This window comes from Gigantopelta aegis, chromosome 9 (genome assembly GCF_016097555.1).
Source record: "Gigantopelta aegis isolate Gae_Host chromosome 9, Gae_host_genome, whole genome shotgun sequence".
Classification (NCBI taxonomy): domain Eukaryota; kingdom Metazoa; phylum Mollusca; class Gastropoda; order Neomphalida; family Peltospiridae; genus Gigantopelta; species Gigantopelta aegis.
The window spans coordinates 17,507,924-17,652,102 of record NC_054707.1 but is presented as its reverse complement, the minus strand read 5'-3'; the positions used below and the strand labels follow the sequence as shown (position 1 = coordinate 17,652,102).

The window sequence follows — 144,179 nt, the reverse complement described above, 5'->3', positions numbered from 1 at the left end:
ATACATCACGCCTGTGTGTGTGTGTGTGTGTGTGTGTGTGTGTGTGTGTATGTGTGTGTGTGTGTGTGTAGTAGTATTATAACTGGGAGAAACCATTCATTCATAAAACACACACACTGGAACTGAACTCAGCCCGATGACTATGGTCTGAGATAAACATCTTATTGAGAGCTAGGTGTGTTATTGACAAAACACCATGTATTCTGTTACTAGTTCACCAGACCAACTGTACATGTAACACAGTGCAACAGAGCAGGACCAAGCTGAGGAGGACCAGTAGTAATAATAATGCTGTCTGCTGCAGAAGGTCTGTAGATGAAATATGAATGGTCGTGGACAATACAGTGACAAATAGTAGCAGCAGCAGGGCCGGTATGCTGTGTATGGTGGCCTGGATCACTGGTTGGCAACACTAGCCCAATGTACAGTCAGTTAGCTGCAGTAGAACACATATTGATCGACTGTACACTACGATGGACCGCAAGCACTCCCAGCACAAAGGTTAATTTTGTGGATACACACACACACACACACACACACATGTACTATTAGCATAAACACGCACAGCTTTGTAATGTTCATTTTGGTCCTGGTTGGCACTACAATATTTATTTACATACATGTGTACACTAAAATATGCATATGTATATATATATATATATATATATATATATATATATATATATATATATATATATATATACCTTCAGATATATTTCTAAGTATATATACACTGTATTTATAGCTTACAGTGTGCTTTTGGTAAAGTATTTGAAATGTATATATGTGCATGTGTGTGTACTGTGTGTATTGTTGTGTGTGTGTCCGTGTCCGTGTCTGTCTCTGTGTGTGTGTGTGTGTATGTGTGTGTACATGTGTGTGTGTGTGTGTGTGTGTTTCTGTGCATGTGTGTGTGTTTCTGTGCATGTGTGTGCGTGCATACTAAAATACACATATTTTATTTGTATTAGTCAAAACTGTTTAGCAGCCACCAAAGGGGTATCGAAAAGTGGCATCTTAAAGGTATACTGTCACAGATTTAAGGACCTTATTTCTCAAAAATGGATAATAAATTAAGATTATATTAATTGTTGGAAACCCAATCTAGCTATCGCATCACCATAACTGAACCATGATGGAATGAAACCCATGTCAACCTTCTTGGCAATTTTAGTTTTTGAATTATGGACCATTGCCATAATTCAATTAGTTTTACAAAATATCATCAATAAATGGAGTATGGTGGTTATGAAGATGGTTGAATAAAGTAAATTTAAGGGACAAATCAAATTATTTTTGTTCAGGTAATACTTTGTTAGACCATTAAATAGGTCAGTGGTCTGTGACAATATGCCTTTAAGACATTTATTGGTCTTGCTGAAAGTTATACATCAGGAATGGCTAATCAAACTTGTCATAAAAGTTTTAAATGAAGATTTTTTTTTTTAAATACAATAAACTGTACCTTGTGAACATGTGTTTTAGTTTTATGGAATGATCATTTAAAGTGAAGTTTTTAGTATATATATTATACTACTATATTGTGAAGTAGGCCTAACAGACAAGTAGAAATTCTGATGGACATAGTTAGTACATGTTGGTTGGCACTGGTCCGGAGCACTAACGACAGGGTGGGGTTTTTTGTTGTTGTTTGGGGCGGGATTTAACTCAGTCAGTTGAGTGCTCACTTAAGGTGCTTGCATCACAGGATCAAACCACCTCGGTGGATCCATTCAGCTGATTGGGTTTTCCCCCGTTCCAACCAGTGCACCACCACTGGACAAAGGGCGTGGTATGTGCTTTCCTGTCTGGGAAAGTGCATGTAAAAGATCCTTTTCTGCATTATGAAAAATGTAGCAGGTTTCCTCTGTTGACTACCAGTCAGAATTACCAAATGTTTGACATCCAATAGCTGATGAATAATTAATCAATGTGCTATAGTGGTGTTGTTAAACAAAACAAACTTTAACTTTTGTTGTTGTTGGGGTTTTTTTTTGGGGGGGGGGAATTGGGGGTGGAGATATGGTTTTATGTGAAATTTGTAAACAATTGTCTTTTTAGAGTAGTTGCATATGTTAATCAATATTATATTTCATACATTAACTGACTGACCAAAAAAACTAAAGTAAAAATTAATAATTAATTATGAATAAACACACACACACATACAAACCCATCAGTATTCAGTTTAATTATTTTAACATTTTATTTTCATGCAATTCTGTAGTATATTATAATGCACGGCTTCTTATAATTCAGGTAATAAATAAATTATCAGTTTTTGTTACTGCAGTTGCTAAATACAGGCCACAATAATGATTAAAACAAGAGCTGCAATGGACTATTTGCTTGCCAACATTTCAGTTGGTAGTTTATATTGATCAAAATGGGCCATGTGTTTTTGAAAAAATTGGCTACAAAACCACAAGCTGAACATGTTTTACTGTTTTTCTTATGATTAAATGGAAAGTAAAGGAATGTTAAAAAAACAACACCCCAGCACATGGTCAGTTATCAGCTACTGGATGCCAAGGTCAGTCAGGGTTCTCCCAACTGAGGGCCTACCTTGGGACGGTTTTGGTGTGGCATACTTGTAGATGCAATTTACCAAGGTTGTGGGAACAGAAAACTGGGTCTTATGGAGGGTGTTTTTTATCTTTAAAAATAGGAAAGGAAATGTTTTATTTAACGACGAACTCAACACATTTTTATTTATGGATATATGGCATCAGACATACGGTTAAGGACCACACAGATATTGATTAGCAGCAAAGGATCTTTTATATGCACCATCCCACACAGGATAGCACATACCACAGCCTTTGATATACCAGTCATGGTGCACTGGTTGGAACAAGAAATAGCCCAATGGGCCCACCGACAGGGATCGATCTCAAACCGACCGTGCAGCAAGCAAGCGCTGTACCACTGAGCTACATTCCGCCCCCTTTAAAAATAGGAGGCCGATAGAAAAAATATATACTGAATGCAGAGGTTTGTAATGTCTGTAAACATGAAATATAGGTGGCGATAGTGGCAGCAACTACTAATGAGTATATTGCTTTAGTTTTTAAAAAGTTTGCTTTGTTTAACAACACCACTAGAGCACATTGATTTATTAATCATCAGCTACTGGATGTCAAACATTTGGTAATTTTGACCTATAGTCTTAAAGTTACAGAGGAAACCCACTACATTTTTCCCACTAGTAGCAAGAGATCTTTTATATACATATCCCAAAGACAGGGTAACACATACCACAACCTTTATTATACTATTCATGGTGCACAGGCTGGAACGAGAAATAGCCCAATGGGCCCACCGACAGGGATCAATCGTAAACCGACTGGGCTACGTCCCACCCCACAATGTAGACTAGGGATTAAAAACACAACCTAAACATATATGTACATGTAGGGTGGGGTTTGGGGGGGGAGACAAGAAGATTTTGGGTGAGTGTACGAGAGGTTGATAGAAAATCTTGGCATAAACAGTGTACAATGAAAACAAAAGAGAGGAAAGTATTTTATTAGTTGAACTATGGTCTGCTTCCCATTCACACAGTTTTACGAAAAGTTCAGGGCAGAGTTTTATCATTTCAGTGCATATAAATAGTACCTTTTTCTAGTGCATTCACATTAGGAAGAATACACCCCCACTGAGTGACAACAATTTTTTGTTTTTCGCCTACCGGGTACTCTATATAATGATGAAAAAATCTGACTTGTGCCCCCCCCCCCCACACCCTAGAGACTATTCCCACCCCACTAGAGACAATGCCATCCCCTCCCCTTCCCCACTTCAGATATCATCCCTATGGGCCTGTTTAAAACTAGGACATTTTTTAAAAGGTCACTTTAAGATAGGTGACCTCTTGGTTTGGTCTCACTGTACTTTGTGTAAAAAAAAACACAAAAAAACACCACCACCTTTAAAAATATATATTATATAACATTAAAAAAAAAAAAAAACTCTTTCACATATAATGATATATTTACTTTTCTTTGTACGGGCAACCCTACAACAGAGAATTCATGTAAACTGTAAAATCTAACGGTGCTCTCTGAATGAACATATCATGACTACTGACCTCACAGAGTTATTCACTGTATACAAAGGACACCTGATCCATGTCATTTTCAACATATCTTCCTGCCATGCAATCAAGCCATTTTTTTTCTTTTCTCTCTCTCAACCAGTCACGAGCTAACATATTTTTGCTGTTGGCATTGTAACATGTTTTGAAATTTGAGCAAGCTCAATTCATTCTTTTGCAGTTTGTCGACTCATGCTATATGGAGATACCAGAATCCCAACAACAACCACTCGAAAACACCAAGCCAGTGAGGGCTTTTCCAGAAATTATTACTGGAGGGAGGGGGAGGGGGGTGGTGGGACGAGAGGGAAAGAGATTTCCACCACCTGTACATGTATAAATACACCCAAGGAATAAAATTTAAAGTTTGTTTTGTTCCACTACACCACTAGAGCACATTGATTTATTACTCATCGGCTATTTGATGTCAACCATTTGGTAATTTTGACATGTAGTACTAGTCTCAGAGAGGAAACCCGCTACATTTTTCCATTAGTAGCAAGGGATCTTTCAAATGCACCATCCAATAGACAGGATAGCACATACCAGGATCTTTCAAATGCATCATCCCATAGGCAGGATAGCACATACCACAGCTTTGATATACCAGTCATGGTGCCTTGACTAGAACAAGAAATAGCCCAATAGGCCCCGAAAGAATTGATCCTAAATCAGCCGTGTATCAAGCGAGCACTTTACCACTAGGTTACATCCCGCACTTACATAAATGCATGTATGACATCCAAGGAACAAAACCAAAAAAAATTCTTCCTTATTTACAAGTAAGTATTCCAGCATTAGAAGCAAACGGTATTCAAAATTTTTTAAATAATAAAAATTTAAGAATGTGGTGACACTACCCATTTTTATGACAGCCCCAGGTGAAGAGCTTACTTTGTTTTATAACAGTCTTGTTGCATGCACTAAGTACATGTATGAGCTTTGCTCTTGGGGTGTTTACAAATTAAAACACGGTTCGTACTTCAAAACATAGCTACTTGTACATACTCTGATGTATGTCACCGTGTACATTTGTGAGTGGGATGTAGCTCAAGCGATAGTGTGTCCGCCTGTGAAGTGGTCTGTCATCGGATCAATCCTTCTCAGTAGACCCATTTGCAGTTTGGGCTATTTTCCGTTTCAACCAGTGGTCCACAACTGGTTCATCAAAGGCCGTGGTATGTGCTGTCCTGTATGAGAAAGTGCATATAAAAGACCCCTTGCTGATTATCAGAAAGAGTAGCCTATGTGGTGGCAGCTGGTTTCCTCTAAAGAAATATGTCACAATGACCATATGTTTGACGTCCAATAGCCGATGATAAGATAAAAATCAATGTGCTCTAGAGGCGTCGTTAAATAAAACAAACTTTACTTTACTTTACTGTGTACATTTAACTAAAAGGTGATTACTAGACTGAAAACAAAAAAAGGTGGTTACAAAAAACAAATAACAAAACAAGATGGGTTATTTAGTTACAAATATAAATAAATACAAAATTTATATACTATATTATAGTACGTTTGTAGTTCTAAAACGAATTTCTTTTTTCATCACGACAATTTTTGTATGATATACATTAAACAGAATATAATGCAAATTATCTTGCATATGGTTCAGGTTTGTTTACAAGTTAAAAAGGTGGTTACAAAAAACAAATAACAAAACAAGATGGGTTATTTAGTTACAAATATAAATAAATACAAAATTTATATACTATATTATAGTACGTTTGTAGTTCTAAAACGAATTTCTTTTTTCATCACGACAATTTTTGTATGATATACATTAAACAGAATATAATGCAAATTATCTTGCATATGGTTCAGGTTTGTTTACAAGTTAATGAACATAATTTACATTCGTATGCGTGGAAAAATGAGATGAAAGAACATTATGAAACCTGTACGGTGAATCAGAGAGCACGAAATACAAGCATGCTGTTTCTGTATTTATTACAAAGCCCCACACCTTTGTACTTTTTATTATTCTTTGCAATATAGAAATGATGAGCATACACACTGTACATGTACAAGTGTTTGACTTGTATGGACAAGACAGGACATAGCCCAGTGGTAATGCACTCACTTGATGTGCGGTCGGCATGGGATTGATCCCTGTAGGGCGGGCCCAGTGAGCTATTTCTCATCCCAGCCAGTGCACCACGACTGGTATATCAAAGGCTGTGGTATGTGCTATCGTGCCTTTGATATAGTGTATACAAAAAATCCCTCACTACTTATGGAACTAGTTAGCAGGTTTTCAAAGACAATATGTCAAAATTATTAAATGTTTGATATTCAATAGCCGATGATTAATAAATCAATGTGCTCTAGTGGTGTTGGTTAAACAAAACAAACTTTTAAACAAACTTTCTTCTCTAAAACAAAACAAACTTTTTAACTTTTGTAGGGACAATTTACAATTTGCACTGGTTACTGAATATGCTGCTCACATCTCTCTGCAATATTCTGCACAACAAAATATAATTCATCTATTCTTGTTTCACAATTTAAGTAAATTAATGTATAATAGTAATTATAACAGTAATTGTAAGTACATGTATGTAGTTAAGCCTGTTACACAGTCATATAAGGACCTATCAAATGGTGCTTTGTTAAGAGAAGTGGATATTTACCAGGGCTCAAACTTAACGATGGCACTGATGGCAATCGCTGTCACTGAGGTATAAATTGCCATACATCAGGGACGTCAATGATGACACTTTTGTGCCGCTGGATAAAAATCACAGCCATTGGTAAAGCTCCTCAATGACGGCAAAATGTATAAACATCAAAATGTATATGAACACTGTAAGATCATTCCAGGTGGATACTGCAGACAAGTTTGCTGTCTTCATGCAACTCATCTGTTTCTGATGGCCCTACCAGGCCCTACCCAGTCAGCTAGCCAGATTTTGTTGAACTGCTTAATTATTTCATAACATTTGTTACAATATAAAAAGATGGGAATCTAGTCATAATGAACACGACTTTGTTTACATAACTTATGTAATGTATATGTACTTATTAAGTACATAATACCATATACATTACAATTTCATTATTAATTTTAGGCAAAGCTTATGTGTGGAATCCCTGATATTACCAATGTTCTCAGGGGCAAATAAAGGTTTTGAGGAAAAAGATGAAAAATAAAAAACCAAGAATTAATTTTTGTAGTTATACATAGCAAAATTGAAATAAATGTAAAAATAGCGAAATATGGCACTTATAACTATGATATACATGTAGCTAAGCACCTCTAAACTATAACACATGTACCCGTAAATGATTTGGTTGAATAACAAACTGACTTAACACAGGTGGCTGAGCACTTGATACAGGTCTTTTTATACTATACATGTATACATGTATTAAATTAAATGATTCATGTACTCAGTAAGGTAAGTGACACTATTCAGTTATATCATTCGCAAACTCTTCGTACACATCCTTTTGCACTACATACATGTTTACTAAATACAATTGAGATGACTTTGACGAACTGAAACGTGTCTGTTTAATACAGGCACCTGCAATACTGAGCCTACTGGAGCAGGAAGTCCTGTCCCATTTCGTCAGCCGACTCAAAATCACTGAAGGTTGCACATCACTATTATTTACTCCATGCAGTTCAATACAATTTCTATGTTAAAATGTATTCAGTAAAAAAACAAATACATGAATATCAAGAGGGTCATATGACTACTAGTTTTATGGAGTACTCTACCTTGCATGAAATCAAAAATAAGTCGAGCACAAAACTTTTCAATTAGCCACCCTCGTGTCAGAGCACCACCTCATGTTGTTGATATACAAACTTGTGGCAGTATACCACTTGTACAGTTATTGACAGTACTAAATGTAAAAAGTGACTTCAAACCAATGGGTTATTTAATGACTACAGAGGTCAACCTACTTGTTATCATAAAAGAAAGATCTCCAAAGGCGATACCAGAATATTGTTAAAAACAAAAAAATAATAATAAAATAAAAATATGAGGAACTATTTCCTGAACCAGGCAGGACAGCCCAGTTGGCCTAGGATCGATCACAGTTGGTGGATCCATTTGGATATTTCTCTTTCCTGCCAGTGCACCACGAATGGTACACCAAAAGCTATGGTATGTGCTATCCTGTCTGTGGGATGGTACATATACATGTAAAAGATCCCTTACTACTACTGGAAAAATATAGTGCTCGGGTTTCCTCTCTAAGGGTTACCGGCCTCGGTGGTGTTGTGGTTAGGCCATCGGTCTACAGGCTGGTAGGTACTGGGTTCGGATTCCAGTCGAGGCATAGGATATTTAATCCAGATACCGACTCCAAACCCTGAGTGAGTGCTCCGCAAGGCTCAATGGGTAGGTGTAAACCACTTGCCCCGAGCAGTGATCCATAACTGGTTCAACAAAGGCCATGGTTTGTGCTATCCTGCCTTTGGGAAGCGCAAATAAAAGATCCCTTGCTGCTAATCGGAAAGAGTAGCCCATGTAGTGGCGACAGCGGGTTTCCTCTCAAAATCTGTGTGGTCCGTAACCATATGTCTGCTAATCAAGGTTTTGAAAACAAAATGTTCCCCGAAATAATAATCTGAAATGCATTTTTGAACATCAACAACTCTTCAGCAGCTGAAAAAATTATATCACAGCACAAAACAGACCTCGCTGATTTCGCCGATCAGGGTCTAAAACCCGCTGTGCCCAAATTGATGAGATCTGAAGCCTTGTCACACCAGACTGAATATAAAACGCTACTATCCTACACACTGTGTACAAGTAACAACATGTAGATTTTCTCTTTTTGCTGTAATTCTTCATGGTTATGATGTCTTTGTTCTCGCTCAGCTGTTGTGCGCTGATGTCATACAGCTACTACATTGATCTGTTGTAGGTGTGTAACGAAACCCGATACAATCGAATCATGTTACAGGTTACCGACATTCAGTGCATATACATGTACATAGTAATAAAATTGATGATAAAATTGATGATACATACTGTTATGGTGGATGAATTTTTAAAAGTTAACTTTAAAGTTTATTTTGTTTAACAACACAACTAGAGCACACCAATCAACAGCTGGATGCAGGTGCAGATCCAAGGGTTTTGGGGGGGGGGGGGGACCAGACATGGTAAGAAGTACAGATTTTAATTTTATTTTTGACGTCGGTGGAGAAAATGGGGGTGGCACCCCGTGTGCACCCTCCACCTTGTATTCGCACCTGGGATATAAAACATTTGAAAATTCAGACACTGAGTCTCAGAGGCAACCATTTTCTCATTCATTTCATTTATTTCATTTATTCATTCAACTTACTTTCATGCTTATATCCAATTAAGGTTCAAGCACGCTATCCTGGGCACACACCTCAGCTATCTGGGCGGGCTGTCCAGGACAGTGAGTTAGTTGTTAATTGTTGGTGGTTAGTGAGAGAAGATGGTGTAGTGGTCTTACACCTACTCATTGAGTCGTTAAAAACTCACTCTGGGTGGGAGCCGGTACCAGACTATGAACCCTGTACCTACCAGCCTTATATCCGATGGCTTAATCACGACGCCTATATTTTCCCATTAGCAGCAAGGGATCTTTTATATGCAATTTTCCACAGACAGAATAGTACATACTCACAGCCTTTGATATACCAGTCATGCGGAACTAGATGGGATGCGGGGAGAGGGGACGGGAAACTAAAAGGATTGGGAAAATTAGTGCAAGCAAATCATAGCTGAAATGTTTTAAGGCCACCGAATGATGCAGTACACAAATGAATATTAACTATATTAAATATATATACTGGGAATATTTAGCACACAAACTGGGAATTTTCAATGCCACTTTCTTTTGAAAAGGAGTCTATGTTCGGACCGTGCATAAATCCCTGTAGTACTACCGAATAGAAAGAAAGAAATGTTTTATTTAATGCCTTTGATGTACCAGTTGTGGTACACTACCTGGAGCGAGAAATAGCCCAATGGGCCCACCGACGGGCATCGATCCTAAACCGACCGTGCATCAAGCGAGCGCTTTACCACTGGGCTACGTCTCGTCCCCACTTCTGGCAGAAACCCTACCAGAGTAAGTAAACTAACCTTAATCTGAGTCCTAAATTACCAAATATCCATACAGGCTTTCTGTCATCAAATGATGGTTTGAGGGTACATGTAATACATAAAAAAATAAAAAAATCGTAAGTGCCCATACTAAGGTGGTTATGGGTCTGAAATTGAACACTGTATTCTACATACTTTAAAGGGACATTCCCGAGGTTGCTGCATTGTAAGATGTTTCTGACTAAAAAAATATTTCTACAATTAAACTTGCATATTAAATATATTTTCTTGTTTAGAATATCAGTGTCTGTATATTCAATGTGTTTCTGGTCAGCTTAATATTTGTAAGAAGCCCAAACTGAATTTTGTCTTCAAATAATTTTGTACGTACGAAAAACTCTTTTAGGAAATAAAATGAAATTTAACCTAGTACAAATATTAGAACAATCAGAAATATGTTTAATATACAACCACTAATATTTTATGCAGAAAAATATATTTGGTATGTAATTAGTCGTCAAAATGTCTGTTAGTCGATAACATCTTAAAAATTGCAGCAAACTCAGGAATGTCCCTTTAACAAATTTTAAACAGTGCTTCACTTACTATAATCTATCTAAAAATAAATAAAATATATCCATTAATTTCCAAAGATATTGCGGTACATAATTTTATCATACCATACTAAGGAGTCTACAGTGGTTATGGATTTGAAATTAGACACTGCATTTCACATACTTTGACAAATTTTAAACAGCAGTTCTTTTACTATAATCTTTCTAAAAATTACTAAAACATATCCATTATTAAAAACTTTTACAGTACATAATTTTATCCTTCGTACCCTGTTAGAAACACTGCCATAGTTCAATCCACAAAATACATTAAACACAGCGGTCTCAGAATCCTGAAATATTTTGAATGTTGTCATCTGCACTGTACATACAGAAACCGTAAAGATTTAGTTTCCATGTTTTATTTTGATAGCAGGTCCGTGAGCAACCTATCAATCATCCAGGCCACACTAATGTCAAAAATATTCAAACTGCATAAACACAGATCTTAATCTGCTCATTGGGCTTTCAGGCCTGCATACAGCTTGTAGTAACCTGTAGTAACAGCTACATTAATATACAGTTAAAAATGACTGAACAAAAACATCCCCAAAAATGCTGACTCGGATGACTCGGAGTTAGGATAAGCAGAAAATGGGCGGGGGATATTGCAAATTTTTTGTTTTTAGAAGGTATTAAAATTCTGATATTTAAAAAAATATATATTAATCTAGAGGTCCCCCCTCCCCCCAATCTTTGTACTTGTGTACTACATGTACATGTAGTACAAGTATTAGTTAGTATTATGTATGTAGAGGTTATTACCAGAGTGTTTTTCGTTATCGTCAATATCGTACATTAGCAATAAAAATTGTATTATGCAAGCCTCTGGCTTAATATGTAATCTCACACTTAATAAGTTTTTTTGTAAACTGTATACACAACTTTAATTCCAGTCAGCCATTACCCGATATTCAAATGACGTAAGAATGTGTGTTGCAGTGTCTTTTTGAATGGAAATGACGTCATAGTTGAATGACGTAATTTTTGGATATCCTTGCCTAAAAATAAACTAGTGCTTAGTTAAAGGTTAAAACTTTATGTAAAAAAGTTTAAAATGTACGTGACATTGTATATTTGGTGAATGACAGTGTAAAGAAAGAAAGGAATGTTTTATTTAACTACACACTCAACACATTTAATTTAATTAGGGTCATATGATGTCAGACAAATGGTTAAGAATCACAGATAATTAGAGAGGAAACCCACTGCCTCTTTTTGATTAGCAGCAAGGGATCGTTTATATGCATCACCTCACAGACAGGAAAGTAGATACCAGAGACTTTGTTACACCAGTTGTGGAGTATTGGCTGGAACGAGAAATAGTTTAATGGGCCAACCGACAAGGAATGATGGTATACCGATTGTGCATCAGGCTAAAAGCCCATAGGACTGCTGGAAGGGTAGGTCAATCAAATTCCGAAACAAGCCGGCTTTGTTACCAGCACACACTAGGCAGCCCTCTTCCTTGAAAAGCCATATGTTCTTATTGACATTTTCAAGGGTGGTACAGGAAAAAATGGTTCCTCTTAGCCCAAATATAATGATTACATACATGTAAATACGATATTGATAACATTTAGCATTTTGGATCTGAACATTGCTGTAATGTATCAGATAAATGTACTTGAACAGAAATGGTCAGTTACGCTACACAATAAATTAGTAATACATATATGTTTACAAATCAGAAGGCCAAATATAAAAAACAAACATACTGCCTATGGCAACCAGCTAAATAAGTCATGAAGACTACTAATGGATTTTTTTCTTCCCCAACACATTTTATAACAGATTATTTTTTTTTTAACTATAATTAACTACATAAGCTTGTTAATTTTAATTGTTTTTTTTTTTTTAAGCAAACCAGTTCCATTAAAAATGCCAAATGCCTTCCTAGAAAGATAGATAGATAGATAGATAGATAGATAGATAGATAGATATATATATATATATATATATATATATATATATATATATTAAAATACAGGAAACCTTTCTTTGTTGTTGTTGTTTAACGACAACACTAGAGCACATTGATTTTTACAAGAAACATAGTCGGCCATTTGTTAGTAAAATATGAATGGGACATACATGTAGCCCAGTAGTAAACCACTCAACTGATACATGATTTATTTATTTTATCAATCCCGTCTATACGACACACTGGCCTAATTCTCATTCAGCCAGTGCACCACATCTGCAGGGCTTCTAGATTATGGTAGCACCACTCCCATGGCTAGTGATATTCAATGTTGGGCTAGTAAATAACTACTATTGCCTTGCCCAACGGCTAGTGAAAAATGCTGCAGTTAGGTCTATTTTGTAAATATATATAATCCTGTCCCCACCACCACCATCAAGTGTTAGTGTTTTAAAGCTCTATCTCCCTGTTTAGGTGTCATATTTGATTATTAATAATAATTAGTATAAATTATATTAACTTAAGTAAAGTAGGGCTAGTGAATTTTTAATAGTGTCTAATAAAAAAAATTAATCACTGATCCCATGGCTAGTGGATTTTATAAAAATTCTAGAAAACCTGATTTGATGTAAAGGTCATGGTCTGTACTATCCTGCCTGTAGGATGGTGAATATAAAAAGGTGCCTAGCTGTACATCAAAAAAGAGTAGGCTATGAAGTAGTGGCAGCTGTTTCTTTTATCATTATCTGTGATCAAATAAAATATTTCTTTATTTACTGTTAGCAAAAACAGACGTTTTAATGTTTATTACCTATTATGTTATCACATAACTATAATTTAGTCCGGAAACATTTACATGCATGTATTATTATTACAAGCTTAAAATTACACATCACTTTTAAAACTTCTATAATGCCATCTGTTTTTTTTTCTCTTCCTGTAATTTATAACCTGGTCTAATCGCCAAACATATTAAAATAACAAAAGTACATTTATTAAGCAATTTTTGGTTTAATATATTGCTGCCTTTTATTTAATATATCACAAACTTACAAGTAGTAATGAGTGGGGGAAATACTGAAATACTGACGTAACAGTTTTCAACAACAACAAAACTACCTGCTAACTTCTTTTCCGAAATGGATTAAAAAGAACTAAGTTAAATAGATGTAGAAAACACTGTAAAATTTTCACTACAAACATCTGAACCTTGGAAGTACTTACACAAGCTAAGCAAAGGACGCAGGCTGCATAACGCGGTGGCTGAAGTTTACACGTCTCTTCACACCAAAGACGCCAAATGCAAAGTGAGTGGGAGTGGATGAAGTCTAGGTATATTTATACAAAATATACATCAAAATTTACATTCCCCTGCAGTGCAAACGAAACTGTTTACAACATGACCAGGTCAAATGTTAGGTGTCATGTCAACATAACAGATATATAGTCACAGCAAAAACGATGGTATTTGTGCAATACAAACGCAACATGCCCGTGTCCATGTACTTGACGAATGAAGAGATTCACATGTCTATGTACTTGATGAATGAAAAGATCCACATGTACATTACTGTTTAATAATAAAATATTATTTATCAGACCAATTATAAACAAAAAGTTGGACTTGTCTAACTCAACCAACCATTACAGATTTTGAAGGGAATTTTTTTTACATTCCAAAAAAAGACAGAAATTTAATTTTGGACAGGATAAGGTGTACGAGTTGGTCAAATTGTTTGCAAGGTTCAACAGCCTGACAATGGACTCCAGTAGAGTTTAGTGCTTGCTTGATTCGTGGTCGGTTTGCGATCGATCCCCGTCAGTGGGCCCATTGGGTTATTTCTCGTTCCAGCCAGTGCACCACGACTCGTATATCAAAGGTTGTGGTATGTGCTATCCTGTCTGTGGGATGGTGCATACAAAAGATCCCTTGCTGCTAATCGGAAAGAGTAGCTCATGAAGTGGCGACAGCTGGTTTCCTCTCAATATCTGTGTGGTCCTTAAACCATATGTCCAACGCCATATAACCGTAATTAAAATGTGTTGAGTGCGTCATTAAATAAAACATTTCCTCTCCTTTCCAGTAGAGTTTACACTTCAAATCCAGGCCTCACATTGGAAACAATTTTGTTTGAGCCAATATGTATGTAGATTTTTTTGTTTGAAAATTATTTAAAAGTGACGAATTTAAAATATATTGAATCCTGTTGGCACGAACCCTGTTGGTGCTCGAGAAAGTGTTCGACACATTGGGTAGTTCAGCCTAACCATTCTGTCAACAACGTATATATGTAACTCAGGACTTTGTTTTTTGGTTCGAGTGTTGTGATGTATTCGACACTTCCTAGTTCGACTCAACGAGATTCTACTTTATATAATTAGCCAAATACTAAATGTTGTCTCCACTTTGTATATAAATTAGCAATTAACTAAACTGGCAATGGACAGGGTTAGCCCTGCAAATTAAAATTAAATGCTATCAAAATATAAATGTACTTTATACATGTATGTATGTATGTATATGGAAGTCTAGTAATCTCCATTCCTATTCTTAATTGTCAGAAGATACACTTTTATTACACACACTGGGATCCCACTTGCCTTATCATGTATTTTGTAAGTATCTTGGCAGTCTTTGACAAATAGGTCAGGGTTCATGTACACTGTTATCAAATAAATGCCACAACTTTTTAAAGTCACTTTCCACAACCTTTTACTTCAGGATTTTCCAGAATTTTATATGCACTGGAATCACATTTGCTTTATAGTATATTTTATGTGTCTTGGCAGAGTTTGGCAAATAGGTCAGGGTTCATACACTGTTATCAAACAAATGCCATGACTTTTTAAAATCATTTTATACAGCCTTTTTTCCCAGGATTTTCCAGAATTTTTCTGCAATCATCAAACATAATCTAATAATTTTACAATATTATTCTGATGCAAACTTCCAATCTCATATTATTTTACACTGAACTTTTTTTAAAATATCAACTAGTTCTTATTTTCCATCACTCAAATCGAAATTCTGCAACATTTTAGGCTTGGGAAAGACATTATTGACTATCAATTTGATGAACTTCCATGACCCATTTGAATCCCGATAGTTCAAAAACTACTTCATTATTTTTTTTTTTTTTTTTTTTTTTTTTTTTTTTTTTTTATTATTATTATTAGGTCTGAGGACAAAGCTGACTGATGTGTTCAGACCAACCCAAAAATTAGATCAGTATGTGGCTACCAACATTCATTTTACGTTGTTAGAGGATTTTCTGGTTCAAGAAAATTTAAGTAAATTATTACATAACTTGTAAATGCATAATTAAATGGCAGCATGATTCCAACATTAATTATCTCAACTGAATTTCATATTTTATGACTTTATAGCATATTTTTAAACTTACTTAAATTCAGATTGATCTATTACATTCCTATGGTGCCAAAAGATATATATGTATGTATGTATGTATGTATATATATGTATGTGTATGTATGTATGTATGTATGTATGTATATATGTATATATATATATATATAATACAGATTTTGTGTTAAAATGTTTGTTTGCTTGCTTATGATAGGTTTAGAGCTGAAACAAACACAGTGACGTAACAAAATATTGTCTTGTGATTAAAATTTGACCAATCAAGATTATAAGAAGCGGTATCTCCTGCTGAGAATATCGCTGGAGATATTTCAAATTACAGTGCCAGCGTTATCTCCTACAAAAGCCTTTAATGGATGATAAATGATAGATAATATATATATATATATATATATTAACATACAGATGTTGTGTTGAAATGTTTGTTTGCTTACGGTTCCATAGCATAGTTTTCTCTGAATTGATGGTATTATCTCTTATCTCAGATTATAAACTGTTTCAACGCAGTAAATAGGAGAAATGATTTATTTATGAAGCTACATACAGACTGAGAAATAAAGTCTGTGTAATTAGATTATACATGCTCCAGGCAAGTCTCACTGTTACTATCTGCCACTGACACTGTTTTTCCTTCACTTGTAAACCATCTGCATACAAATATTTAATAACATAAACATGGATAAACATATTACTTTTAAAAGAAAATCTTTTGCTGTTCTTGGACCAGTTTACCGGTAATTTATACACGGTGGTGAAGCACATAGCTAGCCTAAAATACATGTTTAAAAAGTTTGTTTTGTTTAACACCACCTCTAGAGCACATTGATATTTCAATCATCAGTTATTGGATGTCAAACATTTGGTAATTTTGACATATACATGTAGTTTTAGAAAGGAGACCTGCTACCAGTCATGGTGTACTGGCTAGAGCAATAAATAGCTCAAGCGATCAAGCGTGTTTTCCCACCAGGCTACAATCCACCCTCATACAGGGTGGAATGAGAATAAAATATGTGTAACCAGAGGATAGTAAAAAAATAATAATATGATGCACTCAACAGAGCAAAATAGAATCAAGGCTCAGTAAATTAATATAGTGTCAAAAAGGAATCAAGGCTCACTAAAATAGGGTCAAAAAGGAATCAAGGCTCACTAAAATAGGGTAAAAAAGGAATCAAGTCTCAATGTTATACATGTACGGTCGAAAATAATCAAGGCACAGGAATACAGGGTCAAATAATAATCAATGCTCAGCAATATAGGATCAAAAGGAATATGTGTAACAGTAAGGTATTTTTTTCCTCTTAAGACAAAAAGGAAGGAAATGTTTTATTTAACGACACACTCAACACATTTTATTTACAGACATATGGTCAAGGACCACACAGATATAGAGAGAGGAAACCCGCTGTCGCCACTTTATGAGCTACTCTTTTCGATTAGCAGCAAGGGATCTTTTATATGCACCATCCCATAAAAAGGATAGCAAATACCATGGCCTTTGATGTACCAGTCGTGGTGCACTGGCTGGAGCGACAAATAGCCCAACAGGCCCACTGACGGGGATCGATCCTTAACCGACCGCACATCAAGGGAGCGCTTTACCACTGGGCTACGTCCTGCCCGTTAGACTTATTGTGTTAAACAATTGGAAGGGGGGGGGGGGGGGGGGGGTAGACTGGGCTAGAGTACACAGGCATTAAAATTTCAAAAATGAAATAGTCTTCTTGACTTATTTTGATGCCTGGGTCAAAATACATTTGTTTTAAGACACTTATAATTACAGCAGGTCTCTAATTTGACACACTAGAGGGCAAGGCTATTTGGCCTCGTCCAATGGAGATTTTGGGGGGACATTATGGCCAGCTGAGTAAGGTATGTGTATGTGCATGTGTGTGTCCCCCAACACATATACCCCAGATATACATACTGGTAAAGGCTTAAAACGCCATATTGTATGTACTACACTGTCTATGGTTCACATCAAAGATTCCTTGCAATATTTGGAATGGATTAGCCTCATTAGCAGCAGTGGGTTCTTTCTCTCATTACCAAATGTTGAAATAACCACACATGTACAAATATATGTTAGACACCAAATAGCCATATTTTAATGTCGCACGATGTATTCAATGTTAAACCAGGCCTAGAGGAACGATATCTGGAGTGGGACACAATTTTAAATGGTGGGGTTCAAATAGTATACTTACAAGCCATAATACTTTAATCTTCAGGCCTGCACAACTTTGAAATCTGCATAACCTGAAAAGGGGTTATGCCAAAAGATTTTGCATAAGCTATTTTGGTTTGCATAACCTGGGTTTTTTTCTTTATAATTTAAAAATATATATATATACTTAATTTTGAGAAACAAGAGAGTGGCAATGGTAAGTAAGAAGTATATGTATACAAATGTTTAAGAGATTTAAAAAAAAAAATAATGATTAGAACTATTGTAATAAAGTACCAAAACATAATGAATGTCAGGTTTGACCTATTATATAAAACACATCGTCATGTATGCATAACAACGTGTGAATAAATAAGAATTCACTGCATGGCAATCTCTTACCATTAATTTTATAATATTAGTCTTTTATGTGTATATAATGTCACATGTGACATTCAGTCGTGAGTGGGAGACTCGGTGGCATCTTCCTAATCTGAGGAACAGTGGATACTGATACTGTGGTCAATGTCACTGACACTGTCGTCATTGTCACTGTCACTATCCGATTTGGAATTACAGTTAATAATAGGGTCACTGTGACTCAGGTTTACCTTGGATGCTGATCCAGTTCGAGATTGTAATGACCATCACAATATCACCATTTTTTTTTATTGGTTAAATTCGGCTATAACGCCTTCTAAAAACAAATGGGAATGCACCTACTTCGCAAGACATTTATACAAACTTGACTGGTTACGTTACGCGCTACGAAAAAGCACTGCATCGGGAACAAGTCTAATGTTTGTATTCGCGATAAAAATATGTTGGTATGTTGGTTGGTACGTTGCCGAGAAAAATCATTCAGTAAATTTTACAAGAACAGTAAATCGGTTATGCCAAATAAAATGGCATAACCAATGCACGAATGAAATGGTCGTTTGTGCAATTTGTGCAGGCCTGATCTTTATTAAAACAAACACAAAAACATGCATTTTCATCCTCAAGTGGGTTTGCACTTATATTGATCAATGTAATAATCGATTCTAAAAACCTATATTATAATTGATTGTCACATAAAATGTTCACAGTTCAGGCGATACCTCTTTAAACCGGATACCCCTTAAAACACGACTGTTTACGTGGTCCAGTGGGTGTCAAGTTTAAAGGGGTTTCACTGCATATTTGTACAATAACAAATTTGTCAATGACACTTCAGTTAATAACTACATTTATCATATAGTATCTAACATTTCCAATGCAATCAAAGTATGTGATATTTATCAGATCATATACTTGAGAATTTGATAACTTTGCAAATTAGATGTAAATTAATCGAGGTCACGGCACTACATTTATTGGCATTTAAGCAAACTTACTACGGTGGCACTCCATAATTGACGTATGCACTCATAGTCATCTAACAAAAACATTTTAATATCAATTTTACACTGCAAGCTGTCCAGCATTCAAAAATATCAATGTTAAGCACTAGTTTATGTTTATGTAAGGCCATACAAAATGATGTCATTCCCGTCTGACGTCATTTCCATTCAAACAGAAACTATGCCATGTGCATATTCTTACATCATTTGAATATTGCGTAATGGCTAACTGGAATTAAAGTTGTGTATACTGTTTACAAAAACAGTTTGTATTAAGCTTGAGAACATATGATAAAGAGATTATTATCCTTGCATGTTTCGGTATCGTCAATATCATATATTAAGATTTAAACTAATTTATTATGCGAGCATAATACAATTTTTATTCCTAATATATGATATTGACGATACCGAAAAACACTCTAGTAATAACCTCTATGTATATAGGGGCTGTTCAACAATTACATCAAGCAAAATGTAGTTTACACCCCCATGGATGTAACAGTCTTTGCTATGAACAAAATAAAGACAAGCTGAAGATCACTCTCCTAACTTGAACGGGAGTGATCACTCGACTTTCCTAGCAATGATTGATGTAATGATTTGTTACGTACACAAGACCAACCCCCCTCACTAGTTTAAAACAGTAACACACACATCCAACCCCTACTGACCCTGTCATAATATGTAATTTGACCAGTGTTATAAGATTTGTATTTATGTTGGTTTGGCTTGGTAATAATTACTACAGTGAAACTCCTCTAAACAGGACACGCTCGGGACCAAGTAAAAATTCTGGTTTACCAAAGGTCAAATTTGAGAGGTTTCACTGAAGATAGAAAATCATTTGTTAAAAAACAAAATAGCGATGACTGACTTTAAAGGTGCAGACCCTAGTTTCAGCCTGTGAAAATGGACATAAAGTTTGTTTAATCTACAAACATGTAATGTATCTGGATAAAGTTATAATAGAGAGACACTAAATTCTGTGATGTATAAACAGGGAAATACTCTCTAAAAGTAGACTACAGCTATGGCTTGTTACTTCTCAAAGGTACTTGCATTTAGAATAATGAAAAATATATTTCAAGTTATTACAAAACACAGGATGACTAGAAACACTTCAGATATATACAAAAATTGATATTCTAAACAATAAAATGGAAGTAAACTTATCAAAACCAACTCTGATACTAAAAAAACATGCCATAGTATTTAAAAACTTAGGTCAGTTACTTTAAATAAATAAAAATAAGACAATTGTATTTTAAATAACTCTTGACACATCTTGGTAAAATATCTGACCGTTACTCTCCTATTTTGGTTAGCAGGCCGGGTTAGGGTTAGTTATAGGGTTAGGGTCAGGGTTACTTTTTAGATTAAAGTGAGCTATGTTACCTCTTTATACATTTATCAATATAATGGGAGGGGGGGGGGTCGGGGGTGGTGGTAACAGGCGGGTATCTTTCCCCCACCTCCCTTCCACATTGTAATGTTTTGTAATGCATACCAATTTCCATGATAACCCCCGGCATTATAATGTAACAATGACCCTAAATCACAAGGAAACATCCAATGTAAAATTGCTATCGACGTATTTTAGTTTGGTGATTATGACTGCACCAGGAAGGGGTTTTTAAATATTTATCATTGCAATTTTAAAAATTGTAGTATTTAACAAAAATTAATCTGAAATGAAAGTACAGTACTTGAGCTAATATTTATAATAATACTTATTATATACAAGCCACTACCATGCTGTCTCAGTGTCATTTCTCATGTGGTTACCGGTACTTTAGCCACTTCCAGAGTTCCTACAGTGGCTTTCCAACACAAGTTTTGAGCACTTGGTATAAAAATAGTAACATTTATATGAACTAACCATGTGCAATACAATATGATCTTTTTATAATATTATAATAAATTATTATTATATAATAGTAAAACTAAATTAACACTAAATTACAGTAATGTAAACCTGTATGGGGCATCAACAGTAGTCACTGAGGAGATAGGCCTACAGTGTAGATTTTATATAGATCAGTAACATCAGCAGCACTTGACTTGGTTTGGTAGACAACCAAAATATAAAGTTAAGGAAATTCCAACAGAAACGTTAGTACTGGTAATTAGAACATTTTGTGTAAGAAATATCCTTCCACTTTAATCAAATTTCCAAAATTAATGAAGCTTACTTAACAAGACCATAAATACGAAGTAAGAAACAAACCCATAATGCGTGTATCAGCACTATCGCAATATCGGTGCCATGATGATGGTCGGTCTTGCGAACCTTACAAAAACACATCTTTCTTGTAAAAACGGGGGCGGTTCATCGCATGAAGAAATAATATTCTGAATATTAATCCTGACAGCGATACCAAATCGCAATTAGAACTAAATAAACAATTCCGTGGAGTCAAATAACATCAAACAAAAAATGACATCTTACCTCCGAATCATCGCCATGTTGAATGTTCATTGAATGCTAAATTAGGAAATTGGAACTTACTATTTGTACTGAACCGTACAGTCGCTTCCTATAGGCTACTTGTACGGCAGGAAATGACAATTTTGGTGTAAACAAGATTAATATAATTTGTTTCCGTAAATTTCACAGCAATGTGGATTACACTAAAATACTGCAGACACAAACTTAAAGAAAGATATCTAAATGCATAAACATTAATTATTTTATATTTAAATATATTAGCCTCTCGTTCTTGCATGGTGACGTCATCTGCAGGTAGTTGCAGGGTTTGCTTTACGATACTATATAGGCATTTCTGCTACCACTCAGTTATGTTTAACGACTCAATGGTGGAATGCAAGACTACTTTGCTGCCTTTTCTCTCACTAACGACTGAAGCGTGTGTCCAGGACAGTGTGCTTGAATGTTAATTGGATTACGCTAGAAAAATAAATAACAAATAAATACAAAATATATATATTCTGTATCAAAACCGATTCACACAGTTTGTGGATGATTTTTTTTTTTCATATCCCGATGAACGTACAAGAAATAATAAACAATCCTTAAATAAATTTTAAAAATGCGGTTGAGAATTCAACTCATAAATGTATATCAATTCAGATGATGTCACATGATGGATACACGTAAGTGACGCAAAAAAACAAACAAACAACAAAAACCGTGTTACACATACATGTTGTGTGCACGTCGTGCAAAGCATACAGATGGCTGGTGCCAAACCCAATAAATCACCCACCCGACTTCAAAATCAAAAGTTGTCAGTACCATTGCGACCGACATGATATACCACGGTTATTCATCGCAATATCCCTTGGAATACTTCATGCCTGGAAGTTTTATGTGCACCAGTAAACATGCACTGCTCAGAATAGACGGGTGCTCCACAGCGCCATCATCAACTGACTACGTGACTAATACATATATCCATCAGCCATACGGTCCACTTTGGAGCAAATATTATATAGGATTGTGTGTCTCCGTCTGTGCAGACGACATACATATCACAAATGCTGCAAGGTTGGCCGGCAAAGCGTAGGCTATATCGACGTAGGCTTAAAATTATGTATGCCATCGAGAAGTACGCACAAGCATACATGCACCTGTATGTGCTAATTCCTCGTGGACTTTCATGTGTGTGAAACAAAACACGCACACACACACACACACACACACACAGAGAGAGAGAGAGAGAGAGAGAGAGAGAGAGAGAGAGAGAGAGAGAGAGAGAGAGAGAGAGAGAGAGAGAGAGAGAGAGAGAGAGAGAGAGAGAGAGAGAGAGGTTATTAGAATGAAGTGTATCGGATGAATATATAAAAAGATAGAATTTCACGTTTTAATGGAATAAGCGCCTTTCACCCGTAATGGGTTCATCAGTTTTGCGTAGTCCAGGGATTTGTGTCGCTGTGGTTGTTGCTGTTGTGGTTCGACTTCGAAGATGACACACCCTTATATATCGATCTTGAGTGGCGGTGCTTACTCTGGGATGACCTGACCTTGTCCTGTCATTAACACTTTGAGTGGTGTTGTACTGTGCCCATAAAGCAGAGATGGTCTGTCTGGAGATGCCAAAGTGTCTTGCCATAGCTTGTTGAGTTGCCCCTGCTTGCAATCTCCCAATGGCATTATTGCGTTGAGCTGACGTCAATGTTGGCATTATTGCGTTATCTAGTGTCGTTATGCGGTCGAACGTGACCCCCCTACCGTGACTTTTTTTCAATATGCCCCCGGATTTTCCTAAGCAACTCTGGCGCTTTGCGCCCTCGTGTGAGATACTTCGTTCCTTACCATAAGCCTAAACGGCCCCTACCCCTCTAAAAATCCCGGCTACGGGCCTGCAATTAATGGCAATCATAATCAAAATGAGTAGGCCTAAGAACAAAATATCGCTAGATAAAGTATACAATTTACGGTTGCAGTTCGTTTCCTGGGTGCCGGTTTTAGGGTAGATTTATACGTTTTTTGTATTATACATATCATTATATTATTACTATTAATGTATTTATGGCAATCATAACCAAAATGATAATGAACGAAATGTCTCTAGATATTGTAGGCAGCTATACAATGTACGGTTGCAGTACGTTTCTTGGGTGCCCGTTTTAATGGTGGATTCATTTTTTGTTTTTTTTTTGTATTAAACTCACTCACCCCCTCCCATCACCGCCAAAAAAAAGAAAGAAAGAAAAGAAAAACATTTTAGATATGAAGTAGAATACTAATTATTCTCTGCACCAAGCACCGTTAAATAGTGCTCTATATATCATGTGGAGTCTTTCAAGCGGATAAACGCAACAGTTGGCAATGTAGTGACAGTGGGTATCTTCTCTAATGCTCCAGACTAAATGTCAGTCTACCCAAAAATTCAAGGCTCTTTGGCGCAGCTCGGTAATTTCTAAAAACGGGGAAACAAATTCTACGGTTCCGCGCAAATAGTCTATCATCCGATCACTGTCTTGGAAATTACCCTTGAAGTATTAGATTTTTAGTTTCGCATTTTAGAGAAAAAAAACACACGGTAAAATGCGAATTCTATTAAAACCACAAGTATAATACAACTTCGAAGTAAATATGTTTTAAATAAAAGAGTAGTTCACATGCGATAAACAAAAGGAAAATTTTCACACATGTAACATTATATATTAAAAAGGAGCGGCTTAGAAAAAGTCGATGGAGACTAGCTTTGGCTTCTGGTTGGACTATACCAAATAGAATTCCATAGGCGTCAATGTTAACGCATGTGGCTAAAATACGATATAATCAATAAATTATATCAATAAAATTATTACCCACAAAGTTTTAAGGAAAGAAAGTAGAACCTTTTATAGTTTATTTTTGTTATAGCAGGATTTTTTTAACAACACGTGACCCCTAGTTTCGCACAAAATTATAGTACAGTACTGAGTAAAACCCTCTAAACCAGACCCTCTTGAACCGGAATTCGGTCAAAACCGGACACTTTTTAGTTTCTTTTTCTTTGTTTAAATATCAACAGAAAATAACCTCTCTGAACTGGATACCCCCGAAAACCAGCTTTTTATTATTATTAGTAGTATTATTATTAGTAGTATTTTTGTTTTATATACGTGTTTTTGGTTTAGAGGGGTTTTACTGTACTGTTACAGGTAGGCTACCGTATACATGTTTCAAGCACAGAGCTACATGACACTGTGGTACTGGATAAAATAAAACTGCACAGATTTATTGCCGAGGTAAAAAAAAAGAATTTTGGGGGTTGTTTTTTTCACCCATTGAAATGTTATTTGATATACCATAGATCTGAGTAGCATTATACCAATAACATCCAACTAGGTCAAAACATTTGATTGAGCAGTTAATAGTGCCAGACCTGCCATTGCTGGTGAATGTGACAGTTTAAACAACTTTTTTTTTAATCTTGGCAATGCTTATGACATACAACTTTATTTTATCCAGCATCAAGTAGCATTGTGCTTGAAATATGTGTAGGGTACTTGTAAACCAAAATACTACAATTCTGTGCAAAACAAGGGTAATGTTAAAATATCTCATTACATGGAAAAAGAGCCATGACAGGTTTCAAGTAATGGTACTATGAGTCTGTGATGCCTATTGCAGGTTCCACGAGATCAAATCGATTCCCAATGTCGATAATATTAATATTTCTTCATTTGTAAGTGATTATGATTAACATAAGCAGTGTAATGCTATTAAAAGTCTAAGGAAGAGGCCCCTCCCTCCCTAAATGTTTTGAAAGTTATATTTCTATTTTATTTTTTTATTTTTTATGTTGGAGAATCTGAGGAATCACTTTGGGGATGTTTGCGGCCTTCGGCCACATGTCATTGTACCCTCCCCCCCCCCCCATGGATTTTCTTTTGCCACTGATTTTTAGTGTAACCTAAACTTGTTTCCACCTATAGTGACTTAGTGTACATCACATAACAACTGTCCCATCACATAACAAACATGTGCGCAATCCATTTGTACATTATATGCAATAAAATATGTTTCAATCAATCAACAAAAGTAGTTTGTTTTATTTAACGACGCCACTAGAGCACATTCATTTTTTTATATTATCATCGGCTATTGAACATCAGACATATTGTCATTCTGACACTGTTTTTTAGAGGAAACCCGCTGTCACCACATAGGCTACTCTTTTATGACAGGCAGCAAGGGATCTTTTATTTGTGCTTCCCACAGGCAGGATAGCACAAACCATGGCCTTTGTTGAACCAGTTATGGATCACTGGTCAGTGCAAGTGGTTTTACACCTACCCATTGAGCCTTGCAGAGCACTCACTCAGGGTTTGGAGTTGGTATCTGGATTAAAAATCCCATGCCTCGACTGAGATCCGAACCCAGTACCTACCAGCCTGTAGATAATCAATCAACAACTGTCCATTAAAAGTGTAACTGTAAGTATATAAATTTTCTTGGAATAATTTTGTTTCGTTTGTTTTGTTTAATGACACCACTGGAGCACATTGCTTAATTAATTATCGGCTACTGAATGTCAAACATTTGGTAATTCTGACTCATAGTCATCAGAGGAAATCTGCTACATTTTTTCTAATGCAACAAGTGATCTTCTTTCTGCACTTTCTCACAGACAGGAAAACACATACCATGGCCTTTGTCCAGTTGTGGTGCAGTGGTTGGAAAGAGAAAAAACCAATCAACTGAATGGATCTACCAAGGTGGTTCGATCCTGTGACGCAAGCACCTCAAGCAGTCGCTCAACTGACTGAGCTAAATCCCGCCCCTCTTGGAATAAATAATAATATTTGTACAAATAAAGAATGTCACATGTTACTACAGTAATAGTTGCTTTTATTCCATAAATATTTGATGTGCACCTTAAACGTAGGATTAAGATGTAACTCTATGGTAGAACATTCATCTGAGGTGCAATCAGTAATACAAGACTTTAACGTAGCGACGGCAGTTGCTGTCGCTAAGATATAAATTTCCATAGGTAGGGAGCATGACAAATGTGCCACCAGTAAAGTTCCTTAACAATTGTAAAATGGTGTACATTATCTGCCAATAATTAACATTTGCACATTTGAAATATGTCTAGCCACAGCAAAATAATATTTGCTGCAAAAGTCACTTCTAAAACCATTGCCATAGGCAGGCTCAAAATTGCCATCGGTGGGCAGTTTCACCTCTCCCAAGGCAATGCTTTTAAAAATGACCGTGGGAAAAAATGTCTTTAAGTTCGAGCCCTGTAATTGGATTGATCTGTCCCACCTTCGATGGATTCGCAATCCCCCCAACAACCTGAGTGACCCACAACTGGTATTTTCCATTCTGTCTATGGAAAAATGTATATAAAATGTTCCTTACTGCTTTTTCATGTAGGACCAGTCTTCATGTGGTGACAGGGAAGTGGGGGGGGGGGGGGGGGCTCACTTGATGCGCAGTCGCTCTAGGATCAATCCCTGTTATATGGCATCAGACATATGGTTAAGGACCACACAGATTTTGACAGGAAACCCGCTGTCGCCACTACATGGGCTACTCTTTCCAATTAGCAGCAAGGGATCTTTTATTTGCGCTTCCCACAGGCAGGATAGCACAAACCATGGCCTTTGTTGAACCAGTTATGGATCACTGGTCGGTGCAAGTGGTTTACACCTACCCATTGAGCCTTGCGGAGCACTCACTCAGGGTTTGGAGTCTGTATCTGTATTAAAAATCCCATGCCTCAACTGGGATCCAAACCCAGTACCTACCAGCCTGTTGACCGATGGCCTAACCACGACTCCACAGAGGCCGGTCCAATATTCTCAGTAAAGACCAGGAAATGAAAACAAGTCGTATTATTTCAAATAGTGATTAAATTTATTCAAAGAAATATGCAGTGAATAATACAAACATAAAAAGATGTGTTTTATGCTTATACACAATTGCATAGGCTATAATGATATACAAATAAAAATGCAGTCTATGTTATTTACTGATCAATTGTTAAAAAATCATATCAGCCACGTACCAGTACATGTAGGTTACACACATCACACGCACGCACGCACAAGCACACGCACGCACACACACACATCACACACACACACACACACACACATGCCTGTTCACGCATGCATCTCACATGTAGACATACACATGCACAACCCCACCCACCCCACACCTCACACACACACACACACGTTTTGCATACACACACACGTTTCGCATACACACACACCTCGCACAACATAAATGTATTTACATATCTTTATTTGTCAATCATCATATATATATTCTCATCAAATGGCAATTACTTTTAGGAATATCGTATTCTAAAAAAGAAAGCTGGATTCATTAACAGTTATATGATGGAACACACCCAATGCCAGTAGGCCCTGTGCCAAAAATCATGACATGGGTTATTTTGTCTATGAGGGGGAAAAAACGCCCAAACTTGTTATTATTTAGAAACCTTTGCCAAAGTAACTCAAAGATTTCTTCACACTAACTTAACAAACTCTTATCATTTTCAGTGGGATGCTATAAGAAAACAAATAATCTATGTAAACTGTACAAACTATTTTCAAAGCTAAATAAGAACTACCTCGATTAACTAGGTACCTGTACTGAGACCATGCTACTATTGTCTAAACTCATATAACAGTTTAAACTGACCTTTCTTACACACCCGTATAGGAAATCACCGTTGTGTATCAAAATCGTATACAACGTATGTTGGAGATCGTTTCTGAGAGGTCATGACCCAGTTTAGTGTTATTGTAAGGAGATGTAAAGTGACGTCATTGGAATACTGACGTCATTCAAATTCAAAATTAGCTGGATTATTACAGTGCTTCGCCACATTAAAATGCTTGCTTTTTATCAATTTTATTTTCTGAGTGGTTGGCAAATGTTTTAGAGTGCTCTATTTTTTAAGGAAAATGGATCTGTTAGTACAGTAGTGATTTGGTTATGACATGGTATGTATGCTTAAAGCCAAGTATCCATACACCATGACACAGTTAGGCTACGTTATGTAACAACATAATTTAGTTCATTATATTGTTTACATTTTCATTCTTTCAAGTGTAAGAAACAGAATACTACATTTGTGTCCATTTTATACCATTCACCTTACAAGTCATTGTTTAAAAACGTATCCAACTCGGTTTCGCTCGTTGGATACGTTTTTAAACAACTCATTGTAAGATAAATGGTATCAAATGGAAACTCATGTATTATTCTGTCTGTATTAAGCAGTCACCTGATTAAAGAAGACATTATTCATATATACTGAAGCGACTACCGAATACAGGTTTGAATACACATTAACAGGGCTAGCTCTGGCAGTCGCTAAATTTGCCAATTGCCAATTTTAAAAACAATTGGCAAATTTAATTTTAAGTTGGCCAAATAATTTTACTACATTTTATTAGAAAATAACTGGTTTTCTGCCATTTTTTAAGTTTAATAGATAATTTGGCGAAACTTTGCATTAACCCAGAGCCAGCCCTGATTAAAACTGTATAGAACTGTTTTAAAAACAAATTAATAAAAAATAAAAAAACAAACCCAAAACCATCTGCATAGACCTCTCTAAAGTAAAAAAAAAAAACCCTAAATTAAAATGGAATTTTAGGAATAGGTATGAGCTTTGTAGATAATTAACAGGTGGCCCCAAAAAAGTAAAAATAAGTTTTAAAAATAGAAGCATCAATTATTAGCACCATGTGAAAACCAAAAATAACGCCCAAAAATCATAGCATAGTGACATTATATTCATGACTATTTAAAAAAAAACCCAACCTAATAACTACAATGATTAAAAATGTATTATATGCAGATCACTGTCACAATAATTTAACTGCAATGTACTGCTACTACTGGTTGAAAGAAATAAGGGAATACATGTTATTTGAGACCAACTTTAATATACTACTAGAGCAGTTACATGTGTATGCATATTATAGCTACAAAGATATAATGTGGAATTGAATTTATTACACCGTGGTCACTGGCGTAGGAAGTGGGTGGGAGGGGTAAGAGGGGCATGTGCGTCTTCACTTTGTAGCAGCAGCTATTTTTTTATTTTTAATATTTATACATGTATTTATCTATATACTTCTTTATACCGTGGATAAGGATTTTATAAGGGAAAATCTGCAAGTGGAGCAAAATCATTCTTTAAAATATTTAATAAAAAAATCCAAGATAAATAAAATAAACCTACATGTAAGTACATGTACACAGAATTTCTGTTTCATTTTGCACCAAAACATTTTCATATTGTCACATGTTGTCTTGATTAATTATCACAGAAATCACATTAAAACTGTACAAAGTTTACATTTAAAAAAATATATATACAGCCATTCTATACACTGAATATACCTGAATAGTATATAATGCTATAGTTTATTTGGAAGCACTAAAAATGCCAAAATGTTAACAGTGTAACACCAATATATATGTAATTAATAATAACAACCACAAAACACTGCAGGTAGTACTAAACCAAATAACTACCAGGTGGGTCAAAGTTCAAGGTACACCCATCTTTTCATAGAACAGTTAATACCACAAGTCCTGTGATTGGTGATAAAAGTTAGTGAGTTTGTTGTAAAAAAAAAAAATATTCATGTGGGAATTTTTTAAACAAAATACAATTTTATTTCATCTAGCGAACCCAGTATCTACCTGCCTCTTAGGTTCTGCTAGACAATAAAGCATCCTCTTTGCAAGTCTTTTAGCATTGCACTGCGAGATCGCAAAGTTGTGTTAGTTTAGTGAATTAGGCCCCAGTTGATTAACCACAGTGCTGCTGAGGTTGGTATTTGTATATTATAATAATAATATTATGGTGTAAAATTATGTCTGAACCTTTTATCCAGTTTATATTAGAGCAAATTGTTGTATGTGATAAAAAGATTTATTTCTTTTTTCCATGCTTCATAATGTTGAATATTTAAGGTAATATAAAGCTAATCATATAATTATTATTAATTATTATATGAATAAAATCTTGCAGACTCAGCCAGATATTGTATTAGATTAGACAACTCATTCTGAATAGTCAATTTCTATTGAAGATAATTGCTCTTTCTTAATGTCCATGACACTAGTTTCTAAAGATGACCAGAAACTCATTGGATTTGCCAAAATTGAAAATTTAAACACAAAGTTGTAACGTGACATTTAATGTTAAAAGTGCCTTTTACTATATATATCGCATTCTTCATTAAAAAACGATTAAGTGTGATCTATCATTCATGTTGATGTAAAATGTAAAGTGTCTCATGAATATGTATATATACCGGTACATGTAAATGTGTTACTTCTATTAATCATGGCAGATTATATCCTAGAGTAATCAATAGTCACGCACATAAGAAACAGTATTTAAAGTAAACACGTGTAACCAAAAAGAAATAAAACAAATATTATTTAAGTAAATGGTTGGTCCTTTGCCGTATATTACACAATATTTGTTATTAATATCTACTGCCGAATTCATTTGCCAAAGCAAGTTTTTAAATAGAACCCACTATTGGCGTACTACATAAAACGTAACTAATAATCGTGCACTCCATTCTTGTTACATGTTCGGCAGTTTCAGTCTCTGTGATGTGATATGCACAACTATTGATTACTCTATGATATACATGATCTCCATCTCAAATACTATATACCTAAAGATGAATATTTATTTACACCATATTATAGTATATGGAGAAGGCCTAGTGAGTTGCCTAATCCATTTGTTCTTTAAAAAAGCAGTAAAATATGTTTCAATCAATCAATATAGTATATGCTATTATGCAAGATATTGTTACTATTTTTAGCACAATATTTATTTCAACAAAATACATAAATATGTCTTCATAAAATTTATTTTTTATACACATGTATATATTAAAATTAATATTAGTAAACATTCTATCACAACGCTAACAAAATCCAAACAGACACACAAATCACTCACACATTTACAGAAATAGCTTTTAAAAATTTATGTAATTGGTCGTAGTGCTTATAAAACCTTTAGAGACACTGAGACACTGATGTCATGACTGGCCTCGGTGGCGTAGTGGTTAAGCCATCGGACTACAGGCTGGTAGGTACAGGTTCGCAGCCCGGTACCGGCTCCAACCCAGAGCAAGTTCTTAAGGGCTCAATGGGTAGGTGTAAGGCCACTACACCCTCTTCTCTCTCACTAACTACTAACCAACTAACAATTAACCTACTGTCCTGGACAGACAGCCCAGATAGCTGAGGTGTGTGCCCAGGACAGCGTGCTTGAACCTTAATTGGATATAAGCACGAAAATAAGTTGAAATGAAATGAAATGTCATGACAACACCATAGAAACTGTATGCATGCGACGTCATTAGAGATCGAGTCTGACTCTTAAAAGTTTTATAAGCACGAGCCCTGGTCCCATCATGTATAGCACAACAATAATGTACAAGTCATACCAGTGATGGAAATAAGTAGAATTTGTTACTAGTCCACCGGACAAGCACATCTAGAAATCTACTTGTCCCCCAATATTTTCACTAGTCCAAATGAGTTGTTGGTTTTATTTAAGTGCAGCCACAATGCGTTTGGTTGCTTAAAATGAAACATCATACATTTTTACTTGTCCACTGGACAACCGTTAAGGTCCATTTTGTCTGTCCGAGCAGAATTTCACTTGTCAGGACAAATGGACAAGTGCTAATGTCGAGTCCTCACAATGAGAGAAGGTGAGATGAAGATCACATCGCTTTTCTGAAATGATGGGGGGGGGGGGGGGGGGGCGTAGCCCAGTGGTAAAGCACTCGCTTGATGCATGGTCGGTTTGGGATCGATCCCCATCAGTGCACCATGACTGGTATACCAAAGGCTGTGGTATGTGCTATCCTGTCTGTGGGATGGTGCATATAAAAGATCCCTTGCTGCTAATGGAAAAATGTAGCGGGTATCCTCTCTACGACTATACGTCAAAAATTACCAAATGTTTGACATCCAATAGCCGATGATTAATTAATCAATGTGCTCTAGTGGTGTCGTTAAACAAAACAATCTTTACTTTCTTAGTTAAAACAGTATAAAACCTCAGGCATGTGTGCAGTGGGAGGGGTTTTGGGGGTTGAACCCACCCCCACTCTAAGCAATTTAAAAAAAAAATGTATTTCCAGGGAAGCATGACCTGACCCACCCTGAAAACTTTGCTTGCTACCTTACACAATTCCCTGCACACACACCTAAAACTGTCCCATGTCACATGATATGTCATATAATCTGTCACATGTTACTGAACATGAAGTGAACATGAAGTGAACATGAAGTAAATTTGTCTAATTGATAAAACTTGGTTCATATAAATTCTGTTTTACTTTTTGGGGGGTTATTTTAAATGTTAGGATGAGATTTACGGGCATCAAATAAATAACATCCACAGATGTAAAAACTCCATATGGTTTTCTCTTAAACACAGCCAGTAGTCTAAGGCCATTTCATTATGAAAATGAATTATATGAAGAGTTTCATAACAAAACGCGATAAACGCCATATTAAAAAACCATAGTGCGAACACCACTCAGACACTGTTCACACATACATGTAGACAAACACAAGTTCAAATTCAGTTTTCAGCAAAACGCGATACGATTGTCTGAGGATATATCACAGATTGGAGAGAAACTGGCGAAGTGTTTATGGTGGTTTGGAATAAAATATGTTTAGGATCGCGTTTTGCGATGAAAATGTTTAAAGTAGTTGGTGTTTTAAAACCTGTGTTCTATACACAGAGTTCGTACAAATGTAAACATTGTACACTAAAACTGTACACTTGTGTACATTTTCATTGTAGTAAAAATAGTAAAAATGTCTCAACACTAAAATCCATATTCATCACAACGTAGTAATCACATGACAAACACACACATTCTACTATATTTTAACAATAAAAGAATTCTAATAAATAACAAAATGTTCTAAAATAATGTTTGTGTACAATATACGTACTCAATATGTTATAAATCTATAAAAATGTGGGTGCATAAATAAACATTTAAAATATTCAAATAACATTAGAAAAATGAAGATATAAACAATTTTTTTTTTAAAGCATTCTAAGGCTCTTTAAAGAAATGTATTTCTTCAGGGGTATTGGAGCTGGGGTGACATGAATAGAAGTTGTTGCACCAATATTTCAGCAGAAAATGATTAAAGAAAATCATCATTTAAAAACATGCATTTTATAAAAACCTATAAGAAAATGAAATTATAGTTGAATGGCTTGAAAGTGAATCAAATGGCACCATTCACATAAATACATTTCCCCCACAGAAAACTGGAGCACCTCATCTCTTCTCCCACTCCGTCTGCCTTCCCAATGTCACGATTCCTTCAGACGCCCATGTTCTTGGATTTTCAATTTATTTTTGTGCAAATTAATAATGAAATATGACCTAACTTGTAAATTGTTTATTCCAAAATTCTGCCCACTTCAAACTTACCCCTTAACCCCCTGTCCCAGACTTAGTCACTGGTGATGTCAGAGGCTAAGCCCGTGGTGGGCATGCTTGAAAATTTCGTGGTATATAAACACGTTAAAATAGTTCAAAGTCAAAGATTTGAAAAATGATAGTTTAAACTCTGAATATAAATATATTGTTACAAGGGTGTGTAAACTTTACACTGTAAAGGGAGGGAACCAGTGACACCCGCCCTTCTAAAAAAATAAATAAATAGAGTGCACTCCTTTTTAAAAAATGTTTTTCTCTTAATCCCCTTCCTAAAATATTTCATGGGCCTTCTCTTATAGCTTTTACATATATTATCTCATCGAGGAATATACTCGGTGATATAATGAACAAAACACATTATATTTCCAATATATTGGAGATTTGCATAGGAATTGGAAGATGCCAGCAACTGGTGGGGCCAGATATATATTAATTCACCTTTCATCTGGGGTGTGTGTGTGTGTGGGTGTGTGTGTGTGTGTGTGTGTGTGTCTTCTGAGTTGTGGGTGGGGGGGCAATTTTTCTTTGGGGAGGGGGGCTTTTTTTTTTCTTTTTTTTTTTAAAAGAAACACTGAATGAGCTTAGAATTCAAACATTTTATGTAAATAAAACACTTGTTATATAAGAACTGTTTTATTTACATAAAATAATGTAAAATAGTAACAACCTGCAGGGCTTCTAGAATTTGTACAAAATTCACTAGCCCTACTTTACATAATGCAATTTTTTCTAATAGCAATAATTGGATTTGTTGCCTAAAGAGGGAGAGATATTAAAAACACAAAGATTGGTGGGTAGGGTGGGGGCAGGATATTCATATTTACAAAATAGACTAAAATGCAGCATTTTACAACTTTTTTTTCACTAGCCATCAGGCATGGCAATAGTAGTTATTTACTAGCCCAACATTAAATATCACTAGCCATGGGAGTGGGGCTACCATAATCTAGAAGACCTGTAAAAACTATATATTAGATTATTAAAACTAATACTTCCATAAAAGTGCTTTTGTCGTTTTAACACATTATTCTGGAAATTAAAAAACAAACATTTGACTGCAATTCCACAAAATGGTGGAAAATACAAATGCAACATTTTGAAATGCCTTAAAATAGACTCCCCACCTCTTGTTACTAAAACGTCTAGTTATCAGCAGTAAACTAAATCTTCTGCCAAGATATTTCTTGTAATAAATAATATTCAGTGATACATGTACACATCTAGTATGGCAGTTCCCTTTGCAGCAGGACACAGTTATTTTCGTTTTCATGGAAACAACATTCTTCATCACAGCCATCATTTCTGTAAAACAACAAGAGTTTAATGTACAGTTGTAATTTCATATTAATATCATTAAATGTATTGGAGATGAAATTTATGTTCACAAGGATAAAAAAATACTCAAATGAGTGAATGAATGCATGTTTAATGACATAAGTGTTTAGGGCGAAAGGTATGAATGAATGAATGAATGAATGAATGAATGAATGAATGAAAAAGTAAAATTTGTTTCATTTAATAACGTCTCTAGAGCACATTGATTTTTATCTTATCATCTGCTATTGGACGTCAAACATATGGTCATTCCGACATATTTCTTTACAGGAAACCCGCTGCCGTCACATAGGCTGCTCTTTCTGATAAGCAGCAAAGGGTCTTTTATATGCACTTTCCCCATGGACAGGATAGCACATACCACAGTCTTTGATGAACCAGTTGTGGACCACTGGTTGGAATGGAAAATAGCCCAAACTGCAAATGGGTCTACTGAAAAGGATCGATCTGATGACCGACCACTTCACAGGCGGACACGAAATAAATGAATGAATGAATGATACATTTATCAATACAAACATTTTGGGTTAAACTCTTAAAACAGTGTCACAATGACATATAATTACACGTATATCTTATCACTTATAGCAAACACTGGTTTATTTTTAAACAAAAAACATTATATTAATTCATTGTGGAACCAAACTGATTCAACCACATTTAAAAACACTGGAATAACTGACTAAAGTTACGAAATCTGTTATTCACATAAATTAATTTTTATTGACTATAGTGTTTGTTTCGAGAATAACAATGGTAATATTAATGGTGTTTATGTTTTCTTTATTAGTCCGTGAAATATTGAGATAATTAAAAGCACCTGAATACCTGAAAATCAGGAATCGGCTGGCTCGGTGATTTGAATTTTAACAAATATCAATGTCTGCGACAACTGTTCTCCATGCTTATCAAAAAGAGGAAAATGTCGGTAACCTAAAAGATGCAAAACATAAAACAATTAAAAATAATTAATAATAATAATAACAATAATTAATTAAAATAATAAGAAATATGTAAAATAAATGAGTAAATTAAAATGCTTAAAGCATTTTCTAATAAATCAATTATAAGATATTAAAGGTGCAGATCCTAGTTTCAACTCGTAAAAATGGACGCTAAGTTTAGTTAATCTACAAACCTGCAACACATTTGGTTAAAGTTAAAAGAGTCTGATGTTAAAACCGGAAAATATCTTTAAAAATAGACTAGAACTTTAATCAATAATGGCTACTTCTCAGACACACGTGCATTTTAAAAAATATGTAAAATGCATTTTGTGATTTTAGACACAACAGGATGACCAGAAACATTTCAATTGTTCGGAAATGCATAATCTAAACAATAAAATATAAGTAATATTTGATTTTAGTGATCATAAATGGCTCTAATAGTAGTGTAGTGTTTAAAGACTAGGGTCTGTTTCTTTAATTAAAACGTCATAACATAAGTACCGGTAGATAATAACTTGATTGGCACTGGTTGCAGATAGAGAGACAAGCAGGGCTAGCTTTGCCACTTGCTAATTTCATCAATTGCAAATTTTAAACACAACTGGCAAATTTTGTGTACAAAACTTTTTACACACCCAGAGCTATCCCTGACAAGAACAGGAATGTTGAGATGGACAGATAGAAAGTGCTGTCAGAATACGAAGTAAAGATGGTTCTTAAATTCCAGAAAAAGAAATGTGTTAAATGATCTTACCTTGTTGTATGCTAGTAAATGGCAGAGAGTAGAAACCAATAAAATCGTCCTTGCTGCAATGAGATCTTACCTTGTTGTATGCTGGTAAATGTCAGACAGTAGAAACCAATAAAATTATCCTTGCTGTGATGAGATCTTACCGTATTGTATGCTGATAAATGTTAGACAGTAGAAACCAATAAAATCGTCCTTGCTGTGATGAGATCTTACCTTGTTGTATGCTGGTAAATGTCAGACAGTAGAAACCAATAAAATCATCCTTGCCATGATGAGATCTTACCTTGTTGTATGTTGGTAAACAGCAGGCAGTAGAAACCAATAAAATCATCCTTGTCGTGATGAGATCTTACCTTGTTGTATGCTGGTAAATGGCAGACAGTAGAAACCAATAAAATCGTCCTTGCCACGGTCCTCATCTTTGATGACAAACCTCACCAGAGCTAGTTCCGGGACTTGAACCTCAAAAGTGAATACTTCTTTCCATCTTGGGTTAAAACCTAAGACAATATGACAGATATTAGTTATCAGAAGGTGTAGCCATATTAATTAAATTAAATTGATAAAAATCACATCTAAAAATGGATTCCACCTGATACACCCTATTCCATCAAGATCTAGTATATTCTGCTCATGACTATTAATGTGAAAGACATTGGTTGCAACAAAGTCTGAGCAAACTGATTATTTTGTATAAAATAGAGGTTTTCTGTTTTAATTTACTGATTAGGGATGAAAAAGTTACCTTTTAATGTTATCAGACTTCCACATTTTAATACCATTAAAGGGACTCACTTTCCTTAGTTTGCAGCCATTGTAAGATGTTTGCGATAACAGAGCCTTGTTGCCTACTACTACAAAATGTATTTTATTCTAAATACATTTTCTTGTTTAGAATACCAGTGTCTGTATACTGAATGTGTTTGCGGTCGTATACTAATGTTTGTAGCACTAAATTTTTACTTTAATTCGTGATATATATATTTTTTTTGTATGTATGAAATTATTGGGAGGTAAAATCTGGTTTGGGCTACTACAAGCATTAGGACAACAACAAACACCTTGTAAATACAGACACTGATATTTAATGGTTTAGTCGTAGATTTACGTTTACATGCAAAACTAGGCTGATGTTTTGTGAAATTGGGCCCAGAAGAAAAAAAATCTGCCTTTTCACTGAATATATACTATAGGCCTATATACTTTTTATGGTTTCTGTAGGTCTATATAATTCATGGCTGTGTATATAATAATTATAGGATATTAAACAAGCTTCCATTTTGTATCATGTTTATGTCTCAAATTAAATAATTTTTAATTGTCACGAGCTTTAGTGAGTGACAATGAAATTTAGTTCACGAGGGACATAAACATGATACAAAATGATAGTGAGTTTAATATCGTATTTATTACCAATAATAGTCTTAATTTATATCACTCAACCTGTTTTGTTCCTGTAAGGTTGTAGTGTGCCAATTGCTGACGTCATCATATGATGCCGAAGTGTTACGTCCCACTTGGCATTCTAGTGGGACGTATTACTTTGATATGTACCAAGATATTTCTAACTATATGGATAATAAATCTGTTTACCATTATTGTTAATGGTCTTTGTTCTCTTCTCAACATGGTCCGATGCAACCCCGTGCACTTCAATCTTGATGAACGGATCGATCACTTCCCCTTTCGATGAATTCTTTGGTTTAGGGATTTGATAACCACTGATTATCTGAAATAAAAATGAATCTATGTCCTCAATGGATTTAGGTTTTTTTCTTCTTCTTCTCATTTCGACCATTGCTCCATGACTATTACATTAAAAACTGTGGTATGTGCTATCTTGTCTATGGGAAAGTGCATATAAACAATCCCTTGCTGGGCATAGCCTGTGTGGCAACAGCTCTTTCTTCACACCAAGTATAAAAATAATGACATGTTGGGACACCAAATAGTCACAGTTAATCATGTATTCCTTTTCTTTAATTAAAAAAAAAACACAAGAAAATATAAAGCAGTCATTAGAGACAAGCTAGGTGAGTTTTATAACAGGTTTAACTCTCATACCAGACCCTGGAAAAGAATAAAAAGAATCATTACAGGGCATACTGATATGTAGCATTATTTCACTTCTTTTCATTCACTGAAACTGCATGGTATTGTGGTCTGCTAAGAATGTGCTTTGTGGCTCAATACCTCTTGACTTTTAACCTTCAAGGTTTCTGTTATGGTTACCTGACCCTTGATCCTCATCAGTCAAGACTCTGCCCATTGCCCAATCCAGCTCAGTCTAGACTACCCATCGACCAATCCAGCTCAGTCCAGACTCTACCCATCGACCAATCCAGCTCAGTCCAAACTACCCATCGACCAATCTAGCTCAGTCTAGACTCTACCCATCGACCAATGTAGCTCAGTCTAGACTCTACCCATCAACCAATCCAGCTGTCTAGACTACCCATTGACCAATCTAGCTCAGTCTAGACTCTACCCATCGACCAATCTAGCTCAGTCTAGACTACCCATCGACCAATCCAGCTCAGTCTAGACTCTACCCATTGACCAATCCAGCTCAGTCTAGACTCTACCCATCGACCAATCCAGCTCAGTCTAGACTCTACCCATCGACCAATCCAGCTCAGTCTAGACTCTACCCATCGACCAATCCAGCTCAGTCTAGACTCTACCCATCGACCAATCTAGCTCAGTCTAGACTCTACCCATCGACCAATCCAGCTCAGTCTAGACTCTACCCATCGACCAATCCAGCTCAGTCTAGACTCTACCCATCGACCAATCCAGCTCAGTCTAGACTCTACCCATCGACCAATCCAGCTCAGTCTAGACTCTACCCATCGACCAATCCAGCTCAGTCTAGACTACCCATCAACTAATCTAGTTCAGTCTAGACTCTACCCATCGACCAATCTAGCTCAGTCTAGACTCTACCCATCGACCAATCCAGCTCAGTCTAGACTCTACCCATCAACCAATCTAGTTCGGTCTAGACTACCCATCGACCAATCTAGCTCAGTCTAGACTCTACCCATCAACCAATCCAGCTCAGTCTAGACTATCCATCGACCAAGCTAGCTCAGTCTAGACTCTACCCATCGATCAATCTAGCTCAGTCTAGACTCTACCCATCGACCAATCTAGCTCAGTCTAGACTACCCATCGACCAATCTAGCTCAGTGTAGACTACCCATCGACCAATCCAGCTCAGTCTAGACTCTACCCATTGACCAATCCAGCTCAGTCTAGACTCTACCCATCAACCAATCTAGTTCAGTCTAGACTACCCATCAACCAATCTAGCTCAGTCTAGACTCTACCCATCAACTAATCTAGCTCAGTCTAGACTACCCATCGCCCAATCCAGCTCAGTCTAGACTCTACCATCGACAAATCCAGCTCTATCTAGACTCTACCCATTGGCCAATCCATACTGGGGTTTCCTAACAAAAGCTGAAGCTTCTGATGGCATAGATCTCTGGGTCACTGAGACATAAAAAGCCCCCCCACCCTCAGGTTATTTTACTTCAACAACTTACTTCTATGTTAAATATCTTTTTTGTTGCTCTGGCTTCTGGCTTTGTGACAGTTGTAAAGGCATCTTCTAAAAGGAAGACGAAGAAAGAAATTCAGTACTGTAATGATATAGAGACACTAGTTAAGGTTTAAAATGTATCTCTGCTATGAGAACAGGTTCTATTAAAAAAAACCTAAAAAAAAAACCCAAATCAAATAAGAACTCAAATTTATATTCAGAAACTAAAATACAAATCAAAATATCATAAATGAGTACTGCAAAATTTCCATGAAATTATAACACATTATGGTAAAAGTGATCACTAAACCAGGCCCGTACCGTAGCATGGTGGACATTATTGGGAGGGGGTCCAATTGAATGAGGGCCAAAGGCGCAAGTTATTTGGGGGGTCTAGGGGCATGATTCAAAGATTATTTGCCAGTTACTGTAACTCTCGCAGTTAATCTTGATCCGTTAGTCTTGTTACAACTTTTACATTCAGTTGAGATATAAAGGTTATCAAAAGAAAAAAACCTCAGCCACAATTATTGGAGGGCCCGAGCCCCCCTGGCCTTCCCCCTGCTATGGGCCTGCTAAACTGATGTGTAAAAGCTAACCTGACATAAGGATACTTGGTTTGAGGATATATCCTGAAGCACCGTTGTCTAGAAATCTGCCACAATTCAACTGCATTGGTTCAGTTCCAGTCTGGTAATTCAAGGCCACTGCAAGACACAAAACAAATCATCATCAGAAAATATATCAGAAAGAAATGTTTTATTTAACGATGCACTCAACACATTTTATTTACGGTTATATGGCATCAGACATATGGTTAAGGACCACACAGATTTTGAGTGAAAACACGCTGTCACCACTACATGGGCTACTCTTTCCGATTAGCAGCAAGGGATCTTTTATTTGTGCTTCCCACAGGCAGAATAGCACAAACCATGGCCTTTGTTGAACCAGTTATGGATCACTGGTCGGTGCAAGTGGTTTACACCTACCCATTGAGCCTTGCGGAGCACTCACTCAGGGTTTGGAGTCAGTATCTGAATTAAAAATCCCATGCCTTGACTGGGATCTGAACCCATTACCTACCAGCCTGTAGACCGATGACCTAACCACGACGCCACCGAGGCCAGTAAAATATATCAGCAAATATAACACAGTTATTAATAAACGTAAGTTTAAAGTTTGTTTTATTTATGGACTCCAGTAGAGCACATAGATTTATTAATCATCGGCTATTGAATGTCATTGTGACATATATTCTAAGAGAAAACCTGCTACATTTTCCCATTAGCAGTAAGGTATTTTTTATATGGACTTTTCCAGACAGAAAAGCACATACCCCGGCCTTTGATGTACCAGTCGTGGGGCACTGACTAAAGCATTTCAAGCACTCTACCAACTGGAACCGGCCTCGGTGGCGTCGTGGCAGGCCATCGGTCTACAGGCTGGTAGGTACTGGGTTCGGATCCCAGTCGAGGCATGGGATTTTTAATCCAGATACCGACTCCAAACCCTGAGTGAGTGCTCCGCAAGGCTCAATGGGTAGGTGTAAACCACTTGCACCGACCAGTGATCCATAACTGGTTCAACAAAGGCTATGGTTTGTGCTATCCTGTCTGTGGGAAGCACAAATAAAAGATCCCTTGCTGCCTGTCGTAAAAAGAGTAGCCTATGTGGCGACAGCGGGTTTCCTCTAAAACACAGTGTAAGAATGACCATATGTTTGACGTCCAATAGCCGATGATAAGATAAAAAATCAATGTGCTCTAGTGGCGTCGTTAAATAAAACACACTTTACTTTTACTACCAACTGAGATAGATCCTGCCCCTTTATTAATAAACAGAAAAAAACAGGCCAATAATGCAAATATTAAAAAAAAAATTTTGTAAAATGTTTTACGATATCTCGACACATTTTGGGGGCAGAATGTAACCCAGTGGTAAAGGGCTTCTTTGATGCACTGTCAGTTAAGGATCAGTCCTGCATCACGATTGGTATATCAAAGACTGTGGTATGTGCTATCCTGTCTATGGGATGGTGCATATAAAAGATCCTTTCTACTAATGGAAACACATTATGAATGGTAGCAAACTCGGGACATTCTCTTTAGCAAAAACAAAACTCAGTTTTCATTTAAAAACTGAAAATTAACTCATGCTTAATTTTTCTTACCGACTTGGCAGCCATGATTCCACATTTCGATGGGTCTGTAGTTGGATGAATCTGTGCGTGATCCTGATGGGTATGTTCGAATCAACTTGGTGTGGGTGACCACGTTCAGACCACTGGGCTGTGACTGGATGAGCTTCTCAACCTTGCTTTCACCAAGTGAATAAATACAGTATGCACCTCCTGAAACGTAAATAATATTAACTTGATAGTCAGTTCTTAAATTTGCATTAACCAAGTCAATATATAAAATATGCACCTCCTGAAATGTAAATAATATTAACTTGATGGTCATTTCTCAGATTTGTGTTAACCAAGTGAATAAATGAAATATGCACTTCCTGAAACATAAATAATATTAACTTGATAGTTGATTTGCGTTAACTAAGTGAATAAATAAAATATGCACCTTCTAAAACACACCGTAAATAATATTAACTACATGTAGATAGTCACTTCTCAAATTTGCATTAACCAAGTGAATAAATAAAATATGTACCTCCTAAAACATAAATAATATTAATATTAGTGGAATACTTTATTTAAGACATATAGGACATAGTGCAGCACAATAAATATGATATACAACCCCGAGTCATAACCTCCACTGCAGAATTGTCTTTCCTTGTCAGATGTATATTAGTACACCCAGCAAAGGAAGACAATTCTTCAGTGGAGGTTATGACTCAGGGTTGTATAGCATATTTGCTGTGCTAGCACAATAGATTGAATAAGACTGTTTACATTTGTCCCTTTTTGTCTAGCTGGAGAAGATCCTACGTTACTCTGCCCTGATTCTTATTTACTGCCATCCCCACCCATCCCCACTCCCACCCCACCCCCCACCCCCATCATATTAAGCTGAATGTGCCCCTGCTCACCCAGTAAGAAAACACACCTGAGCTGATTGCCTGTTCGCAGTCTTTAAAGCCGACACTCTTCAGGGCAGTTAACCGTGACAGCTCTGGTGCCAGTTTCAGTTTGTGTTTGTCTGGTTTCTTCTCCTCTTCTTTGAGATTCTCCGTCTCCTGAGCTTCATCTTCATCACTGACATCATCAATATCCTGTGTCGGTGGCAGCTTCTTTCCCTTATAATAAAAGAGTTTGGTAATTAATAACAAGAACAGTCGTCAGGAAAATAGTATCACACTTTTCATATTCTCGATGGCATGGTTCTTGGCATTTTCTAAGAATCAAATTCAGTCAGCTACGCTATTAAAAATGCAAGGTTATAGGTTAATAAAATTTGTAATGTCAGTGTGCAATTTTGAGGAGAGTCTGGGAGCCCCTGGTTCGCAAAAATCATATAGGACTCTCTAGCTTGGTCCCCGTCGGTGGGCCCATTGGGCTATTTCTCGTCACAGCCAGTGCACCACGACTGGTATATCAAAGGCTGTGGTATGTGCTATCCTGTCCTTGTACAAATTACATTGATTCTTCGAAATGACACAGTGAACATATATATCAAAATCCTGGGAAACCAGTCTTGAATAGTGATCTGTTCCATAATTTCATGCAAAACATTTAACTAGTGTATTTTCCGTTCTACTGGATATGCACGGCAGGACTCGTTGGGTTGGTGGTGGGCTATAAAGATTTGCATTCAGGAAGACCTGATGACACTTTAAATGTTTTAAACCAAAATCGCACACTGAATGTCATACATCTTTAGGATTGTTTTAGGCTCTAAAGCTTTTACTTTTGTCCAAAAAACCATTATTGAGGCAGTTGTTTTCTTAAAATCAATTGGATACTGAGTACCTGTAATATAATTTTTAACATTTTATGGAATGCAATTTGAATTGAAAATGAAAAGTTCTATAAGATTCATACGGATCAAATACAAGCTGAATTATAAAATTGATATACAATAGAAATACCACTAAGTTTAAAACATGTTTCAGGACATAAAGTATATATCTGGCATGGGAATATTAATTTTATACTGTACAAATTAAAAAACAACAACCCCACACCTATGGATTGATGTTACAAAAACAAGTTTTGTTATTTATAAATCGATCTTTATCCAATAATAAATAAAAATCACCTACAAATTAATGTGTGAGTAACAGAAGAATTTGCTATTTAATGGAATTAAAATGTCATATTTAAAGTCTTATTTCTGTACAAGTTAGACGTGATGGCAGGCACAGTGGAGTGGGGGGGGGGGGGATCTAGTCCCCCTCCCAATAATTTTGAATCAAAAATATTATTGGTAGTAAATCTTAAGGCAGAGATGTATTTTACTTGTAGAATGCAGGAAATTGCATCTCAGGACATTTAGTTTTTAAAATTTTACTTGGGAGCATACCCCCAAACCCCCTAGAAACTTTGCTTTGTGCCCTTGATCTCAATCAGCTCCCCCACCCCCAATGTCTACTTGCTTCCACCGCCCCTGGATGCAACATTTATACAGTTGCCTGTACATTATACATAACAACAAAGTCAGTGCAAACAAGTACACATTTTGACTTTATATAAGAACAAAACACTTAACCACAAAACAATGGTATGACAGGGGATAATATTTTTTTTTTTTAGATAACCAGAAGTTGGTTCGCATAATTTTACCCACAGGTAGCTAACCAACTGTTCCACTTGGGGAAAAACACGCACTCAAGTCATATTATAGATTTGGATCATAATTTGGCAATCTATCATTACAATTATTGCATTCTCAAGGCTTCTAGATTATGGTAGCCCCACTCCCATGGCTAGTGATATTCAATGTTGGGCTAGTAAATAACTACTATTGCCATGCCCGACGGCTAGTGAAAAAACAATTGTGAAATGTTGCAGTTAAGTCTATTTTGTAAGTATGAATATCCTGACCCCACCCTAACCCCCAAGTTAGTGTTTTTAAGTTCTATCTCCCTATTTAGGTGACATATCTGATTATTACTATTATTTAGTCAAATTGTATTAACTTAAAGTAAATTAGGGCTAGTGAATTTTTAATTGTGGCTAGTAAATTTTTAAAATCACTGATCCCATGGCTAGTGGATTTAAAAACATTTCTAGAAGCCCTGAATCTAAATAAATCATGGTAGATGACGGTAAACAGTTTTGCTAAGAACTGACTAACATTATTGAAAAGATATCATTACATTGACATACTGTATGTTTGAAAGTTTATATCAATCTTACATGTAGTCTGTATCAAGACTTTTTTTTATTTTTTTTAAAACCTTTCTTAAAATAGTTTTGAAGCTGTTGTAAATAATAATATATGTATCGTTATACTGGCATATTCCTATATATATCACAATAGGACAATTTCCATAATGTCCATGTCTACTATTTAACATATTGTTTAAAATGTTATCTAGTGTAACTAACTACATGATCAAAATTACATTCCCACAGTGGATGGTGGCTTCACTACAACATATCACAATAACATTTAATACATGTCACAATAAAAACTGAAATAAAACTTCATGAAGAAGTGTAAAACAATCATGCCTGTAAATGATGATGATGATGATGACAAAATAAATAAACAAATCTCGTTCTGAAAATAAAAACTAAATTATGACAATAAATAAATGAATGGTGAGAAAATAAAGATTTGCTTTAATAATGTCTCAGCATATTTAAACAATATATATTGTGAAAATTGCATAACACTGACTAATAAACACAAAATAATTAAACTATGGCAACAAAAACAATGTCCATTTACATAAAAAAAAAAACACCCACCAAACTCTTTAACCAAATGTTTAATAATTTGAAAAGTAGGTCAAATTAAAATCAAATTCTGTGTTATGAAGAATTACAAATAAACTGGTTGGTATTAATGCAGTAATAAATTATCATTACATTAATCTCTTATATTTTAATAGACAAAAAAAGAAAAAGAAAAAGAAAGCTACAAATATGTGTTAAACAATTATACAATATGAATTTGAATCACTTGACATACTTATAGAATATTAAACAAGCTTCCATTTCGTATCATGTTTCTGTCCAGAATGAAATAATGTTCAATTGTCACAAGCTTTAGCGAGTGACAGTGAAAATTATTTCACGAGGGACATAAACATGATACGAAATGGTAGCGAGTTTAATATCCTGTTTATTACCCATAATCAATCTTAATTTATATAACTCAACTTGTTTGGTTGATATTTCTGTACGGTTGTAGTGCGCCAATCGATGATGTCATCGTGTGACGTCCCACTTGGCGTTCTAGTGGGATGTATCAGTTTGATATGTACCAAGATATTTTTAACCATATGGGTAATAAATATAGCATGTAGCATGTTAGATATTTGAAATTAGTTTTCCTTTATTTATATTAACAGTATATTCCCAATCTCATGTATGTAGATATGTGACATTATTTCTACTTTAAATTACATATTCTCAACATTATATGTTAGAAGCATGATATTAAAGCAGGATTTAGCTCAGTTGGTTCAGTGCTCACTTGAGGTGCTTACGTCGCAGGATCGAACCACCTCTGTGGATCCATTCAGCTGATTTGTTTTCTCATTCTAACCAGTGCACCACAACTGGACAAAGGCCATGGTATGTGCCTTACTGTCTGTGGGAAAGTGCATATAAAAATCTCTTGCTGCATTAGAAAAAAATGTAGCATTCCTCTGATGACTACGAGTCAGGATTACCAAATGTTTGACATCCAATAGCTGATGATTAATTAATTAATGTGCTCTAGTGGTGTCGTTAAACAAAACAAACAAACAAGAAGCATGATAATATTTCTCCTTTATATAATATATTCGCAACCACATGTTAGAATTAATATGGCATTAGTTTATTTTTTATGTAAAGGTTAACTTTACAATAAAGTAAAGCCAGACAAAAAGCTGTTTTACTCATTTGTAAGCAGATATTAGGATATTTTCTGTACAGAATATTTCAATTTTGTAAAAATTTATGGAAAAGGGTCATGACTTAACTCCCTTGAATAGTGACATCATTTGTGGTTTTTTAATTTTTTAAATATAATTTTTTTTTTTTTTTTTTATCCCACTGCCCCCCTTTCTTTTTACTCCTTTGAATTCCATCTCATTTCTTTCTGATCTGGCATCTCCTATCTTTCAACTTCTTTTGCTGTCCACCTCCACATCCCAGTCCTTGTCTCTCAAACTGCGACAGGTCCCTGTCTCTTGTAGCTATCCATACCACACACCTGTCATTTCCCATCAGCTTTTAGCTGTGGGCTTTGTCTGACTAAGGGGTGGGACGTAGCCCAGTGGTAAAGCGTTTGCTTGATGCGCGGTTGGTCTAGGATCGATCCCCGACGGTGGACCTATTGGGCTATTTCTCGTTCCAGCCAGTGCTTCACAACTGGTGTAACAAAGGCTGTGGTATGTACTATCCTGTCTGTGGGATGGTGCATATAAAGATCCCTTGCTGCTAATTGAAAAGAGTAGCCCATGAAGTGGCGACAGCGGGTTTCCTCTCTCAATATCTGTGTGGCCCTTAACCATATGTCTGACGCCATATAACCATAAATAAAATGTGTTGAGTGCATCATTAAATAAAACATTTCCTTTGTCTGACCATTTCAGAGGGTGTTTAGTAGTTACTTCTGGCATTGTTAAGAGGCACTTGTAGCTGCATACTATGCTCTCGTGGGTCGTTGGTTAATGCCATGGGTTAGACCAGCTTTATTAGCGGCAGAGGACGAAGATGCCAGGTAGGTGCAGGGAAGTACACAGAGACTGCACCCGTAGAGGAAGTTGAGACAGGTAGGCACTGGTGTGGACAGCTCAGAAGACAGAGTTGGAGGAAACTGATGGAAAGGGTCAAAACAGACTGAAATCGTGGGAGAAATTGGAAAGTTTTTTTTATATATTGAGATAATGTGAATGGTAGGCAGAGGGTGATAGATGAGAAAGATGAATGAATGTGTGAGCCAGCTTTGACAGGATTTGAAACACTGTCATCAGCTTGATTGTCAAGCAGCTTATCCACTAGACCACAGAGCTCACTTTTACAATAGAAAATTGGCTTTAAAATGAATATTGCAGTGGGGAATCTTAGGATGCAGGCCTGTAGAAACTGACGGGACAAGGTGGGGGTGGGGTGGGTGTTTGACATCTCCACTTGAGAACCACATATCTTTTTGTTCTACTATATATTGGGTGTCCCAAGAAAAAAAAAAAACTACTGAATGTGGAATTAGTTTAAAATTATAGGGACTGTACTTACAATATTTCACACTCACTACCATATGGATGTCTGCCACCTTCAGTGAATCCTTTAGGCCCATAGGTCAAATATTGTTAAAATAGCAACATATTAAAAATTATAAGTTAAAAAAAAAAGTGTTGCCAGACAGAAGGGCAATAAGTGCAATACATAGTTATTTGTTGTCTGTATTTTGTTAAAGCAGTGGCAAATCTTGGAATTTTGAGAGGGGGGGGGGGTAAAAATTGCACATTAAGATTTAAGCTTAATGGAATGTCAGGTGTTGAAGGTACAGTCCATTGAGGGAGGGAGGGGGTCTGGAGGCATAGGATTCTAACAAAGGACATCAGTTTTTATCAAACAAAAAGAAATCTTTAAAAAACCCATTGGTAAAACAGTGGAGAGTCTGGGACACTTCCTCTGGATCCATACTTGTTAAAACATTTTTCTATGTGCCTGTTATATGTTATAACTTTAATCTTTTTAGGATAATAATTATTATTAGTTTCATCAATGTTAACCCAAGTATATCACAATATATTGTGTATGGACAAGGAAATTAATAAAAAATTAAAATATAGCTCTTGAAAATAAAATACATTAAAAAGGGGAGAAGGCAAAAGTAAGACAAAATGTGTAGGGAAGAGTTGTCTACCTTTGTGCTTGAAGATGTCTTTTTCTTACCCTGTAACAAAAATTGCATTCTGAACACGAAAAGAGATTTATCTTGCAACCACCATTTCTACTGACAGAATATGATGACGGATAAAGCAAAATCATATCCCGCTACTAGCAGGATATTACTTTTGACGTCACTCGTGTCGTCACATGCATAGCTACATTACAAAATTGCTCCATTTCATTGCTGGGTTAGGTGGGTGGGTGGATGGACGGACGGGTGGGTGGATGGATGGATGGATGGATGGATATATATATGGATGCATGGTTGAATGGCTGGCTGGATGATAGATGTTGGATAGATGGATGGATGGATGGATGAATGAATGGCATTGTTAAGAGGCACTTGTAGCTGCATACTATGCTCTTCTTCTACCGGCGGTCGTTAGTTAGTGCCGTGGGTTAGACCAGCTTTATTAGCGGCAGAGGATGAGGATGTCAGGTGGGTGCAGCGAAGTACACAGAGACTGCACCCATAGAGGAAGTTGAGACAGGTAGGCACTGGTGTGGACAGCTCAGAAGACACAGTTGGAGGAAACTGATGGAAAGGGTCAAAACAGACTGAAATCGTGGGAGAAATTGGAAAGTTTTTTTATATATTAAGATAATGTGAATGGTAGGCAGAGGGTGATAGATGAGAAAGATGAATGAATGTGTGAGCCAGCTTTGACAGGATTTGAAACACTGTCATTAGCTTGATTGTCAAGCAGCTTATCCACTAGACCACAGAGCTCACTTTTACAATAGAAAATTGGCTTAACAATGAATATTGCAGTGGTGAATCTTAGGATATAGGCCTGTAGAAACTGATGGGATGAGGTGGAGGATGGGGGGGGGGGGGGGGCATCTCCACTTGAGAACCACATATCTTTTTGTTCTACTATATACTGGGTGTCCCAGGAAAAAACCCAACCGTACTGAATGTGGAATTAGTTAAAACGTATAAGGACTGTACTTATAATATTTCACACTCACTACTATATGGATGTCTGCCACCTTCAGTGAATCCTTTAGGCCCATAGGTCAAATATTGTGAAAATAGCACCATATTAAAAATTATAAGTAAAAAAAAAAATGTGATGCCAGACAAAAAGGCAATAAGTGCAAGACATAGTTATTTGTTGTTTATATTTTGTTAAAGCAGTGGTAAATCTTGGAATTTTGAGAGGGAGGTAAAAATTGCACATTAAGATTTACGCTTTATGGAATGTCAGGTGTTGAAGGTACAGTCCTTTGAGGGAGGGAGGGGGTCTGGAGGCATAGGATTCTAACAAAGGGCATCAGTTTTTACCAAACAAAAAAAATCTTTAAAAAAAAACATTGGTAAAAAGGTGGAGAGTCTGGGACACTTCCTCTGGATCCATACTTGTTAAAACATTTTCCTATAACATATAACATTTTCCTATAACATATAACATTTTCCTATAACATATAACAGATATGTTATAACTTTAATCTTTTTAGGATAATAATTATTATTAGTTTCATCAATGTTAACCCAAGTATATCACAATATATTGTGTATGGACAAAGAAATTAAAAAAAAATTAAAATATAATCTTGAAAATAAAATACATTAAAAAGGGTAGAAGGCAAAAGCAAGACAACGAAATGTGTAGGGAAGAGTTGTCTACCTTTGTGCTTGAAGATGTCTTTTTCTTACCCTGTAACAAACATTACATTCTGAACATGAAAAGAGATTTATCTTGCAACCACCGTTTCTATTGACAGAATATGATGACGGATATAGCAAAGTCATAACTGCTACTAGCTACTAGCAGGATATTACTTTTGAAGTCACTCATGTGACGTCACACACATATCTACATTACTAAAATCGCTCATTTGACCTCTAGGTCATTGTACAACATCGTTGAAATAACAAAAATAATAGCTTTTCCCCTTAATTTTTATGGTCTGCAGGATAAAGATAATAACTAGTTATTTTCTATATATATTGCTCTATTTTGTTTCACCTGCTTGGCTTGATTTAAAATTAAATTTATTAACTTAATGTGGGAGGAGGAATCATTAATTATTCCAACAATCAAAACAGCTTTGGCACCATCACAAATATGGTATATCAGTTTTATCTTAAAGGCAAAGACCCCAGTTTCAGCCCATAAAAATTGATGCTAAGTTTAGTTAAATCTACAAAACTGTAATACATTTGAATAAAGATACATCAGAGTAAAACAAGAGTCTGTGATGTTGACACGGTGAAACACCCTTAAAAACAGACTAAAGCTCGACTCCATAACTGTTTCTTATCAGATGCACGTGCATTTTTAAAAATATGAAACATACATTTTGTGATATTAAAAACACCAGTATGACCAGAAACACTTTGATGTATGAAAATGGAAAATCTAAACAATAAAATCGTAGTAACGCTGATTTCAATTATCAAAGAAATGACTCTTAATAGTGAAAAATATTCCTTAGTGTTTAAAAACTACGATCTGTCACTTTAAAGAAATATAAATACTTCTGCTCTATGTTATATGACTTTTTTCAATATTTTTTTTTATGGCCATAATTAATGTATTCTTTTAAGAATGTGATGGATAAATACAGTGTTCTGCCCATGTTAATAAAGACTGGTTGGCCCAGCATTCGAAAGTTTTGACCTCCCAAATGCACTGAAAGCACCATTTATAAACTATGTCAGCACAGCAAAATCATTTCATACTTCGGTTTGCCATAAATGTTGAGGCAGAACCCCATAGATACACAAATGTGCTAGAATCAAAAAGTGACAAATTAAAAATCATTTCATACTTCAGCTTGCCATAAATGTTGAGGCAGAACGCCATAGATACACAAATGTGCTACATCAAAAAGTGACAAATGAAAGTTGATGATTCTGTAGTTTGTTTATGGTTTGTAAATAGAGGATAATAAACGAGTTACGAGTTGTTCCGAGTGAAATAATGACGAGTGACAAGTGAAAATTTGATAATAATCTGGTACCGAGTTTATTATTCTATTTATTACCCCAGCTATTTGGGTTTTTAAAAAGCCTTTATTTTCAATATACCTACATCCGCTACACGTCCATGTATATAGAAACTACTTTACTGTTCTGGGGTATTACTTTTAACTTTGTATTTTATTCATGATTCACAGATAATTTTCAAAACCAAAAGTTCTAAATATTCTGTAAACAAAAATCTATAATGAATTGCATTAAACTACCATTTTATTACAAGTTTATCACTTTAAACTATGTGACATCATTGTGTATGCTTTCCAAATCGCGATAACGTCATATTTAGTACTGACAAGGTGATTGGTTTTTTGGCATCAAATCGTCCAATAGTAGTGTACATTAAACTAATGCATGACAATTTCTCAATGAGAAATTATGATTTTTATTTTCCCCATTATGAGTCCCTGAAGGGGTAATAATGAACGCTAATGACTATCCGAGAAGAGATATATTAGTACAGCCGATATTATTTTGTGATAAAGTGAACATCAATACCTTGAGAATTATCTTCATTTTGAGGTCTTCCGGTGATGGAGCAGTTTCTATTTCTTCTTGTGGCGCATAAACCATATCTACATAACAATAAATCAGATTGTCAAAACTATTTATTGTCAATAAAATTAATGTTTCAAAACAATAAATTAGATTGTCATATTAATTTCTAACAAAAATGTTGCTTCAATATACATGAAAATAAACAGTACATATCTACTATATAATAATCAGTTGGATTTCATTTTTGTTTTGTGCAATCAGGCCTATATCTTGACCACTACTAATGGAATTTTTTTTTTTTTAAAACCTGACCATATGAGACCCATATGAGTCAAACGTCATCTGTAACTCCACATGATAAAGATAAATACAAAATTTCAGCTCAATATCTTGAGACCTTGCGAGAGAAAAAATCAGTACAAACTAAATGTGGAACAAATAGACAGACAGACAGATGAACAGATGGACGAACAAACAGACAGACTCCACCCAACTCGCTCTTGTATGCTGTCCTACTAACGCAAAAGTCATAAGTGACTATTTGGTACAGAAAAAGTTAATGCTTGGACTGTGGTCTTTCAAAGTAAGCATCAAACTAATATAGCCAAATACCAGAGAAATACTTTCCTTAAAGGGACGGTCCAGAGTTTACAACCATTGTAAAATGTTTCCGACCAATAGAGCCTCTTTGATGACATAACATGCAAATTAAATAGATTTTCTGATTTAGAATATCAGTGTCTGTATTTACAAGGTGTTTGTTGTTGTCCTAATGCTTGTAGTAGCCACCAAACTCGGATTGTATGCTGTCCTACTAACGCAAAAGTAACTCAGAAAAAGTAATTTTTGTGGTCTTTCGAAAAAAAAATATATCACAAATACCAAGTAAAAAGGGACGTCCAGAGTTTACAACCATTGTAAAATGTTTCCATATAGAGCCTGTTTGATGACATCATACAAATATATAGATTTTCTGATTTAGAATATCAAGAAAATGTATTTACAAGGTGAAATTGTAGTTGTCCTAAGGCTTGTAGTAGCCCAAACCGGATTTTACAATCCTAATACACATTCAATAATAATTTTGTACTTTTAATCAAAAAAAATATATTTAGTAAAATAGTAGTAAAAACTGAGTGCTACAAACATTAGTATATGACTGCAAACACATTCAATATAGAGACACTGGTGTTTTAATCAAGAAAATGTATTTAGTATGAAATAGTAGTCGCCAACAAGGCTCTGTTATTGCAAACATCTTACAATGGCTGCAAACTCAGGGCAGTCCCTTTGAACCCTAAATGAGAAACCAAATCATTCTACCGCAGATTTAGAAAAGGCCCCAAAATTTATTTTATCCAAATCAATAATTCACCACTTACTGGTTTTTATCTGAGCATGGCAGTATGGACCTGACATTAAAGCCGCAGACCCTAGTTTCAACACATATAAATGGACACTAAATTTAGTTAATCTACAAATCTGTAACTCATTTGGATAAAGTTACAATAGAGTGAAACAAGAGTCTGTGACATTAAAATCAGGAAATATCCTTAAAAATGGACCAGAACTCGAATCGATAAACGCTACTTCTCAGACACACACGCGTTTTTAAAACTATGAAAAATACTTTTTGTGGTATTATAAACACCAGAATAACCAGAAACACTTCGGATGTACGGAAATGGAACAATAAAATATAAGTAAAGTCTGATTTCAGTGAACAGTTCAAATATTAAAACATGTGCTCTAGTATTTAAAAACTAGGGTCTGTCCCTTTAACAACTGTATGGACAACATAATGCAAATTTGACAACTGAATTACTGAAATAATATTTTTACTTTTAGAGTTATCTTCCCTCAATTGTGAGTGATCTCTTTGAAGTTATCACATGACCTTGATGGTGGCGTGATTAGACTGTTGGGTTTAAGGTACTGGGTTTGTTTTTCAGGATCAGATTCAACCCTAAATGACTACCTACACTGAACATTACCTTTTGTACGGTTGTCTTTGACAACAGCGTTTCAATATAAAGTAATTTAGTTAGTTAGAGTTACCTCCCAGGATTTCTTCAATATGTTGTGCCATCACCTTCTGCTGGTCAACAGAACAATGGTTTTCTAATGACAAAATCAATGGATATCTGGAAGAAAAAAGGAAGAAAAAAAAAATCAGTTTACAATAGACATAACCATATGGAGGTTTTTTTAGATTTGCGGGTGTTATTGGCTATTTGATCCTGCAAATGTAATTTTTGACCAAAGGTATTAGCCTGAGGTTAAAAATAAAACATTTGTGGGCATCAAATACATGAAGACAATAACACCCACAAATCTTAAAAGTTCCATATGGTTATGTCTATTGTAAACTGAATTGTTTTTCTACGGAACTAACTGTATATTTGGTATTTCTTGAGAAAAAAAACCCTAGCTACAATCTAACTGTAGGCCCTTGAACCGTCAACTTGGCCTGTTCCAATTGCTAATGACATCATTAGCATTCCGGGTGTTATTTTCATTTGATACCCCAAAAAGAATGTAATTAACCAATCATAATACAGAACATAACTGAATATACAGAATATATTGTTGTTATTAGGATAATTATTTTAAGAAGAATTTGTGATAATTTTTAACATTATAATTTGATGTCCCACCACAGGCTCCCATTTTTGTAGTGGGCTGGCTGGCTTTTGTGGGTAGAATGATGAAAATACATGGTAAAACAAATCTCAGGTTAGCACATCTGTAGTGCCTCTACGAGTCCGAAATATTGCACTCGAGTACTCGAAGGTCAAACCTTTGAATTTTTAACAAACAATGTTGTCATACAAAACTTAATTTGTCATACAAAACTTATGTTTCATACAAAAACTTACATTGTCATACAAAACTTATGATGTCATACAAAAACTTATGCTGTCATACAAAACTTACGGAGTGGCTTTGAATGCATATTCTTTGACAACATGTATGACATCTTTGAATAAGATTTTTGAGGTCAGCGTGTAACCATGGTAGATGATTGGTTCGTTGTTTGGTCCATCCCAGCAGTCCACTGAAACGTCAAATAACAGTTATCACAATTCCTGTAGTAGCAGTATATTCTAGTCATATTTAAATATGATGGTTATTAATATGGCTCATACATTGTATATCTGGATCAGATTCAAATGTGTGTTGTTAAACAGATGTGTGTGCATTTAAACAGATGTGTGTGCATTTAAACATATGTGTGTGCATTTAAACATATGTGTGTGCATGAAAATGTACAGTATAGACCTAATATACTGTGACGAGCAAAGTTGTCTTTTTTGGGGCGGGAGTGGGGGAGGGGTCAGGTGATGCTTCCCCGTAAAATTTAAAAAAAATAAAATGTTTTGGAGCAGGGGGGTTTCGACCCCCAAAATCCCTCTGCACATGCATGCACCTGTTAAACTTATATTACACAGCAATTTAAATAATTAAGATTAGTATTAAAAAATGGCAGGTAGTGGCTTAAAGATACATTAATTGATCTGGGACCCTATTATGGTTAATTCCTTGAAGTGGTGAGGTTACTTTTATGTCTAAATGTCTAAAAATACACGTGACTTACATTCAACACACCGACACCCCTTCGTAAGAGCTGTGATGTACGCCTCCACCTTACTGGGCCCCTTCAGCTGATCTTCAGTCAAATATCTGAAACAGAACATTACATAACCATCATCACATTATAACACATAGATTACATAGACCATAATAACAGAATCTGTATGATACGCTGCAACATATGCATATATTATAAATTTTTTGACTTTACAGTAGGAAATTGTGATTGTATAATGCCTCCATAAATGTAGATATTTTGCTGCATCATAACTACCTTTTGGGGCTATAATAAATATAATAAATACAGCATCAATTATGTCACTTTTTCAACATAAAAATAAACAATGTCAAACTTTGAGCTGTGATTACTTGGTTTCAGACGTCATGCTATGTTGTAACTTTTCGCATGTGATTGTTCAAAATTGTATATGTAATAAAACTATTGAGACTTGGCTGGTAAATTGTCTATGTGATTTATCTCATATTTAAAGTCACTAACCCTAGTTTCCCAGATATATAGCTTTTTTTAAATTTTCAAATAAAATACATCTGGAGCTATTATGAATAGTAAGATTATCAGTAATACAATAGATTGATAAATTAATAATTTAAGCAAGTAGTTGCAATTTATGTGTAATTTAATTCTAGAAAAGCTATATCTGCTGAAAAAAGTTTTCTTTGCCTAATAACCCTGTGTGCTGAGATGAATGGATGGATGGATGGATGGATGCATGGATGGATGCATGGATATATGGATGCATGGTTGAATGGCTGGCTGGATGATAGATGTTGAATGGATGGATAGATGGATGGATGGATGGCTGGCTGGATGGATGATAGATATTCAATGAATGGATGAAAGGAAGGATGGGTGGATGGATGGATGGACAGACAAATGAATGGATAGATTGGTGGATGCATGGATGAATGAATGGATGAGAGGGAGGGATTTAGGGAAGGAGGGAGGAATAGACGGACTGACAGAAGGATGGATGAATGAACAAATGAATGAATGGATAGATGGATGGATGAGAGGGAGGGATTTAGGGAGGAACAGAAGGACAGACAGACAGACAGGCAGATGGATGGATGAACGAACAAACGAATGAATGGATAGATGGATGGATGCATGGATGAATGAATGAAGGAATGAACAAATGAATGAATGGCTGTTTGACGACAGCCCAGCGTGGTGTTGTGGTGCTGTGACGTACGTGTTGTGAGAGGAAGCAATGAAGTAGTGGGTCATGGGTTTCGTCATGTCCTGATACACGTTGCTGTGACTAGGATTAAACAGCTGCTGTTTCTTGTTGGTGAGGAACATCCTGAAACCTGGACACAGTCGAAAACAAGAAACACAATTAATACAGAATTTGAATCAATGAGACAATAACAAAACAATCAAGAAAACTTTGATCATTTTCTGTTTTATTACAAAACAATATAAGGCAAGAATTTCAGTCTTCAAAAAACAGTGAAAATATATACATGTATATATATACAATCAGTTCATAAAATGTTTTCTGTAGTGGTCATGGAAATAATATATTATTAACATTTATACAATATTTATTTCATATATATTTAATATATTTAATTATTTTGACATCCAACAGCCGATGATTAATAAATCAATGTGCTCTAGTGGTGTCACTAAACAAAACAAACTTTAAACTTTATCTATGAATTATTAAATCTGAACCTCACCAAGACAGTTTGGAAAAGTTCATGGTTATCAGGGTGGGGAATATGCACTTGGTGAGATTGAGGTCAGGTTAACTACAGTAAAACAAATACCGTACATATCCATACTCTGAGATCCTGATATTTTGCAGTGTACAATGTTTTACTACACATACCCATGTCACTCAAATGTCCCCGCTGTTTCCACACTTCGGTTGGTTCATATAGGTCGATGAGCTGACGGCAGTCTTCTTCTTTAACATTCACCATCTGAAAGTATATGTTGTAGTTAATGATAGACGGACAGACACACAGACAGACAGACAGAGACACAGACAGACAGACACACATACACAGACAGGCAGAGATACATACAGACAGGCAGAGATACATACAGACAGACACACAGACAGACACACATACAGACACACATACATACAGACAGACACACATACATACAGACAGACACACATACATACAGACAGACAGACAGACATGCAGAGATACATACAGACAGACAGACAGACATACATACATACAGACACACATACATACAGACAGACATAAATACAGACAGACACACATACAGACAGACAGACAGACAGACAGACCAGTGATTTATCAGCATTTCTCATTCTTTTCTTTTTTCTTCTTCTTTTTTTTTAAATTTCATCACAAAAATTCCCCATTTTTACCTTCACAGAATAAAGCCTGAGATCAATTCTTTTTTACATTACAGTACTCAACAAAAAGATACACATAATATAAAATACCTTTTGTGATTCTTTCAAAAACGATAGAAATTCTGCTACAGTAAGGAAAGGCTTTCCCCTTGAATTCCTGTTTAAAAACAAAACATTATCATGAACATGTTTGTATTTAATAATCTTTCTTAAACAATGCTTATGATATAACATGCAGTTTGTGAATACATTTATGCTAAATAATTTAAATCAGTATACAAAATACTATTAATAAAAACAAATAATAACATGTTGAATCCTGTTGGCTTGAACCCTGTAGGCGCTTGGTTAAAGTGTTCAACCCATTGGGTAGTTTGACCTAGTTTGTTGTGTTTAACGACACCACTGGAGCACATCGATTAATTAATCATTGGCTATTGGATGTCAAACATTTGGTAATTCTGACTGGTAGTCAACAGAGGAAACCTGCTATATTTTTTTCTATTGCAGCAAAAGATCTTTTATATGCACTTTCCCACAGACAGGAAAACACATACCACGGCCTTTGTCCAGTGGTGCACTGGTTGGAACGAGAAAACCCCCAATCAGCTGAATGGATCCATCGAGGTGGTTTGATCCTGCTACACAAGCACCTCAGGTGAGCACTCAAAAGACTGAGCTAAATCCCGCCCATTGGGTAGTTTGACCTAACAATTTGGTCAATAAACGTGTAAGTGTAACTCGGGACTTTGTTTTTGGTTCAAGCGTTGCGGTATATTCGACACAACGAGATTCTACTGTATTTATATATGAGAGTATTTAAAGTTACTGTTTGTAGTTTCCAAGGTAATTAAGTACCTGTTCTGATTCACATGAATTGTATTAGGAGCTTAGTAAATAATGTGTAATTTCATGGTTAAAAAGTCTGTAACAACAGGCATCGCAATAAATATCATGTTACAAAATAGAGACCTGGACTTACTTTTTTTTTAAACATGCTTAAAAATTAAAATATCCAAAAATCATTAGGTTGATTGCCAGGTAACCTACTGGTAATGTTTTATGCCTGAAGATATTTTACACAGTCTAATAGCTGAGCTTAGTGCCTTTATAGGGACATAGCCTAGTTTTTAAACACTAAGTCATATTTTTCACTATTAGAGCCGTATACATGATCACTGAAATCAAACATTACATGTACTTATATTTTATTGTTTAGATTATCCATTTTCGTACAACCGAAGGGTTTCTGGACATCCTGGTGTTTCTAATATCACAAAATGCATTTTTTTCATATTTTTAAAAGGGCACATGTGTCTGAGAAATAACAGTTATGGAGTCGAGTTTTAATCTATTTTTAACGATATTTCACCGTTTCAATGTCACAGACTCTTGTTTCACTCTCTTGTAATGTTATACAAATGTGTTAAACAGGTTTGTAACTTAATCAAACTTAGCGTCCATTTTTACAGGTTGAAACTAGGGTCTATGCTTTTAATGGCTTGGTCTAAAATCTAAGTACCTGTACATGACTCTTTATAGATGTAAAATAAATAAATAAATAAATAAACAGAATCTTAAATATTATTCAATTTGTGTGCATCAAGTCTCACTTTAAAAATATTTCTTCTAATTCCGGCCTCCGGGTTAACTGATGATAAAACTTCACAAACTCCTCTCTGTCAAGAACATTCTTACGGCCGTCCTTATTGGTGTCGGCAGCCTACAAAAACACAATTTAACAAAATGATTTTCAGGAACAAAAATAAAACTCTGCAAGCAACGGCATAACACAGTCAAGTAACTAAAGCTATTTATTACATACCTATTCAATCTTACTATAGTGATAAAAGCCTTTTGAAACCGTGTAGTAAATTTATCTTGTATCGCACATATTATGTGCAATCTGGACCAGAACTTTTAAATGGGGAATTCCCTTTTTTTTTTACTGCAGTTAGTGCCTTATTTATTATATTTACTTACGTCATATATGATTTACAAATGACATATTGTATTTGAAACATTACACAAGGCTGCCGCAGAGTATGGTTCTTAACGTTAAACGAATCCATGAAAGGAGTTTTGATCATACATTTAACAGTGTTGTTATGATGTTAAATTAAAAACCATTTTTGTAAAACATAAAAGAAGGTATGTCATAAATACAGAACTTCACATACGTTGTTTTTGCTTCCTATTTATTGCACTTGTTTATTTTGTGAAAGAACATACCACTCGACTGCTAGGCGGTCTCGTGGTATATATATTCTTGCACAAAATAAACTCGTGCAATACTTAGGAAGTGAAAACAATGTATGTGAATTTCTGTATATTTATTACCCCAGCAGGCACTCATAATGGGGAACATAAAAATAATAATTTCTCATTATCATGCATTGGTTTAACGTATACTACTATTGGATGATTTGATGCCAACAAACCATTCACCTTGTCGGTACTAAATATGACATCATCACGATTTGGCAAAGCACACACAATTACGTCACGTAGTTTAAAGCGTTTGCATTTACGTCTTTCTGGTTTCAGTGTTAAACTTGTAATAAAATGGTAGTTTAATGCAATTCATTATAGATTTTTTTTTACAGAATATATAGAACTTTTGGTTTTAAAAATTATCTGTGAACCGTGAATAAAATACAAAGTTAAAGATACCCAGAACAGTAAAGTAATTAATGTTCTTTCTATATACATGGACGTGGGGGTAATATATAGAATAACAAACTTGGTACCAGTTATTATCAAATTTATGTCCTTCATGAACTAATTTTCACTTGTCACTTGCTAAAGCTCGTGACAAGTAAAAATTATGTCACTTGCTAAAGCTCGTGACAAGTAAAAATTATGTCACTTGCTAAAGCTCGTGACAAGTAAAAATTATGTCACTTGGGACATAAATTTGATAATAACTGGTAACTTGTTTATTATCCTCTATGTACAATATGTAATATGTTATATGTTTCTCATTTGTTAAACTGTCAGAATGTGTTGGTGGTCTGGGAATGCATCTTTCCAACATTTAAACCTCATATCTGACCTGAGTGGGTTTTTTATTATTGTGATCAACAACAAAAATTTGGTGTCGATTAAAATTCAGATCTTGATCACAGCTCACACTGGGATGAATTTTTAGTGTAGTCAGTTTTCAGATATGTAGAATATTTGTTTCAAAATTATTACAAAGTGGCTAATTTAAAGGAAAATTTTAGTTCAGTTAATTTTTAGATATGTAGACTATATCCTCGATAATTATTAAAAAGTGGATAATTCAAGGGAAAATTTTAGTTCAGTTAATTTTCAAATATGTAGACCATTTGTCCATTGTCAAAGACTAAATATTGTAGCCACTTTGTATAAAAATTAGCAATTGGCTAATTTGGCAATGGACAGGGTGAGACCTGCCTGATCCAGCTAAAATTTTACAGCAACTATAGCCATGATAAAACATAAATTTGTTTTAATAAAATGCAAAGTGAACACACCTTAAACATCTCTTGAACATATTTTTTCTTAATGTCAGCATTCAGCTTCTTCAGCAGTTTCATGACCTCATCAAGGTCAAGTGCCCCATCCCCATTCTTGTCGGCCATGTTGAATGCATCACGGACCCATGTTCAATTGGTTAAGGATATCATGAAATCTTTATTTTACAAAATCTATGTATTAGTTTACAAAACTTATAGCAAATTTTAAATAATTTGGTACATTCAAAATCCAGTCAGTATTCCGTTTTATTACCTCATGCATATTCTACATGACTTCCGATTTGTCAATGTTACGTCATGCGTGATTCCGTTTGAGATCATATTGCACCCCTCTGTGGTTTTACGAAACCCATAAATCATGATTTTGCACTATTTATCTGGTGTGAAATGGGGAAAGCCCTTAGCATTGACCAATGAGTGCTATTGGTTTGCTCGACAGAATTTGGAACTTGTATCGTCTTACAGATGATATCATGTTTCATGTACGCAAGACTTTGTTTTTTAAGGTGCGTGAGTGTGATCGTGCTTGTACAGCACACATAATTTCAATCTGGCAAGTGTGAAAAACAACGCATATTACTTCATAATTTTATTATGCTTGTTTTTCACTAGTCTTTGCATTTTGATGAGTACGATTTTTCACTCGCCTAAGCATTTTGAGGTGTGCGATTTTTCAAAAGCTTAGGACTGATGTATGACGTCATAGTGCAATGCACTTGTGCTTACTAGATTGCATAGTGCTCGACTGCATGTAAATAGGCCGAGTTTGTGTGTTTATTTTTTAATTAAATTATTGAACTATGGCACTGTAATGAGACCTGTATGATGTTTTATTGAGTGAAAAGTATAAATATCAATCTTGACCTCCAGCCTCAGTCAATATTATTATTTTTACTACATAAAACATCACACCGGTCTTGTCACAGTGACATAACTGTTTAATATTAAGTGTAAAGTTTGTTTTGTTTAATGACACCACTAGAGCACACTGATTTATTAAACATCGGCTATTGGATTTCAAACATTTGGTAATTCAGACAATGCCATATAGTTTTAGAGAGGAAACCCACTACATTTTTCCATTAGTAGCAAGCGATCTTCTATTTGCACTTTTCCACAGACAGGAAAGCACATACCACAGCTTTTGACCAGTTGTTTGCACTGGTTGGAACAAGAAAAAAACAATCAGTTGAATGGATTTGTCGAGGTGGTTCGATCCTGAACCGACTGAGCTAAATTCCACCATATTAAGCTGCAGTCATGAATATACACTTTTGAAAACCGGCCTCTGTGGCATCGTGGTTAGGCCATCGGTCTACAGGCTGGTAGGTACTGGGTTCGGATCCCAGTCGAGGCATGGAATTTTTAATCCAGATACTGACTCCAAACCCTGAGTGAGTGCTCCGCAAGGCTCAATGGGTAGGTGTAAACCACTTGCACCGACCAGTGATCCATAACTGGTTCAACAAAGGCCATGGTTTGTGCTATCCTGCCTGTGGGAAGCGCAAATAAAAGATCCCTTGTTGCTAATCGGAAAGAGTAGCCCATGTAGTGGTGACAGCGGATTTCCTCTCAAAATCTGTGTGGTCCTTAACCATATGTCTGACGCCATATAACCGTAAATAAAATGTGTTGAGTGCGTCGTTAAATAAAATATTTCTTTCTTTAATCATTTAAAATAGATTACCTACAAACTGTTGTTCCCATGATATGTATTCCATTGTTCGATATCCTGTTGCTGCACTCACTAATGGTTTCTTATCTGAGAAACTGATTATTCATTTATGTAAATTACACTTGTGTAATGAGGCAAAGTTTGAAACATGCATATTCAGCATAAAAACTGAACCATTATTTATATTAAATTTAATGCCTGAATAGGCCTATACAGTAATAACTGTACAACATTCATAATGAATGTTATTTTAATATACAGTGGAACCCCTCTAAACCGGACACCCTCAGGACCAAGTAAAATGTCCGGATTTATGAGGTATCTGGTTTAGTGAGGTTAAGTTCTGTACTGATTTTTAAAAAAGAACTAAGGAAAATGTCTGCTTTTGGGGGAATTCTGGTTTACAGAGGGTCTTGTTTTGAGAGGTTACACTCTATACATTTTTAATATGAAGAAATAGAATACATATAATGGCATTCTCTGTCATAACAAAGATGGTGCTCATGGAGCACTGGGATAGACTGTCCACCAGGCAATTGTAAAGTTTACTGGAAATCAGGGTCCATATTTTCGAAGCAATCTTAGCCTACGAAATCGTAAAAGCATCGTAAGCTATGACATCACTATGGAGTGTGCTGTACTGATGTCACAACCTATGATGATTTTACGATTTCGTAGGCTAAGATTGTTTCGAAATCCCTAGCTTGGCTGTAGAACTGATATAATCAGATAGACTGGTTATTAGCATAAATTTACTATGCACCGGGCCTGTGCAGTTATGCATATGCATGTGTATATGGAGATTTATGGTTCATTACTACGTAATATGATGTGTCTGAAACCCGTATGTGAAATGTTTAAAAGGATATTTGTCTATTTCATTCCGCTGTTCCTCTAGTTTCTCCATCTGCATGGCATACTGAATCCCACGAATCCAGGTGTCGCGAATGGCCTGATCTGAAGCCATCAGGTAGGTAATCTTGTGGCTGGCCCCCATCACTATAGCGAAACAGCGGTTTTTCTGAAAACAATGTTCTAATATGAAGTACATCAAATAAATGTAGGTTAACATCAGGGTTTAAACAAATCAAATTCTAGTCTGTGCTATTTTACACCAATGCATAAATTAACAATTCATCCATCCATTCATCCACCCAAATGCACCAACCAAATATCGAAAATTGAATGAAATCTTTTTAAAAATAACAATCGTCCCATCCCTACCAGACTAATACATTCATGCATCCATCCACAAACCCACCAAACTACCCATTAATCCATCCACCTAACCATCCACCATCCATCAATCCAACCATCCATCCATCCATCCATCCATCCATCCATCCAACCATATAGCCATCCCATCCATACATTCATCCACCCACTCAAAACCCACCCATCCATTGATCCATCCATATTCATGCATCCATCCATTCACCCAACCACCCTTCCATCTAATCACCCTCCCACCCAAAATCCAATCATCCATCCACTCACCCAACATACAACCATTCATCCACCAGTCCATTGCTACATCTACCTATTGACCCATTCACCCACCCATAGACCCATCCATCGACTCACTATCCATCCACCCACCATCCATCCAACCACCATCCATCCACCCACCCACCATCCATCTATCCACACACCATCCATCCATATTTCAATCCACCTACCCACAAATTTCAACCACTCATAAACCCATCCATCCATCCATCCATCCATCCATCCATCCATCCATCCATCCATCCATCCATCCATCCATCCATCCATCCATCCACCCACCCACCACCCATCCACACATTATCAATCCATCCACCCACCATCTATCCATAGTTCAGTCCATCTGCCCACAAACTCCAACCACCCATAAACCCATCCATCCATTCACCCACAAACTCCAACCACCCATAAATTAAAACCATCCATCCATTAATCTACAAAAAATCCATCCATCCATTAATCTACAAACCACCCACACACCCATAAACCAATCTATCCATCCATCCATCCATCCATCCAACCAATCTGCCCAACCATTCATCCATCCGTCTCATTATATAGATCATACTAATAGAATTGAATGTAAATGGGCTGCTTACATCTAATCCATGGAGCTTTTTAGAAAAGTCTTTTTCCCCCGCACGGACTTCTTGAATCTTGTGAATTTTTACTGTAAAAAAAATAAATATATATATATATATATATACCTAAATATATCAAATAACTACATGTTTAATACTACTTCAATCACTGGGCTTTCAGGATTATCTTGACCTATATTCCTATATATAGGAAGCAATGTTTTATTTAATGATATGCCATACACCCAACACATTTTAATTTTGGTCATATAGGACATATTGTTAAGGACTACACAGATAATGAGAGAGGAAACCTGTTGCCACCATATAATGAGCTACTCTTTCTAAAAAGCAGCATGGAATCCTTTATATGCAGCATCCCACAGACAGGATGGTACATACTACAGCCTTTGTGGAGCAGAAGCTGTTACCAGAAGTAACCCAATGTGTCCACAGACGGGGATCGATCCTAGACTGACTGCTGTCAGTAGGTGCACTGAGCTACTTCTCGGTCCAGCCAATGCACCACAACTGGTGTAACAAAGTTAAAGTTTGTTTTGTTTAATGACACCACTAGAGCACATTGATTTATTGATCATCCGCTATTGGATGTCAAACATTGGGTAATTCTGACATTATGATATAGAGAAGAAACCCTCCATATTCTTCCATTAGCAGCAAGGGATCGTTTATATGCACCATCCCACAGACAGGACAGCACATACCACGTCCTTTGGTATACCATTTGTGGTGCACCAGCTGGAACGAGAAATAGCCCAGACGAGGATCGATCCTAAAGCGACCACGCATCAGGCGAGTTCTTTACCACTGGGATACATCCTGCCCCTCTGGTGTAACAAGGAAGGAAATGTTTTATTTAACAACGCACTCAACACATTTTAATTACGGTTATATGGTGTCGGACATATGGTTAAGGACCACACAGATATATAGAGAGGAAACCTGCTGTCGCCACTTCATGGGCTACTCTTTTCGATTAGCAACAAAGGATCTTTTATATGCACCATCCCATAGACAGGATAACACATACCACGGCCATTGATATCCCAGTCGTGGTGCACTGACTGGAGTGAGAAATAGCCCAATGGGCCCACTGACGGGCTGGTATAACAAAGACTGTGGTAATAAACTTAAAGTGCAAGATATCAACCTACATTTGTGCTAATCATGATGAAGGAAGGAAATGTTTTATTTAACAACACACTCAAGACATTTTATTTATGGTTATATGGTGTCAGACATGGTTAAGGACCACTCAGATATATTGAGAGAGGAAACCCGCTGTCGTCACTTCATGGGCTACTCGTTTGCACCTAAACTCTTCAAATAAATTTGCTACTCATGTTTTCTACCATGTAAAATATCAACCTCGTCTAGTTAAATGGTATTTGTCTTGGCAGAGATTAACATAGACTCATTTGATATTTTCCATATTAAAAAAACACTTGAATTCTCCATTTAGTTATATAGGTCGTGTAGCTCACTTACTTTCTGTATTAGCAGATCTGAATGTTTTCTGAGTTCCTTCATAGTACAGTACCATCTTCTTGTTATCGAGATAGAATCTTCGTTGTAACAGTTTCGTCGGAGATTTGACTTTATACAAAGTCGTCCCCTTCCGCAGCTCCGCAAAAATTCGATCCACTGAAAAAGAGAAAAATTAAATTTAAAATGTGTCATTTTCATTTTACCGCTCTTTTTTTTCTGTTATTGCAGAAATTTGTAATTTTAAATTTTATGCCTATTTTTTGTTGTTGAATTGTCTTTAAATTATGATAATATTATACAAAACAGTAGTTTTTGATGTAATCATTTTATTTTGTGTGTTTATTACATTTGTGTTTTCATCAGACATAATTTTACTTGCTGCATCTCATGAAAAGAATCCAAGGCCCATGCTCATAAAAGTTTCAGAGTCTAGACTCAATCTCTAATGACGTCACACACATACATTGTGTATGATGTTGTCTTGACATTAGTGTCTCTGATTCTATTAGTTTCGAGTCTAGACTTTAAAAGTTTATAAGCACCAGACCAGATTTCATATAATGAAAAAAATCTGATTTTTTTTTTCAAGGACTTAAAAAAAAAGAAAAAATCAAGAATCAAAATTACAGTTGAATCTGTCCAACCAGTTACATGTACTTCTGTTAATCTGTCACCTATTTGTAGCCCGATGCGCGGTCGGTCTGGGATCGATCCCTGTCAGTGGGCCCATTGGGCTATTTCTCATTCCAGCCAGTGCACCACGACTGGTATATCAAAGGCCGTGGTATGTACTACCCTGTCTGTGAGATGGTGCATATAAAAGATCCCTTGCTGCTAATCAAAACGAGTAGCACCATATCTGTGTGGTCCTTAACCATATGTCTGATGCCATATAACTGTAAATAAAATGTGTTGAGTGCGTTGTTGAGTAAAACATTTCCTTCATTCCTGTCACCTATTTTAAAGATAGTAGTTTGTATTTATAGGATATTAAATGAACTTCCATTTTGTATCATGTTTATATCCCAAGTGAAATACTTTTCAGTTATTTCACGACAGACATATAAACATGATACAAAATGGTAGCAAGTTTAATATCCTATTTATTACCCATAATCGATCTTAATTTTATCACTGAACTCATTTGGCTGACGTTCTGTAAGGTTGCAGTGTACCAATCAATGACGTCATTGTGTGATGGGATGGGGAGAGGTATGCTTGGAGTGGCAGTTGCCCTTCCGAAAAATATCCTGAATTCCACTGGAAATGCACCAGACAGATGTGTAGTTGTTAACAAAATTTGAGAATAAATAATAATGGGCCAAATATACACAATTCGGGTTATTGTGTGTCTTGTATAATGTAGTAATCTCATATATACAATAGCAATAACAGCTGAAATTTAGGTAGTGCATTTTCAATGGAGTTCAGTGTCCTGTTTCAACATGAAATAGTCTTGTGTCATACATCAGTCTTACATACTAGACTCGTTCCTTTATTCAGGGTGGAATGTAGCCCAGTGGTAAAGCGCTCGCTCGATGCGCGCTTGGTCTGGGCTATTTCTTGTTCCAGCCAGTGCACCACGACTAGCATATCAAAGTCCATGGTATGTGCTATCCTGTCGGTGGGATGGTGCATATAAAAGATCCCTTCCTGCTAATCAAAAAGAGTAGCCCATGAAGTGGCGACAGCGGGTTTCCTCTCTCAATATCTGTGTGGTCCTTAACCATATGTCCGACGCCATATAACCGTAAATAAAATGTGTTGAGTGCGTCATTAAATAAAACATTTCCTTCCTTCCTCTACCTCAGAGTGTGTGAACACTGCCAGAGTACACCAAACAAGTTGAAATATAGGAGAAGCTGCCAGAATGAAAGAACGAAAGAAAGGAATGTTTTATTTAACGACGCACTCAACACATTTTATTTACAGTTATATGGCGTCAGACATATGGTTAAGGACCACACAGATTTTGAGAGGAAACCCGCTGTCGCCACTACATAGACTACTCTTTCCGATTAGCAGCAAGGGATCTTTCATTTGCACTTCCCACAGGCAGGGGGGGAGAGGACGGGGCAGAGGGATAAAAAAAAAAAAAAATAGAGAAGAAAAAAAAGATTTTTTTAAAATGTTTTTTTCCTTCAAATGTTTTTTTTCCTTTAGTTTAATTTGAATGTAAATATTATAACAGAATTTAAATGTAATTTTGTATTACAGATCTCTCATTAATATCATTTGTAACAATATTTTACTTACTTTGTTCATTTCTGAAATAAGCACAGTAAACCAAATGTTTAAACTTCATTAACACACTTTTGTTTATTTATGTGATACGTAGTTCTGAACAGCCAATGATAGATTGTTTCAGCTGGGGATGCACAGCAGACTTAAATACCATTCGTAGAAGGATATAACACTTGACAGAATACCGCAACGCATGAATGGAAGCAGGAAGTGTTTATAAATCAGATATAGACAATCAATACGTATCTGGTGATTCATATAAAGTATAGTCTTGTACTTTCTGCACTTGAAAACTGGTAGTGGGAAAAGTATGTAACACAGAACAGAAAATATGCACAAAAATATTAATTACATTTTCTATTTCATATTTACTTTTCATTCTGATATCAGGGCTTCTAGATTATGGTAGCCCCACTCCTATGGCTAGTGATATTCAATTTTGGGCAAGTAAATAACTACTAGTGAATTTTGTTTTGGTCAAATGCTGCAGTTAAGTCTATTTTGTAAATATGAATATTCTGCCCCTTACCACCACCACTCAATATTAGTGGTTTTAAGCTCCATCTCCCTCTTTAGGCGACATATCTGATTATTGCTATTAATTAATAAAATTGTATTAACTTAAAGTAAAGTAGGGCTAGTGAATTTTTGATCGTGGCTAGTAAATTTGTAAAATCACTGATCCCATGGCGTGTGGATTTTATAAATTTTTTAGAAGCCCTGTGATACACTGCTAAGTTTTAAAACTGTGCAATGCAGCATGATAAAACATTTAATGCTAAAAATGTTTTTTAAAAAAGCTATACTATTAAAAAGTTACTCAATCTCTACTGTACACACATAAAGCTTTAGTCAATTTACCCATATTCTTCTACCACAACCCATAGCCTTTTTTTAATCATGAACAAAAAGTTTGCTTGTTTTGTTTAAAAACACCACTAGAACACATTGATTTATTAATCATCGGCTATTGAAGGTCAACTATTTGGTGATTTTGACAAATAGTTTTAGAGAGGAAACCTACTGCATTTTTCCATTAGTAGCAAAGAATCATTTATATGTACTATCCCACAGACAGGATATCACATACCGTGGCCTTTGATATATACCGATGGTGGTGCACTGGCTGGAATGAGAAATAGCCCAATGGGCTCACAAATGGGGATCAATCCCAAATCCCCTTTTTCATGAAGAAATGCACTTTCTTATTTCATTATATTTTCCTCTACATTTCGAGATTTCCTTTTTTAAAATCCCCTAACTGCAGTCGTGCAGTATTATCTGAGAAAATTTATTAAGATCATGCAAATCTGTTCAAGCGTAAGAACACATTTAAGAATTTAAAAATGAAATTTCAAAATATTGGGTTAAAAGTAACTTTTGAAGAATTATAGAAGTGATTTCACCCTGTGAAAAACATTCCAACAAAGAAGACAGTGGGCCAATCAGCCATGGCATTTTTTCTTCTCATTAAATTGTGTATCGTGCACCATTTTAATAGCAACCATTAATGGAGAACATGACTGCTTAAGCAAGCAAATGTGCAGAGGGTATTCCTGTCCAGGAAGGATGACATGGCGAAAGTTGACACCTGTGCCCATGACAAATATGTGCTATAACAGCTTGTTTTGAATGTACACATTAAAACCAATGACCTGTCCTGACCTGTCCTGACCTGGTATTTCGGGGTTCGAATCCCAAGCAAATTTAAAAAAAAAAAAAAAAATCCTGAGGGTCATGACTTGACACCCCACCCCCTAGAAACTTCACTCAGAACAGTCTAGACCCACCCCTGAATAAATTCTTAGACATGCGCCTGTCAGATAGATGGCCGCTGAATAGAGGTTGCTACTTTAACAGTCTTTTAAACTGTGTTTATTATTGTCTTCACTGTCTGAACTGTTTATTAATCGGGGACGGGATTTAGATCAGTCGATTGAGTGCTTGCTTGAGGATCGAACCACCTCAGTAGATCCATTCAACTGATTATTTTTTCTCATTCCAATCAGTGCATCATAACTGGTCAAAGGTCGTGGTATGTGCTTTCCTGTCTGTGGAAAAGTGCATATAAAAGATCCCTTGCTGCATTAGGAAAAATGTATCGGGTTTCCTCTGATGACTACGGTACGTGTCAGAATTACCAAATGTTTTTTGTTGTTTTTTTAATGGATACATGTGCTCTATAATTTACTCTAAATTAACTTTCGAAAAGTTGCCGGTTTCAAACATTTAAAGGGACATTCCCGAGTTTGCTGCAATTTTTAAGATGTTATCGACTAACAGAGACTTTTTTTGACGACTGTAATTTCAATTCAAATATATTTTTCTGCATAAAATATTAGTGGCTGTATATTAAACGTGTTTCTGATCGTTCTAATATTTGTACTAGGTTAAATTTCATTTAATTTCCTAAAAAGGATTTTTTCGTACGTACAAAAATGTTTGAAGACAGAATCCAGTTTGGGCTTCTTACAAATATTAAGATGACCAGAAACACATTGAATATACAGACACTGATATTATAAACAAGAAAATATATTTAATATGTAAATTTAATCGTAGAAATATTTTATTAGATGGAAGCATCTTACAATCCAGCAAACTCGGGAATGTCCCTTTAAAATTTTAAATAAGTATTAAATGAGACCGTTTGGAATTCATTCTTCCACCAATTAGTTTTTTTTCTCGGTTCCTGTAATTACTGCTTCATGTAATATACATGTCTTGTGACAGAGGAAACACAGCAGATGTCAAGATTACTCCACTCAGACCCAATTAGATCTATTCCACACACGCATTTCCTTAATTAATACACAGTGGATGTCAGACTCGATGGCTACCAGTACCTGTGAATGTGTGAAAATGGATTATTTCTTGTACCTTGTCGATGTTATGTAAAGTCATCTGCTTGCAGAACAGTAAAACAAATTATCGTGGCCACTTAATACAGATATTTTGGCAATTTATGATCCAATTTTGGTGGCCGCTGACCGCATTTGAATGTAGGTCAGGGCTTCTAGATTATGGTAGCCCCACTCCCATGGCTAGTGATATTCAATGTTGGGCTAGTAAATAACTACTATTGCCATGCCTGACGGCTAGTGAAAAAAAAAGGAGTTTATTTTGTAAATATGAATATCCTGCCCATACCACCAATTTTAGTGTTTTTAAGCTCTTGCTCCCTCTCTAGGCCCCTGCGCGTGCTGTAACCTCACCGTGGTGCAGGGGTGTAATATTCTCTTTGAGAATGGCCAATACAGCACAAATTGAAGTTTAGAGTAAAATTCGGTGTCCGTAAAATTCTGTGATATTTGTATTTATATTTTTGGCACAGTTCTTTACACTGTTTTTGTTTAAACCTTGAATTTTTATATTGATGTTGATCATCACTTTATTTGCATTACCATACTTTGACACCCAATAGCCGATGTATTTTTCATGCTGGGGTGTCGTTAAACATTCATTCATTCATTCATTCATTCCCTCTCTAGGTGACATTAGTATTATTAGTAAAATTGTATTACCTAAAGTAGGGCTAGTGAATTTTTAATTGTGGCTAGTAAATTTTTTTAAAAATCACTGATCCCATGGCTAGTGGATTTTATAAAAATTCTAGAAACCCTGTAGGCCTATACCAGTAGTTGTATAATACAGGGGCCTAATTCACAGAGCTCGCCAAGGCTCTTTTAAAAAATACCACATCATCCTTGCAAGTCTTTTTGCATTACATTGTCAGATCACAAAGATGCGAGAGTTTAGTGAACTAAAGTTAAAGTTTTGATTTGTTTAATGATACCACTAGAGCACATTGATTAATTAATCACCAGCTACTGGATGTCAAACTCAGTTGGTAGTACCCACCCCTCAGCCCCACCACCCACCCCCACCACCCACCCCCACCACCACCACTCACCCCTACTCCACCACCCACCCCCACCCCCACCACTCACCCCTACCCCCATCCCCAATTGCTTTTATCTAAAAACACTTGCGGGAGGTGCTTGGGTCAAAGGACTGAATCTTCTTTATGTATCCATTCTCTGTGCTCTAGTGGTGTCGTTAAAAAAAAAAAAAACTTCTTCTTCCTCTCTAAGACTATAAATCACAATTACCCAATATTTGACAACCAAAAAGTCGATGACTGAATAACCCATTGTGCTCTAGTGGTGTTGTTAAATAAATAAACAAACATTTTTTATTCACGGTTTAAAGAAAAAAGTGGCAGTTTTTTTTAAAATTCATGGTGAAGGGAAAATGTAGCAGGTTTCCGTTGAAGACTGTCTCAGAAATTACAAACGTTTAACATCCAGTAACCAATGATTAATTAATCAGTTCACTCTAGTGGTGTCATTAAAAACAAACTTTTGTCTATCAAGAAATGACCGGCCTCGGTGGTGTCGTGGTTAGGCCATCGGTCTACAGGCTGGTAGGTACTGGGTTCGGATCCCAGTCGAGGCATGGGATTTTTAATCCAGATACCGACTCCAAACCCCGAGTTAGTGCTCCGCAAGGCTCAATGGGTAGGTGTAAACCACTTGCACCGACCAGTGATCCATAACTGGTTCAACAAAGGCCATGGTTTGTGCTATCCTGCCTGTGGGAAGCGCAAATAAAAGATCCCTTGCTGCTTAACGAAAAGAGTAGCCCATGTAGTGGCGACAGCGGGTTTCCTCTCAAAATCTCTGTGGTCCTTAACCATATGTCTGATGCCATATAACCGTAAATAAAATGTGTTGAGTGCGTTGTTAAATAAAACATTTCTTTCTTTCTATCAAGAAATGTTAATCCAATGACCCAATAAACCTTGAACTAACACTCCACACCTAGGCTATATATATATATATTTATATATCCACCTCCTGTATAATACGGTACTAACACTCCACACCTAGGCTATATATATATATATTTATATATCCACCTCCTGTATAATACGGTACTAACACTCCACACCTAGGCTATATATATATATTTATATATCCACCTCCTGTATAATACTAAAATCAATACTAATGTAGTAATTGTCCGACCAATAACCGCAGGTGTGTACACAAAGTAGGATAAGTCACAGTGACAAACATCTGTGACTTCCAAGAACAGTGACACCTTACCGGTATCCGCCAAACCAACCAATCAGAAGCCAGCACATTTCCTGTTGCGATTCAATGAATGACGGAGTTAATTAATGCACTTTACAACGACCCTAACAGTATGTTGACAACATCTGGAGTCAACAATGAAATAGGACAAATATAAATAACATAAAATGTGTTTATGTGTGTGCAGTTTAGGTGGTTTATTACAGGTCACCAGAACAAAACTAGACTGTCCAATAAGCTTTCTCCGCAGAGTTTACAATTAACAAATGTTGGGGGATGGGGTAGCGGTTGTGTGGGGGGAAAGGATGACCTATGGATTACAGGGCTTCTAGATTATGGTAGCCCCACTCCCACAGCTAGTAATATTAAATGTTGGGCTAGTAAATAACTACTATTGTCATGCCCGACAGTTAGTGAAAAATATTTGTCAAATGTTGCAGTTAAGTCTGTTTTATAAATATGAAGATCCTGACCCCACTCCCCACCCCCAATGTTAACTGTTTTTAAGCTATATCTCTTTTTTTAGGCAACATATCCGATTTTTAATATTATTTAGTAAAATTGTATTAACTTAAAGTAAGTAGGGCTAGTGAATTTTTAATCATGGCTAGACAATTTTAAAACTCACTGATCCCATTGGTTTGTAGATTTTATAAAACGTCTGGGACGGGATTTAGCTCAGTAGGTTGAGTGTTCGCTTGAGGTGCTTACATCAAACCACCTCGGTGGATCCATTCAGCTGATAGGGTGTTTTTTCTCATTCCAACGAGTGCACTACAACTGGGCAAAGGTTGTGGTATGTGCTTCCCTGTCTGTGGGAAGGTGCATATAAAAGATCCTTGCTGCATTAGGAAAAATGTCGCAGGTTTCCTCTGATGACTATGTGTCAAAATTACCAAATGTTTGACATCCAATAGCCAGTGATTAATTAATCAATGTGCTCTAGTGGTGTTGGTAAACAAAACCTTTTTTGCTCCCCTAGGGGCGGGACATAGCCCAGTGGTAAAGCGCTCGCTCGATGTGCAGTTGGTCTGGGATCGATCCTCATCAGTGGGCCCATTAGGCTATTTCTTGCTCAAGCCAGTACACCACGACTGGTATATCAAAGGCTGTGGTATGTATTACCCTGTCTGTTGGATGGTGCATATAAAAGATCCCGTGCTGCTAATCGAAAAAGAGTAGCCCATGAAGTGGCAACAGTGGGTTTCCTCTCTCATTATCTGTGTGGTCCTTAACCATATGTTTGACTCCATATAACTGTAAATAAAATGTGTTGAGTGCATTGTTAAATAAAACATTTCTTTCTTTCTTTTTTTGCTCCCCTGGAATGTGCTCAGTCTGTTCAGTCTATTTGCTCTGATCACACAACAACTGTCACAACCATAGGAGAAGGATTTAGATTAGGAAGGAAATGTTCTTTTCGATTAGCAGCAAGGGATCTTTTATATGCACCATCCCACAGAAGAATAACACATACCATGGCCTTTGATATACCAGTCATAGTGCACTGGCTGGATTTAGCTTAGGTCTCACTACACAGTTCACTTCCGGGTGAGAGTTCACGGTCCACTATGGTTCCTAATTTTGACATATGTTGTGGTTCACATATTCATTTCTAGGAATTGTGAAAAAAATTAAAACAATTTGTATGTTTAATGGTAAGCCTACTCGCTGGATTTTGCCCATGTTATTTTGTAATATTTTGAATTGATGTTTTGGGACATGGGTGTATAGTGCAAGAGACAGCCAGAATGAATCAATTAATGAACCACCTGTTTGGACTGGTACTACAGACAGATGTGGTCATATAGCAAAAAACTGAGATGGAAATGTTTGCAAGTTCGGAGTGAAAATAAATGCTTATATAATGTATGTTTGCAATGGTGTATGTTGTTAGTGCCAATGAGAACCCGTTCTATTGACAATCTTCGTTTCAAGTTGGGCAATTTAACATGGGTTTCAATAGCAGATGATATCGGTGTAGTGAGACCTTAGCTGGTAGAACACTGGCCTGAGGTGCTTTGATCGTAGGATGGAATTGCTTTCGTAGATCCTTTATCTGATTGGCTTTTCCCCCATCCCAACCAATGCTCCATGACTGGTATATTCAAAGGCTGTGGTGTGTGCTGTCCTGTCTGTGGTAAAGTGCACATAAAACATCCCTTGTTGTTAATGAAAGAATGTAGAAGGTTTCTTCTAGGACTAGATGTCAGAATTATCAAATGTTTGTCAACCAATAGCCGATGATTAATAAATCAGTGTGCTCTAGTGGTTTCATTAAACAGAACAAACATTTTACTATGTCTTAAGAAAAATCCTTTGTATCCAATGACAGCAATATGCTCAGTCTATTCAAACCATTTGCTCTGATCACGGACCATCTAATTCTTACAACCAAAAAGTGTATTGTAAACTCTTTAAACAGGAAGGAAATGTTTTATTTAATGACACACTCAGCACATTTTATTTACGGTTATATGGCGTCAGACATATGGTTAAGGACCACACAGGTATTGAAAGAAAAAACCCGCTGTCGCCACTTCATGGCCTACTCTTTTCGATTGGCAGCAAGGGATCTTTTATATGCACCATCACACAGACAGGATAGTACATTCCACGGCCTTTGTTACACCAGTTGTGGAGCACTGGCTGGAACGAGAAATAGCCCAATGGGTCCACCAACGGGGATCGATCCTAGACTGACCGCGCATCAAGCGAGCGCTTTACCACTGGGCTCTTTAATTAAACAGATAACATTAGCTACAAATTTATTACTTTTATTCTTATCTCTTTTATGGTTATGCAACCATATTTAAATTATATACCAAAATATTGAATTTAATGATTATGTTCATGTAGGTAGTTGAGTTTAAAAAAAACCCCAACCTTTAACAAATTTAATCAATTTTAAGTAACCTTGTCTTTATGCACGTTATGACAGTAAAGACAGTACATACCTTTAAAATACCAGTCATGATACACTGTCTGGGACATCTACCAGATAACTGCTATTATTACAGTACAGTAATTTAGTAGCAAGGTTTCCTATATATGGATTGAAATTCATTTTGTGAAGTGGGATAGACAGACAGACAGACAGACAGACAGATACATTGGTAACTAGTTTAATGTGCTCACATACCACTAGGGTTTCGAACACACCCATCCAGAGTCCAACCTCCGATAAGATTGGGAGCCTGACTCGGGACAGAAGTGAGAAGCATGCTTTGCTTCTCATATATTAAGCTGGAAGCAAAAGCAAGAAAATCCAAAGCAGTTCCACAAATTAGTCTTGAAATTGGACTTCTTATTAGACTTCTAGTGTCCATTTTTAAACAGCAATCAGATGACTTGAGACAAACATGGATAAACCTGAATTAATGTGGACTATTGGACTTGAAAATGAGGAATTCTGAATATATCTGGAACATTGTCAAATCTAAGATGGAAATCAAAAGCTACTTGTGAGAATTTGTATAAAATCCACTAGCCATGGGATCAGCGATTTAAAAAATTTACTAGCCCTACATTACTTTATGTTAATAAAATTTTACTAAATAATAGTCATAATCAGATATGTCACCTAAAGAGGGAGATATAGCTTAAAAACACTAACATTGGGGGGGGGGGGGGGGGGGGTGGGGGGGGGGGGGGGGGGGGGGGGTTGGGGATGGTGGCAGGATATTCATATTACTTCACTGCAATATTTTACAAAATGTTTTCAGTAGCCATTGGGTACGGCAATAATAGTTATTTACTAGCCCAACATTGAATATCACTAGCCATGGGAGTGGGGCTACCATAATCTAGAAGCCCTTTCTGGCATGGCAATAATAGTTATTTACTAGCCCAACATTGAATATCACTAGCCATGGGAGTGGGGCTACCATAATCTAGAAGCCCTGTCTGGCATGGCAATAATAGTTATTTACTAGCCCAACATTGAATATCACTAGCCATGGGAGTGGGGCTACCATAATCTAGAAGCCCTGTCTGGCATGGCAATAATAGTTATTTACTAGCCCAACATTGAATATCACTAGCCATGGGAGTGGGGCTACCATAATCTAGAAGCCCTGTCTGGCATGGCAATAAATAGTTATTTACTAGCCCAACATTGAATATCACTAGCCATGGGAGTGGGGCTACCATAATCTAGAAGCCCTGTCTGGCATGGCAATAATAGTTATTTACTAGCCCAACATTGAATATCACTAGCCATGGGAGTGGGGCTACCATAATCTAGAAGCCCTGTCTGGCATGGCAATAATAGTTATTTACTAGCCCAACATTGAATATCACTAGCCATGGGAGTGGGGCTACCATAATCTAGAAGCCCTGTCTGGCATGGCAATAATAGTTATTTACTAGCCCAACATTGAATATCACTAGCCATGGGAGTGGGGCTACCATAATCTAGAAGCCCTGTCTGGCATGGCAATAATAGTTATTTACTAGCCCAACATTGAATATCACTAGCCATGGGAGTGGGGCTACCACAATCTAGAAGCCATGGATTATCGGGACGAAAGCATTGTGTCCATTTCAGCAGCAAATTTACAGCCTGTCAATCCCAGACATGTCATGTCATAGGGTTTTACGTGCACATTCAGCACAAGCTGTTGTAGCGCACGCCCGTCCATGACAGGAAAGGTGGGAGGGAGGGGAGAGGAGGGACCGCCTGCACTGGCAAGTGCAAGGGAGCACCAGCAGCCCGATCAAATCGGTAGCAGGTGGGTGGGGGTGGTGGTGCTATGGAATTTGAATGGAGCAGTTAAATGCCAAAGAGAAAAGGGTGCGCAATTTTGATTGAGGGAATTTGGTGCAATTTTGAACGGTCGGTTGAAAGGTAAATGGCCGAGCTAATATAGGTTTTGATATTAGTGAATCGAGAGTAGCTTGTTAATTTTAGACCTCTACGATGCTGTGGTGTCTCCCTAGGTTGTCCATCGGGCAATCCCAGACTCTGCTTCAGTGCTTATGAATTCTTTCATTATTTACAGTTAAACAAGATGGATATTTCAAGTCAATGAAAACGACGCACTCAACACATTTTATTTACAGTTATATGGCATAGACATGGACCACACAGATATTGAGGGAGGAAACCCGCTGTCACCACTTCATGGGCTACTCTTTTCGATTAGCAGCAAGGGATCTTTTATATGCACCATCCCAAAGACAGGACAGCACAAACCACAGCCTTTGATGTACCAGTCGTGGTGCACTGGCTTAAGCGAGAAATAGCTCAATGGGCCCACTGATGGGGATCGATCCCAAACTGACCGTGCATCAAGCAAGTGCTTTACAGATATTTCAAAGCAAATTATTAATGTGACCATGCATCTTTGACCTTTTTTATTTTTTATTTATCATATTCCTTCAGGCAATAGATATGTTTATGTATATTTAATGTGAAAGTGTCATTGGTAACTCAATATCAATGATTTTTCAATAACCTTGATGGACTTAAGATTTGAAGTGTTTTAATATATACTTGGCCAAAAATGTTTAGGAATACATGTATGGTAAATGTGCTTAAATAAAAGAAAACTTGTGACTTACAAAATAAAATTGGATACTGGATTTAATTGAGGCATCATTGGTCAGTATAAGTAACAGGAGATTTTCAATTCAAAATGAAATGTGTGACTGTCACGTCGTTAAATGGTGCTTTGGAATCCATACACGAAAATCTGAAAATTGTCAGTAATGTGTAATGTGACAGTCACACATTTCATTCTGTATTGAAATTCACCTGTTATTTATACTGACAAGTGATGCCTCAATTTAATTCAGAGGCTGATTTTATTTTGTAAGTCACAAGTTTTCTTTTATTTAAGAACATTTACCATATTGCTAAACTTTTTTGGCTAAGTATATATGTAAATGATTCATCAAAGCCTATCGTAAAAGAAAGAAATGGAGAAAAAAAAAACGTTTTTTTTTTAAAGTATTGTCTGTTATTTCTTTTAGATTCATTGTTGTATGAACAAAAAAGACTTTTTTTTTTTAAAGGCATGTACAAACTGTGTGAATCTGTAAAGCCATTGACAAAAACATTTGCCACCATTTTTTTACCAAGAAACTAGCATAATAAAAGACATTAGGACAAGCAGTCTAGAACTGAGACATTGTAAACCTACGGGACCAAAGTAAAAAAAACACAATCTAGAGCCCAATTTCACAAAACACCGTAAGCCTAGTTTTGCACGTAAATTTAAATCTACGACTAAACCACGATTCTTATTACTACTAACAGAACACTAATATAGTTTGAAGTACACATATTTCTTTTTTTTGTCCTTAAAATGCTCCATCTTCTGTAATGATGTAATTTTCTGTGTGAAATGGATGCCAAACATGTGTAAATGTATGACCGGTACAACTGCTAGTCGCAGACGTAAACTTACGATGTTTTGTGAAATGGGCTCCTGGCTCCATATTCATAAACGTACTTAACCCAATGTATGATACTTATCTATGTACTTTAAGTATGTATTTAGGTATCATACATTGACTTAGTATGTTTATGAATTAGGCCCCTGGGACCGGCCTCGGAGACATCATGGTTAAGCTATTGGACATAAGGCTGGTAGATACACGGTTCACAGCCCGGTACCGGCTCCCACCCAGAGGCTCCCACCCAGAATGAGTTTTAATCACGTAGCTCAGTGGTGAAGTGCTCACTTGAATCACAGTCGGATTAGGATCAATCTCCATCAGTGGGCCCATTGGGCTATTTCTCGTTCCAGCCAGTGCATCAAGACTGATATATCAAAGGCCGTGGTATGTGCAATCCTGTCTGTGGGATGGTGCATATAAAAGATCCTTTGCTACTAATGGAAAAAATGTAGTGGGTTTCCTCTCTAAGGCTGTGTCAAAATGACCATATGTTTGATATCCAATAGCCGATGATTAATAAATCAATGTGCTCTAGTGGTGTCGTTAAACAAAAACAAACTTTTTAAACAATGGGTGTAAGACCTCATCTCTCTCACTAAAAACTAACAACTAACCCACTGTCCTGGACAGACAGCCCAGATAGCTGATAACCTTAATTGGATATAAGCACGCAAGTAAGCTGATATGAAATAAAAAATCACTGTGTAAATTAAAAATCTATACTGTGATTAAATTAAACTATGTATCATAAAACTCCTCTAACTGGAATAATTGAAGTTAATCTCATGGACAAGTCATCTGGACTGCATCAAAGTCTGAATAAAAAGTCTTCATAGGAAGGAAGGAAGGAAGGAAGGAAGGAAGGAAGGAAGGAAGGAAGGAAGGAAGGAAATGTTTCATTTAATGACGCACTCAACACATTTTATTTACGGTTATATGATGTCAGACATATGGTTAAGGACCACACAAATATTGAGAGAGGAAACCCGCCATCTGCACTTCATGGGCTACTCTTTTTGATTGGCAGCAAGGTATCTTTTATATGCACCATCCCACAGACAGGGTAGTACATACATGTACCACGTCTTTTGTTACACCAGTTGTGGAACACTGGCTGGAACGAGAAATAGCCCAATGGGTCCACCAACGGGGATTGATCCTAGACCGACCGCGCATCAAGCGGATGCTTTACCACTGGGCTACATCCCGCCCCCTCTTCATATGAAGTCAAATTTGCTAAGATTATCACCTCTAGTAAGTGACCAAACTGCTAATAAAGACCACCTTAGTATAGTTTCAAATTAAGCAGTAGCATATACATTTATCTGTTTTGTTTATGTTTGTTTATAATTATTTCCAAGTAAGATTCAAGCATGCTATTCGGTGCTGCTATTTACACTGTCTGTCCATGACAGTGGGTTAGTGGTTAGTGAGAGAAAAGTCAGTGTAGTCGGGCACGGCAGAATGGGGGGGGGGGGCTGAAACAAAAATATTATTGGTAGTAAATGTTAAGGCAGAGTTGAATTTTACTTATAGAATGCAGGAAATTGTATTCTAGAACATGTAGTTTTCAAAAAATTCATGGAGGAACCCCCCCCCCCCCCCCCAAACACCCTAGAAACTTTGCTTTGTGGCCTTGATCTGTCAAGTAAAAAGTCCAGTTTTAAGAGGTATCCGGTTTACAGAGGTTCTCTTCTGTACAGATATTTAAAAAGAGACTATGAAAAATATCTGGTTTGAGAGAATTCCGGTTTACAGAGGGTCCGGTTTTGAAAGGTTTCACTGTACATTGTCCTTGTAGGGAGTGCTTGTTGGTGTAGTTTGGAATGCTGTTGGTGACCCTGTTTTTTAAAATATCATATTAAAATACATCCTTCTATAAGTGTACAGGTATGACACCCACATGTACTCCAGAATGCATCTAAAATAAACTGAAATTAATTTTTTTTATGGGGAAGCATGCCTCTGAATTATATATCAAAGCAAAGAATTGCAACATTACTAAACCCCCAAACAGCAAGAAAACTAACCTCCCCCCCCCCCAAACCCCCCCACCAAAAAACCCCACCCAAACAAACAAACAAAAAACCTGCAAAAAACTTAAATAAAAACATAAACAAAAATTGGCAATTAAAAACAGGGGAGTGAGGCACAGATCGAGGATTTTTTAATAGAGGGGGCCCAAAACCTGTTGTAGTTTTTTAATAGAGGGGGCCCAAAACCTGTTGTAGTTTTTTAATAGAGGGGGCCCAAAACCTGTTGTAGTTTTTTAATAGAGGGGGCCCAAAACCTGTTGTAGTTTTTTAATAGAGGGGGCCCAAAACCTGTTGTAGTTTTTTAATAGAGGGGGCCCAAAACCTGTTGTAGTTTTTTAATAGAGGGGGCCCAAAACCTGTTGTAGTTTTTTAATAGAGGGGGCCCAAAACCTGTTGTAGTTTTTTAATAGAGGGGGCCCAAAACCTGTTGTAGTTTTTTAATAGAGGGGGCCCAAAACCTGTTGTAGTTTTTGAAAATAGCATTCAAAGGTCCTTAACAGGTGGAAGGGAGAACTGCATTTTTTGTGTATTCTGTAATATAATATTGTTTCACCAAAAATAGGGTGGGGTGGGGTGGGGTCCCGGGCCCCTTGGACCCCCACCTGAATCCGCACTTGGGAGTATTCCCAAAGCCTGAATCCCCACCAAAAGTGTTAATCTAATCTGCTTCTATCATCATTAAACTCTTTGACGTCTGTTTAACACAACTTCAATTTTACCTGTCAAATCTGTTTACTTGTCCACCTATTTATACCAACTACTTGTTTTGTGAGGCCACCTCATGTTTTCAAATAAATCCACAAACAAACAAACAAACAATAAATAAATAATTAAATAAACAAATCATCTTAAAATATGTCTATGATAATACCGGTTTTACAATGACCATACCAACTATAAAATCGTCTGTACAATATACAATTAAACAAACATTGCACATAAAATCAAAGATTTACGCATTCCAAAAACATCCAAAATAAAATAAAATTATTTATCCATTCCACTCACTTTCTGAATCAGGTTGGTCCATTTTGCCCGGTTTCCCCCCGGCAGACATGATAGTAATTGCAGCCCTTCACTAAACACACATATCCAATTTGATCAGATTGATCGCAACATTGGTCGCAACACTAGTCGCACAGTGACAGGTCTGTTTTGCACGGTGACCGGTACAACAGACAAGTTCGTAGAAAGCATGGAATTGGTCAGGAGATGCTACAATCAAAATCACTGTGATGCACGAGGTTGGACCTATCGGCACTAACCCACTACCGAGTTGGCAATAATTATCGCAACAAGCAGCTCGGTCGATCCATACTGTTATAAAAGTTTACACAATTCATATATTGATGACGGCTTTTAATGGGTTTAGTTTAGTCAAAATCAACCTATTACTTTGCATGTACTGTTAAATCAGCATTTCAACACAAGTAGCCTATAGAACGTGTGATGAGGCGCGTGTAAAGGAATTTATGCATGGGTAGTTTTAGACTGTGGTGAGTGTTTATAAAGGGGTGGTTAAGTCATGCTTCTCTCGGTAAATATATTTAAACAGAGAGAGAGAGAGAGAGAGAGAGTGAGAGAGAGAGAGAGAGAGAGAGAGAGAGAGAGGAGAGGGGAGAGAGAGGAGGGGAGAGGAGGAGAGAGAGAGAGGAGAGTAGAGGAGAGACGAGAGAGAGGGGAGAGAGAGGAGAGAGAGAGAGAGAGAGAGAGAGAGAGAGAGAGAGAGAGAGAGAGAGAGAGAGAGAGAGAGAGAGAGAGAGAGAGAGAGAGAGAGAGAGAGAGAGAGAGAGAGAATTTGCTTGAATGGGGTGGGATGTCGACACGTGCCTGTTGATTGACTATATCTTTAGAAAACAATATGCAGTTTGTGGCAACCCAAGCACCGTTGTGTCTTCAAAAATCATACATATGTTTATTTAGGAAATATAAGATGATAAAAACTCAATAAAAATGATAATTAATAATGTAATGTAATTATATTCTTGGAAACTAGTTTTCCATGTGTATAGTTACTAAGGTTGTTTTCCCAGGGAACTTTCTTAATTTCAGGTGTTAAAATACAGCATTTCCAACCTTCTGAGAACAGAGAACAGTAGGTGTGCCCCCCCCCCCCTCTTACACATGGGGGGGGGGTGCACACCCTTTTTGTGGCCCATGAAAAAGAAGAAAAATGTCATAACACTAAGTGGCCATATAACTTGATAAGGGATGTCGCCTATTCCAAAGTATTTTCAGACTTCTTTCGCAAATTTATATTTACATACATGTGTAAATCTTAGAATTTTGTTTTTTTAATTTTTATTATTATTATTCATACTTACCTAGTACTAGCACAACAACAATGCTATACTATCCCGAGTCATAACCTCCACTGCAGAATTATCTCCCCTTGTTGGATGTATAACCTACACCCACGCATGGGCAGACCATATATCCTCATTATGACTGAATGAAAAAAGACCTCCCTCGGGGCGGGTGGGAGGCAACGCTTGTTGTGCTAGTACTAGGTAAGTAGGTCTATGAATAATAATGAAAATTAGAAACAAATTTTCTAATAGTCTTATTCAACTGTAGTAGCACAAGGTGATGTAACACCATTAGAGCACATGAATTTAACATTAAAGGGAGGAAGTAAGAAAACAAGGAGGATTACCCATTCAACCAGTAGTGTTCATCTCAAGTAATGATCCACATCATACGAGGTATAAAATGTCAAAAGTGACTTTTAAATTGAAGGACTACAACCCCAATTAAAGTTAAAACCAACTCAACAAGGTGATTAATGAATAACAATGACTGTTCGGAGAAGGAGACGACGAAATGATGTCATTTTGGTAAGCGACATCATGTTCCCTTTATAGCACATCGGCTATTATCGTGGCTGTTCTCGTATGAGGCACTCGTGTCGTGTGGGGTCACCTTAAGACCCCGAGAAATAAGAAAGAAATGTTTTATTTAATGACGCACTCATCACATTTTATTTACGGTTATATGGCGTCAGACATATGGTTAAGGACCACACAGATTTTGAGAGGAAACCCGCTGTCGCCACTACATGGGCTACTCTTTTCGATTAGCAGCAAGGGATCTTTTATTTGCGCTTCCCACAGGCAGGATAGCACAAACCATGGCCTTTATTGAACCAGTTATGGATCACTGGTCGGTGCAAGTGGTTTACACCTACCCATTGAGCCTTGCGGAGCACTCACTCAGGGTTTGGAGTTGGTATCTGGATTAAAAGTCCCATGCCTCGACTGGGATATGAACCCAGTACCTACTAGCCTGTAGACCGATGGCCTAACCACGACGCCACCCCGAGAAGAACGTCTCTTATTGTTATGCTTTGTTATACAGCCTCATTGATATGACCCAGTTTAGTAACAGGATTTACCGTTTACACCCTCAATGGTAACAAGATTCACATATGACCCAATTTGTGGACGTTCAACATTTAGGTAATTCAAACATTCTAAAAAAAGTTAATGCTTGTCAGCAGCATCCCTCTGCTCTTGGGACAAAATTAAATTTGTGTCTAGTATTTATTACCGTACCAGACCAAACATAAGGCAAACAAACATGAATGAAGGAATGAATGAATGTTTAACGACACCCCAACACGAAAAATACATCAGCTATTGGGTGTCAAACTATGGTAAATGCAAAACAATTGATGATCAACATCAAGATAAAAATTCAACAGTTAAATTAAAACACAGTGTAAAGGACTATGCAAAATTACAAATATCACAGATAGATACCGACTTTTACTCAAAATTTCAATTGTGCTGTATTGGCCATTCTCAAATAGAATGTTACACCCCTGCACCACGGTGAGGTTACAGCAAACAAACAAACATGAACACAAACAATCCAATAATAAAGGGCAAATTAATATTATTGGATTTTTTTTCGAACACGTGCAAACATATTTTTTGAATTGGGTTCAGCAGTTATTTAACCAAGTTTTGGGATGCTGAATCCAAAACAAATCTGCTGGGCCGCTGTGTTTTATGGTTCAAAATGGCTGAAAGCTAGATAATGAAAGGTCTCACTACACAGATGTCATCTGCCATTGAAGTCCATGTTAAATTGCCCAACTTCATAGAATGGGTTCTTGTTGGCACTAACAACATACACCATTGTGAACATACATTATATAAGAATTTATTTTCACTCCAAAATTGAGAACATTTCTATCTCAGTTTTTTTGCTATATGTCTGCATCTGGCTGTTGTACTGGTTCAAACAGGTGGTTCATTAACCGATTCACTTCAGCTGTCTCTTGCACAGCCAAGTCCCAAAAGGTCAATGCACAATATTACAAAACAACATGGGCAAAATATAACCAGAAGGCTTACCATTAAACATATATATATATATATATATATATATATATATATATATATATATATATATATATTGTTTTAATTCTTCCCTAATTCCTAGAAGTGAATATGTGAACCACACTTGTCACAATTAGGAACTATAGTGGACCGTCATCAATGAACTCTCACCTGGAAGTCAAGTGTGTAGTAAAACAAAAATTATAATGTTTTATATAATACTAAAATAATGCTCACACAGCAACAAATAAACACTTTTTTGTTTGTTTGGAAATGGTACCTGACTAGTTGTAGAGCCTCTTTTGTAAACCAACATATCTTCGCAAATCTACCAAAGATGAATAATTTTTGTGTCTGACCCAGTTTTGATATGTCCGTAATTGATGAGTTGTATTGTTATGGCGTTGTCCATCCGTCTGTATGTCTGTCCATCAACTTTTTGTTGTCCATCCGTCTGTATGTCTGTCCATCAACTTTTTGCTTTCAGAGCACATCTTCCTTATCAATGAATGTAGGATCATCAAACTTTGCATGCAAGTACAACTTAGGATGCCGCTGTGTCGCATACCATAACTAGGTCACTGTTACCTACTTTTCATGGATTACTGCACATTAAAGAAAATACTTGTCTGAGCAATATCTTCCTTATCAATGAATTGTAGGATCATCAAACTTTGCATGCGAGTGCAACTTAGGATGCTGTTGTGATGCATAAAATAACTAGGTCACTGCGACCTACTTTTGATTGGCATATCGTATACCTCACAGGTAATCGTGTTATGATGTATCTAGCTTAGTCAGTAGAGCGCTCACCTGAGATGTTTTGGTCATAGGATCAAACCCCCTTGGTGGACTCATTCTCTGATTTTTTTTTTTTTTGCACATCCCATCCAGTGCCCCATGACTGGTACACAAAAGGCATGGTATAAGCTGTCCTGTCTGTGGAACAGTACATATAAAAGATCCTGTGCTGCTAATGGAAAAATGAAGAGGATTTCTCTGACAATATATTATGTCAGAATTATCAAATGTCTGACACCCAATAGCCGATAATTAACATAACCAATGTCCTTTAATGGAAGAAAGGACATGTTTTATTTAACGACAGACTCAACCCATTTTATTTATTGTTACCCGGTATATGGCATCAGACATATGGTTAAGGACCACACAGATATTGAGAAAGGAAACCCACTGTCAACGCTTCATGGGCTACTATTTTTTTGATTAGCAGCAAGGGATCTTTTTATATGCAACATCCCACAGACAGGACATTACATACCACGGCCTTTGTTACACCAGTTGTGGAGCACTGGCTGGAATGAGAAATAGCCCAATGGGGCCACCGACAGGTGCTTTAATGGTGTCCTTAAACAAAACAAACTTCAACTGACCCGGTTTAGTAATTTAACGGTGTTTACCGTGTGGAGCCTCATCCTCCAATTCCAAATAAACCTGCTCAATGAACCGCCAAACTGGTAATTTGTGTGAAACCGCAGTTAGATTGATTTCATCGTGAATTGTTGAAAATATCAATGAATATCACTACAATGAATATTATTCAGCTCATGTATTGACAGCTACAAATGCAACAAAGCAAATCATTTACACACGGTGCTTTATTGGGCGAATCGTGCAATTGGGTCAAGCACAAATAGATTTTTTATATTTGTTTGTCCTCAGATCAATTATTGACCAAATTGTGACAACTATTACCAGTGTAATAGGTCAAGAACCTGGTTTGTAACCGAAGATGACTGTTGACTAACACTTCATACAAAACATACAATTTTGGGTTTGTTGAAATGAATATTCATGAAATATACTAGTAGGCCATGAAAGATTATATACATTGTCCTTAGTAAGTTAAGTAGACCGTCCAGACTTTGCTACCAATGTAAACATTTTTTGTTTCTGACTGACTACAGCAGAGCTTTTTTAATTATTGAAGAAAAAAAAAAGACATATTTTATTTAACGATGCACTCAACACATTATATTTACAGTTATATGGCATCGGACATATGGTTAAGGACCACACAGATATTGAGGGAGGAAACCCGCTGTCACCACTTCATGGGCTACTCTTTTCGATTAGCAGCAAGGGATCTTTTATATGCACCATCCCACAGACAGTGTAGTACATACCACAGCCTTTGATATACCAGTCGTGGTGCACTGGCTGGAACAAGAAATAGCCCAATGGGTCCACCGACGGGGATCGATCCCAGACCGACCGCGTATCAAGCGAATGCTTTACCACTGGGCTACGTCCCGCCCTCTTCTAGGAATTAGGGAAAAATTAAAACAATATGGGGTGGGGGTGGGGGGTGCAGGATGGGGGTGTATGTGGGGATAGGGGGCACAATGTTTAGTGAGGAGCACAAGTCAGATTTTTATTTTTATATGAAGCTGGACAAAAAAAACCACATTTGGATCCTCAAGTGGTAGTGGGGGGCAGTGCACCCAACCCCCTGCCCCCAATTCTTATGGGGGTCTGCTGAATCCAGTTTGAGTTATATACCACAAACATCAGGATGTCTAGATACATTCTAAATAAGATAATGCATATAATATATATATATATATATATATATATATATATATATATATATATATATATATATATATATATATATATATATATACACACACATATATACAGTCAAACCTGTCTTAAGCGGTCAGACAAGGGAGTAAATATAAGTGGACGCTGAGTACAGGTGGCCACTGATTACAGGTTACCACATATATAGTCTTTAAAATATTTGTTGTTGTTTCTTGTTTTACCGTCCGTATTGCTAATCAATGGATGTGTGCTTCACAGTTGACTATAGATAAACTTTTGACATGTCGTCTCCTTCAGAAATAATGCAAATGGAATGTATTAAATTAAGTTTTTTTTCTTTTTCCATTTAATTATTTAATTCCTACTTCATGCAGTGTATTGTCACAGTAAATGAACCTACAAATGTCAAGCGTAGCCTGCCCAGAGCCAATTAGATGCATTAGTCCGACTTTCTTAATTGATACACAGAAGATATGTCGGGAATGAATGGGTACTAGTATTCCTGAAGGTGTAAAGATCGGTTATTTGCTGCACCTTATTGCTGTTAAAATATCCCTTTCTTAATTGATACACAGAAGATATGTCGGGAATGAATGGGTACTAGTATTCCTGAAGGTGTAAAGATCGGTTATTTGCTGCACCTTATTGCTGTTAAAATATCCCTTTCTTAATTGATACACAGAAGATATGTCGGGAATGAATGGGTACTAGTATTCCTGAAGGTGTAAAGATCGGTTATTTGCTGCACCTTATTGCTGTTGTTAAAATATCCCTTTTTATTTAATAGTAAAACTTACAGGTATTTTAGCGATTTGGGATCCGATTTAGGTGGCCGCTGGCCGCGTAAGACAGGTGACCACTTATTACAGGTGCCTTTACATTATAAATTGTTTGGGAGGGAAAAAAGTGGCCGCTTAAGGCAGGTGACCACTGAGTACAGGTGGCCGCTAGGACAGGTTTGACTGTATGTATATATATATATATATACAGTTTTCTAGCTAGAATTTTGATGGGGCAGGGCGCTAATTTAATTGTAGGGCATTTTTAATGCAAAAATCTTATTTTTGAGGCAAGTGCTGGATATGATCGAATTTTTTCAACTAGGTGCTTGCTAGATGGTGTGTGGTTATGCGCGTGAGGATTACTTCGCATTCAAGCTTTGTAAGACTTCCTGTCTGCAGTCATATCGACTAACAATAGAAAAGAAAAGAAAAAACATACAACGTTAGTGCTGTCGGCTTTCACAACTGGCTAAACAATGTATTGTCAAACGTTTTTTAGTTGGGAATCCAGACTTGTAACAACACTCTACACGCTTTGAGAAGAAAGCAAGATTTTGTAGTTTTGTTTGACAATGAATTGGGTCAGGGCGGCGATAATCGGGGGCGGTGCGGCACAAAACGGGGGCAGGGCGCAGCACCCCTCTATTTATTGCTAGCTAGAACACTGTATATAAATATATATATATATATATATATATATATATATATATATATATATATATATATATATATATATACTGCTTTGACATCCATAGCCGATGATTAATTAATCAGTGTGCTCTAGTGGTGTCATTAAACAAAACAAACTTTAACTTCTAACTTTTAATATATATATTAATATATATATATATATATATATATACTACTGCAATATGTAATTGTAGTCAACAAGATGGCTATATTAGCTGGAATCAGTTTATTTTGTTTAACGACACCACTAGAACACACTGATTAATTAATCATCGGCTATGGATGTCAAAGCAGTATATATATATATACAGTGTTCTAGTTAACAATAAATAGAGGGGTGCTGCGCCCTGCCCCCGTTTTGTGCCGCCCTGCCGTGTACAATAATCGGCTATTGGATGTCAAATATTTGGTAATTCTTACTCAGAGGAAACCCGCTATATTTTTTCCATTAGCAGTAAGGGATCTTTTATATGCAGTTTTCCACAGACAGGACAGCACATACCACAATCTTTGACCAGTTGTGGTGTGCACTGGTTGGAAAGAAAAAACCCACAACCACTGAGGTGGTTTGATCCTGCGACGCAAGCACCTCAAGTGAGCACTCAACCGACTGAGCTAAATCCCGCCCCTAGCTGGAATCATGTAACAATATAAGATGACCGGCCTCGGTGGCGTCGTGGCAGGCCATCGGTCTACAGGCTGGTAGGTACTGGGTTCGGATCCCAGTCGAGGCATGGGATTTTTAATCCAGATACCGACTCCAAACCCTGAGTGAGTGCTCCACAAGGCTCAATGGGTAGGTGTAAACCACTTGCACCGACCAGTGATCCATAACTGGTTCAACAAAGGCCATGGTTTGTGCTATCCTGCCTGTGAGAAGCGCAAATAAAAGATCCCTTGCTGCTAATCGAAAGAGTAGCCCATGTAGTGGCGACAGCGGGTTTCCTCTCAAAATCTGTGTGATCCTTAACCATATGTCTGATGCCATATAACCGTAAATAAAATGTGTTGAGTGCGTCGTTAAATAAAACATTTCTTTCTTTCTTTCTTTCAATATAAGATAAAAACAAAGCTAGGGTAGTTCCATTAAATATTACACACTTGAAGCAGTCAGAAGTCTGAGTTGGTGTCCACGACAGGCATGCTTAAACAGGTTTTTTAAATTATAAAAACACACCAAAATGTCCCACACCCAGTAGAATCTAGCTGTCTGCCCCAGTTGCAATGTAACATACCCATCACAGACCATTCACAAGTTAATATCAAAGCCGTAGAAAAATCTCTATCCATTACCTTTCAATAAATCATCCTCCAATGAGGGTATTAATACCAATAACCCTCTGTCTGAGAATCCAATGTGCGACCACGGGCGAGACGTAGCCCAGTGGTAAAGTGCTCGCTTGATGCGCAGTCAGTTTGAGATCGATCCCCATCGGTGGGCCCATTGGGCTATTTCTCATTCCAGCCAGTGCACCACGACTGGTACATCAAAGACCGTGGTATGTGCTATACTGTTTATGGGATGGTGCATATAAAAGATCCCTTGCTGCCAATCGAAAAGAGTAGCCCATGAAGTGGCAACAGTGGGTTTCCTCTCTCAATATCTGTGTGAGCCTTGGCGAGCTCTGTGAATTAGGCCCCTGTATTATACAACTACTGGTATAGGCTTACAGGTTTTCTAGAATTGTTATAAAATCCACTAGCCATGGGATCAGTGATTTCTTAATTTACTAGCCACGATTAAAAATTCAATAGCCCTACTTTAGTTAATACAATTTTACTACTAATAATAATGTCACCTAGAGAGGGAGCAACAGCTTAAACATACTAAAATTGGGGGTGGGGGCAGGATATTCATATTTACAAAATAAACTCTTTTTTTTCACTAGCCATCAGGCATGGCAATAGTAGTTTTTTACTAGCCCAACAATGAATATCACTAGCCATGGGAGTGGGGCTACCATAATCTAGAAGCCCTGTCTGGCATGGCAATACTAGTTATTTACTAGCCCAACACTGAATATCACTAGCTATGGGAGTGGGGCTACCATAATGTAGAAGCCCTGGCCTACATTCAAATGCGGTCAGCAGCCACCAAAATTGGATCATAAATTGCCAAAATATCTTTGTGGTCCTTAACCATATGTCTGACGCCATATAACCGTAAATAAAATGTGTTGAGTGCATTGTTAAATAAAAAAACCCCTAAAAAACATTTCCAATGTGTTACCAACTGAGCTATATATAAGGCTATAATAATATAAACCCAAAATGTTCATTCAAAGCCAAGGTTAGAGGCCTAACCTCATTTTTTTTTAAATTGGCACCCCAAAAAGTTAATCATTTGAACATAAATGTTTGTTTTTTGTTTGTGGTTGTTTGTTTAACGACACCACTAGAACACATTGATTTATTAATCATCGGCTATTGGATGTCAAACATTTGGTAATTTTTACATATTGTCTTAGAGAGAAAATCTACTACATTTTCCCATCCTTTTATATGCACCATTCCACAGATAGGATATTACATACCACTGCCTTTGGTATACCAGTTGTGGTGCACTGGATGGAATGAAAAATAGCCCAATGGGCCCACCGGTGGGCATCGATCCTAAACCGACCGTGCATTGTGCTACATTCTGCCCTAACACCTTATTTATACAGACACTGATATTCTAAACATGAAAATATTGTTAATTAATTATTAATATGTAATTTTAGTCACGGAAAATTATCTGTTACTCATGAACATGTTACAGTGAAACAAAAACCCGGGACATTCCCTTTAACAATCATGGCAATAGATGGCAAAAAAACGGGACATTCCCTTTAACAATCATGGCAACAGATGGCAAAAATTGCATATATCATACAGTATAGGTTTATTCTCTACAAAATCCCAGTTTTATACATATTTTAACCTCAGACTTGCAACCCACAGAAACTACTCTAAAACCGGACACCCTTGGGATCAAGACAAATGTCCGGTATTAAGAGGGATCTGGTTTAGAGAGGTTAAGTTCTGTACTGGTACCCTGACATTATCAATATATAAATATCTGGGGCAATAAATATATTTAAAAAAAAAAAAAAAAAAAAAAATTAAAACAAATCTGTACTGGTTTAAGGGAATTCCGGTTTACAGAGAGTCTGGTCTTGAGAGGCTTCATTGTATACTATATGCTAGAAATAAACCGGATTTTACAGGAGCTGAGAAAACCACAACTGAACATGTGTGATGATTCCTCAAGGGATCATGAATATCACATGGGGAACGTTAATGACTATGAAACTAATCCAACCTGGGGATGGTCGTGAGAAGTCGATTGGTGCCACCGTCTGGAACAATGGGTTTAATGGTGCTGTGCTGCCGGGGCAGTGTTGTACTTACTGAGATAGACCGATAACACTATCATTAGCAACGTAATTGTATTAGTAACATACAGAGGCCATTAGAGCTAACAGTAGAATGTTAAAAGAGCAGTTGTTTAGATAATAGTTCTTTGGATACATTAAAAGTAGAGTGCATTACCGTGGTTAAGCCGTTGGACATAAGGCTGGTAGGTACTGGGTTCGCAGCCCGGTACTGGCTCCCACCCAGAGCGAGTTTTAATGACTCAATGGGTAAGACCACTACATCCTCTTCTCTCTCACTAACCACTAACAACTAACCCACTGTCCTGGACAGACAGCCCAGATAGCTGAGGTGTGTGCCCAGGATAGCGTGCTTGAACTGTAATTGAATATAAACATGAAAATAATTTGAAGAAAGTTTTCATGTAAACAGAAGTTAGAAAGTCTATTTTGTTTAACAACACCACTAGAGCAATATTTATTTATTTATTAATCATCGGCTATTGGATGTCAATAATTTGGTAATTTTAAACATATAGTCTTAGATAGGAAACCCGCTACATTTTTCCATTAGTAGCAAGGGATATTTCATATGCACCATTCCACAGGATAGCACATACCACGGCATAGACGTGGAGTGCATTTTTCTGTAAACAGAAGTTAGAAAGTCTGTTTTGTTTAATGACACCACTAGTGCACATTGGTTTATTAAACATCGGCTGTTGGATGTCAATGATTTGGTAATTTTAAGCATATACATATACACATGTGGTCTGAGAGAGGAAACCCGCTACATTTTTCCATTAGTAGCAAGGGGTCTTTTATATGCATCATTCCACAGACAGGATAGCACATACCACAGCATAAAAGTGGAGTGCATTTTCATGTAAACAGAAAGTAGAAAGTCTGGTTTGTTTAACGACACCACAGAGCCACATTCATTTATTAATCATCGGCTATTGGATGTCAAACATTTGGTAATTTTAAACATAATTTTAATCTTAGAGAGGAAACCTGTTTCATTTTTCCACTGGTAGCAAGGGATCTTTTATATGCACCATTCCAGAGACAGGATAACACATACCACAGCCTTTTATGTACCAGTTGTGGTGCATTGGCTGGAATTAGAAATAGCCCAATGAGCCCACCAATGGGTACCGATCCTAAACCATCATCCACACATCAGACAATTCAGGTCAGATCAGAGAATTTAATGTGCACATTCAGAGCAAGCTGTTGAAGTGCACGCCTGTCCTGGGCGCAGGATCAGGCAAGTGTTTTACCACTGGGCTATATGTCCCACTACTGGCTATATTATTTGGTGTCTAACATATAATATGATTAACCTTTGTTTTGTTTAATGACACCACTAGAGCACACTGATTTATTGATCATCAGCTACTGGATGTCAAACATTTGTTTATTCTGACACACAGTTTTCAGAGAAAACATGTTACCTTTTTTCATTAGCATCAAGGGATCTTTTATGTCCACTTTCTCACATACAGGACAGCACATACCATGGCTTTTGATATACCAGTCGTGGGGCATGTGTAAAAATGTGCATAGGAAAAATTGCTAGCCTGTTAAGAATAAAAAGACTAGACATTTTAACAGAGGAAGATGATCGCTCTCACATTACATATGCAGTAATCCATTAATACGTATCCTATAACAACGATCAAGGGAGTGAAGTTGTGTACTCAGGAAAGAGTGCTTGAACCTCAGTTGAATATAATTATGCCAATAATTACAATCATCATCATATTCTTCATGGCCATCATCAAATTTTCCTAATCTAGTAAATATTTTTATTGCTATCAATATGTAGACGTCGCCATAAGCTCAGGCTGATGTGGATTTTTGTTGTCATCATAAGGTCATTCAACTGCACAAGATTTAGCTCTTTACTTTTCTGGGCAGACAACCTATGTTTGTACCCTTGGACCCTTGAACTTTAGATGGATATAAATAACATATTTTCTTTATAATTATGACCACATTCCAATTCAAATATTTTTTTTAAAACTGACAATGGTCATAATTTTCTCACACACAAATAAAAAATAACCAGTGAGTTGTAGTTTTGGAATATTACACAAATGAAATGATGAAAGTGAAAGGCTATCACAATATTAAAAAATCCCATTATATAATATGTAATATAGGAAGATTAACAATATTTTATTATTTATGTTTTCTTTGATATTAAGGAGACATGCCTTAATTTTTAAACACAATGATGTTTTTATCACTATTAAAGCAGTTTTTTGATGAATCCAATTAGAAGTACTTACATGTTATTATTTAGAGTACATGTATTTATTTTCATACACCTGAAATGTTTCTGGTCATCCAGGTTTTTGTAATGCCCCAAAATGCATTTTTCATAATTCTACAAATGCATGGGGTGGGATGTAGCCCAGTGGTAAAGCACTCGCTTGATTCACGGTCGGTCTGGGATCGATCCCAATTGGGCTATTTCTTGTTCCAGCCAGTGCACCACGACTGGTATATCAAAGGCCGTGGTATATACTACCCTCTCGGTGCGATGGTGCATATAAAAGATCCCTTACTGCTAATCGAAAAGAGTAGTCCATGAAGTGGCAATAGCGGGTTTCCTCTCTCAATATCTATGTGGTCCATAACCATATGTCTGACGTCACATAACCGGTCTGACGTCACATAACCGTAAATACAATGTGTTGAGTGCGTCGTTAAATAAAACATTTCTTTCTTTCTTTCTAAAAATGCATGTTCATCTGAGAAGTATTATGGTTATCAAGACAATTAAGCTCTAATTATTTTTAGAAAATATTTCCCCATTTAAACATCACAGATTTTAGCTTTTCTCTGTTATAACTTTATCCAAATGTGTTGCAGGTTTATAGATTAATAAAACTTAGTGTCCATTTTCACGGGATTAAACTAGGGTCTGCACCTTTAATAAATACTAGGTTTAAAGTTTAAGTTAGTTTGTTTGTTTAACAACACCACTAGAGCACATTGATGGATGTCAAAAATAACATAAAAAATCCATCTATAATAGAAAATTGTCTGTATTTAATTGCAGAATAAAATGGCTGTGTTTAATTTAAGAATAAAAATGACACATGTTTTTTGAAAAGTTTAACATGTTATGTAACTCTTGATAAAACACTTTCTCTGCTCCCACTTAACAATATTGTGCCCCCACTACCGGAGCAAAATATTAGCCCCAAGGTACAGCAACACAACAATACCTTTATTCACTAGTACAATATTGTTAAAAAAAAGAAATCAATGACCCATATAACACAGCCAAACCCTTTTGGCATGGTCAGTCATGCATGGTCAAGACATACATGGTCAAGACATATTTTATTTTAGCTTGATTTCCATGTTTATATCCACTGAAAGGTTCAAGCATACTGCCCCTGTTTTACAAAACAACCTTAGCGCTAAGATTACCTACCGGGTAAATGCATAACCAAGACTGATATATCAAAGACCGTGGTATGTGCAAACTTGTTTTCTTTAACGACACCACTAGAACACATTAATGTATTTATTATCAGCTATTGGATGTCAAACATTTGGTAATTTTGACATATAGTCATAGCAAACCCGCTACATTTTTCTGTTAGTTAGGTCAGGTCAGGTCAGCTCAGGTCAGCTCAAGTCATAGGGTATTATGTGCACATTCAGAACAAGCTATTGTAGCGCACACCTGTTATGGGCATAGGTGCCGGCCTTGGCTCCTCTGTCCAGGACAGGAAAAGGGTTGGGATGGGTGGGAGAGGGGACTGCCCGTGCTGGCAAAAGGAAGAAAATGGTTTATTTAACGATGCACTCAACACATTTTATTTACGGTTATATGGTGTCAGACATATGGTTAAGGACCACACAGATATTGAGGAAGGAAACCCACTGTTACTACTTCATGGTCTACTCTTTTCGATTAGCAGCAAGGGATCTTTTATATGCACCATCCAATAGACAGGCTAGCACATACCACAACCTTTGATGTACCAGTAGTGGAACACTGGCTGGAGCGAGAAATGCCTGCCCACACTGGCAAATGTAAGAGATCAGCAGCAGCCTGACCGTGATCGGTAGTGGGCGGGGCAATTTTCGTGCTATTGAATTTTTGAATGTCCCGTAGGATTAAGTTGAAAAGGAATGTATTGCACAATTTTTTGATGGAAATTTTTTCACTTTTTGGAGCTGTTCATCAAAAGATAAAGGGGAGTCTGTTAGTAGCTAGGGATCTTTCGTATGCAGCACCATCCCACAGACAGGATAGCACATACCACAGCCTTTGATATACCAGTCGTCATGCACTGGCTGTAACAAGAAATAGCCCAGTGGACCTACTAACAGGGATCGAACCTAGATCAACCGTGCATCAAGCAAGCACTTTACCACTGGTTTACCTCTCGCCCCTTCAGTTCATACAAGCCTTAAGACTGACAGTTTAACCACAATTCTGCCACTGATGCTGGATCTCTCAAGACGTTCACAAATTGTACAGTTTAGATCCATTTAGTAATGGGCCAGGATTTAGCTCAGTCAGTTATGGGTAGAGTGTTCACCTGAGGCACTTATGGTCATAGGATCAAACCTCCTCTGTGGACACACTGGATTTTTTCCCTATCTCAGCAAATGCCTGATGACTGAAAGGTCGTGGTATTTATTATATAACCTTTTGCAATTTACCGTTAGTTTTAAAATGCAGCAACAAAATAGTTCCGGCTTTCTTACAGTGAAGATAACACTTTCTATAGTGACGGTAACACATTTTAGAGTGAAATAGTGAAATGTTCACTCTAAAATGTGTTATCGTCACTGAGTGACTGATAACTCTTTTATTTGACTGATATTTAAGATATTTTACTAAATGTTATATAATAAAAACTTTTCTCTCATAATATAATCCATTAACCTCCGTCCAGCTAGCACCAGTGTATCCACTTGAATATAACCACAAAAATAATTTTATTTCCATTCCAACCAGAATTCATAACTATAGTCCGTCCCATCATTCTATAAAAAAATCATAAATAATTTGAATCTGGTTTGATGTAAGAAGAAAAGTAAGTGTTTTGAAAATACCCCCCCCCCCCACCCCCCCCCCCCCAACTATTTTTGTGTTCAGTTTTAAAAACAATCAGCTCAAAAATAAATAACTTGTAGTAAATTTCATAATATGAAAAAAGGCAATCCCGGTGTGGGATCAATCCCTGTTGTGGGCCGATTGGGCTATTTCTTGTTCCAGCCAGTGCACCACGACTGGTATATCAAAGGCCATGGTATGTACTACCCTGTCTGTGGGATGGTGCATATAAAGATCCCTTGCTGCTAATCGGAACGAGTAGTCCATGAAGTGGTGACAGCGGGTTTCCTCTCTCAATATCTGTGTGGTCCTTAACCGTATGGTGTTGAGTGCATTGTTAAATAAAACGTGTCTTTCTTTATTTTTCCCTGTGGGATGGACTATATAGGAAGTGTTGAAGTACTGTATGTTAGAATCTAGAGGTGTAATGTTACAGGTACAATTAGGGTCATGATAGGATACTTATTCCGAACCTGGGGCGTGATATGATACGTATCATGATACTTAAGAAAAATGCTATGTTACCAGGCCCTGATTCCCATACTTTCCATGTTGTACACGTTAAAAATAGTAAAGTTATTATTGGTAATATGACATACGGCCTCCATATCCAACATGGGGCGGGATATAGCCCAGTGGTAAAGCACTCGCTTGATGTGTGGTCAGTGTAGGATCGATCCCCATTGGTGGGCCCATTGGGCTATTTCTCACTCCACCCATTGCACCATGACTGGTATATCAAAGGCCGTGGTATGTGCTATTCTGTCTGTGGGAAAGTGCATATAAGAAATCCCTTGCCGCATTAGGAAAAATGTAGCAGGTTTCCTCTGATGACTACGAGTCAGAATTACCAAATATTTGACATCCAATAGCCGATGATTGATTAATCAATGTGCTCTAGTGGTGTCTTTAAACAAAACAAACTTTTAAATATAAACCAAATGACTCTAGGTACATGTTAACTATATAACTAACCCTAACCCTACTAAGCAAAATAGCGGGGTGGGGGGGTGGGTGGGGGGGCGTGGAGGGGTGGGGGGCAATGGTCGGATATTTTACCTGACCAAGTGTCACATAATGACCAAATGTTTGATATCCAATAGCCAATAATGAATAAATCAATGTGCTCTTGTGGTGTCGTTAAACAAAACCAAACCATTAAACAAATATTACATTCCTTGAACTTGCTCATTATTAGCCATGTCTTTCCCTGACCATATGGTCCTTCCACAACCACAGTTATTACTATTTCGCAGTGGTGTCGTTAAACAAAACCAAACCATTAAACAAATATTACATTCCTTGAACTTGCTCATTATTAGCCATGTCTTTCCCTGACCATATGGTCCTTCCACGACCACAGTTATTACTATTTCGCAATGGACAAAGTTGATATAAAACTTTACCCAATGTACGTAATCAAACGATGTTATTAACTATCAACTTGCAAAAAAATATAATCTTACATAGTTCCAATCTCAGAAGATCTTCATACGTGGAGAGTTGGCAGCCGGGATCCTTTATAAACATAACTCTTGGAGTATCACAGGGATTTTATCACCTGTCCGCAATCAGTATCGGTAATCCCTACCAAGTCAATACGACTTCACGCGCAAATAAATATCACTCAGTTAATAACAAATCCATATTTTGTAAACACTTTTTAAAAAAGGTCTATTTCCAGACCTGGGAAGAAGCAAAAAAAAAAAAAAAAAAGATGTGACAAAAGGAATTTTGGTACAGCACAGTGGACTCCGGTAACAAAGCTGACAATAGTTCATTGTTGACAACAGAGTAGTGTAATTTGTTGCTTAGCAGTAGTTAAATCCAAGGAGAACATATTCAGACAGCTTGGGAGAGGTCCAGGGTTTTAAGTGACCAGAAATTGATCGTACTGAGAAGTTGAGTGAATTGTCGTTAAGATTGGATAAAAGACAATGTTTGTTAGGTTAAGTAGATTGGGTGTAAGACAATGTTTGTTAGGTTAAGTAGATTGGATAAAAGACAATGTTTGTTAGGTTAAGTAGAATGGGTGTAAGACAATGTTTGTTAGGTTAAGTATTGTCCTCGGATTCTTCTTGAATAATACTATAGCCTAAAGCACAATACACACACAGAGATTTTGATCCATCTGTATAAGTTAGAAAGTACAGTGAAATCCCTCTAAACCGGACATCCTTGGGACCAAGTAAAAAAAAATAAAAAAAATAAAGAAATGTTTTATTTAATGACACACTCAACACATTGTATTTACGGTTATATGGCGTCAGACATATGGTTAAGGACCACACAGATATTGAGAGAGGAAACCCGCTGTCGCCACTTCATGGGCTACTCTTTCTGATTAGCAGCAAGGGATCTTTTATATGCACCATCCCATAGACAGGGTAGTACATACCACGGTCTTTGATATACCAGTCGTGGTGCACTGGCTGGAACGAGAAATAGCCCAATGGGTCCACCAGCGGGGATCGATCCCACACCGACTGTGCATCGAGCGAGTGCTGTACCACTGGGCTACGTCTCGCCCACCCCCCTCCCCCAAGTAAAATGTCCAGTTTTAAGAGGTATCTGGTTTAGAGAGGTTAAGTTCTGTACTAAATTTAAAATAAAAAAAAGACAGTGAAAAATGTCAGGTTTTTAAAGAGTCTGGTTTTGAGAGGTTTCACTGTATAATATTCTGCCCTTGAATTCGACCACTGGCAAGGTCAGATACCTGTGTCAGGGAAAGCGTATATAAAAGACCCCTTGCTGCATTAGGAAAAATGTAGCGGGTTTCCTCTGTTGACTACGTGTCAGAATTACCAAATGTTTGACATTCAATAGCTGGAGGGGAGGGGCGTAGCCCAGTGGTACAGGTTTCACCTGATGTGCAGTCGGTGTAGGATCGATCCCTGTCAGTGGGCCCATTGGGCTATTTCTCGTTCCATCCAGTGCACCACAACTGGTATATCAAAAGTTGTGGTATGTACTACCCTGTCTGTGGGATGGTGCATAAAAAAGATCCCTTGCTGCTAATCGGAAAGAGTAGTCCATGAAGTGGTGATAGCAGGTTTCCTCTCTCAATATCTGTGTGGTCCTTAACCATATGTCTGATGCAATATAACCAAAAATAAAATGTGTTGAGTGCGTCGTTAAATAAAACATGTCTTTCTATAGCTGATGATTAATTAATCAATGTGCTTCAGTGGTATCGTTAAATAAAACAAAAGTTTTCTATAAAACAGTTTCTAATATTTACGTACCCTCTTCCTGATCCACCAGCCAAAATGGAATATCGAAAACAGCCGGTTCCTCATCTTCCGGCGATGTCCTGTCAATGTCTGTTAGTTCATCTGCAGTTTGATTGGTTTTCTTTTGTTTTAGTTCATATGCAGTCTTATCCTCATCCTGCACCCGATGTTTCGATTTACCAGCACAACCAAAAAAATCCATCTTGTCTACCGAAATATTTCTTTTGTTTTCCAGTTATTTCAACTTCTGCCGGAATATCTGTGCATTTTGAAAATTTAAAGATTTTTTCCCCACAATATTTATTGTGGCTCTTGTAATATTTCTAGTGCTACCATTTAGCAAAGTTTATTTACCAAATTGAAATAGCTGTTGCATTTTGAAATTTTAAAATTTTACACTGGCCTCGGTGGTGTCATGGTTAAACCATTGGACATAAGGCTGGTAGGTACAGGGTTCGCAGCCCAGTACCGGCTCCCACCCACAGCGAGTTATTAAGGGCTCAGTGGGTAGGTGTAAGGCCACTGATGCCAATCGACTACGTAAATACATGCAGACGTTATCTGACTGATCTTATCAGTATGGTCGTTTTTGATGCTATTGATTGATAAGATATAAAATAAGATACAATCAAAATTATGATCACTGTATATGCACTAATTTACACTGAAATTAACAATTTCAGTTTAAACCAAATTAACAATTTTGAAAAAAAAATTGGTTCGTTTTAACAGTTATTTCGCTATACATAGTTCGTTCTATACATTAAAATTTATGAATACTACTCGTATATAAGGGGGTGAAATTGGGACTTTACAATCAGTTCGTTCTAACTAGTATTTGTTGTAAGCGTGTTCCTTCTAAAAGTACTTTACTGTATATTAACTTTTGTCTAAATATCTATAGATGCATTTAGGAAATTTAAAGACAGTTTAAAAAAATTTTTTATAACAGCTAGTAATATTTGTATCACCAACACTTAACAAAGTTAGTGTAGCAAAGTAAAATAGCTTTTGTTTTAAAACTACGTGACAGAACTATCAAATGTTCGACATCCAAAAGCTGATGGTTATAATGAATCAATGTGCTCTAGTGGTGTCATTAAACAAAACCACTTTCAGGTCTAGCTTTGGGTGATCAGAATTTTTGCCAAAGTATTTTCCAACAAAATATCAATTACACAATTTTCCCCCCCACCAAATAAAAATAAAGTTTTTAAAAGTTTAAAATTTTGTGAATTTGGCAAGTGGCAGAGCTTGCCCTGACTTTAATTGTTGAAGAGAATGACAAATGGGATTGATTTTTATAAAACATATACTTAGGCCTAAACTTATATTTAACTAGCGTTTTTCATAAAATTGTTTCTTTTTATTTCCAAGCAATTCTTTTTGGTAAAATAGACTTTGTATCAGTTGGTAGCAAAAGAAATGTCATTTTTAATAGCAGACTGCTTTGAATCAGTGTTTTGATGCTAGGAGACAACAAAAAGCCAATGTAACAAAGACGCAAACAATCGATAAACCATTCTGATAATAATGTTGGGTAATATTATATTTATTAACATAATACTGCTGCATACATGCATATTAATTAATATTATACCAGTATCAAATTGGTGATTGACATACATACTAAACAACAATAGGAAGGAAGGAAATGTTTTATTTAACGATGTACTCAACACATTTTATTTACGGATATATGGCGTCAGGCATATGGTTAAGGACCACACAGATATTAAAAGAGGAAACCCGCTGTCGCCAATTCATGGGCTACTCTTTTCGATTAGCAGCAAGGGATCTTTTATATGCACCATCCCACAGACAGGATAGCACATACCACGGCCTTTGATATACCAGTCGTGGTGCACTGGATAGAACGGGAAATAGTCCAATGGGCCCACCGACGGGGATCAATCCCAGATTGATCATGCATCAAGCGATGTTTTATTTAATGAAGCACTCAACACATTTTATTTATGCTAATGGAAAAAATGTATTGGGTTCCCCTTGCTGCTAATCGAAAAGAGTAGCCCATGAAGTGGCGACAGTGGGTTTTCCTCCCTCAATATCTGTGTGGTCCTTAATCATATGTCCAATGCCATATAACCCTAAATAAAATGTGTTGAGTGCGTCGTTAAATAAACCATTTCCTTCCTTTCTTTTCTTTATCCATATAAATGATTTGAACTTTGACCCAGACCTACATTTACTGTTCACCTAATTATATCTATTCCAGGCTGCCTGTAGCAGCACTACACACAAGATATCATATACCAGTCTCTCACTGCCAGAGTTTCTTCCAAGACCCAGAACTTCACTATCTGACACATGTTTTTCACATTATAATACAGTTATTCAGCTCTATCTTTAGGCGGGACATAGCCCAATGGTTAAAGTGCTCGCCTTATGCGCGGTCGATCTAGAATTTAGGATCGATCTCCAACGTAAAGAGCTCGCCTTATGCACAGTTGATCTAGAATCTAGGATCGATCTCCATCGTAAAGTGCTCGCCTTATGCACAGTCGATCTAGAATCTAGGATCGATCTCCATCGTAAAGTGCTCGCCTTATGCACAGTCGATCTAGAATCTAGGATCGATCTCCATCGTAAAGTGCTCGCCTTATGCACAGTCGATCTAGAATCTAGGATCGATCTCCATCGTAAAGTGCTCGCCTTATGCACAGTCGATCTAGAATCTAGGATCGATCTCCATCGTAAAGTGCTCGCCTTATGCACAGTCGATCTAGAATCTAGGATCGATCTCCATCGTAAAGTGCTCGCCTTATGCACAGTCGATCTAGAATCTAGGATCGATCTCCATCGTAAAGTGCTCGCCTTATGCACAGTCGATCTAGAATCTAGGATCGATCTCCATCGTAAAGTGCTCGCCTTATGCACAGTCGATCTAGAATCTAGGATCGATCTCCATCGTAAAGTGCTCGCCTTATGCACAGTCGATCTAGAATCTAGGATCGATCTCCATCGTAAAGTGCTCGCCTTATGCACAGTCGATCTAGAATCTAGGATCGATCTCCATCGTAAAGTGCTCGCCTTATGCACAGTCGATCTAGAATCTAGGATCGATCTCCATCGTAAAGTGCTCGCCTTATGCACAGTCGATCTAGAATCTAGGATCGATCTCCATCGTAAAGTGCTCGCCTTATGCACAGTCGATCTAGAATCTAGGATCGATCTCCATCGTAAAGTGCTCGCCTTATGCACAGTCGATCTAGAATCTAGGATCGATCTCCATCGTAAAGTGCTCGCCTTATGCACAGTCGATCTAGAATCTAGGATCGATCTCCATCGTAAAGTGCTCGCCTTATGCACAGTCGATCTAGAATCTAGGATCGATCTCCATCGTAAAGTGCTCGCCTTATGCACAGTCGATCTAGAATCTAGGATCGATCTCCATCGTAAAGTGCTCGCCTTATGCACAGTCGATCTAGAATCTAGGATCGATCTCCATCGTAAAGTGCTCGCCTTATGCACAGTCGATCTAGAATCTAGGATCGATCTCCATCGTAAAGTGCTCGCCTTATGCACAGTCGATCTAGAATCTAGGATCGATCTCCATCGTAAAGTGCTCGCCTTATGCACAGTCGATCTAGAATCTAGGATCGATCTCCATCGTAAAGTGCTCGCCTTATGCACAGTCGATCTAGAATCTAGGATCGATCTCCATCGTAAAGTGCTCGCCTTATGCACAGTCGATCTAGAATCTAGGATCGATCTCCATCGTAAAGTGCTCGCCTTATGCACAGTCGATCTAGAATCTAGGATCGATCTCCATCGTAAAGTGCTCGCCTTATGCACAGTCGATCTAGAATCTAGGATCGATCTCCATCGTAAAGTGCTCGCCTTATGCACAGTCGATCTAGAATCTAGGATCGATCTCCATCGTAAAGTGCTCGCCTTATGCACAGTCGATCTAGAATCTAGGATCGATCTCCATCGTAAAGTGCTCGCCTTATGCACAGTCGATCTAGAATCTAGGATCGATCTCCATCGTAAAGTGCTCGCCTTATGCACAGTCGATCTAGAATCTAGGATTGATCTCCATCGGTGGACCCATTGGGCTATTTTTCACTCCAGCCAGTGCTCCAAAAACTGGTGTAAAAAAGGCTATGGTATGTACTGTTCTGTCTGGGGGATGCTGCATATAAATGATCCCTTGCTGTCAATCACAAAGAAAGGAAAAAAAGGAAATGTTTTATTTAACGACACACTGAACTCGTTTTTATTTACGGTTATATGGTGTCAGACATATGGTTAAGGACCACACAGGTATTGAGAGAAGAAACCCGCTGTCGCCACTTCATGGACTACTCTTTCTGATTAGCAGCAAGGGATCTTTTATATGCACCATTCCACAGACAGGATAACACATACCACGGCCGTTGATATACCTGTCATGGTGCACTGGCTGGAGTGAAAAATAGCCCAATGGGCCCACCGACGGGGATTGATCCCAGACCGACCGTGCATCAAGCGAACGCTTTACCACTAGGCTACATCCCGCCCCCTAATCAGAAGGAATAGCCCAATGTTATTAATTTTTATAAAATTTTAATTTAATTTTATTTTTATTAAATTTTATTTTCGGAATTACACCAAATAAATTTGTTTTTATTTTAAATTAAATTTGTCCCCCTATTTATTTTTATTGTTTTTAAAGTAATTTTCAAAATTGTCCCTTTAAATTTCTGGCCCGGAGCAGACCCCTGGCTATCCAGGACTCGGCCCCGGGACAGACATGCTTGAAGCAATTATTAGCATGTAAATCATTTACCCGAACCTGAGCCCAATGCATGGTGGCAGCGGGTTTCATCTCTCATGATCTGTGTGGTCCTTAATGGTTTAACCATATGTTCAACACCACATACATATAACAGTACATGTAATTAAAATGTGTTGAGTGTGTGGTTTAATAAAACATTCCTGTTCCTTCCTTCAGCTTTATGTTAATTTCTGAGAAGCGAGACGTACACACATGTAGATACTAGTTACCTGAATACTGGTTCGGGTTTTGCAAACATTGTAATGGATCACTCAGATATTTAAAAGACCAGTTTAAAGTTTGTTTATGTGTAGTGTCACCACTAGGGCACACTGATATCAATCATGGGCTGTTAGATTTCAAACACTTGGTCAATGTGACATGCAGTGAGCTAAGGAGAATCCAATATATTTTCCCATTACATGTAGCAGCAAGGAATTTTTTGTATGCATTTGTTTTTGTGCCGGTGTGTCGTTAAACATTCATTCACTCATTCATTCATTCAATCCATCATTTCTGCCTTCATTTATTTATTCACTCACGCATTCATTCACTCATTTATTTCATTAATTAGTTTTTCCACTGACTGGCTGACTGACTTATTCATTCATTCATTCATTCATTCATTCATTCATTCATTCATTCATTCATTCATTCATTCATTCACTCACTCATTCACTCACTCATCCACTCACTCACTCATCCACTCACTCACTCACTCATCCACTCACTCACTCATCCACTCACTCACTCATCCACTCACCCATTCATCCACTCACTCACTCATCCACTCACTCACTCACTCACTCACTCACTCACTCACTCACTCACTCATTCACTTACTAAATAATTACTTAAAAAATATATTAAATAATAAACTTTAGATATATGAACAAATTTAAAGATTGACTCTCATGACAGAACAACTCCGTGAATTAAATAAAAAAGTTCATCAAAAGTACAAACTGGTCCTACAAGTTGATAACATATTTTTTGTACCTGCCATATACTATTATCTAAAAGATCGACACTTAATCAAGTTTACACAAACATACCCTGCTACACCGTTATACAGTTATTATCTAACATATATGAGACAATTAAACATACCCTGCTAAGCAATTATGCAGTTATTTTTAAGACTACAGATCTGACTTTGTCACTAACTCTTCACATGTTCCAGGGATAATACATTTTATTTGACTTTACAAAAATGTTCATGTATTCAAGAAATGTTTTATGATGCTTATTTCTATATAAATACATGTGCACTAGTTTTAAATAACCTTTGTACAGAAAGACACATCCATCCATCCACTCACTCATACAAAGGCACCCAAGCACACGCTCATCCACACATTCACCCCAAACCCATCCATCCATCCACTCACTCATACAAAGGCATCCAAGCACACGCTCATCCACACATTCACCCCAAACCCATCCATCCATCCATCCATCCAAAAATTCATTCATCTGTTTGTTCATCAATCTGTCCATCTGTTTGTTCATCCATCTATACATCCATCCATTCATTTGTCTCACCATCTATCTATCCATCCATCCATCCATCTATTATCCATCCATCTATCCATCCATCCATCCATCCATCCATCCATCCATCCATCCATCCATCCATCCATCCATCTATTATCCATCCATCCATCCATCCTTCCATCCATCTATCCATCCATCCATCCATCTATTATCTATCCATCCATCCATCCATCCATCCATCCATCTCTCCATCCATCCCTCCATCCATGCCTTGGGGCGGGATGAAGCTCAGTGGTACGGCATTCACTTGATTTATGGTCTGTCTGGGATCGATCCCTGTTGGTGGGCCTATTAAGCTATTTCTCATTCCAGACAATGCACCACAACTGGCATATCAAAGGCTGTGATATGTACTACCATGTCTTTGGGATGGTGCATATAAAAGATCCCTGCTAATTGAAAAGAGTAGCCCATGAAGTAGCAACAGCGGGTTTCCTCTTGCAATATTTGTGTGGTCCTTAACCATATGTCCGACGCCATATAACCGTAAATAAAATGTGTTGAGTGCGTCGTTAAATAAAACATTTCCTTCCTTCTTTCTTAACCCTTCCTCCATCCATCCATCCATCCATCCATCCATCCATCCATCCCTCCCTCCCTCCCTCCCTCCCTCCCTCCCTCCCTCCCTCCCTCAATCCCTCCATCCCTCCACCCACCCAGCTGTTTGTGACTTGATCCAGTATCAAAATAACCACATGATAGACACAAATAGCTCTAGTTGTGTCATTAAACAAAACAAACTTCTTAAGCCTTCAGTACCCTGCATAGCTTAAACTCAAGAAACTCAGAAAGACATTATGAAAAAAAGCTCATGTTCAAATACACTTAACCCACCAATATTACAGCATGAGTGTAACTAACAGATTTATGACATAATATATTTGAAGTACAGCCATAATCCAATAAAGTATGTTTGTTTGTTTTGTTTTACAACACCACTAGAGCACATTGATTTATGAATCATCAGCGATTGGATATCAAACATATGGTCATTTTGACACAGTCATAGAGAGGAAACCTGCTACATTTTTCCATCAGTAGCATAGGATCTTTTATATGCACTTTCCCACAGACAGGATAGCACGTACCATGGCCTTTGATATACCAGTCGTGGTGCACTGGCTGGAACGACAAATAACCTAAAGGGCCCACTGTCCCGACGTTTTTTTAAATAAAGCACTTTTACCAAATTGCTAAACACTTTTGTCTTAGTACATATTCACTGGCCTCGATGGCGTTGTGGTTAGGCCATCGATCTACAGGCTGGTAGGTATTGGGTTCGGATCCCAATCGAGGCATGGGATTTTTAATCCAGATACTGACTCCAAACCCTGAGTGAGTGCTCCGCAAGGCTCATTGGGTAAGTATAAACCACTTGCACCGACCAGTGATCCATAACTGGTTCAACAAAGGCCATGGTTTGTGCTATCCTGCCTGTGGGAATCACAAATAAAAGATCCCTTGCTGCTAATTGGAAAGAGTAGCCCATGTAGTGGTGACAGCGGGTTTCCTCTCAAAATATGTGTGGTCCTTAACCATATGTTTGACGCCCTATAACCATAAATAAAATGTGTTGAGTGCGTCGTTCAATAAAAAATTCCTTTCTTTCTTTCTTTTAGTACATATTCACAGACTTGTTCTGACCCACCCATATTATATCTAATGCTGTTGGCATTGTTATATCAATATGAAAAGTTAATGTCTTTAAAGTTAAAAAAAAATATATATATATTATTCTCAGGGGTGAGCTCTGGATGAGCAAAACAATTTGCCAAATTGTCTATTAAACTTCAGAAATTGCAGAGATTGTCAGTTATTTTCTAACAAAATGTCAAATATTACATGAAATTATTTCGCCAAACTAAACTAAAATTCGCCAACTGCTTTCAAAATTCACAAATGGCGAATTTGGTGAGTGCCAGAGATAGCCCTGCTTGTAAAGAACTTTTGTTACATTAAGAATCAATAATATTTATACAAACAATTTAATTAACTAAACTTCAAATTTAAAAAAAAATGTCAGAGACAATCTATCCTTGATTACATGTATATATAACAAAAAATTGTGAGTTTTTGTTGTGTGAGGTTTTTTTATGTTTTATTTGCCACAAAATCTATTACAATATATTTTAACACAGCTATCACATGCATTTACATATCAATAGACTTTAAAGTGAATATTACAAACTCCATAAAACACACTTACAAACATATCTTTTTTTATCTGTTGCCTCCAGCTTGAATTAGTAATTAGTAACTATAACCTGGAATGCGGTGGAATTCTGCCAGATGAAGTCAATAACACAATTACCAACACATACACACATAAAGTGCAGGCTAATTATTTTCATAATTGGGGGAGGGACGTAGCTCAGTGGTACAGAGCTCGCTTGATGCACGGTCGGTCTAGGATCGATCCCCATCGGTGGGCCCATTGGGCTATTTCTCGTTCCAGCCACTGCACCATGACTGGTATATCAAAGGCCATGGTATGTGTTACCCTGTCTGTGGGATGGTTCATATAAATGATCCCTTGCTGTTATTTGAAAAGAGTAACCCATGAAGTGGTGACAGCGGGTTTCCTCTCTCTATATCTGTATGGTCCTTAACCATATGTCTGACACCATATAACTGTACAATAAAATGTTTGAGTGTGTCGTTAAATAAAACATTTCTTTCTTATTTCCATAATTTGTCCATTAGGTAGCATTCTTACATCATCTGTATAATTATAAACAATGGGCCATGTCAGTGTTGTCACACACATACATATTTATATTCATAAATTCAGTGTGATTTACATCCCCAAATCATTATTTAAAAATAATTGTTGGAAAATGATTTCTTTATAAATAAATTACCGAAGATTTAACAGAGTGACATACATGTATAGTAGCATGGAGTAAACTAATATTTTATGAAATGGAAATAGAAAAATCTGCATTCGGAATTGTGGCTGTAAATGGCAATTAATCAATCTTTGTCTGTATAAAACTATTCAAATATGTGACATAATTTGTATTGATTTAGTGTTAACCAGTTCTGTGCAGCTTAATAATATGCAAATAACTGATTTATGCTATAAACCGATATGCAATAAAGTGGATTCAACTGTATAATGAAAAATAATGATGGCAATGGATGTTGATATATGACAAAGGATGAAGGCACTGAATCAATTTTAGTTAGTGACCTTGTTTTTGTTTGTTTTTTGTTTTTGTGAAAAACATGTCTGTAATAATATAGACCAGCCTCGGTGGCGCAGTGGTTAAGCCATCGGACTACAGGCTGGTAGGTACAGGGTTAGCAGCCCGGTACCGGCTCCCACCCAGAGTGAGTTCTTAAGGGCTCACTGGGTAGGTGTAAGGCCACTACACCCTCTTCTCTCTCACTAACCACTAACCAACTAACAACTAATCCACTGTCCTGGACAGACAGCCCAGATAGCTGAGGTGTGTGCCCAGGACAGCGTGCTTGAACCTTAATTGGATATAAGCACGGAAATAAGTTGAAATGCAATGTAATAATATCATACAAAATGAAAAATAATCTATGCACTTAACACCAATGTCAGTTTTTATAAAGCACGTTGATGTACTTTGAACTAGATTCTAAGAGTTAGCAGTTGACACATAAACACATAGACTGCTGTAAGCATAAGTGGGTCCTGGTGCATTAATAGGATAGTACATCCCATAACTCTAATTACAAAATACATGTTACATGTATATCCAAGTGAAAATGCATCAGTAGACCCATTAGGCTATTTCTCATTCCAGCCAGTGCTCCACAACCGGTGCAACAAAGTTTGTTTTATTTAACGACACCACTAGAGCACAATGATTTATTAATCATTGGCTGTTGGATGTCAAACATATCGTCATTTTGACACAGTCATAGAGAGGAAAACCCGCTACATTTTTCCATTAGTAGCAAGGGATCTTTTATATTCACCATCCCACAGACAGGATAGCACATACCACGGTCTTTGATATACCAGCCGTAGTGCACTGGCTGGAATGAGAAACAGCCCAATGAGCCCACCGACGGGGATCGATTCCAAACCGACCGATGCTAATCTTTATACCATGTATTTCCATCATTCTACCCTCAAAATTAGTTGTCATCCATCTTAAAATGCATAATGATTCATTTGCAACCCTATATATAGCTGTTTGGTAGTAATGCTAATTATGAATAAATGTTATCCAGGTTTGGGCATTTTTGTTTAATTCGGGCAAAAGCCAGCCCCCACCCCAACCCCCTATAAAAATAGGAACCTGTACACCTTTGTGTATATAATCATTACAAGGAAATGTTTTTATTTAACAACACACTCAACACATTTTATTTACAGTTTTATGACATCAGACATATGGTTAAAGACCACACAGATATTGTCAGAGGAAACCCGCTGTCGCCACTTCATAGGCTACTCTTTTCGATTTGCTGTAAGGGATCTTTTATATGCACCATCCCACAGACAGGATAACACATAGCACAACCTTTGATATACCAGTCGTGGTGCACTGGCTGGAATAAGATAAAGCCCATTGGGCCCACTGACGGGGATTGATCCCACACTGACCGCTCATCAAGCAAACACCATAATCTTTATAATCATTACAAGTGCAAAAATGATGAGAAGAAACCCACTAACATTTTTCCTAATGCAGCAATGGATCTTTAATATGCACCATCCCACAGGCAGGATAGCACATACCACGGCCTTTGATATACCAGTCGTAGTGAACTGGTTGGCAAGAGAAATAGCCCAATGGGCCAACTGATGGGGATCGATCCTAAACTGACCGTGCATCAAGCGAGCGCTTTACCACTGAGCTACGTCCCACCCCTGCGTATTATAATAAATGTGTCCGGTGATTCGGACAAATCGAGAACACAAACACTGCGTTAACTATGCACCCCAGGGGAGCGGCAAATCACACACGAAGGAAAAAGGTGTAAACACTGTAAACGCCATTTTGGCCCCAGAACTGTTAGCTCATAAATAATGAAATTATTCAACAGCTTCATAACATAATAAGTGAAGCCCATGTCAAATACTTGGGAAATTATTTGTTTGAGTACAAGGAATAAACGTATCTAGTTTAATATACCGTAATTATTTCTCTTTTTCAAAATGTAGTCTGTGGTATAGGACATTATGTACTATAGCCATTTTCACATGTTTTACAAGGAAAGGAATGTTTTTAAAATTATTTCTGTAACACCTCAGCACATTTTAAATTACAGCTATTTGGTGTCTTGTGGAACAAGAAAGAACATGTTTTTATTTAACAATGTACTCAACACATTTTATTTACGGTTATATGGCGTCGGACATATGGTTATGGACCACACAGACATTAAGAGAGGAAATATGCTGTCACCACTTCACACTCAACACATTTTATTTACAGTTTTATGGCATCAGACATATTATGGTTAAAGACCACACAGATATTGTCAGAGGAAACCCGCTGTCGCCACTTCATAGGCTACTCTTTTCGATTAGCAGCAAGGGATCTTTTATATGCACCATCCCTCAGACAGGATAACACATACCATGGCTGGAACGAGAAATAGCCCATTGGGCCGACCGATGGGGATTGATCTCTTGTTGAAAAGTTCATATAAAAGATCCCTTGCTTCTCATGGGAAAATATAGCAGGCTTCCTCTATGACGGGAAAATATAGCAGGCTTCCTCTATGACGGGAAAATATAGCAGGCTTCCTCTATGACGGGAAAATATAGCAGGCTTCCTCTATGACGGGAAAATATAGCAGGCTTCCTCTGAGACTACATGTATATTATTATGTCAGAATTACCAAATGTTTGTCATCGAAAAGCAGATGATTAATAAATCAGTGTACTCTAGTGGTGTCGCTAAATAAAAATAATAAAAATTTAACCGTTACATGTATGTATGTTATCTTATTCTGTATAGCACTGTTACTATTAATCTTATAACATTGCACATAAAATAGAATGGAATAGATGTTTAACAACACCCCAGCATGAAAAATACATCGGCTACTGGGTGTCAAACTATATGGTAAATATTTCACATAAAGAATGCACTCAACACATTTTATTTACAGTTATATGGCGTCGGACATATGGTTAACGACCACACATATATTGAGAGAGGAAACCCGCTGTCGCCACTTCATGGGCTACTCTTTTCAATTAGCAGCAAGGGATCTTTTATATATGCACCATTCCACAGACAGGATAGCACATACCATGGCCTTTGTTACACCAGTTGTGGACCACTGGCTGGAACGAGAAATAGCCCAACTGGCCCACCAACGGGGATCGATCCCAGACCGACCGTCCATCAAGTGAGCGCTTTACCACTGGGCTACGTCCTGCCTCCATTTCACATAAAGACAGAATATAACTTGATCATGACAATGCATATCTCTGCCAAGTTAGACTAACATATACATTAGGCCTATATAATATAAAAAACAAACATGTACATGCACATCAATTAAAATCGTAACTTCCTTATTATCAGAAAGTTGTGTACATAAGTTAATTACCGTATTCCACACAGCACCTTTAACTAGTAATCTGAATCACTGACAAATGTGGATATAACTCACTGGCATAGGAAACTTTTCAGATATTTTGCTTTACATTTGCTTTATAATAGTGTAAAAGTGTGTAAATTTATATAAAAGTGTGCCCCCCACTTTTTGGCAACTTCCTACACCACTGTAACTTAATCCTGAAAACACATACATGTATCTGTACAGTGTTATACAGAAACACACACACATATATATATATATATATATATATATACATCCTATTAAAACAATAAATCTACACATGCATACACATACATAACAAAACTTGTAGGCTAACTCCTTATCCTTATTATCAGAATGGTTTATCTATGTTTACCTTATTTGTAGCACACTATATGTATATCCTGAACTGGTAACTATTAAATCTGTTATCCAATCTTATAATGCTATATCTGCTGAAAGGTATCAGACACTGGGTATAATAATAATTGGTTACTCTGCCAAATGGTGTTAAGAAAGTGGCAGTGCATTTGTACACGCTTCACTGAATCTGTGGTCAACTCCACTGGTGTAACACTAACAGCATTTAAGACAGTGGTTGACCTTGACCTTGACTTCGAAGCCATATCTGGCCCTCCTAAGATAACAAGCCAACTTTACCCTCAAGCCAAAACAGGAATGTCAAGTCTGAGAAATTCTCAAGAAGATATTTATTCAGTGGCAAGCTACATCATGCATGGGTGATTCCGTGTTCATTCAACCAGGGCCTGTTACTGACCACGGTCCGGCTGCTGGTGTTCCCTTGCACCTGCCAGTGCAGGCGGTCCTTCCTCCTTCCCACCCCACCTTTCCTGTCATGGACAGAGAAGCCGGCCGAGGTCGGCCCTTGTGCCCAGGACAGGTGTGCGCTACAACAGCTTGTTCTGAATGTGCACGTAAAGCCGAATAGGGGTAACTTCGGACTTTGGTAACTTCGGCCTGGTAACTTCGGACCCGAGTAATCTCGGCCCCAGGTAATCTCGGCCCCCATCGGCTTAGTTAAGACGAATTCCGATGACATTTTTCTACCGGTCTTGATGGCGCAGTGCCTAAGCAAACATCGGTCTTACAAGGATGACAGGTACAGGGTTCGCATCCCGGTACCGGCTCCAGCCAGGAGTGAGTTCTTAAGGGCACAACGGGTAGATGTAAGGCCACTACACCCTCCTTTTTTCTCATTAACACTCTCAATAACATATATCTACTAACAATTAACCACTGAGGTGTGTGCCATAACAAGTGTGCTTGAACTTTAATTGAATATAAGCACAAAAATAGTTGAAATGAAATACGTTTTTTTCATTTTATGGCATATGCAGTTCAAACGTTCATTTCAATACGCATATTTCTCCAAAAGTATGGGACATATATACCCAGTTGTACATATATTTTATTTCTAATAAATAAAACAAGAAGTTTCAATTTCATATATATCTTTATTTTCTAAACATTTAAAAATATTTTGTTAAGACAGTTTTTACCAGTTGTGTTTAAAATCCAGTTTAATAGTACATACTCTAGATATATCCGAGGGACAATTATCATCATACTTTACGCGTCATGAATATAAAACATATACTAATCAACTATATATATATATATATATATATATGTGTGTGTGTGTGTGTGTGTGTTTGTGTGTGTGTGTGTGTGTGTATATATATATATTCCAAACGTAAAAGTAAAATCCTGAATAAATAAATGTTGCGTTTTTTAAAAATTTATATGCTTACATCAATAAACTAAAACAATTTGCGATAACATCAAATATTATATAAACGATTAAGCACTATTTTTATTAATCAGTAATCTAGGCATACAGTTTCTAAAATTAAACTGAAAGTTCACAGTTGTCAGAGAATTGTAAACCATTCTACTCGATGAACGTCCAGATTACAGTTCACATACACTAAATGGCCTCTCAATGCATTATTCACCAATGGCTAAATTCGGATTGTTTGATAGGTATTAAAATGCTTATATGCCGAGGATTCAAACATGCTTAATGTGGGCATAGCATCTGATTAAAATCAGGAACACCTACCAAATCAAACCATAGTAAGAAAGGGACGGGGTATGAGCAGAATAAATGTTTAAAAGTTAATAAACAAAATATACACAACAAAATGTACAATGAATATATAATAATGTTTAATTAAATAACAAACTCATCTTGAAATAATTATATCAGGTTGTTTAACAACAAACTTTCGTTTGCGTATAACCCAGATATAAGTTGCTTTCATTAATACAGAGGCCGAGATTACCGGTCCGAAATTACCTGGGGCCGAGATTACTCGGGTCCGAAGTTACCAAAGTCCGATGTTACCACGTTCCCGTAAAGCCCTATGACCTGACCTGACCTGACCTGACCTATGGATTGTGAATTATGGTCCCAGAGCATGCACAGGCCTCAGTGGGTGGTGTCGTGGATAAGCCATCGAACATAAGGCTGCTAGGTACAGGGTTCGCAGCCCAGTAACAGCTCCCACCCAGAGTTTTATCGACTCAATGGGTAGGTGTAAGACCACTACACCCTCTTCTCTCTCACTAACCAAAAACCAACTAACAACTACCCACTGTCCTGGACAGACAGGTCAGATAGCTGAGGTGTGTGCCCAGGACAGCGTGTTCGAACCTTAATTGGATATAAGCATGGAAATAAGTTAAAATGAAATTAAATGTCTATCAATGAGGTTTGATCCTTTGATCAAAGCAGCTTGGATGATTGTTGTTTGTTTTGTTTGACGACACCACTAGAGCACCACCATTGGATGTCAAACATTTGGTAATTCTGACACGTAGTCATCAGAGGAAACCCGCTGCATTTTCCCACAATATAGCAATGAATCTTTTATATACACTTTCCCACAGACAGGAAAACACGTGTATCATGGCCTTTGACCAGTTGTGGTGCACTGAGTGGATTGAGAAAAAACCCAATAAGGTGAATGGATCCACCGAGGTGGTTTGATCCTGCCAGCTGTATATTGTTCAAGTTTTGTTTATTTTATTTTGTTCAATGACATCATTACAGCACATTGATTTATTAATCATTGGCTATTGGAAGTCAAATATTTAGCAATTTTGAAATAGACTTAGAGAGGAAACCCACTACATTTTTCCATTAATAGCAAGGGATCTTTTATATCTACCACAGACAGGATATCACATGCCACAGTGACTGGCTGAAATGAGAAATAGCCCAATGGGTCAACCGACGGGGATTGATCCCAGAGCGACTGTGCATCAGGCGAGTGCTTTACCACTGGACTATGTCCCACCACCAGCTGTATGTTGTTTTGCCTGAGTTAAATCTGATGGATACAGCATATATAAACTTGTTTGTGTTCAACGACACCACTAGAGCACATACATTAATTATAATAAATCACTGGCTGTTGAATGTCAAACATTTGACAATTGTGGTACATAATCTTTAATTAGGGGACGAGGTGTAGTTCAGTGGTAAAGCATTCGCTTGATGCGCGGTCGGTTTGGGAACAATTCCAATCAGTAGGCCCATTGGGCTATTTCTCGCTCCAGCCAGTGCACCACGACTGGTACATCAAAGGCCATGGTATGTGCTTTCCTGTCTATGGGATGGTGCATATAAAAGATCCCTTGTTGCTAATCGAAAAGACTAGTCAATGAAGTGGTGACAGCGGGTTTCCTTTCTTTAATTAGGATTTTTTTTTATGTGACCTTATGACAGGACACCATGACTGATATATCAAAAGCTGTGGTATGTGCTATCCTGTCTGTGGGATGGTGCATATAAAACACAGAAAAACCTTGATAATGATGACTCAGTCTTTTATGCAATTTGTTCAGATTGGCGATAGGCCTGCGCTGCTCGCATTTGAAGACACGCACATACACGCGCGCGTATACAAATACACACCGCACGCACGCACGGACACACACACACACACACACACACACACATCCCAACTGTAACAATAGGAGAGGGCCTAGTAAATTGGCAATCTTGTGCCCAATCCTTTTGTTTATACTATAAAATATGATTAACCCCCCAAAACACCCTACACCCCCCCAAAAAAAAATCCCCCCAACCTTGTAACTCCCGACACTATGGTGACGTAGATAATTTAGAAATGTTTCTAAGACATTATATTTCTAGGCGTTTTGTCAATATGACGATATAATTTGCAGTGATATAATTAAGCCAACATACATTAAAAACTTAACCCAAACACCTAAATTTCTTTAGGCCTCTGAGAATTAAAAATCTGCGTGACCCATTTATCGGCTACGCAGAAATAAATCCAGGTAACCCATTTTTTTTAACGTAACCCGTTATATTCAAGTAAATCGTGATCCACATTTCGCACGAACAAAAATAGTTTATGCCGAATTAAGATTCGCGAGAGCAACGCGCGAACGAAACGATCGTTCTCGCAATTTTCAGAGGTCTGTTTTGTCGATAGCGGTTCTATGCCACCATACGGACACAGATGTGCATGCACTGAACAACCCGCGAGTGAAACCACTGATGGAGCCCACACAAAAATGCGCCATCATCACCACGCAGACGAGTGTTAAGAAGCAGTGTCAGCACGACCGTGATCCCGAATAATAACGAACTCGGCCGAATGTCAGACTGATTGGGAAGGTTAGTAACACGTTTCCAAACCAAGTCATACATATACGTTGTAGCTTGAAAAGAATAATAGTATATTTCAGAGAATAAAATCGTGTTTACCTAATTTTGTTACTATCCAGTCACCTGCTATTATAAATGCAAAAAGAAGGAAGGTGACACATATATTGAGAGAGAGAGAGAGAGAGAGAGAGAGAGAGAGAGAGAGAGAGAGAGAGAGAGAGAGAGAGAGAGAGAGAGAGAGAGAGAGAGAGAGAGGGAGGAAAAATAAGACATATACGGTAGTATCCAGACGAACAATTACAGCATTTACTTCTAATTTTTAATAAGACAAGAGCCAGAGCTAAATAGGAGGGACTTGCCCGACAAACAGACAGAAAAACCATCACAGCATTTACTTCATACGTTTAGTAAAATGTGAGACACAGCCAGAAAGAAAGAAATGTTTTATTTAACGACGCACTCAACACATTTTATTTACGGTTATATAGCGTCAGACATATGGTTAAGGACCACACAGATTTTGTGAGAAAACCCGTTGTCGCCACTACATGGGCTACTCTTTCCGATTAGCAGCAAGGGATCTTTTATTTGCGCTTCCCACAGGCAGGATAGCACAAACCATGGCCTTTGTTGAACCAGTTATGGATCACTGGTCGGTGCAAGTGGTTTACACCTACCCATTGAGCCTTGCGGAGCACTCACTCAGGGTTTGGAGTCTGTATCTGGATTAAAAATCCCATGCCTCGACTGGGATCCGAACCCAGTACCTACCAGCCTGTAGACCGATGGTCTAATCACGACGCCACCGAGGCCGGTAGACACAGCCAGAGCCAGATAGGAGGGCGAGTGAGAGTCGTGTTAGCCCGAGAGCTATACGGACAGACAGACAAACAATCAGAACGTTCATACTTGTAGCAAGATGTGATTATAATCTTTCATCAGTATTTAAACTTGAATCATCAGATAATCAAACATTTCCCTGGTCTCCCGGACATGCTTCAGCAGTTATGTATACCATGTAATTATTAAAGGAGTGTGGCTGATCAGTATAATTATAAAATGATTTACGAGCACATTACACAGATTGTTGTACCTTCAAATACATGCACCAGAGTCGACATAGGTAGGGAGGAGACGACGCGGGACTATGGCACCAAACGTTTACCCCCAACACTATAATTACATGATAGGAAAATGTCTCGGTGGCGTCGTGGTAAAGCCATCGGACATAAGGCTGGTAGGTACGGGGTTCGCAGCCCGATACCGACTCTCACGCAGAGCAAGTTTTAACGACTCAATGGATAGGTATACGGCCACAACACCCTCTTCTCTCTCACTAATTCCTAACAATTAACAACTAACCCACTGCCCTGGACAGACAGCCCAGATATCTGAGGTGTGTGAGGTGTGTGTGTGTGTGCCCAGGACACCGTGCTTAAACTTTAATTTGATATAAGCGCGAAAATAAGTTGAAATGAAATGAATGAATGAATGAATGAAATAGGGTCAGACAGTGCGTCTGTAGATATAATTACATCGACATTCCTGAGGAGTTCGCACTCTTACGTCATTCATTTTTTAAAATTATTTAATTTAGTTTTCTTGCTTATATCTAATTAAAGGTGCTATCTCAAAGATTGTATATAATGGAGGTTTCCTTAATACTTTTACTTTGAAACGTAAACATTAAAGCTTCAACTACATACATTAAAAGAAGAGAAAATTCGGAACCATGAAATTTGGCCGGTTTTGACAGAATTTCGGTATGTTCAAGTTCCGGTTTAGACAGGTTTCATTGTACTAGCATATGCCCATTATGGCATACAATGCAACCAACTACTAGTAATTTAATTTAATATTGGATTTTTTAAAGAGAATCTTCAGAGGGCAATCGACAAAATAGGGGCGCGTTCAGTTGAGGCGAACATCCAGTAACGTTAAGATAGGGGGTTGTTTCTGTCAAATTTGCTGTCTTTGTGCACTTTATCGGAATCTAATGGCCGTTTCTACCTGTCAACAGTCATCTTGTTAGATTGTGTGGATTCGCCGATTTGATATGACGTACAAGCATATTTACAATTTCGATATTTCCAAGTTATTTTATGCAAAAATTTATCGATTAATTTATTAAGTTATTTATCGCAAATAAAATAAATGTGAAAATAACGAAATATGGCATTTGTAACTATAATATAGCACTCTAAAGGTCCAAGCACACACCGTGGCTATTTATAGGTAGATAGGTAACTAGTTTAACGTGATCATATACCACTAGGGTTTCGAACACGCCCATCCCGAGTCCGACCTCCCATAAGATCGTGGGCTTGACTCGGGACAGGCAAGGCTATCTATAAGCTATCTGTTGGTTGATGGTTAGTTGTCGGTGGTTATTGTGAGAGAATTCGATTGAGTAGTCCGTTGAGCCGCCAAGAAACTCATTTTGGATCCGAATCGCACAGACACTTGACACAGATTAGTAGGCCTATACATGAATAAAATTCTAAATTTGTTGTATATCGGTAAACGTAATATATTTTCCCCAATATTTTGCTTATACTCTCTTCTGTATCTTTTATAGTAGGGATCGAAATTTTTGGTATATGTAAATACACGTTAAATGGCAATAAATTTGTCATGTATGAAGAGAGTATGAGCCAAGTGCCTGTGGCGAATCGGTATCGCTCTCCATTCCCAAAGTTACTCAAATCCGCTCATTGATGGGTCTATCATGGGCGGAATGTATTTCAGTTAGGGGTGACTATTGCGGTCAGTTTTACCATTGCAATAGTATTGCGATAGTTAAAATACTATTGTCATAGTATTGCAATAGTGATAGTACTATTGCAATAGTATTGCAATACTATTGTGGATTCTTAAATCGCTTGATAACAGTAATATGAACAGATATTTCGCAAAACTATTATCTATGTATGTGTTTATGTATGTGTTTATGTATATGTGTGTGTATGTGTTTGTCTCTGTATGTCTCTGTATCTCTCTCTCTCTCTCTCTGTGTGTGTGCGTGCGTGCGTGCGTGCGTGTACGTATGTTTATTTTTGTATGTATACCTGTGTTAATTTGTAATAATGTCGATAGCTAGTGAAATCATATTTAATAAATTTATAATATAAAGATCACACATGGTTGTTGTTATGTTTCACTGTGCATACTATTGAAACTATCGATAGTTGAGCAAACAATTGCGATAGTTATCGATAGCTGAATTAACTATCGATGCATTGCTATCGAGACACTGACTATCGCAACATATCGATAGTTCGATGTATTGTTACATCACTAATCTCAGTGGTAGAGCGCTCGCTGTGGTGACATGGCTTATTATAGGATCGATCGTCCTCGATCTACTCGTGTTTACTTCATCACAACCAGTGCTCCACGACTGGTATATCAAAGACCGTATTATGTACTATCTTCTTTAAGTGAAAATGCAAATACAAGATCCCTAGCATCTTTTTGGAAGAAGTATCCTTAGTGGCTGCAGCGGGTTTCTTTCTCTCTCGGCCAAGCGTCGAATTAAAAAGTTTGTTTTGCTTAACAACACAACTAGAGCACATTGATTAATTGATCACTGGTAATAATTGGATGTCAGATATTTGGTACATTGTCCCGTTAGCAGCAAGGGATCTTTTATATACATTTCCCCACGGCCTTTGATATACCAGTCGTGGTGTAGTGGTTGGGACAAGAAAACACCCAGTCAGAGAAATGGTTCACTGGGGTGGTTCGATCCTACGACGCAAGCACCTCAGGCGAGTGCTCTTTTGACCGAGCTGGATCCCGCCTCCAAGCGTCGAAATAAACATATTATAAATATCAAATGACCGTCGTTTCAAACGTCGCACGGTTTCTTTGAACAAATATCCCTAGGCCAACCCTTTGATGGGTCTGTACTCATGAAATACTATTTCATTCGAATCAGAGCTTGTGATGTTTGCTTAACGCTAAGCTCTCGTCATTATTACGAAAGAAAGACGGTGAAAAAGAAGAAGAAAAAAAAAGAAAAAAAAGAAAGAAAAAAAAAAAGAAAGAAAGAATAAAAAAAAAAAAAAAAGAACGAAAAAAAAGCGCATAACGGTTCGTCATACAGTAAAAAAAATTCTGTTTCTAACTTGATAAACACCAAGGGAAGAGAGGTTTTCAAGCAACAGTGGCTTTAAAGGCTTTAATGTTGCTTCAAGGCATGCAGTGAAAAGAAGAAAATATGACTTACAAACCGACCCAAGTCTTTCATTATTAAGAAAAGAAACCAAGGAAAGGGAAAACCGAACCTAAATTTTCCAGCAATGAATATTGCATTGTCTTCCAGTAATACATCTTGTCGTCTGCTACAAGTTCTTGACTGGGATGCGAACCCAGTACTTATCAATCTTAAGTCTGATGACTTACCTACTACATCACCTAGACCGGTGACTTCTACGTGTTGTCGTCTGCTATATAAGTACTTCTTGAGGTCCTACTCCTATCTATCCCTTACCCAAAATCAGTTACGCCGAGCTACCGTTGTCGGAGACATAGTAGTTAAAATATCGACTTGAAGACTGTTAGGTACTTTGTTCGCGTCCCTGTCCCGGACTTCTCTATGGGCAGTTAGCTCAGTTGTGCATGTCCAGAGCGTGTTTGGATGTAAACACATCAATAAATAATAATAATAATAATAGTAATAGTAATAATAACAACAACAATAATAATAATAATAAAAACGCAACAAAAAACAACAACAACCAAAAATATACTCCGGACTGTTCTGAAAACATCGTATCTGCAACACAATATGAAAGATCTCGAAACATTTGAATTTTCTGTGTTGTAAAAATACTTGAAATATGTTTTTTGTCCCAGAGACGAAAATCATAAAATATTTCTATTCTAAAGACAAAATCCTGAAATTACGAAAGTCCCGCTTTTTTTTTGGTTCTACTCTAGAGACGAACATTTTAAAAGACTTCTATTCTAAGGATGAAACTCCTGAAATATTTCAGTTCTGCAGACGAAACTCCTGAAATATTTCTGTTCTGCAAACAAAACTCCTGAAATATTTCAGTTCTGCAGACGAAACTCCTGAAATATTTCTGTTCTGCAAACAAAACTCCTGAAATATTTCAGTTCTGCAGACGAAACTCCTCAAATATGTCAGTTCTGCAGACGAAACTCCAGAAAGATTTCAGTTCTATAGACGAAACTCCTGACAAATTTCAATATTATATATGTCATACTCGACTAACTCACATACATCAAAGTTTACTTACGTGAATCCGACGTCATGTTGTTGTTCACGGCCATATCGACCTGTTACCGTGCTTTCAAGTTAGTCGGAACCTCAGCCTCCCACCTGCCTTATTAACAGCACACACAGGTATGTATATAACAGGTAAAATAGTCAGTGATGGATCCAGATGAGACACACGTAGAGAGAAGGTATCGGAGTCAACTAGGCGACAACAGCGGGTGGTAATAATGCTCGTATTAACGTGTTTTGATATGCCTAAGGTACGGTATGTGAAATGGACTGTGATCTGTCATCGCAGTGAAATATTATGCTTCTTTGGGTTTATGAAATGTCATTTTAAACCGAAGATTGCTCCTAACAAGACCACCTGGATATGGGGTCACCGGATGATAGGAAATTATCTTTTAAATGCTTAATGAATCCACTTTAGTTATAGTGCTATTATCAGGCGCGGATTTAGGCGGGGGCCCCAAGGGGCACGACCCCCCTATTTTAGGTCAAACAATATATATTACAGAATACACCAAACTTATCCCGACCATCTGTCAAGGACCTTTAAATTGTATTTTCAAAAACAAGAACGGCTTTTGGGCCCCCTGTATTAAAAAATCCTGGATCCGCGCCTGATTAATTATATTTGATCGAACTGTATTTTATGCATAGTAGATGTAGATGCGAGCAAGAGGACCTATTTTTGGTGGAATACCCTGCAAGTAAATTCTGTTAGATACACGATTACTGATGCTTTCTGGTAGTTACAAATTATTTGATTAGTTGTCAATATTTATCTAAAACCAGAGATGGCTTTTGGTGTTCAATCTTAGATATTGGTCCTTCTTCTTCTTCGTTCAAATTTGTGCAAATTGTCTCATACAGATATTCCGATCTGAGTGATGAATTGGGAAGTTGTTTGCAGGTCCTCCCTGGATCCCCAGAGCTTCTAATGTAGGTCTGTTCCATGCGGCCAGAAGTGGCTTCTCTCCGAGTTGTGTAGTGGACATTGTTGTAGGATATGTTCTGGTGTTTGCAGGTCTGTACCACATTGACAGTCGCGTGTGTGACATATATTAAGCTTGTGGAGATGTAAGTTCAGGCGGCAGTGGCCTGTGCGAAGCCTGAAGATTGTAGTCTGGGCTCGTCTTTCAAGTCTCTGCCATGGGTCGTGGTTTGTCACTTCTTGTAATGTTTTCCATCTTTCCTTCTGCTTTCATTTGATGATAGTCTTGATTTCTTGATATATTGGTCCAAGTGAGCTAAGCATTGAATTACATTATCTTTCAGACGAGACATTTATTACCCCACTACTATCTTGCAATCCGCCCTCAGACCTTGATAAAGATACCACGAAATCATACGTTCAGATTGTCGTAGGATTCATATATTTATTAAGTAAAAATATTTTAACACGTTAATTAATAACTGAGATACAGTACACAGCGAAACGGCATACCTTGCTTTAATTATTTCTTTTTAGGTATATCTGTTGTTTTTGTTGGTACAACTCTTAAGGGGAATAAAAAATATATATGTGAGCATTTCTGAAACAATGCTCAAAATGAAGAATCTGAATTCCACTTTAAGGCTTAAACATGAGTTTATATAAGTTGTACCACATAAAAAAAAGTATGCGATTTTTGTTAATATTTTCAATTTGGCTTGACGTAAAAAGAAAAGGAAAGGTGATTTGGAAATAATAAGACTATTTTATTAATGTGTAAATTGTAAAAGCACTTTTAATTGTTTTATTTCGTCAAACGAAAATGCAATAATCAACCCCCCCCCAACCCACCCACCCCCACAAAACCCCCCCCTCGCCTCTTAAGGTATGAACGCGTACAATGTACAGTTTGTTTTTACGCCAAGTGTCTTAAATGTGTTTCTCCTAAATGTTTTTGCCTGCCCCAATCGATCCTATCCGTGACCCAACACCCCCTCTCCCTATTGCCACAGATACCCCAGTCTCCCCCCCCCCCCCCCAATGCCAGCATCTTCTACTGACGCTCCCCTCACAAAGGTCTTACTGGTGTTTTTTAGACACAGGATCTGGAACCGCCGCTGTAGCCAATTGATCTGTTCGACTATAGATTTATTTATTCGGACCGCTAAATAATTAACGGGTTTACTACATAACAACAGGAGGCTAAGACTCATGATTGGTGTTGTTGACAACGCACCGAAAACCGTGTACTACCGAAAGCTATATATATATATATATATATATATATATATATATTGGCATTCTCTAACTACCCATTAAGCGACAGTGTTTTCACCATAGGCATTGGCATGGTACCATGGTAAATGGTAATGGTCACGAGTGGGAGAGTGGTGGGGGTGGGGGTGGGGGTGGGGGTGGGGGTGGCAGATGGTGATGGTGATTAAGCACTTGGTATTTTGTTGTGAAATTTCTGTATATATGGTAATTGTTCCAGCTTCAGTTTTTGCCAATTTCTTGTGTTCCATAAATTAATCAATGCACCCTGAACCATGAAGATTTAATGAATGGAAGTAGTTATCACGCAAACATAACTATTCATGGAAAGATCTAGGATTAAAAAAAAAGATGTATTGTCTCCAGATATGATTGACAGGTTCATTGAGAGAGAAGGAGAGGGACAGAGAGAAACTCTCAGAGAAACACACACACACACACATATATATATATATATATATATATATATATATATATATATATATATATATATATATATATGCGCGGTCGGTCTGGGATCGATCCTCGTCGGTGGGCCCCATTGGGCTATTTCTCGCTCCAGCCAGTGCACCATGACTGGTATATCAAAGGCCGTGGTATGTACTATCTCGTCTATGGGATGGTGTATGTAAAAGATCCCTTACTACTAATGAAAAACAAATGTAACAGGTTTCCTCTCTAAGATACATGTCAAATTACCAAAAGTTTGACAAATCAAATTAAATCAAATCAAACGATTAATAAATCAATGTGCTCTAGTGGTATCGTTAAACAATAACAAACTTTAAAAAATTCCATTTAAGCATTTATGCTTCTGCGTCCGCGTACCACACCACTCTATTCATTTCGGATTACGTATGCATATGAATACGCATATGGATTACGTATACGTATGTATACGCATTTGGATTACAGACAAATAGAATCTGCGCCTCAGTCTGTTTCCCGTCAGTCATAAAAATATCCAAGCAGGGTATTGGAAGGAACGAAGGGAATGTTTTATTAAACGACGCACTCAACACATTGTATTTACGGTTATATGGTGTCAGACATATGATTAAGAACCACACAGATATTGAAAGAGGAAACCCGCTGTCGCCACTTCATGGGCTACTCTTTTCGATTAGCAGCAAGGGATCTTTTATATGCACCATCCCACTGACAGAATAGTACATACCACGGCCTTTGTAGCACCAGTTGTGGAGGAACACTAGCTGGAACGAGAAATAGCCCAATGGGCCCACCGACGGGGATCGATCCTAGATCGATCGCACATCAGGTGAACACTGTACCACTGAGCTACGCCCCGCCCTCTCCAGGGTATTGAATAAGTCACCTGTCTAATCAGTCGTGCTTGATACTGCGGACATGTCTCCAAATGACTTGATCCCAAAACCGAGTGCAAAACTCGGTGACATTAGACAACAGAAGAAATAATACGACCGCCATGCTTGAAATGTAACCCTATTGTATACATCTAATGTATTTCTCATGACCTGTTTCAGTCAAAGTGTATTTCATATGAAAACAGAGATGTCTATTGACATTGTTAATGTCCACAATGAAACCCCGTCGTTTTGCCGACACACCGAGCAAGTACGTACACTGGTGCATATCTAATTATTATAAATTAAGTACAGTGAAAAAGAGTCAACACCACGAGTTATTGTACAGGTAAAGGCGTGATTAAACTGTTCAATTTGAGGTAACGATTTGTAAGAAGGAAAGGAAATGTTTTATTTAACGACGCACTGAACACATTTTATTTACGGTTATATGGCGTCAGACATATGATTAAGGACCACACATATATTGAGAAAGGAAACCCGCTGTCGCCATTTCATGGGCTACTCTTTTTCAATTAGCACACACACACACACACATACACACACACACACACACACACACACATATACACACACATATACACACATACACACACACACACATACACACACACACACAGAGACACACACACATACACACACATACACACACACATACACACACACACACACATACACACACACACACACACACACATACATACTCACACACACACACACACAGACACACATACACCACACACACACACACACCACACACACACACACATACACACTCACACACACACACACACAGACACACATACACCACACACACACACACACACCACACACACACACACATACACACTCACACACACACACACACACACACACACACACACACACACAAATACACACACACACACACACACACACACACACAAACACACAAACACATACACACACACACACACACACACAACACACACACACACACACACACACACGCACACACCTCAGCTATTTGGGCTGTCTGTTCAGGACAGAGGGTTAGTGGTTATTTGTTAGTGGTTAGTGAGAAATAAGTCGATGTAATGGCCTTACACCTACCCATTGAGTCGTTAAACTCGCTTTGGGTGGGAGCCGGTACCGGAATGCGAACCCAGTATCCACCAGCTTTAAACATTACACCACCGAAGCCGGTGGTAAGTTTATTTTCAAATTTTTGCTTCATACGCACAGTATCTAAACCCGAGACAGCTTAATTAATGTCTTAAAGCGGCCAGAAGTTATTTCAGTCTAATTTATTACTGTATTAAATAATTTAAGATCAAAGTGTGTACTCGAAACTGACAACAATTTCTTATGCCATATTTACAAGCGCTCTCGAAAACAGAGCCCGAGATTTCAACACGTATCTTGTAGACTGGTGGATAACGGAACCAAATATGTGACAATAGCATAATAAATTCCACACGCTGTTAGCGAGAAAATAACCCACGAGTTTGTATTGTTCAGGTTACAAAAATCACCATTGTAGTTATAAAGAGTATATGACATGTCCTCTGGTTGGATTTTGTCGCTGATATTTTTGAGACATCGGTGTACAACGAAAACAAGTGGCCGGCATGAATGGGAACCGTTGCTTTTTTACTATCTTTCTTTTAAAGGAACATACACTAGTTTCTAGACACTAAGACATATCTTTACTATCAGAGCCGTTTGTGACAACTGAAAACATAATATACTTAGAATTTATTGTTCAGTTTATCCATATCCTTACATTCGAAATGTTTTTGGTTATCCTGGTTTTTTCAATATCTCAAAATGCATTTTAAAAACGCACGTGCGTCTGAGAAGTAACAGTTATGGAGTCGAGTTTTAGTCTATTTTTAGATCATTTCAAAGTCACAGACTCATGTTTGACTCAGTTGTAACTTTATCCAAATGTGTTACAGGTTTGTAGATTAACTAAACTTAATGTTAATTTTCACGGGTTGAAACTAGGGTCTGTCTCTTTAAATAAAAGGCTAATGGTAAGAATGGGAAATTCCGCGAGGCTCTGCAGAGCGGAATTTCTCATTCGACCTGAAGAGGATAAAGCAGATATCCGAGGTCATTAACTAGGTATTATCTTTATCACCGGCCTCGGTGGCGTCGTGACAGGCCATCGGTCTACAGGCTGGTAGGTACTGGGTTCGGATCCCAGTCGAGGCATGGGATTTTTAATCCAAATACCGACTCCAAACCCTGAGTGAGTGCTCCGCAAGACTCAATGGGTAGGTGTAAACCACTTGCACTGACCAGTGATCCATAACTGGTTCAACAAAGGCCATGGTTTATGCTATCCTGCCTGTGGGAAGCGCAAATAAAAGATCCCTTGCTGCCTGTCGAAAAAAGAGTAGCCTATGTGGCGACATCAAAACAGTGTCAAAATGACCATATGTTTGACGTCCAATAGCCGATGATAAGATAAAAAATCAATGTGCTCTAGTGGCGTTAAATAAAACAAACTTTACTTTTATCTTTATCCTGCAGACCATAAAAATTAAGTGGAAAAGCTATTATTTCTGCAATTTCAGCCATATTGTACGAATGAGATATTTTGTAATGTAGCTATGCGTGTGACGTCATATGAGTAATGTCAAAAGTCATAATGATTAAATCTGCTAGTATACGTTTATGACTTTGCTTTAACCGGTCATCATAATTTGTCAATAGAAACACTGGTTGCAGGATAAAATTATATTATTTTGTTTTGAACATGAAAATAGTTTTAGTATTCAGTCGCTTATAACTCCACAAGAGTGACTCGTGTAGCGTAATCAGGGCCGTAGCTAGGATTTTTTGTTTGGGGGGGGGGGGGGGGCAACTGAGTAGTTAATAGTCTAAAACAGTTAAGAAGAGAATTTTCTTTAAGTTTCTATAATGCTTTCCGGATTTTTTTCTGGGGTGGGTGGGGGGCAAGTGCCCCCTTGCCCCCCCCCCCCAACTATGGCCCTGGTAATGCTGGGTTTAGACTTCCAACTGCCGACTTCTACAACTGTCCGTCCAGTCGCTAGTATGAGCGCACCCGTCGTAAGTCGGGAGTTGGAGAAATCACAACGCAACCGTCGCGTTGGCCAACTTTGTGCTGGTAGTTCAGTGGCGGATCCAGAAAATCCATTTTGGAAATTAATATATAATAAAATTATAACTATCGCAAACTTTAGGGGGGCCCTGGCCCTTGCCCCCACCCCCCTAGATCCGCCTCTATAGTTGGAAGGCTGTACGTCGGTTCCTGCACTACCCGTAAAGGTAGAAACTACAAACAGATGAGTCCTTGTAGTACACACACGTTTATTTATTTATTTTTTATTATTATTATATACCGGCCTCGGTGGCGTCGTGGCAGGCCATCGGTCTACAGGCTAGTAGGTACTGGGTTCGGATCCCAGTCGAGGCATGGGATTTTTAATCGAGATACTGACTCCAAACCCTGAGTGAGTGCTCCGCAAGGCTCAATGGGTAGGTGTAAACCACTTGCACCGACCAGTGATCCATAATTGGTTCAACAAAGGCCATGGTTTGTGCTATCCTGCCTGTGGGAAGCGCAAATAAAAGATCCCTTGCTGCCTGTCGTAAAAAGAGTAGCCTATGTGGCGACAGCGGGTTTCCTCTAAAAACAGTGTCAGAATGACCATATGTTTGACGTCCAATAGCCGATGATAAGATAAAAAATCAATGTGCTCTAGTGGCGTCGTTAAATAAAACAAACTTTACTTTATTATTATTATATATATATTTTTTAATGAGCACATTGACTTATTAATCATCGGCTATTGGATGTCAAACATTTGGTAATTTCGACATATAGTCTTAGAGAGCGCTTTACCACTGAGCTACGTCCCGCACCCCTTGGTGTAGAGAAGTTTGTTTTGTTTAACGACACTACTGGAGCACATTGATTTATTAATCATCGGCTATTGGATGTCAAACATGCGGTAATTTTAACACAGTCTTAGAGAAGAAACCCGCTACATTTGTTTCCATTAGTAGCAAGGGCTATTTTATATGCAGCATCCCACAGACAGGATAGCACATACCACGGCCTTTGATATACCAGTCGTGGTGCACTGGCTGGAACGAGAAATAGCCCAATGGTCCCACTTACTGGGATCGATCCCAAACCGACCGCGAATCAAGAGAGTGCTTTACCACTGGGGCTACGTCCCACCCCTTAGTGTAGAGAGACCTAAAACTAATATGCTACTACATTCACAGATGTGCTCTATAAATTGGACAATAGTGTCATAAGCACTAGTGTGAAAAAGAAGTCCTTTTCATTCTTTAACTTAATTCAGCGAACCAGAACCTGTTGTGGGTCTATAACTCGGTTAAGATCGTTCCATATTGTTTGACTATAAAAAAAAAAAGATATCGACCCCATTTATACGAATTATTTGACATACAGGGCAGAATGTCAGGTTTTGGTCAACTTTAGATTGTTGATATAAATCGTCAACAATAGCAGGCCCGTACGCAGAAATTTATATCTAGAATGCAGGAGATGCATTTTCCTGCATTCTGGGAAGTAAATTTGAAATGTTTCGTCATACAGTTCACATCGTCGGACTATTTTTTTTTTTTTACACATCCTCGGACGGAACTCGGCAGACTATGGGGGGTGCGTACGCACCCCTCGCACCCCCCCCTGCGTACGGGCCTGAATAGCACTGTACCACAACGAGTACTATATACAATAACTATACAGTGAAACCTCTCAAAACCGGACCCTCTGTAAACCGGAATTCCCCCCAAAAGCGGACATTTTTTCACGGTACTTTATAAAAAATCAGTACAGAACGTAACCTCTCTAAACCTGACACCTCCTAATACCGGACATTTTGATTGGTTCCGATGGTGTCCGGTTTATATGGGTTCCACTTTATATCAAAGACAATACGGTAACACGCTTTTTAAATATAATATGTTATTGAGAAATGAGGGGAAGTTCAATAAGTACCGTACGATTGCAACCGAGCCAGAGGGTGAAAAAAAATAATAAAAAAATAAAAATTGTTTGCTATGATTAGAAAAAATCATAAAACGGAATTCCCCTCCTTTTTTCCACAGTGTAAAATGTTGCCTTCGTAACTTGCTGGGGTGAAGATAGAGTAGGGTGGGGGCATGGGGAACGTTGTAAAATATTAAATTTGTATCTTAGCTGCTAAAACCTTCCATAGCATTCTAAAATATTGAAAATCCCTTTTATGCACTCTGAGATGATTTATGTTTAATATTTTAACGGTATATATCTTACTGTTTTATTTGTACTGTCATTGTTTTAACTCTGCTATATTAAGTTGTTTTGTTTTAGAATATTTAGCGAATGTACTCTCATAACTCAGTATAGAGTGGCTCATTATAATGTTATAATTTATATTGCTTTTATTTATATGCTAAATTTTATTCTGTTGTAATGCGGTGAGACTATAATAAACTGTATGTCTGTCCGTCTGTATGTCTGTTATGAGGGAGAAAAGGGAATATTTGTCATGAAAAGTAAAGTTTGTTTTATTTAACGACGCCACTAGAGCACATTGATGTTTTATCTTGTCGTCGGCTATTAGACGTCAAACATATGGTCATTCTGACACTGTTTTTTTTAGAAGAAACCCGCTGTCGCCACATAGACATACTCTTTTACGACAGGCAGCAGGGGATCTTTTATTTGCACTTCCCACAGGCAGGATAGCACAAACCATGGCCTTTGTTGAACCAGTTATGGATCACTGGTCGGTGCAAGTGGTTTACACCTACCCATTGAGCCTTGCGGGGCACTCAGGGTTTGGAGTCTGTATCTGGATTAAAAATCCCATGCCTCGACTGGGATCCGATCCCCGTACCTACCAGCCTGTAGACCGATGGCCTAACCACGACGCCACCGAGGCCGGTCCTATTTGTCATGAGTTACGTAGACGTGGGAGTTTGGGATTACAATCTCTAAAATAAGTTCTTCATTTTGAGAACTCATGGGGCGGGATCGATCCTCGTCGGTGGGTCCATTGGGCTATTTCTCGTTCCAGCCAGTGCACCACGACTGGTATGTCAAATGCCGTAGTATGTGCTATCCTGTCTGGGATGGTGCATACAAAATATCCCTTGTTACTAGTGGAAAAAATGTAGTGGGTTTCCTCTCTAAGACAATATGTCACAATGACCAAGTGTCTGACATCCAATAGCCGATGGTTAATAAATCACTGTGCTCTAGTGGTGTCGTTAAACAAAACAAACTTTAACTTTTTTGAGAGCACAGCTGCGTTAAACGTTCAAACAGACATAACAGGTAAAACATTAACTTAAAACCGGTTTATGCGTTTTGAAATTATATTGAAATCATACTTTAGATCGCTCCCTCGATCGCCCCCCTCGATCAACCCATTTGATGTTTTCAAGGTTAATTACCAAATGTTTGACATTCTACAACATAATCTAGTAATACAGTTAAGCAAAGCTTTTGTTTCATAATCAATGGTAACTATTTCAGTATACCACAAAACCCATCTAAAATGTTATTTGTTTCTATTTTAGTATAACCTCCAACACACATCTAATAAATCTTTACTTTTCTATTTCAGTATACCCTAAAACACGTCTGATAAATCTTTCTTGTATATTAATTTTGGTATTCCTTAAAAACACATGTAATAAAAAAGATTTTCCCATACATCAATCACATTCCTCGTCCGTAGCCTCTAGGTATAAGCAATTAGTACATGGACACGAGGAAGTGTTAAGTTGCTAAATATGAAGGAAGGAAGGAAGGACATTTTTTATTTAACGACGCACTCAGCACATTTTATTTACGGTTATATGGCGTCAGACATATGGTTAAGGACTACGCAGATATTGAGAGAGGCCGGTATATAATGTTTCCAATTCTCGCGGTTTTTATAAGGGTTCCCTCCCTTGAACTCGTTGGTTGTGTTAGTTTAAAAAAACCCCCAGTACCACAGGATAAAGAAAGAAAAAAGAAATGTTTTATTTAACGACGCACTCAACACATTTTATTTACGGTTATATGGCGTCAGACATATGGTTAAGGACCACACAGATTTTGAGAGGAAATCCGCTGTCGCCACTACATGGGCTACTCTTCCGATTAGCAGCAAGGGATCGTTTATTTGCGCTTCCCACAGACAGGATAGCACAAACCATGGCCTTTGTTGAACCAGTTATGGATCACTGGTCGGTGCAATTGGTTTACACCTACCCACTGAGCCTTGCGGAGCCCATGCCTCGACTGGGATCCGAACCCAGTACCTACCAGCCTGTAGACCGATGGCCTGCCACGACGCCACCGAGGCCGGTACTGATATTAATAAATGAGCTTTAGCCACTAACGCTATATAGAAACGTATAGCGTAAATAATTGTGGTCTGTGACCAGATAACATAATTATCTTATATGCATTTAAGTCATTAACATATATATATCCAATTCCATACAGCGTACCACATCGTGAGAAGCATATCAATGTTAGCTGTGAGAAAACATTTTTATTCATTCCAGGTGCTTCACGTGTCTAGTGTACATTATTTAAAGGGACAGACCCTAGTTTTTAAACACTAAGGCATATTTTTCACCTAGACCCTAGTTTCAACCCGTAAAAATGGACACTAAGTTTGGTTAATTTACAAACCTGTAACACATTTGGATACAACAGCGTGAAACAAGAGTCTGTGACGTTGAAATACCCTTAAAAGTAGATTAAAACTCGACTATATAGCCGTTACTTCTCAGACGCACGTGCGTTTTTAGAAATTTGAAAAATGCATTTTGTGGTATTAGAAACACCAGGATGACCAGAAAGACTGCGGTTGTAAGGAAATGGATAATCTAAACAATAACATATAAGTAATATTTGATATCAATGATCATAAATGTTCACCTCTAATAGTGAAAAATATGCCTTAGTGTTTAAAAACTAGGGTCTGTCCCTTTAATAACCTGATTTTAAACAAGAATATTCACGACGTAACTTGCCGAAGAATATTACGATGTTTAACGAACTTTCACGACACGTATGTAGTTCACAATATGTATTCCATAACGAATTAACTTTCCTTTTTTGCGACTTAACGAAATAAACAATATTTCTCGTTCTAGCCAGTGCACCACGGCTGGTCTATCAAAGGCCGTGATATGTGCTACCCTATCTCTAGGATAGTGCATTAAAAAAAATCCCTTGCTACTATTGACAAACTGTAGCGGGTTGCCTCTCTAAGACTGTCAAAATAACCATATGTTTGACATCCAATAGCCGATGGTTAATAAACCAGTGTGCTCTAGTAGTGTCATTGAACAAAACAAACTTTAACTTTTACTTTGACTACTATTCTCATGAATTTATGTTCGAGTCTTACGAAGCATTACGGAAACTGCCGAATGCACCGGAAAATATCGAAAAGTATCGCGCAAAACAGAAATAAGCACACGTGTGTTTAATTTGGTTGTGGTGTCAATTAATACGTCTATATTGTGGTTTGTTTGGCCTCTGTTACAACACACAGCCCCGCATACCCGCCACCGCACTGTACGCCGTCTGAATAGATTGCAGGTGTAACCTAGCAAGCACAGCGAAACGTTTGCATACTCAATAATGTCATCTGTAGACACATGGAGTGGTCGGGACGTAGTCCAATGGTAAACCGCTCGCCTGATATACGGTCGATCTAGGATCTAGGATCGATCCCCGTCAGTGGGCCCATTGGGCTATTTATCGATCTAGCCAGTGCACCGCGACTGGTATATCAAAAGCCGTGGTATGTGCTATCCTCTCAGTGGGATGGTGCATATAAATGATGGGAAAATGTAGAGCGTTTCCTCTATAAGACTATATGTCAAAATTATTAAATATTTGACATTCGATAGTCGATGATTAATAAACCAATGTGTTCTAGTGGTGCCACTAAACACACTAACGTTTTTTGTAGAGACCATTAGAGCATATTTGGTAATTTTTGACTCTCGGTCTTAGAGTAAACCCGCAATTTGTCTGTTAGTAGAAAGGGATCTTTAATAAATACTTTCCCATAGACATACCACGGTCTTTAATATACCAGTCGTGATATACTGGTTGGAATGGGAAAACCCAATAATGAATTAGAGAATGAGTCCACCTGAAGCAAGCGCTCTACCCACTGAGCTAAATCCCTCTCCTCGACTAGACTGGAATAACCTAAAATAACTGGGGGTGGGCTGTAAACAGAATCAAGTGATATTTGGTCTTCTCCAGCTGGATAAAACGGGTACTTTTAAACTAATGAAGGACACTCTTTTCTATGGTCTTTTAGGGAGAGCAGACCCGACAACATTTGCTAAGGCAAGAAACTCGGGAATATTGCACTGCTCAAGTGTAGGTATGCTTTAACTGAACGCTGCTAATGAACCATGTATGATTTGGCGAGGGCCCAGTTCGAATATTACCAACAGCTATTATAAACAAATACATTCGTCTGACAAAAATAGAGAGCGATATTGAGAGAGAGAGAGAGAGAGAGAGAGAGAGAGAGAGAGAGAGAGAGAGAGAGAGAGAGAGAGAGAGAGAGAGAGAGAGAGAGAGAGACAGAGAGAGACAGACAGATACAGACAGAGACACAGACAGAGAGAGACATAGAGATATAGAGAGACAGAGAGAGATAGACACACACACACACACAGACAGAGACAGACAGAGAGATACATATAGAGACAGAGAGACAGAGAGAGAGAGACAGAGGGAGATAGAGACACACACAGAGAGAGAGAGAGAGAGAGAGAGAGAGAGAGAGAGAGAGAGAGAGAGAGAGAGAGAGAGAGAGAGAGAGAGAGAGAGAGAGAGAGAGATCAAACCCGCGACTGGATAAACAAGTCTATATATAAATTATATAAATAGTCCAGTGGTTGACAATTGTAAAGCTATGTACATGTACTATTCATCATTCCACGTGGCAGTCATTTCACCCATATAACATAAGTAATAAACAAAACAAAACAAAACAAAACATCCCCTACACCACACATAAACACACTCGAAAAATACCCTCAAATTCCAACAATTTTCTCAAACATTTTGTTTGCAGTTTTAGATGTTGAAACTCACTCGGGAACATATAACATTAACAAAATAATGTTTAAAAACTAAAAATAATAAAAATGTAAAATATATATATTAAAAAAACAATAACATTCACATGGATGTAACACGCGTGGATGTACATACACGATACCCGTAAATATACATCATATTTTGGAAAGTCACGCCCGTAATGTCAAACACCTGTAGGGAACCCAACCGTAACGTTTCCCACATATATTTCATGCAGGTAACTCGGCAATCGGTTTTTTTAATTAAAAAAATAAAAATAATAACACGTTCACTTACTGGGCGTGGGTCTGCGTCCAGTGTCAGCCATTATCAACGTTGTCGTAGCCGTCGTTGTCACCACAGCCAAGTAAATCCACGTTTTGTAGGTAATCCACGTAGCGGCCGGTACCTTTAACCACACGTCGAGAGCAAAGACATACAACTTGGGAAGTCCGCAAACAAGCTAAAATAGAACGACATCACGTGTCTCACCCGCTTGGCTACTCGATGTGGGATGGTGTCCACCTTTGACGCGAAAGGAAAGTGTTTTCATGTAATATTTGCTTCCTTGAAACTGTCCTAAAAAGAATTTCGTAACTATTTCTGTCCGTGAGACTATCGAGTTTATGTAACTACCTGATAAAAAACAAAAGAATGTCCGTTGTTTTTGTTTTTTTCTTTTGAAGTTGATTCGCACAACGTGTCATAAAACGAAATAAAAATGTGTGTAGGCGTGAGTCCTTATTGATGATGCATTTCTATGTAATTGTTAAAGTTTGTTTTGTTTAACGACATTACTAGAGCACATTGAATTATTAACATCGGCTATTGGTTGTCAAACATATGGTAATTCTGACACGTAGTTTGTATGTAATTAACAGCACCGTGGGATTTTTGTTTGCTTAATTCTCTGTTTACTTTATTCAGTGAAATAAAAGTTGTATTTTAGTAGAAGTCTGTTGGAAATTCGGGCACCACCTGTTGGATAAACCAGAGCTGGAAATAGGGGGTGGGGGCCTACATTTTGCCATAGTTATAATTTTATTATATATTAATTTTCATTTTTTACGATCCTCCTTCTAACCTCCCACAAAGTTCCCTTGGCATTCCACCTCATGTCACTTGGTCGAATGAAAGGTCAATTGGACACGAGCTCCAACGGGCTGCTGTTAGATCCACAGGTAATAGTGGAGCTAATTTTAATTAGATTGGCATTAGGACAACAAACACCTTGTTTATACAACAGGAAACTATCTTTAATGTGTAATTTTAGTCATCAAAACAGATCTGTTAGTCGTAAACATCTTACAATGGAAAGAAAGACATGTTTTATTTAACGACGCACTCAACACATTTTATTTACGGTTACATGACTTCAGATATATGGTTAAGGACCACACAGATATTGGGAGAGGAAACCCGCTGTCGCCACTTCATGGGCTACTCTTTTCGATTAGCAGCAAGGGATCTTTTATATGCACCATCCCACAGACAGGGTAGTACATACCACGGCATTTGATATACCAGTCGTGGTGCACTGGCTGGAACGAGAAATAGCCCAATGGGCGCAGCGACGGGGATCGATCCCATACCGACCGCGCATCGAGCGAGCGCCTCACCATTTGGCTACGTGCCCCCCCCCCTTATTACAATGGCTGAAAATTCGGAACAGACCTTTTAAAAAAAGAAACTACAACCAACATTCCAAAACTTTGCATGGACGTCGAATAAATATTCAGGATTTGTGTTTACCCAGGTCATCAAGTATTGGCGGATTTAAGGAATGCGAGCAGTTGCTGCACACCCACGTTTTCGACGTATTTGATCATCACGCACTCTATAAAGTCGCTTTTATGCAAGGTTGAGACTGCACCTTTAAAACCACGTCTATTAACATACCCTAGTTTAACCCGTGAAAATTAAGACTAAGTTTAGTTAATCTACAAACCTGTAACACATTTGGATAAAGACATGTTTTATTTAACGACGCACTCAACACATTTTATTTACGGTTATATGGCGTCAAACATATGGTTAAGGACCTCACAGATATTGAGAGAGGAAACCCACTGTCGCCACTTCATGGGCTACTCTTTCCGAAAAGCAGCAAGGGATCTTTATATGCACCATCCCACAGACAGGGTTGTACATACCACGGCCTTTGATATACCAGTCGTGATGCACTGGCTGGAACGAGAAATAGCCCAATATGTCCACCGACGGGGATCGATCCCACACCAACCGCGCATCGAGCGAACGCTGTACCACTGGCCTACGTCCCGTCCCACATTTGGATAAAGTTATAATTGAGTGAAACATGAGTGTGTGACTTTGAGATGGTGAAATACCCTCTAAAAATAGACTAAAACTCGACTCCATAACTGTTACTTCTCAGACGCACGTGCGTTTTAAAAATATTAGAAATGCATTTTGTGATATTAAAAACACCGGGATGACCAAAAACACTTCGAATGTACGGAAATTTATAATCTAAACAGCAAAATCTAAGTAAAGTATGATTTTAGTTATCAAAAACGGCTATAAAACTAAAAAAATATGCCTTAGTTTTTAAAAACTAGGGTATGTCCCTTTAATTATTTTATGTCGCATGGTAACACATTTTTTGCTACTGCGGTTTACAAAATATTTCCTTACTTTACTATAGGTTTTAAAGTGTACTCTGACCCACAAATTACGGCGTTTAGTTATCAATGTTGACGTTAGGGTCAGATGATATTCGGGACATTTCGCGCTAGCTGTGCATGAAATTTCAGAAAAGTACACAACGATATTTACATAGAAAATAAAAGCACAATTGACTGACATATGTTAGTAACGTGACGCGTGCCTCTCTAAAACCTTACACAATGTGGACATTCCACATGTCTAATGGAAAGGAGAAAGAAATGAATGTTTGGTTAACAATTCCCCAGAAGATTCCCCAGAACAATTCCCCAGAACGCTATACTACTATTTGGAAAGATAAAAAAATAAATAAATTTTTTAACGACACCGCAAAACATTTTATCTAAAGCCTGGTTCCCATAAAATCTGCATCACATTCAAGGTCGCCGCAGATAGTCGTAGAGAAACAATCGTTTTCATGGAAACATTAAAAAGGTAAAGTTTGTTTTGTTTAACGACACCACTAGAGGCTAAGAGCACATTGATTTATTAATAATCGGCTATTGAATGTAAAACATTTGGCAATTTTGATGCGTATAGTATTCTTCAGAGGAAACCCGCTACATTGTTTTCCATTAACAGCAATCCTTTATATGCACTTTCTACAAACATGACAGCATATACCACCATTGTCAAAACGTATTTGGACATAAAATTGTCGACAAAATAAAACGAAACTAAATAACAACATAATATAATGTAAAATTAATAGCAGAATACCAATACCAAACACAACTTCTTATCAGTTTGAAGTTAGGAAATACACGACTCAGAATAGTCATGCCAGCCCTGT

General features: G+C 37.3%; 1 protein-coding gene across 5 annotated transcripts; it reads right to left on the bottom strand.

Moving 5' to 3' along the window:
* Positions 1-35,176: 35,176 nt before the first annotated feature.
* Positions 35,177-141,345, bottom strand: LOC121381996 (1-phosphatidylinositol 4,5-bisphosphate phosphodiesterase delta-1-like). 5 transcript variants are annotated; one of them, XM_041511460.1, is made up of 23 exons: positions 140,999-141,345; positions 68,403-68,558; positions 66,912-66,982; positions 65,676-65,827; positions 63,129-63,258; positions 61,242-61,351; positions 59,719-59,785; positions 59,122-59,215; positions 58,477-58,594; positions 57,267-57,352; positions 56,606-56,726; positions 55,727-55,812; positions 53,669-53,745; positions 51,816-51,845; positions 50,159-50,188; positions 44,234-44,423; positions 43,339-43,518; positions 41,765-41,872; positions 41,170-41,234; positions 39,212-39,347; positions 37,972-38,118; positions 36,746-36,850; positions 35,177-35,884 (listed from the first exon to the last, which is right to left on the bottom strand). In XM_041511460.1, the coding sequence occupies exons 1-22, from the start codon at positions 141,027-141,029 to the stop codon at positions 36,753-36,755; spliced, it is 2,283 nt and encodes a 760-aa protein (XP_041367394.1). In that variant the 5' UTR covers positions 141,030-141,345; the 3' UTR covers positions 35,177-35,884; positions 36,746-36,752. The 5 variants fall into 5 exon arrangements, with proteins under 5 accessions (XP_041367394.1, XP_041367389.1, XP_041367393.1 ...); XM_041511455.1 differs by lacking the exon at positions 140,999-141,345 and adding an exon at positions 104,269-104,483; XM_041511459.1 differs by lacking the exon at positions 140,999-141,345 and adding an exon at positions 70,659-70,746.
* Positions 141,346-144,179: the final 2,834 nt, after the last annotated feature.

Bases quoted from the DNA above. Each gene is read 5' to 3' on its own strand.
- LOC121381996 (XM_041511455.1), bottom strand. From the start codon at position 104,458: ATGGATTTTTTTGGTTGTGCTGGTAAATCGAAACATCGGGTGCAGGAT. The intron at 53,746-55,726 runs GTAACTCTAACT...ATTGTTATGTAG, and splicing joins TATTGAAGAAATCCTGGGAG to ATATGGTTTATGCGCCACAA. The intron at 41,235-41,764 runs GTTAGCTTTTAC...TCTTCCTTTTAG, and splicing joins ACCAAGTATCCTTATGTCAG to AAGATGCCTTTACAACTGTC.